Source organism: Coenobita brevimanus, chromosome 50 (assembly GCF_032717465.1).
Source record: "Coenobita brevimanus isolate Jiangsu-jjx chromosome 50, ASM3271746v2, whole genome shotgun sequence".
NCBI lineage: Eukaryota > Metazoa > Arthropoda > Malacostraca > Decapoda > Coenobitidae > Coenobita > Coenobita brevimanus.
In genome coordinates this window covers 14,498,619-14,642,797 of record NC_137003.1, presented here as the reverse complement: position 1 = coordinate 14,642,797, position 144,179 = coordinate 14,498,619, and positions in this window count along the sequence as shown.

Sequence of the window (144,179 nt, the reverse complement as noted above, 5' to 3'; positions counted from 1 at the left end):
CATTTCAAATGAATTCAAAATAAAGAGATCGCACTCACTCACTCAAGAGCTAAATTCTTAAACCTAGGAAAAGCACCTTAACTAAACTCTTAAGTCTAGGAAAACGAAAAGAAAATACTGGTCAATGTAGCGTATCACCAAAGAAGGGTGGGAGCCTGGAGAACTGTAGTCTAGTGGAGTCTGGGTGCTAGCTGACCTCTCTCACTCTCACTGCTGGAGCACAGAACCTCACTCCGTCGCAACAGACAAAAGACCCAATTCAAATATAGGCCAGCCGAGAGAAGGCATGGCCAACGGTTGAGGCAAGCAAGGGCGAACAATAAAGAAACAATAATATCGCTCAGTAGAGCACTTAATGACGTGCATTAGATCGGTCACTTTTGAAACAGTGACGAATGTTTTGAAAAGTATACCACCGAAATAGAGAGAGAAACGGTTAACTGAACATACACAGTGAGTTTTCCACTAATAGTTCGTGGTTTCTCACAAAAGGAAAATGTCGCGAATTTGATTCGTGACAGTCCCAACTCTTCAAATTTTATCGTAACAAACTCACGTCTCCCTTTTCTTCTCCATTATAGCACAGATATTCCATCTTTCTCCTACTAATTTTTAATCTTCTGTCTTCCATTTTTTCTCCACTCCTCCAACTTCCGTTTCTCTCCCTCGCTGGTGATATCTATCAGCGCAATATCATCTACAAATAATATAACCACGGAGCCTCTTCAGTGATGCCTATCCCCAAAACATCCAGTAACAAACAGAAGACACAGGGACTCAATGAGGGTCCCTAATGTAGACTAACTTTTACTGGAAACTTCCCTGTCACACCAACACTACTTCTGACCTGAGTTCTCATCCGGTCATACATCTCTTTAACCAGTCATACATACCTTTCTGAAACGTCCTTCTCCATCATCATCATTATCATCGTCATCCATCCTCATTATGACTTAAGCTGATGGAAGAAAACTCACATAGCGAGAGTCTTGCCTAATGCGCACCATTTAGAATCCATGAGGTGATGGGATTCTATATTAACCATTTCGGTACCAAAGATTCTCTCGGATACTTCACACAAGCTAGATTCAGCTTATTTTATTCATGTGATGGGAGACACAAGTATTTCAAGAATTAGTCCAGTAGTTTTCAATCCTGTGAAATAAATGACTAGTGACAGCTTGAAAAATATGCCTCTAGATACGGTAGTATTTAGTCTAATGTTGCCAGGGAGGTGGGTCGGTCTCCTAGGTCTCAGGGGTGGGATTTTGGAATATATTTACGATAGATTCCCTGTTTTAATTTAAGATATGTATAAGGAAGAACTAGACTAGGGAAGTTTTTTACATTCCTTTTCGTATCGTCCTGCAGAAAACAATTATAACCTGCATTAATTTTCGTTTCGCAGCTAAGATTTATTAAGTTTGAACAGGAGACAGAGGAAGATTCTGCAACCTCTCTGTCCGTCCTGCAATTCAAAACATGAGTTACTCCAGTGCACTGGTCGAAAGTGCCTTTGTGTATCCCGATCCAGGTGTTATGGACTGATGTTGCCTAGCCCCAGACCTTTTATATTAGACTGGCTAATTTTTTTTCGTTTTCCTAATCCTTTCAACAAGCGAGGTCTGGCTTGAGATTTTAATGTAAAAAAAAAAAAAAAAAAAAAAAGCAAATGTCACTGTATGGAATAACCAAATGGAATTTGTTTCCAACCTTTTCAACTGACAGTTTCTCCCACAAAAATCGTTTGACAGTAATGAGAATACGATGAACAGGGCGGTATTATAGACAGAGTTGATGAATTTTTGACATTACAAATCGATTATACTGGTAGACTATGGCGTGCTTGAAACATTACAGTAAGTACTTTAAAACATCTTGCTAAAGTCTAGTCTTTAGGATTTCAAATCCAGATGAAGATCAAGTGTCACCTATAAGTTCTAATCCTACTCCATGTGGCAGCCAAGGGTCCTTCGATCATGCAGTTCCGTCAACTCAAGACTTGGCTCCAGTACCATATTTCATTGTGAAGGGTTACTGTAGGCTTTATGTAACCCACAAAGAACAGTATGAAAATTGTCCAAGCCAAATTAACTCGAATAAAATAGCAAGAATGGACATTCTGAGGTCGTCATGGTACTGTAAAATAATAGCCGGGTAGCCTATGTCTTGACTGCATTACATGACCCACAACCCTCAAGCCGGGCACAAAACACATGACCGCCACCCCAAGTGGCATCGCACACCACTATGTGAACACAGTAAAGGTCCAGAGAATACCAGGTCAGTCCGCGCGCATGTGGGCAGGACCGTGATGACGTCAGTAGGCCTGATGACAGCTGGCCTACTCCTCCTCCCTCCCTCTCTTTTTTTTTCTTCAAATCTTTCTCTTTTATTATTTTTCTTAGTCTTTCCTCTCCACCTTCTTTAATTTCTTTCCCTATCCCATTGTTCCCTTCCATACCTCATTTTCCAATAATTCCCCCCTTCCTGTCCTTATCCACTCCTCCTTCATTCTTTTCTTTCCTCCCTTCATGCATTTCCTTCCCTTACACTGTTCTTTCCTTCCTTCCCTTCCTTTCCTCTCTCCAGTTTCATTCTCATCAATACATACAATATACTGTACTGCACATTTACCTATATCTGTACTTATTTTTTTAAATGTTGGTTTACATTACTGTGGCAAATGTGTGTGTGTGTGTGTGTGTGTGTGTGTGTGTGTGTGTGTGTGTGTGTGTGTGTGTGTGTGTGTGTGTGTGTGTGTGTGTGTGTGTGTGTGTGTGTTCTTACCTAATTGTATCTTTACAGGAATGAGTCAAGTTCGTACTGTCCCGTGTCTTAAACCATATTTATCGTACATATCCTTAAATTTGTGAATTGTTTTGGCAAACACTATTTCATTCGGCTGTGCATTCCACTGATCAATTGCTCTGTTTGGGAAACTGAATTTCCTCACGTCTTTATCATCTCTCTTCTTATGCAGTTTTTTGCAGTGTCCTCTTGCTGATGCTTCCCCATATGTTAAATAATCATTTATGTCTATTTCCTCCTTCCCTGATATACATTTATATAGCATTATCATGTCACCTCTTTTCCTTCTCTCCTGTAGTGTTGGTAGAATCAGTTTATTTAGTCTTTCTTCGTAGCTTAGATCCCTTAAGCTTGGTATCCATCTTATAGCGGCCCTTTGAACTTTTTCAATCTTGTCTATGTGTTTTTTGAGATGAGGACTCCAGATTACTGATGCATACTCCAGGGTTGGTCTGATAAATGATGTTATTATCCTTCTTAGCATGTCTTCATTTATGTATGTGAATGCTATTCTCATATTTGCAAGCAGTGTATACATGTTCCGTACCTTCTCACTGATGTGGTCAGCCGGAGATAGTCTGTTATTGATAATCACACCTAGGTCCTTCTCTCTTTCTGATGTGTGTAGGGTTTTATTTCCTAACGTATAATCCCAATCAGGTCTTTTTCCACTTTTACTAAACTTGATTACATGACGTTTGTCCACACTGAATTCCATTTGCCATGTATTACTCCATTCATGAAGTTTATTTAATTCTTCTTGTAGCTCTTTACAAGAGTCTGTGTTAGTAATTCCCCTTTGTATTTCTGCATCATCTGCAAACATATTTAGATAGCTTTCATTTCCAGTGTTACTGTCTATATCATTTATATACACTAAAAACATGATTGGTGCTAGCACTGAGACCTGTGGTACTCCAGTAGTCACTTCTTTCCATGATGAGTAGTTTCCCCTTAGTACTGTTCTCATTTCTCTTTTTATGAGAAAATCTAGCATCCAACAAAACAGTTTGCCTCGAATTCCTCCTTGATGGTACAGTTTCCATAAAAGTCTTTGGTGTGGTACTGTGTCAAATGCTTTTTTGAAATCTAAATAGATACTGTCCACCCATCATTCTCTTTCCTGTAATGTGTCTGTTACTCTGTCATAGTAGCTCAACAGATTAGTAACACATGATTTTCCTTTTCTGAAACCAAATTGTCTTCCTGTTATCATATTGTGTTCTTCTAGATAATTTACCCAAGCTTTTTTTATAAGCTTTCTAAATACCTTGCTTACAACACTGGTCAGTGCTACTAGTAGGTAGTTGAGTGGATTTTGTCTATTTCCTTTCTTGAATAAGGGGACAATATTTGCTTTCTTCCAAATATCAGGTAGTTTACCTTGACTCAAGTATTTCTTGAAAATTAAAAATAATGGTTTACTTAACTCCTTTGCACATTCTCGCAGCACCCAACATGAAATTTCATCAGGACCATTTGTTTTTCCTATCTAATTTACTTAACTCCTCCTGTATTACTTTTTCTGATATTTGTATATCTGGTAGTATATGTGGGCATGCATGTTCCACATGGTCCCTCTCAAAAATTTTTTCTTCTGTAAAAACTGATTGGAAATTCTTATTTAGTGCTTCACAAATATCTTTCTCTTGTGTATAGGTGATTCCCTCGTCCGTAATGGATTGTATTATATCTTTTTTGCTTCTGATGTAGCTGTAAAATAGCTTCGGTTGATCACTACTTTTATTTATTATATCCTCCTCAAACTGTTTTTGGGCTTCCCTCCTTATTCTTGTATAATCGTTTCTTGCCTGTTTGTAATTATTATATGCCCTTTCACTATTATGTCTTATGTATCTATTCCACAACAAATCTCTTCTTTCTTTTGAGTTTTTACATTCTGTAATGAACCATTTCTGTATTTTCTTATCTGCTTCTTTGTGCTGTGGGATGAGCTTCTGGACTACTATTCATAAAATTCACAGAATTTTTTATATACAGCATTTAAATCTTGTCCTCTAAGCTCATTTTCCCAATCAACTTTTAAGAAATACTTCTTTAGGTCATGATAATTTCCATTTTTATAGTTTAGGCTCTTTTTGTAACTTTCATTGCTGTTAACTATGTCATATGATATCCTGAAGTTGCAATTTAGTACTGCATGGTCGCTCTTGCCGAGTGGAGGATGATATATTAAACTGTCAATATCATTTTCTTGCCTAGTAAATATGAGATCTAGCATTGAAGGTACATCGAGTCCTCTTTTTCTGGTGGTTTCCCTCACATGTTGCATTAGGAAAAACTCTTGCACGAGATCCAGGAGCTTTTGGTCCCAACAGCTTTCTTGGCTTATTATATCTAGAGTATTCCAATTTATATTTGTATTAAAATCTCCAGTTGGTATAATTCTTTCCGATTTCTCTTCCATTTTATGTAGTAATGATCTTAAACTCTGAATTGTACTCTCTGCCAGGTCCTAATATTCGTCTCTTTCCCATGTGTTTGATCTGGGTGGCATGTACAAATTGGCTACAATTACTTTCCCTTCAGATGTGTTGATCTCTTCTGCAATCAATTCTACTTGTGAGGGTATATCTAGTTTTATTTCATTGACTTTTAGATTTTTCTTAGTTAATATTATAATTCCTCCTCCTTTTTTTAAGTTTCTATCTCTTCTCCATATATTATATTCCTCTAAGTTTAGTATGTCATTTGATATCCTTGGTGTTAATTTTGTTTCAGTTAGGCATATTATATGTGGTTCATTTTCTCTGACATAATCTTTCATCTCTAATAATTTAGATACCATTCCATCCACATTTGAGTACATCAACTTAATCATCTTGTTTATATACTTGTCATGACATGGTTCTACTACCTTCCTCCTTTTTACTCCCTCCTGTTTATGTACCACTTTCGTACCTGCAATCCTATTACTTTGTAAAACAATGTGTTCTTTTCTTCTGATCTTCCCTCATATTTTGTTTTTGCTTCCTCCCTCTCCTCTTTCAGTAATTCCAGTTCCTCTTGTGTTAGGCATCTTTTTATCCATACATTTTTGAACTCCTCTTTTTCCATAAGATTCTTCGCATTTTTTAGTATCTCCTCCACGGTGTTTACACTCTGGAAAGTTACCTTTAGAGGTCTTGACTTGATTTTCTCGTATTTCCCTAACCTTTTGTGTTCCTCTATGTCTTTACTACAGATTTCCTCTGATACTTCTTTCAATAGACTCATTACATTTGCCATCTCCTTTTTGTCTCTTGAGATCTTGTTTTTTACTTCTTGCTCTTCTACACCAGTGATTACTATAGATTTGTTGATATCTACTGAATCTCTGACTAACTTTGGATTGTTTTGGATTATTCTTTTCACTTCCTTTTTAATGCTTTTTTCTTCCACCCTTGTTTCTAAGTCTTTCTTTACTTTCACCATTTCAGCATACGTGGTTTCCACATCATTTTTGTAGCTTTGTACAGCTTCATTCACCTGTGTTATCTTCTCCTCAATATCACTGCTCTGGTCTATCAGACTGCTTACTTGCCTAATTGTATCATTTTTGAACTCTTCCATAATACTCTCATGGTTGACTACTGTACTTGCCATTTCACTTATTTTCCTCCTAAGTGTACTCAATTCCACTGATAGTTCACATATGGTTGTGTCTTTCTTGTTGACCTCCCTTCCTAGTTTTAATATTTCTTCCTTTTGCAAGTGCATCTGCTTCTTTATTTCATCAAACTCATTCTGGAAGGCCATCTCAAGTCTGTGTACACGCTCTACCAGTTTATTGTGAGTCTCCATTTCAACCAGTTCTTGGTAGAAATCATCATCCTGCTTTCTACCTTTATCCCTTTTCTTTTCCAAATTTGCTTTACTAAAGTATGTGGTCATTTTGCAATACTAAAAGCACAGAGTACTTACATTCCCTGGGGCAGTTGTAGTCTAAACAAACAATCAGCTGATTGAGCGCATTCTTTCGCTACTCAGTTCTCTTTTCTGTTTGAACAAGTCTTGTTTAAACTTCTTCTTATATTTTTTTTTAATAATAAAAAACCATTTAGTCTAACCTGGTACAGAGCTTGACTCATATAAAGATACTACTTTAGGTAATGCCACTGGCCGTGCTGCCCCGGTATGGAGCGCTGTCGGCCTGCGTCTGCACTCCTTGGTGTGTGTGTGTGTGTGTGTCCATTTCTTTATCCATCATTCCTCCCTTTCTTTCCCCATCTCCTTTTCCATTTCCTCTCTCCTTTCCCTCTTCCTCTATCCTCCATCCCATTCCTTTCTTCTTACCACCACTCCATCTTACTTTTCACCTACATGTGGTAATTCCTTTACAAACGCCGCACACCCTTCCTTCCTTACTAATGCGTTAGCCTCACCTCCCTTCTTAAATCCCTCTCTTCCCCTCACGGGATCAGCTCACACTCACCCAGTATTCAAAAGTAAACCACAACCTTCTTCTTTACTACATTCAGGACTCATAAGGATAATGTAATGGCAAAAAACAGGTTAAATATATGGTTAACTGCAATAGCCTCTATTAACACGAAATTAGCAAGAGTAAATTTACCTAAGTCAGCCCTGATAAAATGAAAATACACTGGGTAATGCTCAGTTAATGCAAGATAAATTATTACAGATACAAAATAATATTAAAACTGGCTGACAAAATGAATCCTACATAAATTACAAAACCCCCACTAGGCCTAAGAATTAACCTTACGCTACACAGTACAAGAAAAAATGCAACAACATTTATACTCAAATTACACACAGCTACTAGATGGTTGGAGACTTCTTGAGCACTCACAATAATAATAACTGTACAGGGGAGGACAGAGATGTGAACAAAATGAGGAGCAGATCTAAGTGGCAATAATGCAGAGACTGAGCTCATTATATAGGGGCCGGCAGAGCTTGATACAACTTGTAAGAAGGACGCGCAAATGAAGCCATGGGGACAAAGAGTTGACAATCCCGCTCTGAACAACAGAAAGGACGACTTACTCTACTATAACGGTAGAAGGGGGGACTGAGGCAGAACACGCTCGTGATCAAACATGCAGCATAGTGTGCGTTAGAATTACACAAAGGATGATGAAATCATAGGCTATGTAACACCTCCCCACAAAGAAAAAGAAATTTACAAAGGAAATTTCTTATTACTCTAAAACAATCTGTCTAAAGTCTAGATAAGCAATCTGCAATGACATTTTCTTTCCCCTTGACATGTTGTATGTCTAATGAATACTCATGAAGAAGTAGACTCCATCTTGTCAATCTCTGATTTTTATCTTTAAACTTACTAAGGAATTTCAGTGGGTTATGATCGGTATAAATGACTATGGGGTCAAAACCAGTACACAAATAAAATTAAAAATGCTGTAAACCCAAAATCAAGGCCAAAAGCTCTTTCTCAATAGTGGAGTAGTTCTTTTGAGGTGGAGTGAACTTCTTACTGTAGTAAAATACAGGGTGTTCAATACCCTGATCATCCTCTTGCAGCAAAACAGCCCCAGCTCCTGTATCACTTGCATCAACAGCCATCTTAAAAGGCTTAGCAAAATTTGGAGTAGCGAGCACTGGCTGACTTAATAGGATGGCTTTAAGTTTGTTGAAAGAGGATTCACAATTATCGGTCCAGACAAATTTAACTCCCTTCTTCAGTAGGTCTGTAAGAGGTGATACAAGAATAGAAAAGTTAAGAACAAATCTCCTGTAATAACCTACCATTCCCAAAAATCTTTGTAGCTCTTTCCTACTTTTAGGTCTGGGAAGATCACTTATAACCTGAACCTTAGCTGCTGGTGGTGCAACATGTCCATCACCAATTGCGTACCCAAGGTACTGAACTTTAGCTTGACCAAACTCACACTTTGACAAATTAGCTACAAGATTAGCCTGAACCAAACGCTCAAGAAATTTACTGACATGGTACAGGTGATCTTTCCAGTTGTCACTGAAGATTAATACATCATCAATATAAACAACACACCCTGCCAAACCCTCTGTTACAACATTCATGAGCTTCTGAAATGTGGCTGGTGCATTCTTCATACCATATGGCATTACCGAACATGCAAAAGTCTTTCCTAGTGTTACAAAACATGTGATTTCCCTAGCACGTTCAGTCATAGGTACTTGCCAGTATCCCTTTAACAAATCAAACTTACTTATGTACCTAGCCTATCCGATCTTGTCTATGCAATCTTCCACACGAGGGAGAGGGTAAGTGTCTGTTTTGGTTATCTGATTAACACGTCTGTACTCGATGCAAAGCCGCTGTGACCCACCCGGCTTAGGGACCAGAGTGACAGGAGAACTCCACTCGCTCTGACAGGGCTCAATCATCTTGTGGTCCAACAGGTAGCCAAGCTCCTTCTGGATGAGAGAAACTTTCACTGGGTTCACACGGTAAGGAGGCAATTTAATTGGCTTTGCGTCTCCAACATCGACATCATGCATCAACACAGTAGTTCTTCCTGGAGTGGCACGGAACACTTGCGGGTACTCCTGCAGTAATGCCGAAAACTCCTGCCTTTCCTCGGGAGGTAGATGAGAAAGCTTAGTCTGGAGATCATTCATGATATCAGGATTCTTCCCCAAACTATCACTCAGGCTCATGCTGCATGGGAGAGCTTCACTTGCAGACTCGGGTGGAACAGCTACAGTGCAGACTGGATTATTTTCGTCCTGCCTGTGATATAACTTTAGCATGTTGATGTGACAAAGTTGCTTGTTCTTTCTACGATCTGGTGTGGCGATGACATAGTTGACATCACTGAGTTTCTTCTCCACGAAATAAGGACCACTAAACTTGGCTTGAAGAGGTTGCCCATGCACTGGTAGCAGAATCAAAACCTGATCTCCTGGCTGAAAGTGGCGTAACCTGGACTTCTTATCATACCAAGTTTTCATCTTCTCCTGAGCAGCTCCTAAATTCTCTCTCGCCAGCTGTAAAGCAGTGGACAGCCGTTCTTTGAACTTCATCACATACTCCAGCAGGTTGACGTCATCTTCCTCCGACGGCCAGCATTCCTTGAGTGGCTTAAGGGATCCTCTTACTTCATGGCCAAACAGTAGTTCAAAGGGTGAGAAGCCCAGTGATTCATTTGGAGATTCTCTTGCGGCAAACACAACGAATGGAAGACCTTTGTCCCAGTCTTTCTGATGTTCCAAACAGTATTTCTTGAGCATCAATTTGAGTGTTTGATGATATCTCTCCAACGCTCCTTGAGTCTGGGGATGGTAAGCTGAAGACGTGATCTGGGTGATGCCCAACTCTTTCAGAGACTGCTTGAAAACATTTGACATGAAATTACTTCCCCGGTCTGACTGTACCTCCTTGGGCAGACCAAACTTTGTGAAGAACCCCAGCATTTCCTTAACCACGTTCTTTGCTGAGATATTTCTAAGTGGAATGGCTTCAGGATAACGAGTAGCCATATCAATCAGGGTCAACACATAAGCAAATCCTGAAGAAGTCTTAGGAAGAGGGCCCACAATATCCACCAACACACGGGTGAAAGGCGCCTCAAAAGGAGGAATGGGAACTAGAGGTGCAACCTTTTCGGTCTGATTACACTTCTCCACAACTTGACAGGTGTGACAAGACTTACAATACCAGGAAACATCCCTGAAGATACCTGGCCAGTAGAAGTGTTTCAAAATGCGTGCCACAGTCTTCCTCACTCCAAGGTGTCCTGCCAAACTGGAATAATGAGCCACTCTAATGATATCCTGCCTACAAACACGAGGGATGACAACTTGATGTACAACCTCCCATTCACAGTCGGCTGATGCTGTTGGGGGTCTCCACTTCCTCATAAGTACTCCTGACTTTACATAATAACAAGTAGAAGCACCGGCTGACTCTTCCTCACTGCAAGCAGAGTTAGCTAGACCTTTCAACTCAGGGTCAGCAACCTGCAACTCAACCAACTCTTGACGAGACAAATTATCAACACTACGGGGTACTGCCTCATCTGGTGAGTGGTCCAAATTAGCAAGAAAAGTGTCAGCTAGAATAACATCATCATCATCATCATCATCCTCTAAATCACCAGTAACTTTAGACTTAGCCCTAGTGACAGCACATGCAGGGAACACATCAGGGACATCACAATCATGGGTCGCAGCCACTGGCTCACCAGACAACTGAGGAGCTGGACACACTTGACTTCCACCAATATCATTTCCAAGTAAGAAAGTTACACCTGACATTGGGAGTGTCTCAACCAACCCAACCATAACGGAACCATTAACAAAACCAGACTCTAAATTCACTCTGCACAGAGGGACAGAGAAGTAATTATTCCCTACACCTTGTAAGATTACAGTTTCATCAGAGGAATTAACATTAGAGCCTAGAACACTGGTCAGCATAAGGGATTGGCAAGCACCTGTATCACGATATATTTGAACTGATTTCCTGTCATTACTGTACAGAGGACTGACAAAACCATCAGACAGGAAATTAGCACATGAACTCTTGAGAGTGTCACCCACGTCACTGCTCAAAAGAGGAGCTCCATCATGAGAATTTAAGTTACCCCTCAAAGCAGGTTCAGTTAACTCAGTTAAAGAATTCTGGGAACTCTCAAGGGTGGACACTAGACCAATTGACTGAATATTTAAAGACTCCTTTTTGTTCACATCACGCTGTCTCCTGAAACATTTCTCCGTAGTATGACCAAGCTTACTACAATAAGTACATTTTTCTTTTCTGAAATCTAGAGGTGGAGCTGGTATTTACTTCCTGAGAAACATCATCTTTATTCTCTTTCCTGTTACCTGTATTCTGAGTAGAGGCAACGTACTTACTCTCAGCTTTCCCTTTTTCTCTAGAATATCTCTTGTGAGTGAGAACATATTCATCAGCTAAAACTGCAGCATCAGACAAATTATCTATTCTTTTCTCATCAAGATATAGGCTTACATCTTTATAAATACACCTCTTGAAGTCCTCCAGCAAAATCATCTGCTTAAATTTACCAAAATCAGAATCCACATTCTTAGAATTTAACCACTGCTCTAACAGATCTTCTTTGATTTTTGCATACTCAACATGGGATTGCTTATCTTGCTTGTAAGTTGTCCTAAATTTTACTCTATAGGCTTCAGGAACAAGCTCATAGGCCTTAAGAATCAAGCTCTTAAGTACATCATAATTATCAGATTGATCCTGAGGCAAAGATGCATAAGTTACTTGAGCTTTACCGGTGAGAACAGTTTGAAGGAGTACTGGCCAATACTTTTTGGGCCAATTAAAACCTGTAGCTACCCTCTCAAACAACTGAAAATACTTTGTTAAATCAGATTCATTAAAAGGAGGGACAAGTTTAACGTTTTTAGCCACATCAAAATCATCAGAGCTAGATGATCCAGTTCCACCTTGTTTCATGCGATACTCATGGTCTACCTGAATCCTAGCAATTTCAACTTGTGCCTCAGCCTCCTCAGAACGGGCCTGAAATTCAGCCTCCTTAGCACTTGCTTGAAATTCAGCCTCCTTAGCACGAGACTCCGCCTCCTTAGCCTGAGCCTCCTGCAGGGCTAGCTGTAACTTAGCTAATTCAATCTGCGTTCGCTCATTTGGAGGAATTACATTAAACAAGCTTTCATTAATCATGTCAACAATTTGATCTTTAGAATGATGAGAGCGAACAGCAATTCCCAATTGTTGAGCAACAAGTTTAAGTTCATTTTTTGTTCTGTTTTCTACATCACACACTGTTTGCACATTTGACAAAAAATCTTTGGCTTCATCAAGTGTAGTAATAGTAGACATCATGAATAAATCACAGTCACAAAATATCAAGCAATATCCTTATGATAATATCCTGAATATCCTGATGAGAGGTCGTCAAATTTATGTTACGGAACGGAGAAAGATAATGTACACTTTAAGTGAGAATACTAAAAATCACTACTGTCCCGTAAAGTTCCAGGTTCAAAACAAAAGAGTTAGGTAAAATTACAAGTTAAAGTTTAATGCTCAAACTAACAACAAAACATTCAGGACTCATAGGATAATGTAATGGCAAAAAACAGGTTAAATATATGGTTAACTGCAATAGCCTCTATTAACACGAAATTAGCAAGAGTAAATTTACCTAAGTCAGCCCTGATAAAATGAAAATACACTGGGTAATGCTCAGTTAATGCAAGATAAATTATTACAGATACAAAATAATATTAAAACTGGCTGACAAAATGAATCCTACATAAATTACAAAAACCCCACTAGGCCTAAGAATTAACCTTACGCTACACAGTACAAGAAAAAATGCAACAACATTTATACTCAAATTACACACAGCTACTAGATGGTTGGAGACTTCTTGAGCACTCACAATAATAATAACTGTACAGGGGAGGACAGAGATGTGAACAAAATGAGGAGCAGATCTAAGTGGCAATAATGCAGAGACTGAGCTCATTATATAGGGGCCGGCAGAGCTTGATACAACTTGTAAGAAGGACGCGCAAATGAAGCCATGGGGACAAAGAGTTGACAATCCCGCTCTGAACAACAGAAAGGACGACTTACTCTACTATAACGGTAGAAGGGGGGACTGAGGCAGAACACGCTCGTGATCAAACATGCAGCATAGTGTGCGTTAGAATTACACAAAGGATGATGAAATCATAGGCTATGTAACACCTCCCCACAAAGAAAAAGAAATTTACAAAGGAAATTTCTTATTACTCTAAAACAATCTGTCTAAAGTCTAGATAAGCAATCTGCAATGACATTTTCTTTCCCCTTGACATGTTGTATGTCTAATGAATACTCATGAAGAAGTAGACTCCATCTTGTCAATCTCTGATTTTTATCTTTAAACTTACTAAGGAATTTCAGTGGGTTATGATCGGTATAAATGACTATGGGGTCAAAACCAGTACACAAATAAAATGAAAAATGCTGTAAACCCAAAATCAAGGCCAAAAAGCTCTTTCTCAATAGTGGAGTAGTTCTTTTGAGGTGGAGTGAACTTCTTACTGTAGTAAGATACAGGGTGTTCAATACCCTGATCATCCTCTTGCAGCAAAACAGCCCCAGCTCCTGTATCACTTGCATCAACAGCCATCTTAAAAGGCTTAGCAAAATTTGGAGTAGCGAGCACTGGCTGACTTAATAGGATGGCTTTAAGTTTGTTGAAAGAGGATTCACAATTATCGGTCCAGACAAATTTAACTCCCTTTTTCAGTAGGTCTGTATGAGGTGATACAAGAATAGAAAAGTTAAGAACAAATCTCCTGTAATAACCTACCATTCCCAAAAATCTTTGTAGCTCTTTCCTACTTTTAGGTCTGGGAAGATCACTTATAACCTGAACCTTAGCTGCTGGTGGTGCAACATGTCCATCACCAATTGCGTACCCAAGGTACTGAACTTTAGCTTGACCAAACTCACACTTTGATAAATTAGCTACAAGATTAGCCTGAACCAAACGCTCAAGAAATTTACTGACATGGTACAGGTGATCTTTCCAGTTGTCACTGAAGATTAATACATCATCAATATAAACAACACACCCTGCCAAACCCTCTGTTACAACATTCATGAGCTTCTGAAATGTGGCTGGTGCATTCTTCATACCATATGGCATTACCGAACATGCAAAAGTCTTTCCTAGTGTTACAAAACATGTGATTTCCCTAGCACGTTCAGTCATAGGTACTTGCCAGTATCCCTTTAACAAATCAAACTTACTTATGTACCTAGCCTATCCGATCTTGTCTATGCAATCTTCCACACGAGGGAGAGGGTAAGTGTCTGTTTTGGTTATCTGATTAACACGTCTGTAGTCGATGCAAAGCCGCTGTGACCCACCCGGCTTAGGGACCAGAGTGACAGGAGAACTCCACTCGCTCTGACAGGGCTCAATCATCTTGTGGTCCAACAGGTAGCCAAGCTCCTTCTGGATGAGAGAAACTTTCACTGGGTTCACACGGTAAGGAGGCAATTTAATTGGCTTTGCGTCTCCAACATCGACATCATGCATCAACACAGTAGTTCTTCCTGGAGTGGCACGGAACACTTGCGGGTACTCCTGCAGTAATGCCGAAAACTCCTGCCTTTCCTCGGGAGGTAGATGAGAAAGCTTAGTCTGGAGATCATTCATGATATCAGGATTCTTCCCCAAACTATCACTCAGGCTCATGCTGCATGGGAGAGCTTCACTTGCAGACTCGGGTGGAACAGCTACAGTGCAGACTGGATTATTTTCGTCCTGCCTGTGATATAACTTTAGCATGTTGATGTGACAAAGTTGCTTGTTCTTTCTACGATCTGGTGTGGCGATGACATAGTTGACATCACTGAGTTTCTTCTCCACGAAATAAGGACCACTAAACTTGGCTTGAAGAGGTTGCCCATGCACTGGTAGCAGAATCAAAACCTGATCTCCTGGCTGAAAGTGGCGTAACCTGGACTTCTTATCATACCAAGTTTTCATCTTCTCCTGAGCAGCTCCTAAATTCTCTCTCGCCAGCTGTAAAGCAGTGGACAGCCGTTCTTTGAACTTCATCACATACTCCAGCAGGTTGACGTCATCTTCCTCCGACGGCCAGCATTCCTTGAGTGGCTTAAGGGATCCTCTTACTTCATGGCCAAACAGTAGTTCAAAGGGTGAGAAGCCCAGTGATTCATTTGGAGATTCTCTTGCGGCAAACACAACGAATGGAAGACCTTTGTCCCAGTCTTTCTGATGTTCCAAACAGTATTTCTTGAGCATCAATTTGAGTGTTTGATGATATCTCTCCAACGCTCCTTGAGTCTGGGGATGGTAAGCTGAAGACGTGATCTGGGTGATGCCCAACTCTTTCAGAGACTGCTTGAAAACATTTGACATGAAATTACTTCCCCGGTCTGACTGTACCTCCTTGGGCAGACCAAACTTTGTGAAGAACCCCAGCATTTCCTTAACCACGTTCTTTGCTGAGATATTTCTAAGTGGAATGGCTTCAGGATAACGAGTAGCCATATCAATCAGGGTCAACACATAAGAAAATCCTGAAGAAGTCTTAGGAAGAGGGCCCACAATATCCACCAACACACGGGTGAAAGGCGCCTCAAAAGGAGGAATGGGAACTAGAGGTGCAACCTTTTCGGTCTGATTACACTTCTCCACAACTTGACAGGTGTGACAAGACTTACAATACCAGGAAACATCCCTGAAGATACCTGGCCAGTAGAAGTGTTTCAAAATGCGTGCCACAGTCTTCCTCACTCCAAGGTGTCCTGCCAAACTGGAATAATGAGCCACTCTAATGATATCCTGCCTACAAACACGAGGGATGACAACTTGATGTACAACCTCCCATTCACAGTCGGCTGATGCTGTTGGGGGTCTCCACTTCCTCATAAGTACTCCTGACTTTACATAATAACAAGTAGAAGCACCGGCTGACTCTTCCTCACTGCAAGCAGAGTTAGCTAGACCTTTCAACTCAGGGTCAGCAACCTGCAACTCAACCAACTCTTGACGAGACAAATTATCAACACTACGGGGTACTGCCTCATCTGGTGAGTGGTCCAAATTAGCAAGAAAAGTGTCAGCTAGAATAACATCATCATCATCATCATCATCCTCTAAATCACCAGTAACTTTAGACTTAGCCCTAGTGACAGCACATGCAGGGAACACATCAGGGACATCACAATCATGGGTCGCAGCCACTGGCTCACCAGACAACTGAGGAGCTGGACACACTTGACTTCCACCAATATCATTTCCAAGTAAGAAAGTTACACCTGACATTGGGAGTGTCTCAACCAACCCAACCATAACGGAACCATTAACAAAACCAGACTCTAAATTCACTCTGCACAGAGGGACAGAGAAGTAATTATTCCCTACACCTTGTAAGATTACAGTTTCATCAGAGGAATTAACATTAGAGCCTAGAACACTGGTCAGCATAAGGGATTGGCAAGCACCTGTATCACGATATATTTGAACTGATTTCCTGTCATTACTGTACAGAGGACTGACAAAACCATCAGACAGGAAATTAGCACATGAACTCTTGAGAGTGTCACCCACGTCACTGCTCAAAAGAGGAGCTCCATCATGAGAATTTAAGTTACCCCTCAAAGCAGGTTCAGTTAACTCAGTTAAAGAATTCTGGGAACTCTCAAGGGTGGACACTAGACCAATTGACTGAATATTTAAAGACTCCTTTTTGTTCACATCACGCTGTCTCCTGAAACATTTCTCCGTAGTATGACCAAGCTTACTACAATAAGTACATTTTCTTTTCTGAAATCTAGAGGTGGAGCTGGTATTTACTTCCTGAGAAACATCATCTTTATTCTCTTTCCTGTTACCTGTATTCTGAGTAGAGGCAACGTACTTACTCTCAGCTTTCCCTTTTTCTCTAGAATATCTCTTGTGAGTGAGAACATATTCATCAGCTAAAACTGCAGCATCAGACAAATTATCTATTCTTTTCTCATCAAGATATAGGCTTACATCTTTATAAATACACCTCTTGAAGTCCTCCAGCAAAATCATCTGCTTAAATTTACCAAAATCAGAATCCACATTCTTAGAATTTAACCACTGCTCTAACAGATCTTCTTTGATTTTTGCATACTCAACATGGGATTGCTTATCTTGCTTGTAAGTTGTCCTAAATTTTACTCTATAGGCTTCAGGAACAAGCTCATAGGCCTTAAGAATCAAGCTCTTAAGTACATCATAATTATCAGATTGATCCTGAGGCAAAGATGCATAAGTTACTTGAGCTTTACCGGTGAGAACAGTTTGAAGGAGTACTGGCCAATACTTTTTGGGCCAATTAAAACCTGTAGCTACCCTCTCAAACAACTGAAAATACTTTGTTAAATCAGATTCATTAAAAGGAGGGACAAGTTTAACGTTTTTAGCCACATCAAAATCATCATAGCTAGATGATCCAGTTCCACCTTGTTTCATGCGATACTCATGGTCTACCTGAATCCTAGCAATTTCAACTTGTGCCTCAGCCTCCTTAGAACAGGCCTGAAATTCAGCCTCCTTAGCACTTGCTTGAAATTCAGCCTCCTTAGCACGAGACTCCGCCTCCTTAGCCTGAGCCTCCTGCAGGGCTAGCTGTAACTTAGCTAATTCAATCTGCGTTCGCTCATTTGGAGGAATTACATTAAACAAGCTTTCATTAAACATGTCAACAATTTGATCTTTAGAATGATGAGAGCGAACAGCAATTCCCAATTGTTGAGCAACAAGCTTAAGTTCATTTTTTGTTCTGTTTTCTACATCACACACTGTTTGCACATTTGACAAAAAATCTTTGGCTTCATCAAGTGTAGTAATAGTAGACATCATGAATAAATCACAGTCACAAAATATCAAGCAATATCCTTATGATAATATCCTGAATATCCTGATGAGAGGTCGTCAAATTTATGTTACGGAACGGAGAAAGATAATGTACACTTTAAGTGAGAATACTAAAAATCACTACTGTCCCGTAAAGTTCCAGGTTCAAAACAAAAGAGTTAGGTAAAATTACAAGTTAAAGTTTAATGCTCAAACTAACAACAAAACATTCAGGACTCATAGGATAATGTAATGGCAAAAAACAGGTTAAATATATGGTTAACTGCAATAGCCTCTATTAACACGAAATTAGCAAGAGTAAATTTACCTAAGTCAGCCCTGATAAAATGAAAATACACTGGGTAATGCTCAGTTAATGCAAGATAAATTATTACAGATACAAAATAATATTAAAACTGGCTGACAAAATGAATCCTACATAAATTACAAAAACCCCACTAGGCCTAAGAATTAACCTTACGCTACACAGTACAAGAAAAAATGCAACAACATTTATACTCAAATTACACACAGCTACTAGATGGTTGGAGACTTCTTGAGCACTCACAATAATAATAACTGTACAGGGGAGGACAGAGATGTGAACAAAATGAGGAGCAGATCTAAGTGGCAATAATGCAGAGACTGAGCTCATTATACAGGGGCCGGCAGAGCTTGATACAACTTGTAAGAAGGACGCGCAAATGAAGCCATGGGGACAAAGAGTTGACAATCCCGCTCTGAACAACAGAAAGGACGACTTACTCTACTATAACGGTAGAAGGGGGGACTGAGGCAGAACACGCTCGTGATCAAACATGCAGCATAGTGTGCGTTAGAATTACACAAAGGATGATGAAATCATAGGCTATGTAACACCTCCCCACAAAGAAAAAGAAATTTACAAAGGAAATTTCTTATTACTCTAAAACAATCTGTCTAAAGTCTAGATAAGCAATCTGCAATGACATTTTCTTTCCCCTTGACATGTTGTATGTCTAATGAATACTCATGAAGAAGTAGACTCCATCTTGTCAATCTCTGATTTTTATCTTTAAACTTACTAAGGAATTTCAGTGGGTTATGATCGGTATAAATGACTATGGGGTCAAAACCAGTACACAAATAAAATGAAAAATGCTGTAAACCCAAAATCAAGGCCAAAAGCTCTTTCTCAATAGTGGAGTAGTTCTTTTGAGGTGGAGTGAACTTCTTACTGTAGTAAGATACAGGGTGTTCAATACCCTGATCATCCTCTTGCAGCAAAACAGCCCCAGCTCCTGTATCACTTGCATCAACAGCCATCTTAAAAGGCTTAGCAAAATTTGGAGTAGCGAGCACTGGCTGACTTAATAGGATGGCTTTAAGTTTGTTGAAAGAGGATTCACAATTATCGGTCCAGACAAATTTAACTCCCTTCTTCAGTAGGTCTGTAAGAGGTGATACAAGAATAGAAAAGTTAAGAACAAATCTCCTGTAATAACCTACCATTCCCAAAAATCTTTGTAGCTCTTTCCTACTTTTAGGTCTGGGAAGATCACTTATAACCTGAACCTTAGCTGCTGGTGGTGCAACATGTCCATCACCAATTGCGTACCCAAGGTACTGAACTTTAGCTTGACCAAACTCACACTTTGATAAATTAGCTACAAGATTAGCCTGAACCAAACGCTCAAGAAATTTACTGACATGGTACAGGTGATCTTTCCAGTTGTCACTGAAGATTAATACATCATCAATATAAACAACACACCCTGCCAAACCCTCTGTTACAACATTCATGAGCTTCTGAAATGTGGCTGGTGCATTCTTCATACCATATGGCATTACCGAACATGCAAAAGTCTTTCCTAGTGTTACAAAACATGTGATTTCCCTAGCACGTTCAGTCATAGGTACTTGCCAGTATCCCTTTAACAAATCAAACTTACTTATGTACCTAGCCTTTCCGATCTTGTCTATGCAATCTTCCACACGAGGGAGAGGGTAAGTGTCTGTTTTGGTTATCTGATTAACACGTCTGTAGTCGATGCAAAGCCGCTGTGACCCACCCGGCTTAGGGACCAGAGTGACAGGAGAACTCCACTCGCTCTGACAGGGCTCAATCATCTTGTGGTCCAACAGGTAGCCAAGCTCCTTCTGGATGAGAGAAACTTTCACTGGGTTCACACGGTAAGGAGGCAATTTAATTGGCTTTGCGTCTCCAACATCGACATCATGCATCAACACAGTAGTTCTTCCTGGAGTGGCACGGAACACTTGCGGGTACTCCTGCAGTAATGCCGAAAACTCCTGCCTTTCCTCGGGAGGTAGATGAGAAAGCTTAGTCTGGAGATCATTCATGATATCAGGATTCTTCCCCAAACTATCACTCAGGCTCATGCTGCATGGGAGAGCTTCACTTGCAGACTCGGGTGGAACAGCTACAGTGCAGACTGGATTATTTTCGTCCTGCCTGTGATATAACTTTAGCATGTTGATGTGACAAAGTTGCTTGTTCTTTCTACGATCTGGTGTGGCGATGACATAGTTGACATCACTGAGTTTCTTCTCCACGAAATAAGGACCACTAAACTTGGCTTGAAGAGGTTGCCCATGCACTGGTAGCAGAATCAAAACCTGATCTCCTGGCTGAAAGTGGCGTAACCTGGACTTCTTATCATACCAAGTTTTCATCTTCTCCTGAGCAGCTCCTAAATTCTCTCTCGCCAGCTGTAAAGCAGTGGACAGCCGTTCTTTGAACTTCATCACATACTCCAGCAGGTTGACGTCATCTTCCTCCGACGGCCAGCATTCCTTGAGTGGCTTAAGGGATCCTCTTACTTCATGGCCAAACAGTAGTTCAAAGGGTGAGAAGCCCAGTGATTCATTTGGAGATTCTCTTGCGGCAAACACAACGAATGGAAGACCTTTGTCCCAGTCTTTCTGATGTTCCAAACAGTATTTCTTGAGCATCGATTTGAGTGTTTGATGATATCTCTCCAACGCTCCTTGAGTCTGGGGATGGTAAGCTGAAGACGTGATCTGGGTGATGCCCAACTCTTTCAGAGACTGCTTGAAAACATTTGACATGAAATTACTTCCCCGGTCTGACTGTACCTCCTTGGGCAGACCAAACTTTGTGAAGAACCCCAGCATTTCCTTAACCACGTTCTTTGCTGAGATATTTCTAAGTGGAATGGCTTCAGGATAACGAGTAGCCATATCAATCAGGGTCAACACATAAGAAAATCCTGAAGAAGTCTTAGGAAGAGGGCCCACAATATCCACCAACACACGGGTGAAAGGCGCCTCAAAAGGAGGAATGGGAACTAGAGGTGCAACCTTTTCGGTCTGATTACACTTCTCCACAACTTGACAGGTGTGACAAGACTTACAATACCAGGAAACATCCCTGAAGATACCTGGCCAGTAGAAGTGTTTCAAAATGCGTGCCACAGTCTTCCTCACTCCAAGGTGTCCTGCCAAACTGGAATAATGAGCCACTCTAATGATATCCTGCCTACAAACACGAGGGATGACAACTTGATGTACAACCTCCCATTCACAGTCGGCTGATGCTGTTGGGGGTCTCCACTTCCTCATAAGTACTCCTGACTTTACATAATAACAAGTAGAAGCACCGGCTGACTCTTCCTCACTGCAAGCAGAGTTAGCTAGACCTTTCAACTCAGGGTCAGCAACCTGCAACTCAACCAACTCTTGACGAGACAAATTATCAACACTACGGGGTACTGCCTCATCTGGTGAGTGGTCCAAATTAGCAAGAAAAGTGTCAGCTAGAATAACATCATCATCATCATCATCATCCTCTAAATCACCAGTAACTTTAGACTTAGCCCTAGTGACAGCACATGCAGGGAACACATCAGGGACATCACAATCATGGGTCGCAGCCACTGGCTCACCAGACAACTGAGGAGCTGGACACACTTGACTTCCACCAATATCATTTCCAAGTAAGAAAGTTACACCTGACATTGGGAGTGTCTCAACCAACCCAACCATAACGGAACCATTAACAAAACCAGACTCTAAATTCACTCTGCACAGAGGGACAGAGAAGTAATTATTCCCTACACCTTGTAAGATTACAGTTTCATCAGAGGAATTAACATTAGAGCCTAGAACACTGGTCAGCATAAGGGATTGGCAAGCACCTGTATCACGATATATTTGAACTGATTTCCTGTCATTACTGTACAGAGGACTGACAAAACCATCAGACAGGAAATTAGCACATGAACTCTTGAGAGTGTCACCCACGTCACTGCTCAAAAGAGGAGCTCCATCATGAGAATTTAAGTTACCCCTCAAAGCAGGTTCAGTTAACTCAGTTAAAGAATTCTGGGAACTCTCAAGGGTGGACACTAGACCAATTGACTGAATATTTAAAGACTCCTTTTTGTTCACATCACGCTGTCTCCTGAAACATTTCTCCGTAGTATGACCAAGCTTACTACAATAAGTACATTTACTTTTCTGAAATCTAGAGGTGGAGCTGGTATTTACTTCCTGAGAAACATCATCTTTATTCTCTTTCCTGTTACCTGTATTCTGAGTAGAGGCAACGTACTTACTCTCAGCTTTCCCTTTTTCTCTAGAATATCTCTTGTGAGTGAGAACATATTCATCAGCTAAAACTGCAGCATCAGACAAATTATCTATTCTTTTCTCATCAAGATATAGGCTTACATCTTTATAAATACACCTCTTGAAGTCCTCCAGCAAAATCATCTGCTTAAATTTACCAAAATCAGAATCCACATTCTTAGAATTTAACCACTGCTCTAACAGATCTTCTTTGATTTTTGCATACTCAACATGGGATTGCTTATCTTGCTTGTAAGTTGTCCTAAATTTTACTCTATAGGCTTCAGGAACAAGCTCATAGGCCTTAAGAATCAAGCTCTTAAGTACATCATAATTATCAGATTGATCCTGAGGCAAAGATGCATAAGTTACTTGAGCTTTACCGGTGAGAACAGTTTGAAGGAGTACTGGCCAATACTTTTTGGGCCAATTAAAACCTGTAGCTACCCTCTCAAACAACTGAAAATACTTTGTTAAATCAGATTCATTAAAAGGAGGGACAAGTTTAACGTTTTTAGCCACATCAAAATCATCAGAGCTAGATGATCCAGTTCCACCTTGTTTCATGCGATACTCATGGTCTACCTGAATCCTAGCAATTTCAACTTGTGCCTCAGCCTCCTTAGAACAGGCCTGAAATTCAGCCTCCTTAGCACTTGCTTGAAATTCAGCCTCCTTAGCACGAGACTCCGCCTCCTTAGCCTGAGCCTCCTGCAGGGCTAGCTGTAACTTAGCTAATTCAATCTGCGTTCGCTCATTTGGAGGAATTACATTAAACAAGCTTTCATTAATCATGTCAACAATTTGATCTTTAGAATGATGAGAGCGAACAGCAATTCCCAATTGTTGAGCAACAAGCTTAAGTTCATTTTTTGTTCTGTTTTCTACATCACACACTGTTTGCACATTTGACAAAAAATCTTTGGCTTCATCAAGTGTAGTAATAGTAGACATCATGAATAAATCACAGTCACAAAATATCAAGCAATATCCTTATGATAATATCCTGAATATCCTGATGAGAGGTCGTCAAATTTATGTTACGGAACGGAGAAAGATAATGTACACTTTAAGTGAGAATACTAAAAATCACTACTGTCCCGTAAAGTTCCAGGTTCAAAACAAAAGAGTTAGGTAAAATTACAAGTTAAAGTTTAATGCTCAAACTAACAACAAAACATTCAGGACTCATAGGATAATGTAATGGCAAAAAACAGGTTAAATATATGGTTAACTGCAATAGCCTCTATTAACACGAAATTAGCAAGAGTAAATTTACCTAAGTCAGCCCTGATAAAATGAAAATACACTGGGTAATGCTCAGTTAATGCAAGATAAATTATTACAGATACAAAATAATATTAAAACTGGCTGACAAAATGAATCCTACATAAATTACAAAAACCCCACTAGGCCTAAGAATTAACCTTACGCTACACAGTACAAGAAAAAATGCAACAACATTTATACTCAAATTACACACAGCTACTAGATGGTTGGAGACTTCTTGAGCACTCACAATAATAATAACTGTACAGGGGAGGACAGAGATGTGAACAAAATGAGGAGCAGATCTAAGTGGCAATAATGCAGAGACTGAGCTCATTATATAGGGGCCGGCAGAGCTTGATACAACTTGTAAGAAGGACGCGCAAATGAAGCCATGGGGACAAAGAGTTGACAATCCCGCTCTGAACAACAGAAAGGACGACTTACTCTACTATAACGGTAGAAGGGGGGGACTGAGGCAGAACACGCTCGTGATCAAACATGCAGCATAGTGTGCGTTAGAATTACACAAAGGATGATGAAATCATAGGCTATGTAACACCTCCCCACAAAGAAAAAGAAATTTACAAAGGAAATTTCTTATTACTCTAAAACAATCTGTCTAAAGTCTAGATAAGCAATCTGCAATGACATTTTCTTTCCCCTTGACATGTTGTATGTCTAATGAATACTCATGAAGAAGTAGACTCCATCTTGTCAATCTCTGATTTTTATCTTTAAACTTACTAAGGAATTTCAGTGGGTTATGATCGGTATAAATGACTATGGGGTCAAAACCAGTACACAAATAAAATGAAAAATGCTGTAAACCCAAAATCAAGGCCAAAAGCTCTTTCTCAATAGTGGAGTAGTTCTTTTGAGGTGGAGTGAACTTCTTACTGTAGTAAGATACAGGGTGTTCAATACCCTGATCATCCTCTTGCAGCAAAACAGCCCCAGCTCCTGTATCACTTGCATCAACAGCCATCTTAAAAGGCTTAGCAAAATTTGGAGTAGCGAGCACTGGCTGACTTAATAGGATGGCTTTAAGTTTGTTGAAAGAGGATTCACAATTATCGGTCCAGACAAATTTAACTCCCTTCTTCAGTAGGTCTGTAAGAGGTGATACAAGAATAGAAAAGTTAAGAACAAATCTCCTGTAATAACCTACCATTCCCAAAAATCTTTGTAGCTCTTTCCTACTTTTAGGTCTGGGAAGATCACTTATAACCTGAACCTTAGCTGCTGGTGGTGCAACATGTCCATCACCAATTGCGTACCCAAGGTACTGAACTTTAGCTTGACCAAACTCACACTTTGATAAATTAGCTACAAGATTAGCCTGAACCAAACGCTCAAGAAATTTACTGACATGGTACAGGTGATCTTTCCAGTTGTCACTGAAGATTAATACATCATCAATATAAACAACACACCCTGCCAAACCCTCTGTTACAACATTCATGAGCTTCTGAAATGTGGCTGGTGCATTCTTCATACCATATGGCATTACCGAACATGCAAAAGTCTTTCCTAGTGTTACAAAACATGTGATTTCCCTAGCACGTTCAGTCATAGGTACTTGCCAGTATCCCTTTAACAAATCAAACTTACTTATGTACCTAGCCTTTCCGATCTTGTCTATGCAATCTTCCACACGAGGGAGAGGGTAAGTGTCTGTTTTGGTTATCTGATTAACACGTCTGTAGTCGATGCAAAGCCGCTGTGACCCACCCGGCTTAGGGACCAGAGTGACAGGAGAACTCCACTCGCTCTGACAGGGCTCAATCATCTTGTGGTCCAACAGGTAGCCAAGCTCCTTCTGGATGAGAGAAACTTTCACTGGGTTCACACGGTAAGGAGGCAATTTAATTGGCTTTGCGTCTCCAACATCGACATCATGCATCAACACAGTAGTTCTTCCTGGAGTGGCACGGAACACTTGCGGGTACTCCTGCAGTAATGCCGAAAACTCCTGCCTTTCCTCGGGAGGTAGATGAGAAAGCTTAGTCTGGAGATCATTCATGATATCAGGATTCTTCCCCAAACTATCACTCAGGCTCATGCTGCATGGGAGAGCTTCACTTGCAGACTCGGGTGGAACAGCTACAGTGCAGACTGGATTATTTTCGTCCTGCCTGTGATATAACTTTAGCATGTTGATGTGACAAAGTTGCTTGTTCTTTCTACGATCTGGTGTGGCGATGACATAGTTGACATCACTGAGTTTCTTCTCCACGAAATAAGGACCACTAAACTTGGCTTGAAGAGGTTGCCCATGCACTGGTAGCAGAATCAAAACCTGATCTCCTGGCTGAAAGTGGCGTAACCTGGACTTCTTATCATACCAAGTTTTCATCTTCTCCTGAGCAGCTCCTAAATTCTCTCTCGCCAGCTGTAAAGCAGTGGACAGCCGTTCTTTGAACTTCATCACATACTCCAGCAGGTTGACGTCATCTTCCTCCGACGGCCAGCATTCCTTGAGTGGCTTAAGGGATCCTCTTACTTCATGGCCAAACAGTAGTTCAAAGGGTGAGAAGCCCAGTGATTCATTTGGAGATTCTCTTGCGGCAAACACAACGAATGGAAGACCTTTGTCCCAGTCTTTCTGATGTTCCAAACAGTATTTCTTGAGCATCGATTTGAGTGTTTGATGATATCTCTCCAACGCTCCTTGAGTCTGGGGATGGTAAGCTGAAGACGTGATCTGGGTGATGCCCAACTCTTTCAGAGACTGCTTGAAAACATTTGACATGAAATTACTTCCCCGGTCTGACTGTACCTCCTTGGGCAGACCAAACTTTGTGAAGAACCCCAGCATTTCCTTAACCACGTTCTTTGCTGAGATATTTCTAAGTGGAATGGCTTCAGGATAACGAGTAGCCATATCAATCAGGGTCAACACATAAGAAAATCCTGAAGAAGTCTTAGGAAGAGGGCCCACAATATCCACCAACACACGGGTGAAAGGCGCCTCAAAAGGAGGAATGGGAACTAGAGGTGCAACCTTTTCGGTCTGATTACACTTCTCCACAACTTGACAGGTGTGACAAGACTTACAATACCAGGAAACATCCCTGAAGATACCTGGCCAGTAGAAGTGTTTCAAAATGCGTGCCACAGTCTTCCTCACTCCAAGGTGTCCTGCCAAACTGGAATAATGAGCCACTCTAATGATATCCTGCCTACAAACACGAGGGATGACAACTTGATGTACAACCTCCCATTCACAGTCGGCTGATGCTGTTGGGGGTCTCCACTTCCTCATAAGTACTCCTGACTTTACATAATAACAAGTAGAAGCACCGGCTGACTCTTCCTCACTGCAAGCAGAGTTAGCTAGACCTTTCAACTCAGGGTCAGCAACCTGCAACTCAACCAACTCTTGACGAGACAAATTATCAACACTACGGGGTACTGCCTCATCTGGTGAGTGGTCCAAATTAGCAAGAAAAGTGTCAGCTAGAATAACATCATCATCATCATCATCCTCTAAATCACCAGTAACTTTAGACTTAGCCCTAGTGACAGCACATGCAGGGAACACATCAGGGACATCACAATCATGGGTCGCAGCCACTGGCTCACCAGACAACTGAGGAGCTGGACACACTTGACTTCCACCAATATCATTTCCAAGTAAGAAAGTTACACCTGACATTGGGAGTGTCTCAACCAACCCAACCATAACGGAACCATTAACAAAACCAGACTCTAAATTCACTCTGCACAGAGGGACAGAGAAGTAATTATTCCCTACACCTTGTAAGATTACAGTTTCATCAGAGGAATTAACATTAGAGCCTAGAACACTGGTCAGCATAAGGGATTGGCAAGCACCTGTATCACGATATATTTGAACTGATTTCCTGTCATTACTGTACAGAGGACTGACAAAACCATCAGACAGGAAATTAGCACATGAACTCTTGAGAGTGTCACCCACGTCACTGCTCAAAAGAGGAGCTCCATCATGAGAATTTAAGTTACCCCTCAAAGCAGGTTCAGTTAACTCAGTTAAAGAATTCTGGGAACTCTCAAGGGTGGACACTAGACCAATTGACTGAATATTTAAAGACTCCTTTTTGTTCACATCACGCTGTCTCCTGAAACATTTCTCCGTAGTATGACCAAGCTTACTACAATAAGTACATTTACTTTTCTGAAATCTAGAGGTGGAGCTGGTATTTACTTCCTGAGAAACATCATCTTTATTCTCTTTCCTGTTACCTGTATTCTGAGTAGAGGCAACGTACTTACTCTCAGCTTTCCCTTTTTCTCTAGAATATCTCTTGTGAGTGAGAACATATTCATCAGCTAAAACTGCAGCATCAGACAAATTATCTATTCTTTTCTCATCAAGATATAGGCTTACATCTTTATAAATACACCTCTTGAAGTCCTCCAGCAAAATCATCTGCTTAAATTTACCAAAATCAGAATCCACATTCTTAGAATTTAACCACTGCTCTAACAGATCTTCTTTGATTTTTGCATACTCAACATGGGATTGCTTATCTTGCTTGTAAGTTGTCCTAAATTTTACTCTATAGGCTTCAGGAACAAGCTCATAGGCCTTAAGAATCAAGCTCTTAAGTACATCATAATTATCAGATTGATCCTGAGGCAAAGATGCATAAGTTACTTGAGCTTTACCGGTGAGAACAGTTTGAAGGAGTACTGGCCAATACTGTTTGGGCCAATTAAAACCTGTAGCTACCCTCTCAAACAACTGAAAATACTTTGTTAAATCAGATTCATTAAAAAGGAGGGACAAGTTTAACATTTTTAGCCACATCAAAATCATCAGAGCTAGATGATCCAGTTCCACCTTGTTTCATGCGATACTCATGGTCTACCTGAATCCTAGCAATTTCAACTTGTGCCTCAGCCTCCTTAGAACGGGCCTGAAATTCAGCCTCCTTAGCACTTGCTTGAAATTCAGCCTCCTTAGCACGAGACTCCGCCTCCTTAGCCTGAGCCTCCTGCAGGGCTAGCTGTAACTTAGCTAATTCAATCTGCGTTCGCTCATTTGGAGGAATTACATTAAACAAGCTTTCATTAATCATGTCAACAATTTGATCTTTAGAATGATGAGAGCGAACAGCAATTCCCAATTGTTGAGCAACAAGCTTAAGTTCATTTTTTGTTCTGTTTTCTACATCACACACTGTTTGCACATTTGACAAAAATCTTTGGCTTCATCAAGTGTAGTAATAGTAGACATCATGAATAAATCACAGTCACAAAATATCAAGCAATATCCTTATGATAATATCCTGAATATCCTGATGAGAGGTCGTCAAATTTATGTTACGGAACGGAGAAAGATAATGTACACTTTAAGTGAGAATACTAAAAATCACTACTGTCCCGTAAAGTTCCAGGTTCAAAACAAAAGAGTTAGGTAAAATTACAAGTTAAAGTTTAATGCTCAAACTAACAACAAAACATTCAGGACTCATAGGATAATGTAATGGCAAAAAACAGGTTAAATATATGGTTAACTGCAATAGCCTCTATTAACACGAAATTAGCAAGAGTAAATTTACCTAAGTCAGCCCTGATAAAATGAAAATACACTGGGTAATGCTCAGTTAATGCAAGATAAATTATTACAGATACAAAATAATATTAAAACTGGCTGACAAAATGAATCCTACATAAATTACAAAAACCCCACTAGGCCTAAGAATTAACCTTACGCTACACAGTACAAGAAAAAATGCAACAACATTTATACTCAAATTACACACAGCTACTAGATGGTTGGAGACTTCTTGAGCACTCACAATAATAATAACTGTACAGGGGAGGACAGAGATGTGAACAAAATGAGGAGCAGATCTAAGTGGCAATAATGCAGAGACTGAGCTCATTATATAGGGGCCAGCAGAGCTTGATACAACTTGTAAGAAGGACGCGCAAATGAAGCCATGGGGACAAAGAGTTGACAATCCCGCTCTGAACAACAGAAAGGACGACTTACTCTACTATAACGGTAGAAGGTGGGACTGAGGCAGAACACGCTCGTGATCAAACATGCAGCATAGTGTGCGTTAGAATTACACAAAGGATGATGAAATCATAGGCTATGTAACACCTCCCCACAAAGAAAAAGAAATTTACAAAGGAAATTTCTTATTACTCTAAAACAATCTGTCTAAAGTCTAGATAAGCAATCTGCAATGACATTTTCTTTCCCCTTGACATGTTGTATGTCTAATGAATACTCATGAAGAAGTAGACTCCATCTTGTCAATCTCTGATTTTTATCTTTAAACTTACTAAGGAATTTCAGTGGGTTATGATCGGTATAAATGACTATGGGGTCAAAACCAGTACACAAATAAAATGAAAAATGCTGTAAACCCAAAATCAAGGCCAAAAGCTCTTTCTCAATAGTGGAGTAGTTCTTTTGAGGTGGAGTGAACTTCTTACTGTAGTAAGATACAGGGTGTTCAATACCCTGATCATCCTCTTGCAGCAAAACAGCCCCAGCTCCTGTATCACTTGCATCAACAGCCATCTTAAAAGGCTTAGCAAAATTTGGAGTAGCGAGCACTGGCTGACTTAATAGGATGGCTTTAAGTTTGTTGAAAGAGGATTCACAATTATCGGTCCAGACAAATTTAACTCCCTTTTTCAGTAGGTCTGTATGAGGTGATACAAGAATAGAAAAGTTAAGAACAAATCTCCTGTAATAACCTACCATTCCCAAAAATCTTTGTAGCTCTTTCCTACTTTTAGGTCTGGGAAGATCACTTATAACCTGAACCTTAGCTGCTGGTGGTGCAACATGTCCATCACCAATTGCGTACCCAAGGTACTGAACTTTAGCTTGACCAAACTCACACTTTGACAAATTAGCTACAAGATTAGCCTGAACCAAACGCTCAAGAAATTTACTGACATGGTACAGGTGATCTTTCCAGTTGTCACTGAAGATTAATACATCATCAATATAAACAACACACCCTGCCAAACCCTCTGTTACAACATTCATGAGCTTCTGAAATGTGGCTGGTGCATTCTTCATACCATATGGCATTACCGAACATGCAAAAGTCTTTCCTAGTGTTACAAAACATGTGATTTCCCTAGCACGTTCAGTCATAGGTACTTGCCAGTATCCCTTTAACAAATCAAACTTACTTATGTACCTAGCCTTTCCGATCTTGTCTATGCAATCTTCCACACGAGGGAGAGGGTAAGTGTCTGTTTTGGTTATCTGATTAACACGTCTGTAGTCGATGCAAAGCCGCTGTGACCCACCCGGCTTAGGGACCAGAGTGACAGGAGAACTCCACTCGCTCTGACAGGGCTCAATCATCTTGTGGTCCAACAGGTAGCCAAGCTCCTTCTGGATGAGAGAAACTTTCACTGGGTTCACACGGTAAGGAGGCAATTTAATTGGCTTTGCGTCTCCAACATCGACATCATGCATCAACACAGTAGTTCTTCCTGGAGTGGCACGGAACACTTGCGGGTACTCCTGCAGTAATGCCGAAAACTCCTGCCTTTCCTCGGGAGGTAGATGAGAAAGCTTAGTCTGGAGATCATTCATGATATCAGGATTCTTCCCCAAACTATCACTCAGGCTCATGCTGCATGGGAGAGCTTCACTTGCAGACTCGGGTGGAACAGCTACAGTGCAGACTGGATTATTTTCGTCCTGCCTGTGATATAACTTTAGCATGTTGATGTGACAAAGTTGCTTGTTCTTTCTACGATCTGGTGTGGCGATGACATAGTTGACATCACTGAGTTTCTTCTCCACGAAATAAGGACCACTAAACTTGGCTTGAAGAGGTTGCCCATGCACTGGTAGCAGAATCAAAACCTGATCTCCTGGCTGAAAGTGGCGTAACCTGGACTTCTTATCATACCAAGTTTTCATCTTCTCCTGAGCAGCTCCTAAATTCTCTCTCGCCAGCTGTAAAGCAGTGGACAGCCGTTCTTTGAACTTCATCACATACTCCAGCAGGTTGACGTCATCTTCCTCCGACGGCCAGCATTCCTTGAGTGGCTTAAGGGATCCTCTTACTTCATGGCCAAACAGTAGTTCAAAGGGTGAGAAGCCCAGTGATTCATTTGGAGATTCTCTTGCGGCAAACACAACGAATGGAAGACCTTTGTCCCAGTCTTTCTGATGTTCCAAACAGTATTTCTTGAGCATCGATTTGAGTGTTTGATGATATCTCTCCAACGCTCCTTGAGTCTGGGGATGGTAAGCTGAAGACGTGATCTGGGTGATGCCCAACTCTTTCAGAGACTGCTTGAAAACATTTGACATGAAATTACTTCCCCGGTCTGACTGTACCTCCTTGGGCAGACCAAACTTTGTGAAGAACCCCAGCATTTCCTTAACCACGTTCTTTGCTGAGATATTTCTAAGTGGAATGGCTTCAGGATAACGAGTAGCCATATCAATCAGGGTCAACACATAAGAAAATCCTGAAGAAGTCTTAGGAAGAGGGCCCACAATATCCACCAACACACGGGTGAAAGGCGCCTCAAAAGGAGGAATGGGAACTAGAGGTGCAACCTTTTCGGTCTGATTACACTTCTCCACAACTTGACAGGTGTGACAAGACTTACAATACCAGGAAACATCCCTGAAGATACCTGGCCAGTAGAAGTGTTTCAAAATGCGTGCCACAGTCTTCCTCACTCCAAGGTGTCCTGCCAAACTGGAATAATGAGCCACTCTAATGATATCCTGCCTACAAACACGAGGGATGACAACTTGATGTACAACCTCCCATTCACAGTCGGCTGATGCTGTTGGGGGTCTCCACTTCCTCATAAGTACTCCTGACTTTACATAATAACAAGTAGAAGCACCGGCTGACTCTTCCTCACTGCAAGCAGAGTTAGCTAGACCTTTCAACTCAGGGTCAGCAACCTGCAACTCAACCAACTCTTGACGAGACAAATTATCAACACTACGGGGTACTGCCTCATCTGGTGAGTGGTCCAAATTAGCAAGAAAAGTGTCAGCTAGAATAACATCATCATCATCATCATCCTCTAAATCACCAGTAACTTTAGACTTAGCCCTAGTGACAGCACATGCAGGGAACACATCAGGGACATCACAATCATGGGTCGCAGCCACTGGCTCACCAGACAACTGAGGAGCTGGACACACTTGACTTCCACCAATATCATTTCCAAGTAAGAAAGTTACACCTGACATTGGGAGTGTCTCAACCAACCCAACCATAACGGAACCATTAACAAAACCAGACTCTAAATTCACTCTGCACAGAGGGACAGAGAAGTAATTATTCCCTACACCTTGTAAGATTACAGTTTCATCAGAGGAATTAACATTAGAGCCTAGAACACTGGTCAGCATAAGGGATTGGCAAGCACCTGTATCACGATATATTTGAACTGATTTCCTGTCATTACTGTACAGAGGACTGACAAAACCATCAGACAGGAAATTAGCACATGAACTCTTGAGAGTGTCACCCACGTCACTGCTCAAAAGAGGAGCTCCATCATGAGAATTTAAGTTACCCCTCAAAGCAGGTTCAGTTAACTCAGTTAAAGAATTCTGGGAACTCTCAAGGGTGGACACTAGACCAATTGACTGAATATTTAAAGACTCCTTTTGTTCACATCACGCTGTCTCCTGAAACATTTCTCCGTAGTATGACCAAGCTTACTACAATAAGTACATTTACTTTTCTGAAATCTAGAGGTGGAGCTGGTATTTACTTCCTGAGAAACATCATCTTTATTCTCTTTCCTGTTACCTGTATTCTGAGTAGAGGCAACGTACTTACTCTCAGCTTTCCCTTTTTCTCTAGAATATCTCTTGTGAGTGAGAACATATTCATCAGCTAAAACTGCAGCATCAGACAAATTATCTATTCTTTTCTCATCAAGATATAGGCTTACATCTTTATAAATACACCTCTTGAAGTCCTCCAGCAAAATCATCTGCTTAAATTTACCAAAATCAGAATCCACATTCTCAGAATTTAACCACTGCTCTAACAGATCTTCTTTGATTTTTGCATACTCAACATGGGATTGCTTATCTTGCTTGTAAGTTGTCCTAAATTTTACTCTATAGGCTTCAGGAACAAGCTCATAGGCCTTAAGAATCAAGCTCTTAAGTACATCATAATTATCAGATTGATCCTGAGGCAAAGATGCATAAGTTACTTGAGCTTTACCGGTGAGAACAGTTTGAAGGAGTACTGGCCAATACTTTTTGGGCCAATTAAAACCTGTAGCTACCCTCTCAAACAACTGAAAATACTTTGTTAAATCAGATTCATTAAAAGGAGGGACAAGTTTAACATTTTTAGCCACATCAAAATCATCAGAGCTAGATGATCCAGTTCCACCTTGTTTCATGCGATACTCATGGTCTACCTGAATCCTAGCAATTTCAACTTGTGCCTCAGCCTCCTTAGAACAGGCCTGAAATTCAGCCTCCTTAGCACTTGCTTGAAATTCAGCCTCCTTAGCACGAGACTCCGCCTCCTTAGCCTGAGCCTCCTGCAGGGCTAGCTGTAACTTAGCTAATTCAATCTGCGTTCGCTCATTTGGAGGAATTACATTAAACAAGCTTTCATTAATCATGTCAACAATTTGATCTTTAGAATGATGAGAGCGAACAGCAATTCCCAATTGTTGAGCAACAAGCTTAAGTTCATTTTTTGTTCTGTTTTCTACATCACACACTGTTTGCACATTTGACAAAAAATCTTTGGCTTCATCAAGTGTAGTAATAGTAGACATCATGAATAAATCACAGTCACAAAATATCAAGCAATATCCTTATGATAATATCCTGAATATCCTGATGAGAGGTCGTCAAATTTATGTTACGGAACGGAGAAAGATAATGTACACTTTAAGTGAGAATACTAAAAATCACTACTGTCCCATAAAGTTCCAGGTTCAAAACAAAAGAGTTAGGTAAAATTACAAGTTAAAGTTTAATGCTCAAACTAACAACAAAACATTCAGGACTCATAGGATAATGTAATGGCAAAAAACAGGTTAAATATATGGTTAACTGCAATAGCCTCTATTAACACGAAATTAGCAAGAGTAAATTTACCTAAGTCAGCCCTGATAAAATGAAAATACACTGGGTAATGCTCAGTTAATGCAAGATAAATTATTACAGATACAAAATAATATTAAAACTGGCTGACAAAATGAATCCTACATAAATTACAAAAACCCCACTAGGCCTAAGAATTAACCTTACGCTACACAGTACAAGAAAAAATGCAACAACATTTATACTCAAATTACACACAGCTACTAGATGGTTGGAGACTTCTTGAGCACTCACAATAATAATAACTGTACAGGGGAGGACAGAGATGTGAACAAAATGAGGAGCAGATCTAAGTGGCAATAATGCAGAGACTGAGCTCATTATATAGGGGCCAGCAGAGCTTGATACAACTTGTAAGAAGGACGCGCAAATGAAGCCATGGGGACAAAGAGTTGACAATCCCGCTCTGAACAACAGAAAGGACGACTTACTCTACTATAACGGTAGTAGGGGGGAACTGAGGCAGAACACGCTCGTGATCAAACATGCAGCATAGTGTGCGTTAGAATTACACAAAGGATGATGAAATCATAGGCTATGTAACACCTCCCCACAAAGAAAAAGAAATTTATAAAGGAAATTTCTTATTACTCTAAAACAATCTGTCTAAAGTCTAGATAAGCAATCTGCAATGACATTTTCTTTCCCCTTGACATGTTGTATGTCTAATGAATACTCATGAAGAAGTAGACTCCATCTTGTCAATCTCTGATTTTTATCTTTAAACTTACTAAGGAATTTCAGTGGGTTATGATCGGTATAAATGACTATGGGGTCAAAACCAGTACACAAATAAAATGAAAAATGCTGTAAACCCAAAATCAAGGCCAAAAGCTCTTTCTCAATAGTGGAGTAGTTCTTTTGAGGTGGAGTGAACTTCTTACTGTAGTAAGATACAGGGTGTTCAATACCCTGATCATCCTCTTGCAGCAAAACAGCCCCAGCTCCTGTATCACTTGCATCAACAGCCATCTTAAAAGGCTTAGCAAAATTTGGAGTAGCGAGCACTGGCTGACTTAATAGGATGGCTTTAAGTTTGTTGAAAGAGGATTCACAATTATCGGTCCAGACAAATTTAACTCCCTTTTCAGTAGGTCTGTAAGAGGTGATACAAGAATAGAAAAGTTAAGAACAAATCTCCTGTAATAACCTACCATTCCCAAAAATCTTTGTAGCTCTTTCCTACTTTTAGGTCTGGGAAGATCACTTATAACCTGAACCTTAGCTGCTGGTGGTGCAACATGTCCATCACCAATTGCGTACCCAAGGTACTGAACTTTAGCTTGACCAAACTCACACTTTGACAAATTAGCTACAAGATTAGCCTGAACCAAACGCTCAAGAAATTTACTGACATGGTACAGGTGATCTTTCCAGTTGTCACTGAAGATTAATACATCATCAATATAAACAACACACCCTGCCAAACCCTCTGTTACAACATTCATGAGCTTCTGAAATGTGGCTGGTGCATTCTTCATACCATATGGCTTTACCGAACATGCAAAAGTCTTTCCTAGTGTTACAAAACATGTGATTTCCCTAGCACGTTCAGTCATAGGTACTTGCCAGTATCCCTTTAACAAATCAAACTTACTTATGTACCTAGCCTTTCCGATCTTGTCTATGCAATCTTCCACACGAGGGAGAGGGTAAGTGTCTGTTTTGGTTATCTGATTAACACGTCTGTAGTCGATGCAAAGCCGCTGTGACCCACCCGGCTTAGGGACCAGAGTGACAGGAGAACTCCACTCGCTCTGACAGGGCTCAATCATCTTGTGGTCCAACAGGTAGCCAAGCTCCTTCTGGATGAGAGAAACTTTCCCTGGGTTCACACGGTAAGGAGGCAATTTAATTGGCTTTGCGTCTCCAACATCGACATCATGCATCAACACAGTAGTTCTTCCTGGAGTGGCACGGAACACTTGCGGGTACTCCTGCAGTAATGCCGAAAACTCCTGCCTTTCCTCGGGAGGTAGATGAGAAAGCTTAGTCTGGAGATCATTCATGATATCAGGATTCTTCCCCAAACTATCACTCAGGCTCATGCTGCATGGGAGAGCTTCACTTGCAGACTCGGGTGGAACAGCTACAGTGCAGACTGGATTATTTTCGTCCTGCCTGTGATATAACTTTAGCATGTTGATGTGACAAAGTTGCTTGTTCTTTCTACGATCTGGTGTGGCGATGACATAGATGACATCACTGAGTTTCTTCTCCACGAAATAAGGACCACTAAACTTGGCTTGAAGAGGTTGCCCATGCACTGGTAGCAGAATCAAAACCTGATCTCCTGGCTGAAAGTGGCGTAACCTGGACTTCTTATCATACCAAGTTTTCATCTTCTCCTGAGCAGCTCCTAAATTCTCTCTCGCCAGCTGTAAAGCAGTGGACAGCCGTTCTTTGAACTTCATCACATACTCCAGCAGGTTGAAGTCATCTTCCTCCGACGGCCAGCATTCCTTGAGTGGCTTAAGGGATCCTCTTACTTCATGGCCAAACAGTAGTTCAAAGGGTGAGAAGCCCAGTGATTCATTTGGAGATTCTCTTGCGGCAAACACAACGAATGGAAGACCTTTGTCCCAGTCTTTCTGATGTTCCAAACAGTATTTCTTGAGCATCGATTTGAGTGTTTGATGATATCTCTCCAACGCTCCTTGAGTCTGGGGATGGTAAGCTGAAGACGTGATCTGGGTGATGCCCAACTCTTTCAGAGACTGCTTGAAAACATTTGACATGAAATTACTTCCCGGTCTGACTGTACCTCCTTGGGCAGACCAAACTTTGTGAAGAACCCCAGCATTTCCTTAACCACGTTCTTTGCTGAGATATTTCTAAGTGGAATGGCTTCAGGATAACGAGTAGCCATATCAATCAGGGTCAACACATAAGAAAATCCTGAAGAAGTCTTAGGAAGAGGGCCCACAATATCCACCAACACACGGGTGAAAGGCGCCTCAAAAGGAGGAATGGGAACTAGAGGTGCAACCTTTTCGGTCTGATTACACTTCTCCACAACTTGACAGGTGTGACAAGACTTACAATACCAGGAAACATCCCTGAAGATACCTGGCCAGTAGAAGTGTTTCAAAATGCGTGCCACAGTCTTCCTCACTCCAAGGTGTCCTGCCAAACTGGAATAATGAGCCACTCTAATGATATCCTGCCTACAAACACGAGGGATGACAACTTGATGTACAACCTCCCATTCACAGTCGGCTGATGCTGTTGGGGGTCTCCACTTCCTCATAAGTACTCCTGACTTTACATAATAACAAGTAGAAGCACCGGCTGACTCTTCCTCACTGCAAGCAGAGTTAGCTAGACCTTTCAACTCAGGGTCAGCAACCTGCAACTCAACCAACTCTTGACGAGACAAATTATCAACACTACGGGGTACTGCCTCATCTGGTGAGTGGTCCAAATTAGCAAGAAAAGTGTCAGCTAGAATAACATCATCATCATCATCATCATCCTCTAAATCACCAGTAACTTTAGACTTAGCCCTAGTGACAGCACATGCAGGGAACACATCAGGGACATCACAATCATGGGTCGCAGCCACTGGCTCACCAGACAACTGAGGAGCTGGACACACTTGACTTCCACCAATATCATTTCCAAGTAAGAAAGTTACACCTGACATTGGGAGTGTCTCAACCAACCCAACCATAACGGAACCATTAACAAAACCAGACTCTAAATTCACTCTGCACAGAGGGACAGAGAAGTAATTATTCCCTACACCTTGTAAGATTACAGTTTCATCAGAGGAATTAACATTAGAGCCTAGAACACTGGTCAGCATAAGGGATTGGCAAGCACCTGTATCACGATATATTTGAACTGATTTCCTGTCATTACTGTACAGAGGACTGACAAAACCATCAGACAGGAAATTAGCACATGAACTCTTGAGAGTGTCACCCACGTCACTGCTCAAAAGAGGAGCTCCATCATGAGAATTTAAGTTACCCCTCAAAGCAGGTTCAGTTAACTCAGTTAAAGAATTCTGGGAACTCTCAAGGGTGGACACTAGACCAATTGACTGAATATTTAAAGACTCCTTTTTGTTCACATCACGCTGTCTCCTGAAACATTTCTCCGTAGTATGACCAAGCTTACTACAATAAGTACATTTACTTTTCTGAAATCTAGAGGTGGAGCTGGTATTTACTTCCTGAGAAACATCATCTTTATTCTCTTTCCTGTTACCTGTATTCTGAGTAGAGGCAACGTACTTACTCTCAGCTTTCCCTTTTTCTCTAGAATATCTCTTGTGAGTGAGAACATATTCATCAGCTAAAACTGCAGCATCAGACAAATTATCTATTCTTTTCTCATCAAGATATAGGCTTACATCTTTATAAATACACCTCTTGAAGTCCTCCAGCAAAATCATCTGCTTAAATTTACCAAAATCAGAATCCACATTCTTAGAATTTAACCACTGCTCTAACAGATCTTCTTTGATTTTTCCATACTCAACATGGGATTGCTTATCTTGCTTGTAAGTTGTCCTAAATTTTACTCTATAGGCTTCAGGAACAAGCTCATAGGCCTTAAGAATCAAGCTCTTAAGTACATCATAATTATCAGATTGATCCTGAGGCAAAGATGCATAAGTTACTTGAGCTTTACCGGTGAGAACAGTTTGAAGGAGTACTGGCCAATACTGTTTGGGCCAATTAAAACCTGTAGCTACCCTCTCAAACAACTGAAAATACTTTGTTAAATCAGATTCATTAAAAGGAGGGACAAGTTTAACATTTTTAGCCACATCAAAATCATCAGAGCTAGATGATCCAGTTCCACATTGTTTCATGCGATACTCATGGTCTACCTGAATCCTAGCAATTTCAACTTGTGCCTCAGCCTCCTTAGAACGGGCCTGAAATTCAGCCTCCTTAGCACTTGCTTGAAATTCAGCCTCCTTAGCACGAGACTCCGCCTCCTTAGCCTGAGCCTCCTGCAGGGCTAGCTGTAACTTAGCTAATTCAATCTGTGTTTGCTCATTTGGAGGAATTACATTAAACAAGCTTTCATTAATCATGTCAACAATTTGATCTTTAGAATGATGAGAGCGAACAGCAATTCCCAATTGTTGAGCAACAAGCTTAAGTTCATTTTTTGTTCTGTTTTCTACATCACACACTGTTTGCACATTTGACAAAAAATCTTTGGCTTCATCAAGTGTAGTAATAGTAGACATCATGAATAAATCACAGTCACAAAATATCAAGCAATATCCTTATGATAATATCCTGAATATCCTGATGAGAGGTCGTCAAATTTATGTTACGGAACGGAGAAAGATAATGTACACTTTAAGTGAGAATACTAAAAATCACTACTGTCCCGTAAAGTTCCAGGTTCAAAACAAAAGAGTTAGGTAAAATTACAAGTTAAAGTTTAATGCTCAAACTAACAACAAAACATTCAGGACTCATAGGATAATGTAATGGCAAAAAATAGGTTAAATATATGGTTAACTGCAATAGCCTCTATTAACACGAAATTAGCAAGAGTAAATTTACCTAAGTCAGCCCTGATAAAATGAAAATACACTGGGTAATGCTCAGTTAATGCAAGATAAATTATTACAGATACAAAATAATATTAAAACTGGCTGACAAAATGAATCCTACATAAATTACAAAAACCTTACTAGGCCTAAGAATTAACCTTATGCTACACAGTACAAGAAAAAATGCAACAACATTTATACTCAAATTACACACAGCTGCTAGATGGTTGGAGACTTCTTGAGCACTCACAATAATAATAACTGTACAGGGGAGGACAGTGATGTGAACAAAATGAGGAGCAGATCTAAGTGGCAATAATGCAGAGACTAAGCTCATTATATAGGGGCCAGCAGAGCTTGATACAACTTGTAAGAAGGACGCGCAAATGAAGCCATGGGGACAAAGAGTTGACGATCCCGCTCTGAACAACAGAAAGGACGACTTACTCTACTATAACGGTAGAAGGGGGGGACTGAGGGAGAACTCGCTCGTGATCAAACATGCAGCATAGTGTGCGTTAGAATTACACAAAGGATGATGAAATCATAGGCTATGTAACAATATATATATATATATATATATATATATATATATATATATATATATATATATATATATATATATATATATACATATATATATATATATACAGTGTGTGTGTATATATATATATATATATATATATATATATATATATACACAGTATATAAGTAGATATACAGTATATAAGTAGATATATTAATAAAAATATTTTCCTGCATTCATCCCTATACATATGCTTTCCTGCATTTATCCCCATACATATGCTTTCCTGTATTTATCCCCACAGCTTAGACATATTATATTTTAAAATCAACTTTCTTAAGCTATAGAAGGCTTATTAATATATATGCTTTCCTGCATTTATCCCCAATCCCCATAGCTTAGGCATACTATTTTTTAAACTAACATTCTTAAGCTATAGTAGGTTTATTAATATATATATATATATATATATATATATATATATATATATATATATATATATATATATATATATATATATATATATATATATATATATATATATATATATATATATATATATATATATAAATATATATATATATATTTATATATATATATATATGCTTTCCTATATTTATCCCCATAGCTTAGGCATACTTTCTTTTTAATCAACATTCTTAAGCTGTAATATATATATATATGTTTTCCTGTATTTATCCCCATAGCTTTAGCATACTATTTTTTTTTTAATCAACATTCTTAAGCTATTGTCAACATCATATTTAAAAAAAAAATCTTATTTTTAAATGCTACTAAAACAAATATCATATAAGGCTGTACTGTACACATGTATCCACCTATACGTCTTGATGTGGGGAGGCACAACGTTGGAACTGCATCCTTCGCTAATTTTCGGATCTTTACTGGAACTGGAATGCCCAGGAGTTCATATTTTAGATTTCTTTTAATGGAATCAGCTTTTAAAATGTAAAATACATAGCCTTGCATTTTGGGGATTGAAAATGTCTTCTCCGACACAGATTAATCCACGTCTTTCTGAGTTCTTCATCTTGAGGAAATCTGCATAGAGAATAGTCTCTCTTGTGCGAATAGGAAGAATTGCAGCCATAAACTGCACAATAATCTGGCATTTTTTCGACCTTGAGCACGACCCAATCAATGTGGTGGCCTGGGTCAAACTGAGACAGGAGGCCTTGTGACGTCATGTGCAGCTAGGGACCCGTTTTCATCCCGTCATGGACTGACCTGGTATTCTCTGGATCTTGAGCACAATGTTATTCCTAGTGCGTCACCCCCAAGATGCTGTTTGCCTGTTCACCATATCCCTGACAGTCGCGAATCACATTAAAACCTACGTTGCCAAAAAAAAAATTACTTTTGTTCCAAAACTTTCTAAAAGGTGACGAAATTTGACTACAGACAAAAACCTGTGGATAAAATCCCTCAAACTATCCTATAATTGTTAACACTGAAACATAATGAGAATCTCAAAACAAAAAATGAATAAAAGTAATGAAAAAGAGAACATTATCTTGGCTGCCAAACCAGAGTCGTAAATGTAAATTAGCATCCTCTACATTGAAGTGAGCTGTGCACAAAGGCCATTAGATAAACGATAAAAACTGTACTAAAATTGTTATGCTGTTGCTTTAATTTGGTAAAGATCTCCAAAATTTGCCTGAACTAGACAAGAATATCAAAAACTGAACAAAGTATCGATATACTGGAATTTCTGCTAAACCCCCGCCCCTCCCCATTTCTCTTTGCGCTAGTTGGTGGAGCAGAGCGCAGGTGCAGTCAGAACAAAGGATCTCTCTTTCAGCACAGTGCCGGTGTAGTGAAAAATCCTGCACCCCTGGATAGTCTGAATCCTTGCGTCCGTTGCGCATGTGCCGTTGGCTGCCAGATACATGCTAGGCATACGAATCATTCACTTTCTAACTCTGGAGAGAGAACTCTAGCTGATTATTTCGTCTTTCGGTGAATTCAGACTAGGGAATTTCACCCACGATAATCTCGATTGACTTTTATTGCTAAGCTCCATTCTTATCACTTTAGAATCTTGATCTCACTTTTACTTTCTTTATTTTATCTGTCGTAAGGTATGTTGGGACTAATTCGTTGAGCCAAACAAAATATGGGACGAATCCACTGTAACCAAAGAAGCTGCAAACACGGGCGGAGGGAGACCGATTATCACGCTAATCATATAGCCTACAATTTTATTGTAGTTATTTTAAGCGGACTATTATCTTACGAGCAGTTACTCTATGATTCAGTTATAATCTGTTATAATTCGGTGTGAATATAAGTGGTTAAACTATGGTACATGGATAAATAAGCAGCTAACTTAATAATTGGCGATCAGCGATGGCTGGACTGCATGGGTCTCTCATCATGTTCTATCATAGCAGATTATAACAACTTACTGAAAACAATAGGCAGAGTAGACCATATACATCTGAATAAATGAATTTTTAGCAGGAAACTTCTACAATCGATTCAGAGAATGGTCACGGTAGGGAAGCGAGGAACCAGAATTCTTATTAATGCTTAATAAAACTATTTCCAGTGGTTTTTCTGTGAAAGTGACTTACATATATTTATGTTTGGAAAATACACATCCAAATTAGGTGCTATCTTAACATATGTCCAGCTTAGGTAAAGAACAAAATGAAAAGGTTAGGTTTTCACAAATGTCATATTGAGTTGTTTGTATCTTTGGTGGTAGTAATAGAAATAAGAATGATTTTTTTTTTCTTAATGCAGGTTATAAGGTAATTAAAATAAGGGCTTTACTGAATTATTTGTGTAATTATGATACCAGGCCCAGTACGTTATTTTTGTGAGGAACCCAGTAAGTAAATTATTTTTTCAAACTTTGGACTTTTTATTTTCCTTCTCCCTCGTCTTCACTAGTATTCACCTATCACAATGTTGCCGTACATGTATGACCAACAGTACTGAATAAAACTTTAGTTCATTACAAACATCTTGTCTTCTGAGAATCTAGGTCTCTTGATGATACAGTGACCAACTTCTGGAATGAGAATAACAAATTATACAGATCATGTTTCAGAACTGAAAAGTAATGGACAATGGCTTCAAATATCCATTATGTTGGAAGAAAGTTATTGCCTTATGCAAAAGAAACGTCGAAGGTAGTGAATGTTCCAAGAGAGTAGTATTTAAGCAGATTTCTACTTCATAAATTTACATTGATTTTAAATAACTACAAGATCTCTGGGGTTGCCAAAAAAAAAAAAAAAAAAAAAAAGCATGCTGGTTCGGCCCAAATTATGATGCAAACTCAAGGGTAAAATATAATATCCTTATCTAGTAACCTCACTTAAGGTGATATCTATCTATTTACCTATCTATAGCCTGATGCCTCATTCCTATGAGGTGTGACCATAAACAAATTGCCTCCATGTCATCCTGCCACCTGCCATCTGGCTGCCCTACCTCCAACCCCCTCTCTCATATACTTTTCCACTCCATCACTCCACCTCATCCTTGGTCTCCCTCCTCTCTCTTGCCCCCTCTACCACACTCACACACATCCTCCTGGTCAGTCTTTCATTCTTCATTCCCTCCATATGACCAAACCACCTCGTCTTAACTTTCTCAATCACATCCACATCGATACCACAGTGCTCCTTCCTCATTTGTCAGTCTGTTTCTCCATGTATCTCCAAAGGCTTAAGGTTATAATATGACAGTAATATTCTGTTTGTGTTCAGTAAAACTTAATATCATAAATATTTTTTATATTGATGCATAAAGATGCGGTATTGGCTAACCTTCCATTATACCTCCAGTAACTTGCCACTGCAGGTGATTAACCCTGTGATTTGTTTCTTGACGAGTATTTATAACCAAACACTGAGAGCTGTAATGACAGTACCTACAGCTCCCTAAGTCCAGTATTTACAATATAATTAATTAGTCATATCAGCATCATCCACATTCCATACCATTGTTGTTTTTGAACAACCCACTCTGACTGGTCAAGCTGGCCCATCTACAGCAGGTAATCACTTGGTCCTGCAGGGTCCATCTCATGCAGGTAATTGAAGTTTCCAGACATCAGACAGTGCCTTGCCACTGTTATGCATGGAAAAGATTGGGGAGGTTTTCATCCTGGGTGGATACTGCATTTGCGACTCTCCACTCAGTGGGCACACCTTTCCAGACTCCACATCACCCCACTGATTGGTTACAGGTATATGGTTACCACCCAACATTGTAAATAATTTCCTGGATTACAGGACACCATTAGGACCGTAATGTATTGTACAGTCACCTCAAGTAGAAAGAACAGTAGTTAAAACTGACAGGAAGGATGAGTGTAAACATAATGAGAGGAGGGCAGACACAGAAAAGAAAGATAGGTGAAGAAGGAAGCAGGTAGCTCTACATTAACTGAATGGATGGTAGGTACCGCAACAGTACACAAGCTTTGACTAGAAAAACTTGATCTCCCTGGGATTTGTTTAATTTTGTTTTAAAGGTTACATGCATGCTTGCAAGTGTCAGCCTTGTATACCTATTGGAAGCTCTCCGTGCTGCTCAGTCTATAGCAGCCTCACTATTCAGGCCAACAACCCTGAGATCACTCTATATGACCTCATCCTTTTTTATTGTTTGGTATGCCTCTGGCACCTCTATCCTCGACCTGCACAGCCTTCACACCTTCACCCAGTTACCATCCTCCATCCACTCCACACAGCCAAACCACCTCAATCTGCATCTTCTGATCACATTACTAATGCATTCAAGACCCATTCTGCCTCTCAAATTCTCATTCTCAACCCTGACATCCCCAAGTCTGTCATTCAAAAATGCACCACACATCCATCTCAGCCATCTTCATCTCAGTACACTAGAGCCTATGGACATCTCCCTCCTTTGTCCCCCAAGTTTTGTTTCTATAGGGATCCACACACATGCTGCATATGAGTGACCCTTAAACCCGAGATGTCCCGATAATGTATGGATACATTGCAACGTTTTGTCACGGTGAATCCCGATAACGTATCCATACGTTTTGCATTTGCAAGGTCCATCATTTTCACAATTTTCAAATTTCGTGCGTGATTTTTGGTACATAGACAAGGGACACCTTCCTCTACCTGCCACCAGGTGGGGACACTGCCTTACCCCACATGACCCCCCCCCTGCATGCCATTGTCTCAGCAACTCACCTGTTAGCAGTGACCTAGCCAGTAAAGACACGTCACGCCACGGTACGAAATTCAAGGTGAGAGTGATTCCCCAATCGATGATGATGTGGAGGACAAAGCTTACGTGGTGCCAGAGGAAGAAACGAGCAGTTGTGATGAGGAGGTAACATCACCAAGGAAGGTGCAGTATGTTGATGTGTTCAGTGTATGAAACAATGCTTATATCGCCTATATTATTGTGTGAAAACCAATATGTTCTTGTCCTACATATAAATTCATATCAAATGAAAAAATATCTTCCTATTCTGAGTGGTTTACAATAGTTACCATTACATAGAAAACGTGACACCGGCAGCATGGCTCCAGAGAACACGGTACCAGGTGTTTAAAGGGTCACCTGCTTAGACCACTTCTAAGCTCAGGTGAGCACTTTGGGGGGCATTTTCTGATGTTTCTCATAAAAAGCCGAGGTTTTAGCAAAAAAAAAAAAAAAAAAAAAAATCGAAAATCTGTCGAGATTGGGGGGTGTCAGTGGTGAAAAATTGGATGAGATGCGACGGGTTAACTTTAAGGGACAGCATCCCCTGTTCCCCAAGTGGTAACAACTCTCTAAACTTCTTCCAACCTTCCTAAGCTTTCTGAGCTGGCCCCAATTCTACCACCCGCACATATCATATTGCCCATGTAGCAAAACTCCTCTGTACACTCAAGCAATTCACCAATTTTGATCAATCCACTCCCAAGTCTCTCTCTTCACATGCTCTCCTCTGCACACAGCACACTCAAACTCAACATAGTCTGTAACCTACCTCTTAGACCAATACACCTCTTACGCACCCACATGAAACCATGGTACCTGCACAATACTACTACCAGATACTCTCACCCTTCATGCACTGGTGTATAACCAAACTGAAACTTAACAAATGTATCACTAGTCCGGGCGAGATTTGATCGCAGACCTTTGCACATCAAATGCGCACACGTTACCACTGAGCCAAACAGTTGATCCCCGCTTTGCCTCTAGGCAATGTGGGTGTTTTTAGACCCCATTACACTGGGTTGGAATAAATCGTCTCAGTGTCATCCTCTTCCAGTCTACGAAAGTCACTCTATTTCTGGTTATTTTCACATACCCCTTCACTTTATCCCACTACCTTATCCTCAGTCTTCCCATTATCATGATTCTCTTCAGCTTTATTCATATACTTCTCTAGTCATACACTCACCCTCTGTTCATCGCACATGGCAGAACTACCCCAAAGCATTACTCCTGGTACTTTCCAAAACATCCACAAGAACACAACTCTGTCTATAAGTTTCATCTGTCTGCTAATATCCAGGCTACTCCAATAGCTCCATTCAGATAACTCATTTCAGTGGCTCTCACATGAGACGTGACTGTCCAGCAGTGCCCATGCTCTGCTTCCATACATCAGTTTTGGAACCACAATATTGTACTGACATGCAATGGTTTCTGTGCTGTACTTCCATACTTAATTCTATTCCTTACTAATACCTTCAGTATTACTACAACTCTCTTTCCCTGTTGCATTTTCTCTTGTGCTTCATCACCCACGTTCACATCTTAAATCATCTCAACTACCTAAGAAGAACTTTGAAGGAATCACTATTCCCATTAAATGGCCAGTTAGATTCACTGCACACAGGGGCATCTGCAGGATTTTTTGTAAGGGGAGGCAAAATAAAAGAAATTTTACATACAGTATATGTGCGGTTATATCAAAATACACACACACCAAATAGGCATACGCATTTACTAACATGAGTTACAAGACTTACACCAAATGCATAAAGTGACAATGCATGAATCGACTCAGATCACTCAATCATCCTTGAACAAGAACTGAAGCACTTTGGAATTCCAAAGGGGGGGGGGTCAATTGCCACCCTTCCCCCCCCCCTTCGGACCCCAATGCTGTACATTGTGTGACTTCATTCCCCTAAAACAGGGGTTCTAGAACTTTTTCTTCTTGTATAAAGGACCCCTACAACCTAGCACACAGCACGGGACACACTAAAATGCAGACACAACATGAACAACACAGAGAACCTGTGGGAAAATCCCATAGGAGCATCTGCTTGCCTGTGGCCGATAGGTATGCTGTCCAGATATGGCTGGGGTTGAGCAAGCAACAGCAACAACAACAACAACATACCCCCTGAATTTTCAGATCACTGTCCTGGCACAGAATATTGCATTTTTTTTTTTTTTTTTATGTGTCCAACTCTGGGCATAGGCTTCACAGCCTGCTATCAAGGCCCAGCAGTCCTCCTACATACCATACACCTCTACATGTCACCACTTCGGCACTAACACCCACCGTCAATATTGAATACATGCTAGGGCTGTCTCATACAGAACTGGCGTATTGGTATTAGCGGGGGTATTTTTACGACATGTCGGCGGGTCTTCTGGTATATCAGTAAAGCCTGATTTAATGAAATTCAAATCCTTAAACTGTTCCCTGCCCCAGCCGGGATTCGAACCTGGGTCCGCTAGGACTGCAGGCCACCTCTCTACCGATTGAGCATGGTACTCTTTATCTTGAATCATAGCTGAGAAATGCCAAAACACAGATAACAATACAAATAGTAGACCACATACATCTAATCAATGTGATTATAGTAACAATGTGATATATTCAACAATCGATTCAGTGAGTAGTCTTAGTGGAAAACTATCAAGCACAGTTCTTCATATCTGTCATTCTTAATAATAGATTATATGCAATGAGTGTTTTCCTTGGATGTGAATTGCATGTTCTGTATTTCACAATTGCTTACCCTTGTTAGAGGCTAACTAAACATTACCCAGGTTAGGTAGAACTCAAGAAATTTACGGTTTAGGTATCACAAATGTCTTTTGTAGCTGTCCTTTCTGACTTCATAATGTATCTTTGGTGGTGGTAATACAAATAATTATAAAAAAAAAAAAAAGAAACATTAAATTTGTGGTTTTATGCTAATCAGCGAAACTGAGGGTCTTACTGAATTAGTTGTGTAACTACTGTATAGTTGTCTACCAAGTACAGTACATTATTTTCTCCAGCAGCCTAACAACCTAAAGTAATAATGCCAACAAGCATGCCTACCCTACCCACATCTCATGCAATATAAGCTAGGCTAAGTTTGTGTACAGTTGTGTTTAGTAGTGTTTACCCATTTCATTAAGGCCTGGGTGGGTTAGGATTTTGAATATTATTCAACATTTTAATTATTCATTAAAATAGTATTACCATATATACAAGTCTTTTGCAGCATTTCAACACGTCTTCATGAAATTCCTTACTAGGAGTGTAATTTAACATGAGAATAAGCAGAAAAATTCCATTGCACCAATATTAGTAAAACATTATTTTTTCCTTTACCAAAATGATTTTCAGGAGTGGCTATGGTCACTGACTTGAACCGTAGTACTGTACCGAAAAAAAAAAAAAATAGTATATGTACTTCTTCAGTCTCAAGGAAGCAAATGTGTATGAGTACAAAGGTTCAGGAGGTGGCATGTCAGACCACATACATTTAGTTTAACTTATGCCAGGGGTCAAAAGAATGGATTACAGGCGAGAGACAAAAGACGCTGTGAACAGAGAACGAGGCAGCACGAGGAAAGTCGAGATCCGATATTTTAGTTAAGTATAATGAGGTGAAGTTAGTGGATCCTGTAAGTCATGTATTACACGAAATATCAATTGCTGTATGATGAATGCCTTTTGGCATCTGAAGATTTTTCTGGGGACAAGTTATTTCACTACACTGCAACTTCATTGTTTACAGTGGATTCGTCTCTTACTTTGTTTGGCTCAACGAAATAGACCCATCAAACATTAAGACAGACAAAGAGAAAGAAAGTAAACGTGAAAATAAGATTCTAAAATGATAAAAATGACGGCGCTTAGCAATATAAATCACTCGAGATTATCGTGGGTGAAATTCCCTAGACCGAATTCACCGAGAGGCGAAATAGCCAGCTACGAATTCTTCTCTCTCCAAAGTTAGAGGGTGAATGATTCGTACGTCTGGCAAGTACCTGGCAGTCGACGGCAGTGTTGCCAGATCTACCGAAATTTCATGAGATCTACTGAAATTCTGACGAGTCTCCAGAAATCCCGAATTTCTGCCCTAATCTACTGAATTTTGATGGGTTCTCCTGAAAATCTACAGAAATTATGCTTCTTGACAGTTGAAAATCCTTAAAAGCTAAATAAGAGAGAGAGAGAGAGAGAGAGAGAGAGAGAGAGAGAGGGGGGGGAGGGGGGAGGGAAGTGTTTCAATGGCTTTAAATTCGTCTTCTCTCCGTACAGAACACGTTCAGTTATGCCGTCAGCCAATAAACACTTCCATATTTCGTCATCTATTCGTACAGGACACGTTCAATTGTATGTTTAACCAATACCAGCTTTGGATTACTCTGGCGTCATTACAAACTATGACGTTTTCAATTCTCTAAGCCAATAAGATCCACCGGTTCTGTGGACTGCTTAAAACAACTGTTGGCACTTGGCAAGTGTATGGGTAGGGGAGCGCAGTGATAGTTCGGCCAGGAGGATGGTTCGGCCACTGGCCTTCCTGAATAATGTAGGGGACCTAGATCATTGAGATTTCGCATGAAGTTGCGTGATCTTGCCGACAAATGGCACATGTGTTTTTGTTTTGGTTGGCCGGGAAACAGCAACATCAGGTTAGATTTTATGATTTTTCATGACCCCTATGTACTTTTTCGGTGATCCAACGTAAGCAGTAGCTCCATTAATACTTCAGGGTTGTTATCCATATATAGTGCAAATATCATTTATTGTCTATAGGCGACGTGAGAGTAGATAGCACTCGAACAGCTTATGAACTCTGGGTTTCGGGGCGCCATGTGTACATCTTTATACATGGGGGATGATTCGGCCACTTGAAGTGAGGGATGGTTCGGCAGGGTTGCCAGGTGGCCGAACCATCCCTCATAATTATCTAATGATTTATTTTCTTTATTTAACAATTTTTTTCTATCTATCTATCTATATACCTAGGCTGCTTCCCCCAAGGAGAAAATGGGAGAAATGGAGTTCCCCCGAGCTAAGCCCTGTATTGGACTATATAGCCCCGCTAGGGTTACAGGAGCGAGCTACCACTCCCGGCACGGCAGCCCGGGCGAGGCTCGAACTCGCAATCCCCCGATAAGGGAGGTAGCCGAGACAGGACGACACACTCCCCATTTACTCATCCATTCAAACACATTCATTCGCATCTTAGCCCCAAAGGGGAGAATGGACTGATCATCACCGCACCACACCGCACAAGGGTCAACTGCGCAATGCAATCAGTGACATCTGCAGCAGGACCCGACAGCAGAGCTGGTTTACCCCTGCCACATCATAACAGACTCATCCCCTTACTTTTTTTCTATAAAATTACATATTCTCTCTCTCTCTCTCTCTTTCTCTCTACTTTCCCTCAGAAATTGATGAGGCTTCTGTTTCAAGAAACGCTATAATTGGAGTATTACCTGAACCAGTTTCACAACGCATAAAGCGAAAGCAAAGGTATTACAACTTTGGATTTTTGTTTCACTAGATTTAAAATGCGTTAAGAGTAAACAGCATGTAAGAGAAGTAGCTTTCATTTGACTCGGATATTTTCTTCCACAAAATTATAGTTTTATTTTATCTGAGATAGGCAAGAGTAGAGTCATTTAATTTCATTATAAGGAGATTGTTTGTTCCTTGTTTCATTAAAAGGAGATTGTTTAGGTAAAAATAAATCCAATAAATCATATCAGCATAGATGAAAATTTGATTCTTAATTTTCACACTGTATTTAATTCTTTCATTGAGCCCCAGAGGCAAGTGGCCAAATCATCCCACATGGTGGCCGAACCATCCAACGCCAGTGGCCGAATCATCCACACCAAGAGGGATGGTTCGGCCATTTTGGAGACCTTAAGAGTTTGTATTACTGCCAAGAAATGACGTAAGTTTAAGAACTGACAATAGCACACAAAAGAGCCAAAAGATGTGGCTTCCTCTTGGAATAAGCAGATTTTAAGAATTTCTTAAACTTTATTTATTATGATTTTTTTTCGAAAAAGTGGCCGAATCATCACCGCCCTCCCCTACTCCATTCCATAATTCCATTAAGCCTGAGGTGCACTGCCAACTACAGGGGCCAGGATTGCAACTCACAACTACCCAGTTGTGTCTCCCATAATTGGAAGGTGAGAAATTTTCGTAAATCATATGATATGAGGATTACCCCTTTCAGTATCCTGGTGCCTTTTGACAGTTTCTTCTGGCTATCATTAAAATTTTTTGTACAGGTTAGACAGAATTTGAGGGACTTAAGTGGGTAAAGAGCAGCATCATTTACCCTTTGATTTCATATACCCTTCCTAATCTGAATAAAATAATCTAATAATAGCCAAAAAAGAGAAGAGCATGGCATCCGTGGATTGTGAAAAGGTTAAAAAATAATAAATGGTGGCCTATAATGACTAACTTTATCGGTACATTTTGCCTGAAAAAATATGACAAAGTCAAACTTATTGTTGTTTAATGGTTAAGGTGACCAGATTCCAAATTGTGGGCTGGACAGTCCTTCATTTTATAATGTCTTACCCGACTTTTTAAGTGTCTCGCCAATGTCCTGCTTTTTTGTAGTGTTTGTATAGACTTCCCGACTTTAGTATGATAACTGAAGGGATACTTAGCTACTCAGTCGAGTTAAAGTACTAATGACTATACCTCTCTATCTCTTGCACATAGTGGTGTGGTTGGTAGGGGGGAAGGGGGAGTTCAGACCGGCAGAGAACTGTGCCCCGCTTTTAAAGTGCTAATATCTGGTCACCTTACGTATCATGGTCGTTAAAAAGTTACTTGATTAAGTTACTTTCATTAATTTTTGTAGGGAACACGGGGTCCTGACGGTAGTCGTGGTGACCAGCCTGACCAGGTGACATGGCGTCCCAGGAAGGAGAGGGGTCAACGGGGAGGAGTGGTGGCACCAGAAAAAAGGCAAAATATGCCCAAAAATACAATAGAGCTTGGGAATCTGAACCAGACTTTAAGGGATGGCTTATGTCAAGTTCAAAGGGACAGTTGCTTGGATTCTGTAGTGCTTGCAATGTTCATATATCTGTTAGTTCTGGTAAAATGGAAGTTAAAAAACATTCAGCTGGAAAGAAACACAGGGAAAATTGCACTGCAGTAGCCAAACAACCTTCTGTTTTAGACATGCCTGGTGTGAGTGGTAAAAAGAAATTAAAAGAATCTGTGCAGGAAAGTGAAATCAGACTGGCAGCATTGATATGTGAGCGTGATTTACCAATTAATACAGTGGAACACATCCCCAAGCTCATCCAAGCAATATGTCCAGATTCAATAATTGCAAAAGAGTTGAAATGTGGTCGGACAAAATTGACATCCATTGTAAACCATGTGACTGGTGAGGAGAGTTCTGATATGTTAGTAAAAAAGCTGCAGGAGTCAAAGTTTTCATTAATCGTAGATGAAAGCACAGATTTGTCTTGTACCAAGCATTTGTGTATGGTTGTTAGAACTTTAATAGGTGACAAAGTAACAGATTGCTTTTTAGGACTGATTCCCTTGCAAGATGCAACTGCAAGGGCACTGTATGATGCAGTTACAAAATTCTTTGCAGATAATCACATTCCTTACAAGGACAATATGATTGGCTTTGGTGCGGATGGAGCAAATTCTATGCTGGGAGCTCGCAATTCACTTTCCACATTGCTTAAAAAGGACATACCTACACTTTTTGTTATGAAGTGCATTTGTCACTCCTTCGCGCTTTGTGCTTCATATGCATGTGCAACTTTGTCTAAAGATGTGGAAGATCTAGCACGTGATGTTTTTTCATACTTCCATTGTAGTCCAAAACGCATGGGTGTACTGAAAGAATTTCAATCTTTTGTCAAAGTTAAGCCACATCAGTTGCTCCATCCAAGTCAAACCCGGTGGTTGTCACTACACATGGTTGTGTCTAGGCTGCTTGAGCAATACGAAGCACTCAAGCTATACTTTACAGGCGCTGTCCTCAATGATAGACTGTTGGCATGTGAGAACATACTGCAAAAGCTAAATAACCCTTTCACAAAGTTGTATCTCCAATTTCTTGACTTTGTTCTCCCTATTTTTAATTCCCTCAATTTACAAATGCAGTCAGAAAGTCCACAGGTTCACACACTCTACAAATCAGTTTTGCAATCCTTCAGAACTTTGCTAGATTGTTATCTTAAGGATGATTACCTGCAAAGGACACCCATGAGTGATGTAGAATACAAGGATCCCCGAAACTTTAAGGAACTGTCTTCCATCTATCTTGGAGCTAAGGTAGGTATGTCTCTCTGTCAAGAGCAAGCACTCCCAGCACAGGCTGTTCAAGTGTTCCGACAACGTTGTCAGATTTTTCTGATAGAAGCAGTAACTCAGATAAGCAAAAGATTCCCCTTTGATGATTCTGTTTTCCAAAACTTAAAGGTACTGGATCCCAGTATTGTAAAGAGTAAATCAGTACCATCTCTTGCTCCACTGTTAAGCTCCTTTCCTTCTCTAGTAAATGATCAAACTGTTCAAGATATAGATTCAGAATGGAGGCTGCTCAGAAACAGTGATATACCGAGTTGTGATCTCACAGCAACTCAGTTTTGGGTAAAAGTGCGTGAAACAAAAACAGGAGATAATGAACAGATGTACCCACACCTCTCTGCTTTCATGCTTAGTTTGTTGTGTTTGCCCCACTCAAGTGCAACAGTGGAGAGAGTATTTTCCAGCATAAACCGCATGAAAACAAAGCTGAGAAACAGGCTTTCAACAAAAACTATCAGTGGGATGCTTCATACTAAAAGGCTGCTCTCTAATGACATATGTAGTAATTTTGAAATAACAAAAGAAATGCGTATGCGGATGAATAGTGACATGCACATGAAAAGCTCTCAGGAAACCCCAGCTGATAATTCTGATGATAGTGAGCCTGAAGATTAATGTTGTGTTATAGGTATAGGTTTTGTGATCAAAATAATCATAATTCAGCAAGTTTACTGCCAAATGATATAGAAAGTTTTATTTTCTTTAAGTTATTTTATTTTTTTCTCTAATTTTCACCAACTATTGTAAATAAATATTAAATGTATATAAAGCTTCTCAATTTAATCATATATATTTCAGAAATATCCTAAGTACCAATATATAGTATATATAAACACACACAGTATATATATATATATATATATATATATATATATATATATATATATATATATATATATATATATATATATATGGTGCGTCTACTGAATTTTTAGCAAGATCTACTGAAATTTTTAGCAAATTTCTACTGAAATTTCTGCTGCACCATCTGGCAACACTGACGGTACATGCACAACGAACCGTTACGAACGCAAGAGGTCAAAATTTCCAGGGGGTCAGGATTTCTCACTACACCGGCAAACATAAAGGAAATCCTCTCTCTCTCTCTCTCTCAGTGGCTAGTAGAAAACAAGGCAAGGGCAGACATCCCCATAAACAAAACCACCAGCTCCACCACGCTACCCTTGTAGGCTAGATTCCAAAGCTTCACTTCTCCAGTCCATCACTAATACCACGAGAGAGAGAGAGAGAGAGAGAGAGAGAGAGAGAGAGAGAGAGAGAGAGAGGATAAGAAGAAAAGAAAGGAAAAAAAGGAAAAGATCGGAAAGCAAGGGGAAGAAGGAGAAGGAGAAGAAAAAGAAAGAGAAGAAAATTTGCATCGAACTCTAGGTAGCAAATTAGGCTTCGTAGAACATCTTCCCTTGCAACTTATTTTGCATTTCACACCTTAATTTTCCATTCTATGCAAGTTATTTTCACTTTCATGTCGATATAGTTAACATCAGTACTACAATATACAAGGGGATTCAGAGGCGAAATGTGCACACTAAATTACTAAGAAGTTGTTGCAGAATCCTGCAACAAAAGTGACTATTGTCTTTGTTATGCTAGGTGTTTTTAGGCCGGCTTCCCGTCCTAGCAACACCTAGAGAATAGCTGGGTTCCCTTTCTAGACCAGTCAAGACACAGTGTGAGAGGAACAGGGCATAAAAACAGGGCAACAACCTTATATGTTTATTACCAAATTATTCCAGACAGCTAGATGTTCCACAAGACTCTACAAAGGCAAAGCTCAGACTGGCAGAGATGTTGTAGGTATCACGCAGGATGCCGGCCATCTCGAGAATAAGCAAACAGACACAGCACTTAAATGAAGTTGCGAGTATACTTAATTATTGGGCTGCACATACTTTGTAATGATTATACACATGTCCCGTGTTCACTGAGTGGAGCAGGACAGCAGCATATTATTAATGTCTCGGCTTACACTTGGTGGAGTTGGAATAGTAACCTCTGTCACTGTGCTTCAATTGTCACTTTCACTTTCACCTCACGGGCATGGAAGTCACAGTCACAGCAGAGGTGTGGGACAAGGAAGCTGCCGCTCGGCAGCTCGCAGGTGTAAGCCCAGCATCGGCTGAGTCCCCTCAGATGCCTTCTTATCTAGAGGACACAGGACTACTCGTAGGGGCATAATCCTCTGGAGTGGGCTTCGATTGGATGTGGTGAAGGGCCCCACACTAGAGGGGCTGTGTATAGGGGTTCGGCCCTCAGGACTGAGGCCGAAAAGCTCTTGTAGGTGCTCCTGCAGGTGCCCAGTGTGGAGAGAGTGTCACTCCTCATCAGGACTGGAGAGGTCACGCCCTGGGGTACTAGGGGCGGCGTGGAGAGCTCATCTGCTGCAGTCTCGCTTCGCTGTCAGGGTAGGGCTGCGGCGTTGCTGGCGACAGAAGTCTGATAGTTGCTGGTTGCCCACTGGTGCCGGGTGGTTGGAGTGCAGCCCCGGGGTCAGTACAGGTCCTCTCCAGCAGTCCATGAATGGGAGGTCCTCCTCCTGAAGGCTGCCTGGGGCTGCTCAGGTAGGGCGGCTTGAGCATGGTTCTCCCTCTGGTCGTGGAGTCACAGGGGGCAAGGGACTTTGGGGGCGTCCCTCCCTGGCACGGCTACCTGTCGTCACTGAGGTTCCTTGGGCAATGGGAGGAGGGCAGCTGCCGGCCATCCCTTTCCCGTCGGTACGGCAACCGGCCATTACTGAGGCCCAACTCCCTGACAGGAACGCAGCCAAAGGGTGACTGCGGGCATGGCTACAGGCCATCGCTGATGTCCTGTATAAGGGCGACATGTAGGCGAGAGATGGCTACAGGCTGTCCCCTGTCTACTGGCGTGGCTACGGGCCGTCGTCGGTGTCGTGCTCCTCAAGGCAACTGCAGAAGGAGAGAGGGCATGCCTTTCTCTCCCCACATGCGGCAATCGGTTGTCACGGGTTCTGCAGGGGGGATGGACAGCACTGTGGGCAGCTATAGGCCGACTCTTAGGTGCGTGGCTACTCCCTGTCTCAATTGCATGGCTACCGGCCGTTGCTAAGGCACGGCTACAGGCCGCTGCTTGCACACGGCTACAGGCCATTGCTTGTGCACAGCTATGGGCTGCTGCTTGTGCATGGCTACAGGCATTGCTTGTGTGCGGCTATAGGCCACTGCTTGTGTATGGCTACAGGCCATTGCTTGTGCACGGCTATGGGCCGCTGCTTGTGCATGGTCACAGGCCATTGCTGGGGTGCTGTCTGGAGCTGGTTTATTAGTTCCACCCCGGTCCTGGCGAGGGTTGGATTGGTTGGAAGGTAATGCACCCAGACTGAGGTGTTTGTGCAGGGTGCACTCCATGGAATAGGGGCGCATGGGCTTATAGGACATATGCCCATAACGCACGGACATCGCAGGCGCCCTACCTATCCCTCTGTTGTCATCTCCTGGGAGTGTCGTGATGTCCTCTGTTGTCATGGCTGCTATCTCACCACCATCGTGATGGGAAAAGTCATGTTCCCGTGACTGGAGGTAGTAGGTCTTGGTGGTGCCAGTGTTTAGGGTTGGGGTCAGATGTTGGAGAAAGGTGATCCACTGTGTGGTTGCTTGGTTTTCAGCGTGGTGAGGATCACAGGTTAGATAGAGGATGGAGGCTTGGGAAGAGGTGCAGAGGGTCTGGAGGAGGTCATGAGGCCTGTGGATTCAGCGTTTCCTGCCGCAGGTTGGTGCCCAGGTGGAGCGCCTGATTCTTATTGCTTTCGGTGGTTGCTCCTCCAGTGATGTCAGCTAAATGCTGGTGATGGAGGCGAGTGTGGTGGTTTTATGCTGGGGAGAAGCACAGGTGTTTTCCCCGGGGATAGGGGCGGATGGAGATTTCAGCCGGGCTTGGTGTATTCGGAGGGTGCTGGGGCAGTGTTGGGGGTGTGGGGGCTGGGGGCAATTGAGTCTGGTGGGGGACGTGAGGCAGGGGGAGTGGGTGAGGGGGTGGTGGTGTATCTGGTAGGAGGGTGTGAGAGGCAGCCAGATCGGGTGATGGTGGTTTTTAGGGTGGGTTTGGGTGGTGAGGTAGGAGTGCTGCCGCATGGTGCTCTGGCTCTGCGTGGTGTGGTGCTGTGATGGGTGGAGTTTGGGGTGGAGGTTTGGAGGCAGCAGAGGGAGAGTAGGTGATGCCGGGTGGAGGTGACGGGGCAGTAGAAAGGGTGTGCGGATGTGTGGGTGTGTCAGTTGGGGGTTGTCTTGGCGTGATCGGGCAGCGTGGTGTCGGTGAGGTGGTAGGTGAGGTGGTGTGAGGTGCAGGTGTTGGGAAAGGCGGTGGTGAAGGGGCGGGGGGTTGGCTGGGAGAAGGAATTTGCGGCGGCTGTGAGGTGGGGGGTGAGGTGGCGTGGGGGGTAGGAGGTGAGGGGGCCGGTGGTGAGGGAGTAGGTAATGAGCGGAGGGAGGTGGAGGGAGTGATGTAGCAATTGTAGGAGTCGGAAGGGGAGTTTGGGGTGGTGAGTGGAGGTGAGAAGGTCCAGGAGGTGGACGTGGTGGGTCGGTGAGAGGTGGTGGTGCAGAATGGGTGCACGTGGCGATTCCTGTACCTGCATGGAGTGTTATGATAGTCTATTGTGACTCGGTAGGGGTTAGGGACACGGGTGATGGCATAGGGTCCCATAAATTGGGGGGAGAGTTATGAGGAAGCGGCAGTTTTGCAACCATCACACCTGGTTTGTAAGGGTCTAAGAGGACAGCGTCAGGTTGGAGGTCCCGGCCGTTTTGTAGGTGGTGAAGGCGCCTCTTGAGGTGGTTGGGAGGATTGGATGTGAGGGGTGTGGTGGGAGGTTGTAGGTGTCGGCGGAGTGGCAGGAGTAGAGGGGCTTCCCCAAAAATGCGCTCATGAGGGGATATGCCATCCTCCCGGGGGGCAGGCGTTGATTCCCCACTGGACAATTTTTATGTGGGCTGGCCAATCTTCATTTTTCGTTTCCTCGATTCTAGTGCACACCTGGTTCATGAGAGTGCAGTGGCTCCTCTCGCAAAGTCCGTTCCCCTGTGGCCAGTATGCAGAGGAGTGGGAGATGTGGTAGCCGAGTATGTTGGCTAGTTCCGCCAGATGTTGCTGGTGAACTCAGGGGTGTTGTCTAAGTGTAGGGCCTGGGGTATTTCAAAATAGGGGAAGATGTGGCGGACTAGGGCATCGGCTATGGAAACGATGTGATATTCTTTGGCTGGGCACGGGATGAAGAACTTGGAATACGTATCCACGAAGGTGATGATGTAACGGTATCTGGACTTAGGTGGTAGGGGCCCCACTACATCTACTGATTGCAACCGCCAAGGCTCATTAGCGGTTATGCTGCCTGACGGGCCGGCATTGCAGGTGACATCCTTGCTTAAGGCACAGGCTCGGCAGGACTGGGTGACTTGCTTGGCCAGGTTGCTGGGGTTGGGGTCCAATAGGTGTCATTGAACACCTGGAGGAGCTTCTTAACCCTTTAACCGCGGGCATTGTTTTGGCCTGACTGTCCTCTCCCGCGGGGGTTTCAGCCAAATGTAAACAAACCTTTAAACCTTAATAACTCTGCACAGAATAAAGCTAGAGAAAAAAATAAGGTACCATTAGAAAGTACTAACCTTCAGCTTTCCATTGATGTAGGTTTCATGACTTTGTTGACTTTCACAGCACGGGCAGTGCCGTTAGAAGTGAGGGGTGTAAAATCACTATTTTACGCCCCACACACCAGTACCAAATGCCAACCACTCTCTGATAATAGTAATATAAACATATATGAACACTGCACATACGATAAACACCCACTCTGTGTTCACTGAGGTAGGTAAAAGGCACTGTAATTGCCCGCACTTCACTGCGGCTTCACCCGCTCACTGACGTTTGGTTAGCGGCGATGTTTTCATTATTTCTAACTTCTAATATTATTTTACATATAATCTGGGCAATATACATTATATTTACACTGCACTTATTACTATATTGCGTCACTGTCGCATCACATAAGTGCTGCAGAATTACACAAGTGCCACAGATTCTCTTATTACAATATCACTTATTAAACTGGCCAATATTTACATTTTTTTCTAGGCAAAATATCCCTTATTACTACATTATCCATTATACAATTATTGGTAAAGCACGTCACTGTCGCATCACTGTATATCACTGTCACTTTCAGTGTTTACTCAGAGAGTGGTACTCGGCAAAGCACGGAGTCACAAAGAGAGCGACTTGGCATTCCTGGCACTGGTGTGTGCTCATTTTTCTTGTCCGAGGCCTCCGTGTGGTGTTATGACATACCCTGCAGCGGCCCTGTGACAACCTGCCGCCTGCGGTAAGAGGCAATTTCACAAGCTGGTGCCGGCTCATATAATTGCGGCACTCAAGACGGTCAGGTTGTGTGTCAGAGTGTCCCCTCGGGATCAATGCCGTCACCTGACCAAATCGTGCAAGCAGCTGCTGCACGACAGTCTTGGAGAACTGTCTCAGGGATGGTTGCCTTATGCCCCCGACTTGTGTCTTGTAGAGGATGAAGGTGTTGAGCATGCACATATCGAGCATGTGCAGGCAAGCCTTCCTGTACCATCAGGTGTTTCTCTCGAGACAGTCTATTTCGCCAATCATCATATCAGACTTATCAACCAGTCTCATGTTCACATTGTAATCAATGACGGCATCAGGCTTCATGATTGGCTGACCTTCCCAGTTCTCTGCAATTCCCCCTTGTGGATGGTGCTGATCATATTCACGACCTTCTTGTCGTGCCACCTGATCGCCAGAAGCTTGTCTGACTTCTTCAGGTGCACATCTCCCTTCGATGAGGATGATGCTTCTGGGAAACGTGGCCACTCTTTCCTATAGCTCCGTACAGTGCCAACAGTGCCAATGCCGTATTCAGCCAGGTATTTGGAGAGTTTCGGTGCTGTGTAATAATTGTCTGTGTACAGCACATGATTCCCACCAAAATACCTCTCCATCAGCACTTTTACAATGGAGCCAGAGAAGCCAAGGGGGTCTTTCCTGTTCACGTCCATTGTGCTTGCAGAGTAGATGACGAAATCAAGGATATACCCCGTCTCACAGTCACACAGCACAAAGAACTTTATCCCAAAGCGGTGGCGTTTGCTGGGGATCTACTGCATGAATTTGAGACGTCCTCTGAACAATACCAGGGATTCGTCTATGACGACTTTCTGCATAGGACGGAAAAATCGCATAAATCGATCCCTAATCCTGTTGAGAAAATCCCTCACTTTCCACAAAGGGTCAGTTTGGGACGGGTTTCCATTGTCAGCGAAGTGCAGGTATCCTAGCAGCTGTTGGAACCGATCCCATGACATATACTTCCCGAATGTTGGGATAGAAGTAATGTCATCCACGAACCAGTACTCCTCCAACTCATGTCTCTTGATATGGGGCATCAAGAACATCAGTGTAAAGAACACATACAGCTCTCTGATCCCGACAGGCATCCACGACACTTCCTTTGTGAGCCAATAGGTCCCAGCCCTTCTGCTGCACACTGAGCTGCATACCTATTGGTCTCATCGCTGACATGCTACACGATTTCATCATCCATGAAGGCCAGGAAGTAGTCTACAAAATCATCTCCTGCATTGCATGGAAAGGCAGGCTGTATTCCAGCATTTGTCATATCAAACGGCGGATTGTGTGGCTGAAAATCTGCACTGTCAGACCAAACAAATGCATCAACTTTCCCTGTGCGTGGTTCAGTGGAAGTGGCAGGTCGCATTGCACTCGTTTCCCCGTGAGAAGGAGCTGAGGTGGAGGCAATGGGTGAGGCAGGAGGTGAGGCAGGAGGCGAGTGGGAGGGGGGTGAGGCAGGAGGCGAGCGGGAGGGGGGTGAGTGCGGGGGTGGTGAGTGGGGGGGTGGAGAGGGTGAGGGAGCTGAGCGGGGGGCAGGCGGGGGGGTTACTGACCTGGTGCGTGGTGAAATTTGACCCTTTCTTCCCCGCTTATCACCTCGCTTATCACCTCGCTTATCGCCCAGCTTTGCCCTCCAACTGCCACGCATCCCCTTTGTTCTAGGCCGGCCTGCCCTGCTTACCCTGCCTGCACGGCCTGCACGGCCTGCCTTCCCTCGCTGTGCAGGCTCTGGGAATTCATATTCCTCAGATGATGTAGACTGAGGAGATGGCACGGCAGAAGATGAAGATGATGTGAGGGCAATAGGGCTAGGGGAACGGGAAAGTGGTGGGAAATGCTTGCTAGGGCCTGGTGTAGGAGACGTAAGTCTGCGCTTCACTCCCTTCCCACGTGCAACACCAATTTTCCCCATAGGCGCCTTCCCTTTCCCAGAGTAAGTTGGGGGTGGTGGGGGGGAAACTACACGCTCACTTTCATCACTGTCACTGTCAGTGCTAAAGGGTTCACCACCAATCACTGCAAAATCGTCACTACTTACTGTAAGTGTATCACTCTCACTGCCACAATCCAGAGTTGTACTTACAGTTTTGTCCAGCTCTGTTCTAATTTCTGGAGTGCTCAACCCCTTCTGCCTTGCCGTCGGCAGTTCCTTCACCGGTGTAGAGGTCGAAGGCACACTAGCACTAATCATTTGTGAGGAGGAAGTGAGCGACGATGAGTCGGGACGGAGTGCCATTATCACGCACAGAGCTGGACAGATACTGACTAATGCGTGTCAGGGCAGGGGTGGGGGGGGGCCCCCTCGGGGTGGGAGGAGGGAGATGTGGGATGGCTGGCATGAAAGAACTCGACAGCTACTCTTGCGTGAGACAATTTGCGCACAGGAAAAACGCACGGTGTTCAAAATATTCACGAACATTCTAGAATGACACCCGCGGTTTGGTCCAGTTTTGTCGATGTCATTCTGGAATGACACCCGCGGTTAAAGGGTTAATACCTAAGTGGATTCCGTTATTGGCGTGAAGATGCCTCATGGTGTCTAAGGCGGTATCCAGGTCGGGGAGAATGTGGCCCGATGGGGTGAATAAATTGACACCCTGCTGGTGGAGTTTGGTGAATAAGTGGCGTGGAATCCAGGGGGGGACGGTCCTTGCCACATCACTGTTGGAGGAGCTCTGGCTCGCATCGGATCAAGTGGAGGGGCAGGTGCAAGAGTGCATTGGCATTAGTATGGAGCTTGCCAGGGCAGTATGAGATATCGAAATTAAATTCCTCCGTTTCCCTCAATCTGATAAGTTGGGCATTGTGGGTGCCGGACTGTCATAGCTATTGGAGCGACTGGTGGTCTGTGATGATGGTGACATTTGTTCCAGAAAAGTAGGGCCAGAAATGCTCCAAGGCCCATACGATGCCCAGGCACTCTCGCTTGATGGTGACGTAATTCTTTTTGGACTGGTTAAGGGTGCGACTGACGCAGGCGATGATATGTTCCTGTCCCTCCTGGACTTGGGCGAGGACAGCGCCGATCGCGATCAGGGAGACGTCTTTGTATAATCAGAAGGGTAGGGTGTAATCGGGGAAAGCGACAATGGGGGAAGTTATGAGTTTGTCTTTCAGTTCCTGAAAGGCAGCCAAACCTCTCCACGACCTGACCCTTCTGGATCAGGTCATGGAGAGGTTTGGCAATATTGGCGAATCCCTTCACGAACCAATGATGGTATGAGGTGAGGCCCGGGAAGGCTCGGACCTCATGGACATCTTGCAGAAGGGGGAAGTCTGCGATGGCACGCAGCTTGTCGGGGTCGGGTGAAAATCCAACTTTCGAGACTATATGCCCCAGGAAAGCAACAGTTCTCACGGCCAGGACGCACTTGGAGGGCCGGAACTTGAGGCCTGCCTGTCAGATACATTGAAAAACTTTCCTGAGACATTGAAGGTGATCGGCCAATGTCTTGCTAAAAATGATAACGTCGTCCTTGTATGCCAGACATATTTCCCAGGTGAGGACACAGGATGGACTCCATTAATCGGGAGAAGGTGGTGAGTGAGTTACAGAGTCCGAATGGCAAGACGTTAAATTCGTGATGCTTCCCATTACTAATGGAAAACGTGGTCTTCCCTCTATCCTCAGGGTGTACGGGGACCTGCCAATACCCAGATTGAAGGTCTAGGGAAGAGAACCAGGAGGTGCTGTGCAGCGAATCAAGGGAATCGTCAATTCTGGGCGGTGGGGTGACATCCTTGATGGTAACGTCGTTGAGGCAGCAGTAATCCACGCAGAATCGCAGGGTGCCATCTTTCTTCTTGACGAGGATGACAGGAGAGGACCAGGGGCTGGTGAAAGGTGAAACAACGCTGGCATCGAGCATTTCCTGGACCTGCCGGTCTTCCTCTGCTCGTTGTTTCGGATTTTTCCATCAGGATGGTTGGTGGATAGGTGGTCCTGTGGTGTGTATCTCGTGCACCAGGTAGGTAGTGTGGCCGATATCGGTAGGGCCTGATGCGAAGAGGTCCTGAAAGTCCAGAAGTAGATGGTGGAGAGTGTCAGCTTGGTGGGGTGAGAGATGCTCGGGTATGGGGGATAGTGGGGCAGGGGAGGAGGAGGGGGTGGGGGTGCATGGTTCTGCCTCTTCCATTTCTCCCACCACAAGCCCCTTGGGTAGGGTGAGGGGGGTGGTGGTGATCTTGGCAATTCAGACCACCGCGATGTGGGGGGGGAGGAAGGTGGGGGATAAGAGACAGGACAAGAAGGCTCTGGTCGGCAGGTCCGGGGAGAATAAGATGGATGTTCCAGTGGGCCTGTCTAATGGCAGCCATGCTTCGTGATGAGGGGGAATGATGATGGTGGAGGTGGTGGTAGCGAGAAAGTTGGTGTGGGTGGGAAGGCTGGAGAGGGGGCCTGGGGAAGTGGGGCAGGTGGGTGGGGTGTGGTTTGAGGGGGGGTGGGGGAAGGTTTACAGGTGCACAGGGGTTGTGAGGGATTGGGGAAGGAGACTGGTGGCTCCTGAAACTGGAGTTGCCGCTTGTGGCAATTGATGGTCGTTCGCAGTTTCTGAAGGAGGTCCAGTCCCAAATATCCATCATAGGTGCAACAGGCTGAGTCGAAAACGATGAATTTGTGTTGGGTTGAGATGTTCTGGTTAGTATCGGTGTGTAAAGCCCGGGTTTCCCCACGGATGGGTAGGAGGCCATCCCCTGCGACCACGAGATGAGTCGACGTAGGGAAAAGTGGGCCAAAAGCTGAATTATGACGGGAGTAAAAGTGACTATAAAGGCACGATTTGTCCGCTCCCATATTGACCAGAAGCCTCGCTTTAACCCTGTTCAGCCTCATCTTATTGCAGACTGGGGGGCGATATTTCTGAGAAGTGGCCCCCGCCACCATGGGGAGGTGCAGGGGCGGGCTTAAAAATCCAGCTGTTGGGGGCTTTCGTCCTCCTCTGGCTCTGTTTCCCTGGGATCAGTATCTCTGGTTGATGCAGTGTCGTCCTCAGGGCTTTCATTCTCTAAGAATGATACCTTACATCGGCCTGGAGTGTTTGATTTGCACCAGGCTGCTTGAAGCTGCTCCCGGATGTTGTGGAGTGGACACCCATGGCTACAAGTGGAAAGCTCCCAGGGATTGATCATAATTAGGTTATGGTTCTCCTTGTATACAGGGCGCTTGTTGGTGAGGTATGCCCTAGGTGGGGTTGGCGTAGGGTTGGTAGTGGCCGAGGCTTGCTTGGTGGGGCTGGTTTGTTTGTAGGAAATTTGCTCACTACGTTAATTTGTTGAGGGGTGAAGCGGGAGATCAGGAGTCACCATATCAGCTGGACGTCCCTGTCCAGGTCTCCCATAGGGTCATGTATGGTAAAGTGTTCTTTGACCATACTGCGGAGAACTCTGAGGAGGGTATTAAAAGCATGTTGCTCCTGGGTTTCTGCGTCAGCTTCCAGGTACGCAGCAGTGACAAGCCGCCTGGCCTGGATGAAAGCGTCATCCAGGATTCCATCATACGTTAGGCTGTCCAGTTGGGACAGCACCACCACTCTTCCTAGAGAGGGTGTGATTGCTTCCACCACTGTTTTGGTGAAATTCGCCCATGTTAGTCTGGGGACGACTTTGGGCAAGATACTGGCTGCTGCATTGCCCAGAAGTGGTAGGGTGACTGCGATCTTCTGTCTTCGCCTTCAAAGCCAATATCTAACAGCAGCTTGACTATGGATAGGTATGTGTGGATATCATACTGCTCCTGATCAAATTTGGGCAATTGTACATGTGGTCTGTTTGCCATTTTGATGATTTCCCTGTTTGCTCCTCTCTGTATCTGCCCAGGTCAAGAACCAACGCTATCCACCAGTGTTATGCTAGGTGTCTTTAGGCCGGCTTCCCGTCCTAGCAACACCTACAGGATAGCTGGGTTCCCTTTCCAGACTGGAGTCAAGACATAGTGTAAGAGGAACAGGGCATAAAAACATAGGGCAACTACCTTACATGTATATTGATAAATTATTAATACCAGACAGCTAGATGTTCCACAAGACTCTATACAAAGGCAAAGCTCAGACTGGCAGAGATATTGTAGGTATCATGCAGGATACCGGTCATCTCGAGAATACGCAGACAGACACTACAGTAAAGTGACGTTGGGAGTACACTTAATTATTGGGCTGCATATACTTTGTGATGATTATACACATGTCCCATGTTCACTGAGTGGAGCAGGATAGCAGTGTATTATTATTGTCTCGGCTTACACTTGGTGGTGATGGAAGAGTTAACCTTTGTCACTATGCTCCAATTGTCACTTTCACTTTCACTTCACAGGCATGGAAGTCACAGTCACGGCTGGGGTGTGGGGCAAGGGAGGAGCCACTCGCAGGTGTCAGCCCAGGGTCGGTTGAGTCCCCTCAGATGCCTTCTTGTCTAGGGGACACTGGACTACTTGTAGGGGCGTCGTCCTCATGAGTGGGCTTCGATCGGGTGTAATGAAGGGCCCCACACTAGAGGGGGTGGGTATAGGGGTTTGGCCCTAAGGACTAAGGCCGAAAAGCTCCTGCAGGCGCCCCGTGCGGCGAGGGCATCGCTCCTCATCAGGACTGGAGAGGTCGCACCCCAGGGTACTACGGGTGGCGTGGAGACCCCATCTGCTGCAGTCTCACTCATGCTGCTTTGCTGTCAGGGTAGGGCTGCGGCATTGCTTGTGACAGGAGTCCAACAATTGCTGGTTGCCCACTGGTGCCAGCTGGATGGAGTGCAGCCCCGGGGTCAATACAGGCCCCAGCAGTCCATGAATGGGAGGTCCTCCTCCTGGAGGCTGTCTCAGGATGGGGAGGTAGGGGTGGGGGCTGCCTTACCACCAATAGGGCAGCTCGAGCAGGGTTCTTCCTCTGGTTGTGGAGTCACAGGAGGCAAGGGACTTATGGGGTATCCCTCCATGGCACAGCTACCAGCCATCGCTAAGGTCCTTTGAGTAATGGGAGGAGGGCGGCTGCCGGCCATCCCTTTCCCATCGGTGCGGCAGCCAGCCGTTACAAGGGCCTGACTCCCTGACGGGACCGCAGCCAAAGGGTGACTGTGGGCACAGATACAGGCCATCGCCGATGTCCCGTATGAAGGGCGATGTGTAGGCGAGAGGCAGCTATGGGCCGTCCCTTGTCAAATGGCACGGCTACAGGCCATCGCCGGTGCTGTGACCCTTGAGGCAACTGCAGAAGGAGAAAGGGCGTGCCTTTCTCTCCCCATGTGTGGCAATCGGCTGCCACGGGTTCTGCAGGGGGAGTGGACAGCACTGTGAGTGGCTATAGGCCAACTCATAAATGTGGAGCTACTGGCTGTAACAATTGTATGGCTACAAGCCATTGCTAAGGCTCGGCTACAGGCCACTGCTTGTGCATGGCTACAGCCCGTTCCTTGAGCACGGCTACAGGCCACTGCTTTTGCATGGCTATAGGCCGTTGCTTGTGCATGGCAATAGGCCGCTGCTTGTGCACGGCACTAGGCCGCTGCTTGTGCACGGCTACAAGCAGGCCATTGCTTGTGCACAGGCAATTGCTGGGGTGCTGTCTGGACCTGGTTTATTAGCTCCATCCTAATGCTGGCGAGGGTTGGATTGGTTGGAGGGTAATGCACCCGGACTGGGGTATTTGTGCTGGGTGCACTCCATGGAATAGGGGCGCACGGGCGTATGGGACATATGCCCATATTGCACGGACGTCGCGCGTGCCCTACTTATCTCTCCGTTCTCGCCTCCTGGGGGTGTCGTGATGACCTTTGTTTTCACGGCTGCTATTTCAGTCCCAAGCGTTTTTTTTTTCCTCCTTTTATATTTCATGCCAATCTATGGTTAATTTTGAGTAAACAATACTACAGTATATCAACCTTGGACCAAAAGTTCAGTGGTAGAAAAAGACAATGCTGCAGCTCTTTATTCTTTCCATGGCGCTTCTTCGTGACCAGCATTATATTCTTGTATTAATCTATTGCTGCTGCTGCTAAGCATTCATGATGAAGAGGTGGCAATTTTAGACCAAGTTAGAGTAAAAGCAGTATATTGACGAAATGTGCGAAAATTATCTGCATTATGATTCACACATAAGGTCATCAGTAACTGTATCTATGTAGCGGCTGATAATTGGACTCACGGTGGTAAAACATTTTATACTGAAGATTTGCCTTAGAATAACTCATGAAGTCTGTCAAAAATCACACGGGGCCCCCAAGATAAGGTTTGTCTATTTACCTCTGTCTATCGCTCTCTCTATCTATTTCCAGATGCCTTAAGCTCATAAGGGGTGGCCACAAACAAATCCCTCCACATCACCCTACCCTGTCATTTGGTTGGCCTCCCTGCAATTCACACGCACCCTCTCTCTCTCTCTCTCTCTCTCTCTCTCTCTCTCTCTCTCTCTCTCTCCACCCCATCCCTTTATCTCATCCTTGGTCTCCGCCTCCTCCTATCCCCCTCCACATTATTCACATCCACTCTTTTAGTTAGACTCTCATTCTCCATCTTCTACATTCCATCCCTCCATATCATACTTGTCTCCCCCTCCCCATATCCCCCTCAACTTCACTCACACACTTCAGGTCAGACTCTCATTCTCCATCGTCTTCACAGGTATAGGTTATGGCAGGGAAACGACCGTACAATGGAGAACTTCACCCATTTTAGTTAGACGTAAGTTGCATGTCGTACTGTAGGGCAGGATTGGACCTTTGAAGAAATTACGTATCTGCTTAAATGACGCTTTGTTGTGGAACTGATATAACTGGGCGAATCCTCTGCCTGGTTGTACAAACGTCCCTAATCTTCCTCCCTATATCGAAAGGAGGATAGATGACTGCGGGATGAGGGCAGCTTCAGCCTGCAGTCCACTGGATTCACATCCACATGAGCCTGGTGCTTCACCTATTACTACTACTACTACTACAACTAATAGTAATAATAATAATAATAATAATAATAATAATAATAATAATAAAAATAATAACAATAATAATAATAATAGTATTATTATTAATAAAAATAATATTAATAATAGGGAGGTACTGCATTTTGTTGTAGCTTGTCAAAGATCCCTTACCCTTATCAGTTCAGTTGATGACCATGTATAGTTAGAGTGAAGGGTTGATTTCACTAGTAACTAAGGAGACTCATTTATACCTCATAACTTATCCTCAACATCATCAGTAGCCTAAATCAGTCCACTGCAGCACCAAGGTCTTTCCCATTTTCTTGCACTCTGTGCTATTGGATTTTCGCCTGATCCATCCAATCCCAACGAATAAACTCATATCGCCATCTCATGCTCTTTCTACTTCTTCCTCTCACCCCATCTCTGGGATGCCCCTCATTTACCCTGGTTGTTTATCTGTTACCTGTTCTACGAAGGACGTGACCTGCCCACATCCATTTGTGTTTTGTTATTGTAGTGATTATACCTTCTACTTTGGTCTGTTTCCTTATCCAGAAAGCTCTCTCTTTATCTCTCCATGTGACCCCTAACAGAATCCTTTTCATTCCTCTCTGAGCACTCCTAAGTTTATATTCCAAGGACTTTGTAAGTTCCCATGTTTCTGATCCATAAGTTCCAACAGGAAGGACACATTGATTATATAACCATACCTTATGGCATAATGCTGTTTTTCCTTAATGTAGTTAGTTTGCTAAAAGCCTTCCATCCCGTTCCTATTCTTTACTTTGTTTCATTGTCATGGACTGGGTCTGCTTACGTGCCTTCTTGACACATATATAATTATTCTTGAACACATTCTGGTTTTTCATCTATTTTTAATGGACAGGAACAAATCAGTACTTTCATCTCTTCATATTCATTTTCAAATCTATCTTCAGCTGACTCTCCCTGTTCAGTGCAATTATCATTTCTTGTAGCTCCTCGCCTGATTCACTGAAAAGACTACTATGGAAATCTGAGGCATACAATCGCTCACCACTCTTTTGTCACCTCTATCAAACTTTCTGAAAGTGTCCTTCTGAGTCAATAAATTGGATGAGATGGTGCCTACTATCAAACACCTCTTCTAAATGTACTGGACGACTGTAGCCAAGCCTCAGGTCCCTGCACATTCTTCAAGTTGGCAAATTTGGATTAACTCTATCTATCTATCTATTGCCAGATGCCTCAATCCCGTTTGGGGTGGCCACAAACAAATCGCCTCCACGTCATCCTGTCCCCCACCATTTCACTACCCTGCTCCCAACTCACACCCCCCTCTCTCATATACCTCTCCACCCCATCCCTCCATCTCATCCTCGGCCTCCCCCTCCCGATTAACTCATTACTAGCAAATCAAGAGATGGAACAGTAACCATTTTTCTTTAACCCCTTCTTGCGCGATGACGTATTTGTTGTCATTTGGGGCATGCAACTATAATTGATGACGCATTTGTCATCTTAAAAACATAAAAACCTTCGTCAGAGAAAAAGTTTTTGGCTGATCAGCATCATTTTTGGACACGTCATAGTTCCCGCACCTCTCGTCAAACGTAATGACTTGGCAACCTCGGGGCCCTAGACGTGCAGTAGCCCGGCCAGGTTGATTCGTTCCGCATCAGCTGTCGAGGGAGAAGGTAATGTGTGGCTGGGCATTTAAATTGTACTCTATTTACCCTGCCCAGGGATGCACATCATATTCCACTATACCAATAGTGCTTGTGTTTACTTTTTGGGCACTATTGTGATTAGATTTGGTGTTTGCAATAGGGAATTAGGTTTTGGTGAATCATTCCTGGCCATTATCAGCCGTTGGCCCAATGAAGATTGTGCTACGCCTGCCCTGTTTTTCGGCGTGTCCCAACAACTACACTCCCTCTACCCTGCACCCAATGTGAGTATTCAACCACTGAATAAAAATGACAGTGAATCAGGTGAATATAGTGTGCAATAGCCAGTGAGGAAGGACATGGTGAAATGTTTAGCAGAGGAAAGCAGGAAACTACCTGATGACACGGTGTTGTCTTGAATGGAATATTTGCCAAGGTGTTGATGAGGGCCTTGTTTTATGCTGATATATGGTGGATAGTGTTATTGTGCAACAGACAGGAGTATAGTGCAACGAGTGTACGTGATGAAATATTGGTTAGGGCAGGAGTCATTTACATCTTACATCCACGGCACGCTGTTGTCAAGAGGGGATAAAATAGAGGAGGTTTATAGGGGTATTTGATTTTATCATATTGTTATATTTATTCCATATCCTTTCTGTGTGAAATAAAGCATGAGTGTTACTGACATGTTTATTGTATGCTTGTGTGGATGAACGTAAACAATGCATCAGGTGCTCATCAGAAAATATCGTCTGCAATACCTTGGGTATCGCAGAGGTGACATACAGAGCACGTTCAGGTACTGTCGTGGTGAAATATACTGTATGTCTCATAAAATGATGGATTTGATTATGTGTATTGTGAAATTAAATCGTAAACACTGCAGCATCTTTAGGTAAGGGAAACATCATCTGCTACACCTTAGTGGCCAGGTAAGGGCCACATACTTGTACTTGTTGTGGTGTAATATACTGTTTATCTCATATATTGATAGATTTGGTTAGGTTTTATGTGAAAGACAGTAAATGACTGACCCAATTGCTCGTAGGGAAGAGTGCGTCTTGTACATCTGAGTTAGCACAGGTAGCGACATGCAACGTGAGGTTAGGAACAAGTGCATTTACATGTTATTGGTGAAATATACTATGTATCTCATACACTGATATATTTTGTTATTTATGTGAAAAGAAAGTGAAAGTGAACCACGTGCTCCTCAAGAAATCATCGTCTGCTACACCTTGCCAGCCAGGTATGGGCCACGTAATTGACCTCTGTGGAACGTACATTTACATTTTATTAGTGAAATATACTGCGTATCTCATATATTGATAGATTAGGCTACGTATTATGTGGAAATAACGTGAAAGACTGAGCCACGTGCTCGTAATGAAGTGTGGGTGTTATACACCTGAACTAGCACAAAGGCAGCGAAATGCAACGCGAGATACGTAATTGTAGATGGTGTGATATACTGTGTATCTTATAGTAATATATTTTATTATTTTTTTATGTGAAAAGAAAGTGAAATTGAACCACGTGCTCCTCCAGAAATCATTGTCTTCTACACCTTACCAGCCAGGTATGGGCCACGTAATTGACCTATGTAGGATGTGCATTTACATTTTATTGGTGAAATATACTGTGTATCCCATATATTGATATATTTGGCTATATTTTATGTGAAAAGACAGTGAAAAAGAGACCCACGTGCTCGTAATGAAAAGTGTGTGTTGTACACCAGAGCTAGTACAAAGGTAGCAAAATGCAATGTGAAGTTAGGAACACGTGCATTTACATTTTTTTTTCTTTTTGTGAAATATGCTGTGTATCCCATGTACTGATATATTTGGCTATGTTTTATGTGAAAAGATAGTGAAAAATGGACCCATATGCTAGTAATGAAGAGTGTGAATCATACACCTGAGCTAGCACAAAAGTAGTGAAATGCAATGCGAGGTTAGGAACATGTGCATTACATACATATATATATATATATATATATATATATATATATATATATATATATATATATATATTGTTACATAGCCTATGATTTCATCATCCTTTGTGTAATTTTAATGCACAGTATGCTGCATGTTTGATCACGAGCGTGTTCTGCCTCACTCCCCCCTTCTACCGTTATAGTAGAGTAAGTCGTTCTTTCTGTTGTTCAGAGCAGGATTGTCAACTCTTTGTCCCCATGGCTTCATTTGCGCGTCCTTCTTACAAGTTGTATCAAGCTCTGCTGGCCCCTATATAATGAGCTCAGTCTCAGCATCATTGCCACTTAGATCTACTCCTCATTTTGCTCACATCTCTGTCCTCCCCTGTACAGTTGTTATTATTGTGAGTGCTCAGGAAGTCTCCAACCATCTAGCAGCTGTGTAATTTGAGTATGAGTGTTATTACATTTATTCTTGCACTGTGTAGCATAAGGTTAATTCTTAGGCCTATTAAGGTTTTTATAATTTATGTAAGGTTCTTGTTGTCAGCCATCATTAATAATATTTTGTATCTGTAATAATATATCTGGCATTCACTGAGTATTATCCAGTACTATCATTTTATCAGGGCTGACTTAGATAAATTTACTCATGCTAATTTCGTGTTAATAGAGGCTATTGCAGTTAACCCTATATTTAACCTGTTTTTTGCCATTACATTATCCTTATGAGTCCTGAATATTTTGTTGTTAGTTTGAGCATTAAACTTTAACTTGTAATTTTACCTAACTCTTTTGTTTTGAACCTGGAACTTTACGGGACAGTAGTGATTTTTAGTATTCTCACTTAAAGTGTACATTATCTTTCTCCGTTCCGTAACATAAATTTGGCGACCTCGCCAGGATATTCAGGATAATATCATAAGGATATTGCTTGATATTTTGTGACTGTGATTTATTCATGATGTCTACTATTACTACACTTGATGAAGCCAAAGATTTTTTGTCAAATGTGCAAACAGTGTGTGATGTAGAAAACTGAACAAAGAATAAACTTAAGCTTGTTGCTCAACAATTGGGAATTGCAGTTCACTCTCATCATTCTAAAGATCAAATTATTGGCATGATTAATAAAAGCTTGTTTAATGTAAATCCTCCAAATGAGCAAACGCAGATTGAATTAGCTAAGTTACAGCTAGCTCTGCAGGAGGCTCATGCTAAAGAAGCTGAATTTCAGGCAAATGCTAAGCAGGCGGAGTCTCAGGCTCGTATTCAGGAGGCTGAATTTCAGGCAAATGCTAAGGAGGCAGAGTCTCAGGCTCGTATTCAGGAGGCCCAGATACAGGCATAAATTGAACTTGCCAGGATTCAGGCAGACCACGAGTATCGCATGAAACAAGGTGGAACTGGATCATCTAGCTCTGATGATTTTGATGTGGCTAAAAATGTCAAACTTGTCCCTCCTTTTAATGAATCTGATTTAACAAAGTATTTTCAGTTGTTTGAGAGGGTAGCTACAGGTTTTAATTGGCCAAAAAAGTACTGGCCATTACTCCTTCAAACTGTTCTCACCGGTAAAGCTCAAGTAACTTATGCATCTTTGCCTCAGGATCAGTCTGATAATTATGATGTAGTTAAGAGTTTGATTCTTAAGGACTATGAGCTTGTTCCTGAAGCCTACAGAGTAAAATTTAGGACAACTTACAAGCAAGATAAGCAATCCCATGTTGAGTATGCAAAAATCAAAGAAGATCTGTTAGAGCAGTGGTTAAATTCTAAGAATGTGGATTCTGATTTTGGTAAAGTTAAGCAGATGATTTTGCTGGAGGACTTCAAAAGGTGTATTAGTAAAGATGTAAGCCTATATCTTGATGAGAGAAGAATAGATAATTTGTCTCATGCTGCAGTTTTAGCTGATGAATATGTTCTCACTCACAAGAGATATTCTAAAGAAAAAGGGAAAGCTGAGAGTAAGTACGTTGCCTCTACTCAGAGTACAGGTAACAGGAAAGAGAATAAAGATGATGTTTCTCAGGAAGTAAATACCAGCTTCACCTCAAGATTTCGGAAAAGTAAATGTACTTATTGTAGTAAGCTTGGTCATACTACGGAGAAATGTTTCAGGAGACAGCGTGATGTGAACAAAAAGGAGTCTTTAAATATTCAGTCAATTGGTCTACTGTCCACTCTTGAGAGTTCCCAGAATTCTTTAACTGAGTTAACTGAACCTGCTTTGAGGGGTAACTTAAATTCTCATGATGGAGCTCCTCTTTTGAGCAGTAACGTGGGTGACACTCTCAAGAGTTCATGTGCTAATTTCCTGTCTGATGGTTTTGTCAGTCCTCTGGACAGTAATGACTGGAAATCAGATAAAATATATCGTGATACAGGTGCTTGCCAATCCCTTATGCTGACCAGTGTTCTAGGCTCTAATGTTAATTCCTCTGATGAAACTGTAATCTTACAAGGTGTAGGGAATAATTATTTCTCTGTCCCCTTGTGCAGAGTGAATTAAGGGTCTGGTTTTGTTAATGGTTCCGTTATGGTTGGGTTGGTTGAGACACTCCCAATGTCAGGTGTAACTTTCTTACTTGGAAATGATATTGGTGGAAGTCAAGTGTGTCCAACTCCTCAGTTGTCTAGTGAGCCAGTGGCTGCGACCCAGGATTGTCATGTCCCTGATGTGTTCCCTGCATGTGCTGTCACTAGGGCTAAGTCTAAAGTTACTGGTGACTTAGAGGATAATGATGATGATGATGTTATCCTAGCTGACACTTTTCTTGCTAATTTGGACCACTCACCAGATGAGGCAGTACCCCGTAGTGTTGATAATTTGTCTCGTCAAGAGTTGGTTGAGTTGCAGGTTGCTGACCCTGAGTTGAAAGGTCTAGCTAACTCTGCTTGCAGTGAAGAAGAGTCAGCTGGTGCTTCTACTTGTTATTATATAAAGTCAGGAGTACTTATGAGGAAGTGGAGACCCCCAAAAGCATCAGCCAACTGTGAATGGGAGGTTGTATATCAAGTTGTCATCCGTCGTGTTTGTAGGCAGGATATCATTAGAGTGGCCAAAGGTGGCTGTTGTGTATATATACGCAACGACTTATCTTGCTCTCGTGTTCCTGAACTTGATTCTTCTGAATTCTCCACACTCTGGCTTCGGCTTTCCTGTCATTCTCTGACTAAATATATCTGTGCTGTTTACTTATCCCCTAATTCTACTATCAAAAATTCTTCGACTATCTTACTTCTACGATGGAACACATTCTATCCATTTCTCCTTTCTCTGAAATCTCCATTCTTGGAGATTTCAATGTTCACCACCACCTTTGGCTCTCCTCTCCTTTCACGGATCCACCTGGTGAACAAGCCTACATCTTTTCTATCCTTAATGACCTGGAGCAGCTTGTACAGCACCCTACCCGTATCCCTGACCGCCTTGGAGAGAGCTCCAACATACTTGACCTCTTCCTCACAACTAATCCTTCTGCTTATTCTGTTAATCTTTTCTCTCCATTGGGCTCCTCCGATCACAACTTTATTACCTTAACCTGTCCTATTACTCCAGTACGGCCTGTGGACCCTCCAGGGAAACGTCGTCTGTGGCATTTTGGAGCCGCAGACTGGGAGGCCCTCAGGCAGTACTTCTTTGATTTTCCCTGGAATGATTATTGCTTCCATGGCCGTGAGCCATCTGAGTGTGCCTTGCGCATTACGGAGGTTATTCTCTCGGGCATGGAAGCATACATTCCTTTCTCATATCCTTTGACTAACGCAAGAAAGCCTTGGTTTAATCACGCTTGTTCTAGTGCTGTCCGCAACAAGGAGAGGGCCTACAAAAGGTACCGGAGCCAACCCACCCCTGAATCACATCATCTTTACGTTTCTGCCCGGAATCGTGCTAAGTCTGTTCTTCGCTCTACTAAAAATAATTTCATCCATACTAAATGCTCTCAACTCTCCAACTCGAATTCTTCCCGCTCTTTCTGGCATCTTGCCAAAAATCTTTCTAACAACTTTACCTCATCATCCTTCCCTCCTCTTTTCTACTCTGTAGCTATTTCTTCTACTGATAAAGCAGATCTCTTCGCACAGACTTTCTCCTCCAATTCTACCTTAGACGATTCCGGTGCTGTTCCTCCATCACTTCCCCCCTCTGACTTCCTCATGGCTGACATTAAAATTTCTTCAGTTGATGTATTTTCTGCCATCACTGGCCTCAGTACTAACAAGGCATATGGGCCTGATGGGGTCCCTCCTGTTGTTCTCAAGAACTGTGCTTCTGTGCTTACACCCTGCCTAGGCAAACTCTTTCGTCTTTGTCTGTCAACTTGTACCTTTCCTTCTTGCTGGAAGTTTGCTCTCATTCAGCCAGTCCCAAAGAAGGGTGACCACTCCCAACCCTCCAACTATCGTCCAATTGCTTTAACGTCCTGTATTTGAAAAGTTTTCGAGTCAATTCTTAATAGAAAAATTTTAAGGCATCTTTCCTATCACAACCTTTCCGATCGTCAGTATGGGTTCCGTCAGGGATGCTCCACTGGCGATCTTCTCACCTACCTTTCAGACTCCTGGTCATCCTCCTTTCGGGACTTTGGCGAAAGCTTTGCCATTGCACTTGACATCTCAAAGGCTTTCGATCGAGTCTGGCATAAATCTTTAATTTCCAAACTGCCCTCCTACGGTTTCTATCCTTCTATCTGTGCCTTCATCGCTAGCTTCCTTTCTGGTCGTTCTATAGCCGCTGTTGTAGACGGCCATCGTTCTTCTCCTAGATCTATCAACAGTGGTGTTCCTCAGGGCTCTGTCCTATCACCAATTCTCTTCCTTTTATTCATCAATGATCTTCTAAGCTGTACATCTAACCATATCCACTCATACGCTGATGACTCCACCCTTCACCTTTCCATTCGGTTCCAGCAACGCCCATCTCAACAGTTACTTCAAGAAACAAGGGATGAGGCTATGGCACACCTAATGTCTGACTTGGCTCGTATCTCTGACTGGGGTAAAAATAATATGGTTGTCTTTAATGCATTTAAGACTCAGTTCTTACACCTATCAACCCGACAATATCTTCCACAGGTATACCCACTAATGTTTGATAATATTCAGCTTAATCCTGCATCATCCTTGAACATGCTTGGGGTTTCATTTACTCGGGACTTATCTTGGAAAGATCATATTACATCTCTTGTAAAATCTGCTTCCAAGAGATTGGGTGTGCTAAGCCGACTCCGCTCTTTCTTTACCCCTGCGCAATTGTTGACTCTATACAGGGGTTTTATCCGCCCCTGTGTGGAGTACAACTCTCATGTGTGGGATGGCTCCCCACAAACAGCTCTTCTCAATAGGGTGGAGTCAAAGGCTTTTCGTCTCATTAATTCTCCTCCTCTTACTGACTCCCTTCAACCTCTGTCTCTTTGCCGCACTGTTGTATCTTTATCTCTTTTCTATCGCTACTTTAATGGTCACTGCTCCTCTGAACTGTCTGCTTGCATTTCTCCACCTCTACGACGGGCGCGTAGCACCCGTCTGGCAGCAAACTCTCATCCTTTTTCTGTCCAACTCTCTAATGCAAGAGTTAACCATTACGCCCAGTCTTTCATTTGTGCAACAGGTCAGCTCTGGAACTGTCTCCCTCTGTCTGTATTTCCTGCTGCCTATGATCTCCAGTCTTTCAAACGCAGTGTGTCTACGCATCTCAAAATGATCGGATCTTGAATTTGGCTCTATATTGTATTTTGTTTTTCTCTTGGAGGGAACTGTTACTGCAGGCTCATGGCCTTTGGTTCCTTCTTCCTCGCATAAAAAAAAAAAAATTCCAGTTTGGCAGGACACCTTGGAGTGAGGAAGACTGTGGCACGCATTTTGAAACACTTCTTCTGGCCAGGTATCTTCAGGGATGTTTCCTGGTATTGTAAGTCTTGTCACACCTGTCAAGTTGTGGGGAAGTGTAATCAGACCGAAAAGGTTGATCCTCTAGTTCCCATTCCTCCTTTTGAGGCGCCTTTCACCCGTGTGTTGGTGGATATTGTGGGCCCTCTTCCTAAGACTTCTTCAGGATTTTCTTATGTGTTGACCCTGATTGATATGGCTACTCGTTATCCTGAAGCCATTCCACTTAGAAATATCTCAGCAAAGAACGTGGTTCAGGAAATGCTAGGGTTCTTCACAAAGTTTGGTCTGCCCAAGGAGGTACAGTCAGACCGGGGAAGTAATTTCATGTCAAATGTTTTCAAGCAGTCTCTGAAAGAGTTGGGCATCACCCAGATCACGTCTTCAGCTTACCATCCCCCGACCCAAGGAGCGTTGGAGAGATATCATCAAACACTCAAATCGATGCTCAAGAAATACTGTTTGGAACATCAGAAAGACTGGGATAAAGGTCTTCCATTTATTGTATTTGCCGCAAGAGAATCTCCAAATGAATCACTGGGCTTCTCACCTTTTGAACTACTGTTTGGCCATGAAGTAAGAGGACCCCTTAAGTTACTCAAGGAATGCTGGCTGTCGGAGGAAGATGACGTCAACCTGCTGAGGTATGTGATGAAGTTCAAAGAACGGCTGTCCACTGCTTTACAGCTGGCGAGAGAGAATTTAGGAGCTGCTCAGGAGAAGATGAAGACTTGGTATGATAAGAAGTCCAGGTTACGCCACTTTCAGCCAGGAGATCAGGTTTGGTTCTGCTACCAGTTCATGGGCAACCTCTTCAAGCCAAGTTTAGTGGTCCTTATTTCGTGGAGAAGAAACTCAGGGATGTCAACTATGTCATCGCCACACTAGATCGTAGAAAGAACAAGCAACTATGTCACATCAACATGCTAAAGTTATATCACAGGCGGGACGAAAATAATCCAGTCAGCACTGTAGCTGTTCCACCCGAGTCTGCAAGTAAAGTTCTCCCATGCAGTATGAGCCTGAGTGATAGTTTAGGGAAGAATACTGATATCATGAATGATCTCCAGACTAAGCTTTCTCATCTACCTCCTGAGAAAAGGCAGGAGTTTTCGGCATTACTGCAGGAGTACCCGCAAGTGTTCCGTGCCACTCCAGGAAGAACCACTGTGTTGATGCATGATGTCGATGTTGGAGACGCAAAGCCAATTAAACTGCCTCCTTACCGTGTGAACCCAGTGAAAGTTCCTCTCATCCAGAAGGAGCTTGGCTACCTCTTGGACCACAAGATGATTGAGCCCTGTCAGAGCGAGTGGAGTTCTCCTGTCACTCTAGTCCCTAAGACAGGTGGGTCACAGCGGCTTTGCATCGATTACAGACGTGTTAATCAGATAACCAAAACAGACACTTACCCTCTCCCTCGTGTGGAAGATTGCATAGACAAGATCGGAAAGGCTAGGTACATAAGTAAGTCTGATTTGTTAAAGGGATACTGGCAAGTACCTATGACTGAACGTGCTAGGGAGATCTCATGTTTTGTAACACTAGGAAAGACTTTTGCATGTTCTGTGATGCCATATGGTATGAAGAATACACCAGCCACATTTCAGAAGCTCATGAATGTTGTAACAGAGGGTTTGGCAGGGTGTGTTGTTTATATTGATGATGTATTAATCTTCAGTGACAACTGGAAAGATCACCTATGCCATGTCAGTAAATTTCTTGAGCGTTTGGTTCAGGCTAATCTTGTAGCTAATTTATCAAAGTGTGAGTTTGGTCAAGCTAAAGTTCAGTACCTTGGGTATGTAATTGGTGATGGACATGTTGCACCACCAGGAGCTAAGGTTCAGGTTATAAGTGATCTTCCCAGACCTAAAAGTAAGAAAGAGCTACAAAGACTTTTGGGAATGGTAGGTTATTATAGGAAATTTGTTCTTAACTTTTCTATTCTTGTATCACCACTTACAGACCAACTGAAAAAGGGAGTTAAACTTGTCTGGACCGATAACTGTGAATCCTCTTTCAGCAAACTTAAAGCTATCCTATTAAGTCAGCCAGTGCTCGCTACTCCAAATTTTGCTAAGCCTTTTAAGATGGCTGTTCATTCAAGTGATACAGGAGCTGGGGCTGTTTTGCTGCAAGAGGATGATCAGGGTATTGAACATCCTGCATCTTATTACAGTAAGAAGTTCACTCCACCTCAAAAGAACTACTCAACTATTGAGAAAGAGCTTTTGGCCTTGATTTTGGGTTTACAGAATTTTTCATTTTATTTGTGTTCTGGTTTTGACCCCATAGTCATTCATACCGATCATAACCCACTGAAATTCCTAAGTAAGTTTAAAGATAAAAATCAGAGATTGAGAAGATGGAGTCTACTTCTTCAGGAGAATTCATTAGACATACAACATGTCAAGGGGAAAGAAAATGTTATTGCAGATTGCTTATCTAGACTTTAGACAGATTGTTTTAGAGTAATAAGAAATTTCCTTTGTGAATTTCTTTTTTTTTGTGGGGAGGTGTTACAGAGCCTATGATTTCATCATCCTTTGTGTAATTTTAACGCACAGTATGCTGCATGTTTGATCACGAGCGTGTTCTGCCTCAGTCCCCCCTTCTACCGTTATAGTAGAGTAAGTCGTTCTTTCTGTTGTTCAGAGCAGGATTGTCAACTCTTTGTCCCCATGGCTTCATTTGCGCGTCCTTCTTACAAGTTGTATCAAGCTCTGCTGGCCCCTATATAATGAGCTCAGTCTCAGCATCATTGCCACTTAGATCTACTCCTCATTTTGCTCACATCTCTGTCCTTCCCTGTACAGTTGTTATTATTGTGAGTGCTCAGCAAGTCTTCAATCATCTAGCAGCTGTGTAATTTGAGTATGAGTGTTATTACATTTTTTCTTGTACTGTGTAGCATAAGGTTAATTCTTAGGCCTAGTAAGGTTTTTGTAATTTATGTAAGGTTCTTGTTGTCAGCCATCATTAATAATATTTTGTATCTGTAATAATATATCTGGCATTCACTGACTATTATCCAGTACTATCATTTTATCAGGGCTGACTTAGATAAATTTACTCATGCTAATTTCGTGTTAATAGAGGCTATTGCAGTTAACCCTATATTTAACCTGTTTTTTGCCATTACATTATCCTTATGAGTCCTGAATGTTTTGTTGTTAGTTTGAGCATTAAACTTTAACTTGTAATTTTACCTAACTCTTTTGTTTTGAACCTGGAACTTTACAGGACAGTAGTGATTTTTAGTATTCTCACTTAAAGTGTACATTATCTTTCTCTGTTCCGGAACATAAATTAGGCGACCTCGCCAGGATATTCAGGATATTATCATAAGGATATTGCTTGATATTTTGTGACTGTGATTTATTCATGATGTCTACTATTACTACACTTGATGAAGCCAAAGATTTTTTGTCAAATGTGCAAACAGTGTGTGATGTAGAAAACAGAACAAAGAATGAACTTAAGCTTGTAGCTCAACAATTGGGAATTGCAGTTCACTCTCATCATTCTAAAGATCAAATTGTTGGCATGATTAATATAAGCTTGTTTAATGTAACTCCTCCAAATGAGCAAACGCAGATTGAATTAGCTAAGTTACAGCTAGATCTGCAGGAGGCTCGTGCTAAAGAAGCTGAATTTCAGGCATATGCTAAGCAGGCGGAGTCTCAAGCTCGTATTCAGAAGGCTGAATTTAAGGCAAATGCTAAGGAGGCAGAGTCTCAGGCTCGTATTCAGGAGGCACAGATACAGGCACAAATTGAACTTGCCAGGATTCAGGCAGACCATGAGTATCCGATGAAACAAGGTGGAACTGGATCATCTAGCTCTGATGATTTTGATGTGGCTACAAATGTTAAACTTGTCCCTCCTTTTAATGAATCTGATTTAACGAAGTATTTTCAGTTGTTTGAGAGGGTGGCTACAGGTTTTAATTGGCCAAAAAAGTATTGGCCAGTACTCCTTCAAACTGTTTTCACCGGTAAAGCTCAAGTAACTTATGCATCTTTGCCTCAGGATCAATCTGATAATTATGATGTAGTTAAGAGCTTGATTCTTAAGGCCTATGAGCTTGTTCCTGAAGCTTAAAGAGTAAAATTTAGGACAACTTACAAGCAAGATAAGCAATCCCATGTTGAGTATGCAAAAATCAAAGAAGATCTGTTAGAGCAGTGGTTAAATTCTAAGAATGTGGATTCTGATTTTGGTAAATTTAAGCAGATGATTTTGCTGGAGGACTTCAAGAGGTGTATTTATAAAGATGTAAGCCTATATCTTGATGAGAAAAGAATAGATAATTTGTCTGATGCTGCAGTTTTAGCTGATGAATATGTTCTCACTCACAAGAGATATTCTAGAGAAAGAAGGAAAGCTGAGAGTAAGTACGTTGCCTCTACTCAGAGTACAGGTAACAGGAAAGAGAATAAAAATGATGTTTCTCAGGAAGTAAATACCAGCTTCACCTCTAGATTTCAGAAAAGTAAATGTACTTATTGTAGTAAGCTTGGTCATACTACAGAGAAATGTTTCAGGAGACATCATGATGTGAACAAAAAGGAGTCTTTAAATATTCAGTCAATTGGTCTAGTGTCCACCCTTGAGAGTTCCCATAATTCTTTAACCGAGTTAACTGAACCTGCTTTGAGGGGTAACTTAAATTCTCATGATGGAGCTCCTCTTTTGAGCAGTAACGTGGGTGACACTCTCAAGAGTTCATGTGCTAATTTCCTGTCTGACGGTCTTGTCAGTCCTCTGGACAGTAATGACAGGAAATCAGGTAAAATATATCGTGATACAGGTGCTTGCCAATCCCTTATGCTGACCAGTGTTCTAGGCTCGAATGTTAATTCCTCTGATGAAACTGTAATCTTACAAGGTGTAGGGAATAATTACTTCTCCGTCCCTATGTGCAGAGTGAATTTAGAGTCTGGTTTTGCTAATGGTTCCGTTATGGTTGGGTTGGTTGAGACACTCCCAATGTCAGGTGTAACTTTCTTACTTGGAAATGATATTGGTGGAAGTCAAGTGTGTCCAACTCCTCAGTTGTCTAATGAGCCAGTGGCTCCGACCCGGGATTGTGATGTCCCTGATGTGTTCCCTGCATGTGCTGTCACTAGGGCTAAGTCTAAAGTTACTGGTGATTTAGAGGATAATGATGATGATGATGTTATCCTAGCTGACACTTTTCTTGCTAATTTGGACCACTCACCAGATGAGGCAGTACCGCGTAGTGTTGATAATTTGTCTTGTCAAGAGTTGATTGAGTTGCAGGTTGCTGACCCTAAGTTGAATGGTCTAGCTAACTCTGCTTGCAGTGAGGAAGAGTCAGCCGGTGCTTCTACTTGTTATTATGTGAAGTCAGGAGTACTTATGAGGAAGTGGAGACCCCCAACAGCATCAGCGACTGTGAATGGGAGGTTGTACATCAAGTTGTCATCCCTCGTGTTTGTAGGCAGGATATCATAAGAGTGGCTCATGATTCTAGTTTGGCAGGACACCTTGGAGTGAGGAAGACTGTGGCACGCATTTTGAAACACTTCTTCTGGCCAGGTATCTTCAGGGATGTTTCCTGGTATTGTAAGTCTTGTCACACCTGTCAAGTTGTGGGGAAGTGTAATCAGACCGAAAAAGTTGCACCTCTAGTTCCCATTCCTCCTATTGAGGCGCCATTCACCCGTGTGTTGGTGGATATTGTGGGCCCTCTTCCTAAGACTTCTTCAGGATTTTCTTATGTGTTGACCCTGATTGATATGGCTACTCGTTATCCTGAAGCCATTCCACTTAGAAATATCTTAGCAAAGAACGTGGTTAAGGAAATGCTAGGGTTCTTCAGAAAGTTTGGTCTGCCCAAGGAGGTACAGTCAGACTGGGGAAGTAATTTCAATTCAAATGTTTTCAAGCAGTCTCTGAAAGAGTTGGGCATCACCCAGATCACGTCTTCAGCTTACCATCCCCAGACCCAAGGAGCGTTGGAGAGATATCATCAAACACTCAAATCGATGCTCAAGAAATACTATTTGGAACATAAGAAAGACTGGGATAAAGGTCTTCCATTTGTTGTGTTTACCGCAAGAGAATCTCCAAATGAATCACTGGGCTTCTCACCTTTTGAACTACTGTTTGGCCATGAAGTAAGAGGGCCCCTTAAGCTACTCAAGGAATGCTGGCTGTCGGAGGAAGATGACGTCAACCTGCTGGAGTATGTGATGAAGTTCAAAGAACGGCTGTCCACTGCTTTACAGCTGGCGAGAGAGAATTTAGGAGCTGCTCAGGAGAAGATGAAGACTTGGTATGATAAGAAGTCCAGGTTACGCCACTTTCAGCCAGGAGATCAGGTTTTGATTCTGCTACCGGTTCATGGGCAACTTCTAATAGCCAAGTTTAGTGGTCCTTATTTCGTGGAGAAGAAACTCAGTGATGTCAACTATGTCATCGCCACACCAGATCGTAGAAAGAATAAGCAACTATGTCACATCAACATGCTAAAGTTGTATCACAGGCGGGACGAAAATAATCCAGTCAGCACTGTAGCTGTTCCACCCGAGTCTGCAAGTGAAGCTCTCCCATGCAGTATGAGCCTGAGTGATAGTTTGTTGAAGAATACTGATATCATGAATGATCTCCAGACTAAGCTTTCTCATCTACCTCCTGAGGAAAGGCAGGAGTTTTCGGCATTACTGCAGGAGTACCCACAAGTGTTCCGTGCCACTCCAGGAAGAACCACTGTGTTGATGCATGATGTCGATGTTGGAGACGCAAAGCCAATTAAACTGCCTCCTTACCGTGTGAACCCAGTGAAAGTTCCTCTCATCCAGAAGGAGCTTGGCTACCTCTTGGACCACAAGATGATTGAGCCCTGTCAGAGCGAGTGGAGTTCTCCTGTCACTCTAGTCCCTAAGCCAGGTGGGTCACAGCGGCTTTGCATCGACTACAGACGTGTTAATCAGATAACCAAAACAGACACTTACCCTCTCCCTCGTGTGGAAGATTGCATAGACAAGATCGGAAAGGCTAGGTACATAAGTAAGTTTGATTTGTTAAAGGGATACTGGCAAGTACCTATGACTGAACGTGCTATGGAGATCTCATGTTTTGTAACACTAGGAAAGACTTTTGCATGTTCTGTGATGCCAAATGGTATGAAGAATGCACCAGCCACATTTTAGAAGCTCATGAATGTTGTAACAGAGGGTTTGGCAGGGTGTGTTGTTTATATTGATGATGTATTAATCTTCAGTGACAACTGGAAAGATCACCTATGCCATGTCAGTAAATTTCTTGAGCGTTTGGTTCAGGCTAATCTTGTAGCTAATTTATCAAAGTGTGAGTTTGGTCAAGCTAAAGTTCAGTACCTTGGGTATGTAATTGGTGATGGACATGTTGCACCACCAGGAGCTAAGGTTCAGGTTGTAAGTGATCTTCCCAGACCTAAAAGTAAGAAAGAGCTACAAAGATTTTTGGGAATGGTAGGTTATTACAGGAAATTTGTTCTTAACTTTTCTATTCTTGTATCACCACTTACAGACCTACTGAAAAAGGGAGTTGAATTTGTCTGAACCGATAACTGTGAATCCTCTTTCAGCAAACTTAAAGCTATCCTATTAAGTCAGCCAGTGCTCGCCACTCCAAATTTTGCTAAGCCTTTTAAGATGGCTGTTGATGTAAGTGATACAGGAGCTGGGGCTGTTTTGCTGCAAGAGGATGATCAGGGTATTGAACATCCTGCATCTTATTACAGTAAGAAGTTCACTCCACCTCAAAAGAACTACTCAACTATTGAGAAAGAGCTTTTGGCCTTGATTTTGGGTTACAGAATTTTTCATTTTATTTGTGTTCTGGTTTTGACCCCATAGTCATTCATACCGATCATAACCCACTGAAATTCCTTAGTAATTTTAAAGATAAAAATTAGAGATTGACAAGATGGAGTCTACTTCTTCAGGAGAATTCATTAGACATACAACATGTGAAGGGGAAAGAAAATGTTATTGCAGATTGCTTATCTAGACTTTAGACAGATTGTTTTAGAGTAATAAGAAATTTCCTTTGTGAATTTCTTTTTCTTCGTGGGGAGGTGTTACAGAGCCTATGATTTCATCATCCTTTGTGTAATTTTAACGCACAGTATGCTGCATGTTTGATCACGAGCGTGTTCTGCCTCAGTCCCCCCTTCTACCGTTATAGTAGAGTAAGTCGTTCTTTCTGTTGTTCAGAGCAGGATTGTCAACTCTTTGTCCCCATGGCTTCATTTGCGCGTCCTTCTTACAAGTTGTATCAAGCTCTGCTGGCCCCTATATAATGAGCTCAGTCTCAGCATCATTGCCACTTAGATCTACTCCTCATTTTGCTCACATCTCTGTCCTCCCCTGTACAGTTGTTATTATTGTGAGTGCTCAGGAAGTCTCCAACCATCTAGCAGCTGTGTAATTTGAGTATGAGTGTTATTACATTTTTTCTTGTACTGTGTAGCATAAGGTTAATTCTTAGGCCTAGTAAGGTTTTTGTAATTTATGTAAGGTTCTTGGTGTCAGCCATCATTAATAATATTTTGTATCTGTAATAATATATCTGGCATTCACTGAGTATTATCCAGTACTATCATTTTATCAGGACTGACTTAGATAAATTTACTCATGCTAATTTCGTGTTAATAGAGGCTATTGTAGTTAACCTTATATTTAACCTGTTTTTTGCCATTACATTATCGTTATGAGTCCTGAATGTTTTGTTGTTAGTTTGAGCATTAAACTTTAACTTGTAATTTTACCTAACTCTTTTGTTTTGAACCTGGAACTTTATGGGACAGTAGTGATTTTTAGTATTCTCACTTAAAGTGTACATTATCTTTGTTCCGTAACATAAATTTGGCGACCTCGCCAGGATATTCAGGATATTATCATAAGGATATTGCTTGATATTTTGTGACTGTGATTTATTCATGATGTCTACTATTACTACAATTGATGAAGCCAAAGATTTTTTGTCAAATGTGCAAACAGTGTGTGATGTAGAAAACAGAACAAAGATTGAACTTAAGCTTGTTGCTCAACAATTGGGAATTGCAGTTCACTCTGATCATTCTAAAGAATTGTTGGCATGATTAATAAAAGCTTGTTTAATGTAACTCCTCCAAATGAGCAAACTCAGATTGAATTAGCTAAGTTACAGCTAGCTCTGCAGGAGGCTCGTGTTAAAGAAGCTGAATTTCAGGCAAATGCTAAGCAGGCGGAGTCTCAGGCTCGTATTCAGAAGGCTGAATTTCAGGCAAATGCTAAGGAGGCGGAGTCTCAGGCTCGTATTCAGGAGGCACAGATACAAGAACAAATTGAACTTGCCAGGATTCAGGCAGACCATGAGAACCGCATGAAACAAGGTGGAACTGGATCATCTAGCTCTGATGATTTTGATGTGGCTAAAAATGTCAAACTTGTCCCTCCTTTTAATGAATCTGATTTAACAAAGTATTTTCAGCTGTTTGAGAGGGTAGCTACAGGTTTTAATTGGCCAAAAAAGTATTGGCCAGTACTCCTTCAAACTGTTCTCACCGGTAAAGCTCAAGTAACTTATGCATCTTTGCCTCAGGATCAGTCTGATAATTATGATGTAGTTAAGAGCTTGATTCTTAAGGCCTCTGAGCTTGTTCCTGAAGCCTACAGAGTAAAATTTAGGACAACTTACTAGCAAGATAAGCAATCCCATGTTGAGTATGCAAAAATCAAAGAAGATCTGTTAGAGCAGTGGTTAAATTCTAAGAATGTGGATTCTGATTTTGGTAAATTTAAGCAGATGATTTTGCTGGAGGACTTCAAGAGGTGTATTTATAAAGATGTAAGCCTATATCTTGATGAGAAAAGAATAGATAATTTGTCTGATGCTGCAGTTTTAGCTGATGAATATGTTCTCACTCACAAGAAATATTCTAAAGAAAAAGGGAAAGCTGAGAGTAAGTACGTTGCCTCTACTCAGAGTACAGGTAACAGGAAAGAGAATAAAGATGATGTTTCTCAGAAAGTAAATACCAGCTTCACCTCAAGATTTCGGAAAAGTAAATGTACTTATTGTAGTAAGCTTGGTCATACTACGGAGAAATGTTTCAGGAGACAGCGTGATGTGAACAAAAAGGAGTCTTTAAATATTCAGTCAATTGGTCTAGTGTCCAGTCTTCAGAGTTCCCAGAATTCTTTAACTGAGTTAACTGAACCTGCTTTGAGGGGTAACTTAAATTCTCATGATGGAGCTCCTCTTTTGAGCAGTAACGTGGGTGACACTCTCAAGAGTTCATGTGCTAATTTCCTGTCTGATGGTTTTGTCAGTCCTCTGGACAGTAATGACAGGAAATCAGTTAAAATATATCGTGATACAGGTGCTTGTCAATCCCTTATGCTGACCAGTGTTCTAGGCTCTAATGTTAATTCCTCTGATGAAACTGTAATCTTACAAGGTGTAGGGAATAATTACTTCTCTGTCCCTCTGTGCAGAGTGAATTTAGAGTCTGGTTTTGTTAATGGTTCCGTTATGGTTTGGTTGGTGCAGAAATTCCCAATGTCAGGTGTAACTTTCTTACTTAGAAATGATATTGGTGGAAGTCAAGTGTGTCCAACTCCTCAGCTGTCTAGTGAGCCAGTGGCTGCGACCCGGGATTGTCATGTCCCTGATGTGTTCCCTGCATGTGCTGTCACTAGGGCTAAGTCTAAAGTTACTGGTGATTTAGAGGATAATGATGATGATGATGTTATCCTAGCTGACACTTTTCTTGCTAATTTGGACCACTCACCAGATGAGGCAGTACCCCGTAGTGTTGATAATTTGTGTCGTCAAGAGTTGATTGAGTTGCAGGTTGCTGACCCTGAGTTGAAAGGTTTAGCTAACTCTGCTTGCAGTGAGGAAGAGTCAGCTGGTGCTTCTACTTGTTATTATATAAAGTCAGGAGTACTTATGAGGAAGTGGAGACCCCCAACAACATCAGCCGACTGTGAATGGGAGGTTGTACATCAAGTTGTCATCCCTCGTGTTTGTAGGCAGGATATCATTAGAGTGGCTCATTATTCCAGTTTGGCAGGACACCTTGGAGTGAGGAAGACTGTGGCACGCATTTTGAAACACTTCTACTGGCCAGGTAACTTCAGGGATGTTTCCTGGTATTGTAAGTCTTGTCACACCTGTCAAGTTGTGGGGAAGTGTAATCAGACCGAAATGGATGCACCTCTAGTTCCCATTCCTCCTTTTGAGGCGCCTTTCACCTGTTTGTTGGTGGATATTGTGGGCCCTCTTCCTAAGACTTCTTCAGGATTTTCTTATGTGTTTACCCTGATTGATATGGCTACTCGTTATCCAGAAGCCATTCCACTTAGAAATATCTCAGCAAAGAACGTGGTTAAGGAAATGCTAGGGTTCTTCACAAAGTTTGGTCTGCCCAAGGAGGTACAGTCAGACCGGGGAAGTAATTTCATGTCAAATGTTTTCAAGCAGTCTCTGAAAGAGTTGGGCATCACCCAGATCACGTCTTCAGCTTACCATCCCCAGACCCAAGGAGCGTTGGAGAGATATCATCAAACACTCAAATCGATGCTCAAGAAATACTGTTTGGAACATCAGAAAGACTGGGATAAAGGTCTTCCATTTGTTGTATTTGCCGCAAGAGAATCTCCAAATGAATCACTGGGCTTCTCACCTTTTGAACTACTGTTTGGCCATGAAGTAAGAGGACCCCTTAAGTTACTCAAGGAATGCTGGCTGTCGGAGGAAGATGACGTCAACCTGCTGGAGTATGTGATGAAGTTCAAAGAACGGCTGTCCACTGCTTTACAGCTGGTGAGAGACAATTTAGGAGCTGCTCAGGAGAAGATGAAGACTTGGTATGATAAGAAGTCCAGGTTACGCCACTTTCAGCCAGGAGATCAGGTTTTGATTCTGCTACCAGTTCATGGGCAACCTCTTCAAGCCAAGTTTAGTGGTCCTTATTTCGTGGAGAAGAAACTCAGTGATGTCAACTATGTCATCGCCACACCAGATCGTAGAAAGGACAAGTATCTATGTCACATCAACATGCTAACTTTATATCACAGGCGGGACGAAAATAATCCAGTCAGCACTGTAGCTGTTCCACCCGAGTCTGCAAGTGAAGCTCTCCCATGCAGTATGAGCCTGAGTGATAGTTTGGGGAAGAATACTGATATCATGAATGATCTCCAGACTAAGCTTTCTCATCTACCTCCCGAGGAAAGGCAGGAGTTTTCGGCATTACTGCAGGAGTACCCGCAAGTGTTCCGTGCCACTCCAGGAAGAACCACTGTGTTGATGCATGATGTCGATGTTGGAGACGCAAAGCCAATTAAACTGCCTCCTTACCGTGTGAACCCAGTGAAAGTTCCTCTCATCCAGAAGGAGCTTGGCTACCTCTTGGACCACAAGATGATTGAGCCCTGTCAGAGCGAGTGGAGTTCTCCTGTCACTCTAGTCCCTAAGCCAGGTGGGTCACAGCGGCTTTGCATCGACTACAGACGTGTTAATCAGATAACCAAAACAGACACTTACCCTCTCCCTCGTGTGGAAGATTGCATAGACAAGATCGGAAAGGCTAGGTACATAAGTAAGTTTGATTTGTTAAAGGGATACTGGCAAGTACCTATGACTGAACATGCTAGGGAGATCTCATGTTTTGTAACACTAGGAAAGACTTTTGCATGTTCTGTGATGCCAAATGGTATGAAGAATGCACCAGCCACATTTCAGAAGCTCATGAATGTTGTAACAGAGGGTTTGGCAGGGTGTGTTGTTTATATTGATGATGTATTAATCTTCAGTGACAAATGGAAAGATCACCTATGCCATGTCAGTAAATTTCTTGAGCGTTTGGTTCAGGCTAATCTTGTAGGTAATTTATCAAAGTGTGAGTTTGGTCAAGCTAAAGTTCAGTACCTTGGGTATGTAATTGGTGATGGACATGTTGCACCACCAGGAGCTAAGGTTCAGGTTATAAGTGATCTTCCCAGACCTAAAAGTAGGAAAGAGCTACAAAGATTTTTGGGAATGGTAGGTTATTACAGGAGATTTGTTCTTAACTTTTCTATTCTTGTATCACCACTTACAGACCTACTGAAAAAGGGAGTTGAATTTGTCTGAACCGATAACTGTGAATCCTCTTTCAGCAAACTTAAAGCTATCCTATTAAGTCAGCCAGTGCTCGCCACTCCAAATTTTGCTAAGCCTTTTAAGATGGCTGTTGATGCAAGTGATACAGGAGCTGGGGCTGTTTTGCTGCAAGAGGATGATCAGGGTATTGAACATCCTGCATCTTATTACAGTAAGAAGTTCACTCCACCTCAAAAGAACTACTCAACTATTGAGAAAGAGCTTTTGGCCTTGATTTTGGGTTACAGAATTTTTCATTTTATTTGTGTTCTGGTTTTGACCCCATAGTCATTCATACCGATCATAACCCACTGAAATTCCTTAGTAAGTTTAAAGATAAAAATTAGAGACTGACAAGATGGAGTCTACGTCTTGAGGAGAATTCATTAGACATACAACATGTCAAGGGGAAAGAAAATGTTACTGCAGATTGCTTATCTAGACTTTAGACAGATTGTTTTAGAGTAATAAGAAATTTCCTTTGTGAATTTCTTTTTCTTTGTGGGGAGGTGTTACAGAGCCTATGATTTCATCATCCTTTGTGTAATTTTAACGCACAGTATGCTGCATGTTTGATCACGAGCGTGTTCTGCCTCAGTCCCCCCCTTCTACCGTTATAGTAGAGTAAGTCGTTCTTTCTGTTGTTCAGAGCAGGATTGTCAACTCTTTGTCCCCATGGCTTCATTTGCGCGTCCTTCTTACAAGTTGTATCAAGCTCTGCTGGCCTCTATATAATGAGCTCAGTCTCAGCATCATTGCCACTTAGATCTACTCCTCATTTTGCTCACATCTCTGTCCTCCCCTGTACAGTTGTTATTATTGTGAGTGCTCAGGAAGTCTCCAATCATCTAGCAGCTGTGTAATTTGAGTATGAGTGTTATTACATTTTTTCTTGTACTGTGTAGCATAAGGTTAATTCTTAGGCCTAGTAAGGTTTTTGTAATTTATGTAAGGTTCTTGTTGTCAGCCATCATTAATAATATTTTGTATCTGTAATAATATATCTGGCATTCACTGAGTATTATCCAGTACTATCATTTTATCAGGGCTGACTTAGATAAATTTACTCATGCTAATTTCGTGTTAATACAGGCTATTGCAGTTAACCCTATATTTAACCTGTTTTTTGCCATTACATTATCCTTATGAGTCCTGAATGTTTTGTTGTTAGTTTGAGCATTAAACTTTAACTTGTAATTTTACCTAACTCTTTTGTTTTGAACCTGGAACTTTACGGGAGAGTAGTGATTTTTAGTATTCTCACTTAACCCCTACACCGCAGGCTTGTTTAGCAATGACTTGCGTGTGCCGCGGGATTATTTGGGCTCCGACAGACTCTTAAAAAATATTTGCCAAAAATCAGTTATTAGTCCTAGAATAAGAAAATTACATATGCTTATGGCACATACCTTCAGCTTTCTCCTGGAATGATTGTTGAGCCTTCGTCAGTTACCGTAGAACTTGTGGAGACCTCTGAAGTAGGGTAACGAAGTCTCCACTTTACACTTCCCGACAACCTGTAATATGATTACCACAGCCAGATACAACCACTATAAACACTATTCTACAATTTGCAAGTAGTTTGGGATCCATACTAGAAAAATAAAACACTGTGAAAGCAATGAAAATTACGAGCGCGTCTGATCGTCGCACTGGCACTAGTTCGCTCTTAGTAGTCTGTCATTTATTATTCATAAAACCCCTGACACTTTATATTTCTATTACTATATAACACTTATATATATCTACAGTCTTTATTCATAAGTTTCCTTCAGTAGTATTAGTTTATTGTCACTGTAGGGATTCAATTTCTTTCAGTAAAATACGTAGCATTCACTTTCTCGTCCTGTATACTGGCATTGAGAGTGAATGTCACTTTCATCTTCACTCTCATAACTCATAGCATTCAGACATGCTAGAGTGAAACTTTCACTTTCATTACTCCTAGGGTATATACTCGTATTCTTATAATACTACTCATTTACATTTCTATTTACGTTCTCTATTTTATTTACGTTATTTACATTTCTATTTTATTTACACTGTGTTGTGCACTGTCGCTTGAAATAACTTATAAAACTGTTTTCCATTGTTCACGTATATTTACATTCATTACTTTCACTTGCTGTTTACACATTATTTACACATTATTTACAATTCCACTTGCACTGTTTTACTCAATAGAAAGATCGTAGTCACTCTTTTATCAATTGTCAGCCCTTTACCTCTTTCCACACGAGGTTTAGTAGGGGGTAAAGGTCACAGGGCCATTTGCATGGGGGTGAAAAAAGGCCTTGAAGTCAGCAAGAAGAAACATACGTACTCTCACTTCGGAAGTTGAGAGTAACCTGATAACGGAGGGCTAGCGTGGAGGCCTGCTAAGGGGTTATTCAGGGTTACCAATATTACTTCTTGAAACAGCTAAGTCTAGCACTGATATGATTGGCAGGAAATATAGAAAATACATTATAAATTTGGTAGTTCCAGGTGAATGTAAATATCACTTAGGCTTCTCCCTTCCCTCCTTACATGTATATTTATTTCGAAAATAGATTAGAGGCCTACTTAGGAGATATATTTTCAGAGCTACCAATGTTAGATCTTGAAACATCTTTGTTTAGCACTGATATGATTGGCAGGAAATCTAGACAATACATTATAAATTAGGTAGTTCCAGGTGAATGTAAATATCACTTAGGCTTCTCCCTTCCCTCCTTACATGTATATTTAGTACGAAAATAGATTATAGGGCATATTTCAAGGGGAAAAAACAGCGAAAATTAGCAAACAAGTGCACGTGAGGTGTTGTCAGGTAATAATTAGCCAATTCCAGGTGTTTGGCACTCTCACTTACCTTATTTCTTTCTTGTATATATTATTTGGTATAAGAATAGGACATAGGCCTTATTTCAATGGATGAAATCAGTGAAAAATTCCAGGGAAGATTTACTTAGCGTAGCACGGCCGGGCAGGCGAGAGGATAGGGTAATGGAGGGGGGGTAGGGAGGGGAGTCAAGAACGGGGAGAAATGGCTAAATTGTCAACAATGGATGGGAGTGCAGATGAGATTAGGAGTGCTGACTAGTGTTGGACATTGGCAGTACTGATAGATGATACAAGCCCCCACTTGGAAGCCCGGGTGAATTCAAAATAACACAGAATCACAAAAGCGATGCCCCGCGGTATGATCCCTTGCTCCCAAGCGTCATGAAAGTGACGCCCCGCGGTTAAGGGGTTAAAGTGTACATTATCTTTCTCTGTTCCGTAACATAAATTTGGCGACCTCACCAGGATATTCAGGATATTATCATAAGGATATTGCTTGATATTTTGTGACTGTGATTTATTCATGATGTCTACTATTACTACACTTGATGAAGCCAAAGATTTTTTGTCAAATGTGCAAACAGTGTGTGATGTAGAAAACAGAACAAAGAATGAACTTAAGCTTGTTGCTCAACAATTGGGAATTGCAGTTCACTCTCATCATTCTAAAGATCAAATTGTTGGCATGATTAATAAAAGCTTGTTTAATGTAACTCCTCCAAATGAGCAAACGCAGATTGAATTAGCTAAGTTACAGCTAGCTCTGCAGGAGGCTCGTGCTAAAGAAGCTGAATTTCAGGCAAATGCTAAGCAGGCAGAGTCTCAAGCTCGTATTCAGAAGGCTGAATTTCAGGCAAATGCTAAGGAGGCGGAGTCTCAGGCTCGTATTCAGGAGGCACAGATACAGGCACAAATTGAACTTGCCAGGATTCAGGCAGACCATGAGTATCGCATGAAACAAGGTGGAACTGGATCATCTAGCTCTGATGATTTTGATGTGGCTAAAAATGTTAAACTTGTCCCTCCTTTTAATGAATCTGATTTAACGAAGTATTTTCAGTTGTTTGAGAGGGTAGCAACAGGTTTTAATTGGCCAAAAAAGTATTGGCCAGTACTCCTTGAAACTGTTCTCACCAGTAAAGCTCAAGTAAGTTATGCATCTTTGCCTCAGGATCAATCTGATAATTATGATGTAGTTAAGAGCTTGATTCTTAAGGCCTATGAGCTTGTTCCTGAAGCTTATAGAATAAAATTTAGGACAACTTACAAGCGAGATAAGCAATCCCATGTTGAGTATGCAAAAATCAAAGAAGATCTGTTAGAGCAGTGGTTAAATTCTAAGAATGTGGATTCTGATTTTGGTAAATTTAAGCAGATGATTTTGCTGGAGGACTTCAAGAGGTGTATTTATAAAGATGTAAGCCTATATCTTGATGAGAAAAGAATAGATAATTTGTCTGATGCTGCAGTTTTAGCTGATGAATATGTTCTCACTCACAAGAGAAATTCTAGAGAAAGAAGGAAAGCTGAGAGTAAGTACGTTGCCTCTACTCAGAGTACAGGTAACAGGAAAGAGAATAAAAATGATGTTTCTCAGGAAGTGAATACCAGCTTCACCTCTAGATTTCAGAAAAGTAAATGTACTTATTGTAGTAAGCTTGGTCATACTACAGAGAAATGTTTCAGGAGACAGCGTGATGTGAACAAAAAGGAGTCTTTAAATATTCAGTCAATTGGTCTACTGTCCATCCTTGAGAGTTCCCATAATTCTTTAACCGAGTTAACTGAACCTGCTTTGAGGGGTAACTTAAATTCTCATGATGGAGCTCCTCTTTTGAGCAGTAACGTGGGTGACACTCTCAAGAGTTCATGTGCTAATTTCCTGTCTGATGGTTTTGTTAGTCCTCTGGACAGTAATGACAGGAAATCAGTTAAAATATATCGTGATACAGGTGCTTGCCAATCCCTTATGCTGACCAGTGTTCTAGGCTCGAATGTTAATTCCTCTGATGAAACTGTAATCTTACAAGGTGTGGGGAATAATTACTTCTCCGTCCCTCTGTGCAGAGTGAATTTAGAGTCTGGTTTTGCTAATGGTTCCGTTATGGTTGGGTTGGCTGAGACACTCCCAATGTCAGGTGTAACTTTCTTACTTGGAAATGATATTGGTGGAAGTCAAGTGTGTCCAACTCCTCAGTTGTCTAGTGAGCCAGTGGCTGCGACCCTGGATTGTGATGTCCCTGATATGTTCCCTGCATGTGCTGTCACTAGGGCTAAGTCTAAAGTTACTGGTGATTTAGAGGATAATGATGATGATGATGTTATCCTAGCTGACACTTTTCTTGCTAATTTGGACCACTCACCAGATGAGGCAGTACCGCGTAGTGTTGATAATTTGTCTCGTCAAGAGTTGGTTGAGTTGCAGGTTGCTGACCCTGAGTTGAAAGGTCTAGCTAACTCTGCTTGCAGTGAGGAAGAGTCAGCCGGTGCTTCTACTTGTTATTATGTAAAGTCAGGAGTACTTATGAGGAAGTGGAGACCTCCAACAGCATCAGCCGACTGTGAATGGGAGGTTGTACATCAAGTTGTCATCCCTCGTGTTTGTAGACAGGATATCATTAGAGTGGCTCATGATTCTAGTTTGGCAGGACACCTTGGAGTGAGGAAGACTGTGGCACGCATTTTGAAACACTTCTACTGGCCAGGTATCTTCAGGGATGTTTCCTGGTATTGTAAGTCTTGTCACACCTGTTAAGTTGTGGGGAAGTGTAATCAGACCGAAAAAGTTGCATCTCTAGTTCCCATTCCTCCTTTTGAGGCGCCATTCACCCATGTGTTGGTGGATATTGTGGGCCCTCTTCCTAAGACTTCTTCAGGATTTTCTTATGTGTTGACCCTGATTGATATGGCTACTCGTTATCCTGAAACCATTCCACTTAGAAATATCTCAGCAAAGAACGTGGTTAAGGAAATGCTAGGGTTCTTCACAAAGTTTGGTCTGCCCAAGGAGGTACAGTCAGACCGGGGAAGTAATTTCATGTCAAATGTTTTCAAGCAGTCTCTGAAAGAGTTGGGCATCACCCAGATCACGTCTTCAGCTTACCATCCCCAGACCCAAGGAGCGTTGGAGAGATATCATCAAACACTCAAATCGATGCTCAAGAAATACTGTTTGGAACATCAGAAAGACTGGGATAAAGGTCTTCCATTTGTTGTGTTTGCCGCAAGAGAATCTCCAAATGAATCACTGGGCTTCTCACCCTTTGAACTACTGTTTGGCCATGAAGTAAGAGGATCCCTTAAGCCACTCAAGGAATGCTGGCCGTCGGAGGAAGATGACGTCAACCTGCTGGAGTATGTGATAAAGTTCAAAGAACGGCTGTCCACTGCTTTACAGCTGGCGAGAGAGAATTTAGGAGCTGCTCAGGAGAAGATGAAAACTTCGTATGATAAGAAGTCCAGGTTACGCCACTTTCAGCCAGGAGATCAGGTTTTGATTCTGCTACCGGTTCATGGGCAACCTCTTATAGCCAAGTTTAGTGGTCCTTATTTCGTGGAGAAGAAACTCAGTGATATCAACTATGTCATCGCCACACCAGATCGTAGAAAGAACAAGCAACTATGTCACATCAACATGCTAAAGTTGTATCACAGGCGGGACGAAAATAATCCAGTCTGTACTGTAGCTGTTCCACCCTGGTCTGCAAGTGAAGCTCTCCCATGCAGTATGAGCCTGAGTGATAGTTTGGGGAAGATTCCTGATATCATGAATGATCTCCAGACTAAGCTTTCTCATCTACCTCCCGAGGAAAGGCAGGAGTTTTCGGCATTACTGCAGGAGTACCCGCAAGTGTTCCGTGCCACTCCAGGAAGAACCACTGTGTTGATGCATGATGTCGATGTTGGAGACGCAAAGCCAATTAAACTGCCTCCTTACCGTGTGAACCCAGTGAAAGTTCCTCTCATCCAGAAGGAGCTTGGCTACCTGTCGGACCACAAGATGATTGAGCCCTGTCAGAGCGAGTGGAGTTCTCCTGTCACTCTAGTCCCTAAGCCAGGTGGGTCACAGCGGCTTTGCATTGACTACAGACATGTTAATCAGATAACCAAAACAGACACTTACCCTCTCCCTCGTGTGGAAGATTGCATAGACAAGATCGGAAAGGCTAGGTACATAAGTAAGTTTGATTTGTTAAAGGGATACTGGCAAGTACCTATGACTGAACGTGCTAGGGAGATCTCATGTTTTGTGACACTAGGAAAGACTTTTGCATGTTCCGTAATGCCATATGGTATGAAGAATGCACCAGCCACATTTCAGAAGCTCATGAATGTTGTAACAGAGGGTTTGGCAGGGTGTGTTGTTTATATTGATGATGTATTAATCTTCAGTGACAACTGGAAAGATCATCTATGCCATGTCAGTAAATTTCTTGAGCGTTTGGTTCAGGCTAATCTTGTAGCTAATTTATCAAAGTGTGAGTTTGGTCAAGCTAAAGTTCAGTACCTTGGGTATGTAATTGGTGATGGACATGTTGCACCACCAGGAGCTAAGGTTCAGGTTATAAGTGATCTTCCCAGACCTAAAAGTAGGAAAGAGCTACAAAGATTTTTGGGAATGGTAGGTTATTACAGGAGATTTGTTCTTAACTTTTCTATTCTTGTATCACCACTTACAGACCTACTGAAAAAGGGAGTTAAATTTGTTTGGACCGATAACTGTGAATCCTCTTTCAACAAACTTAAAGCTATCCTATTAAGTCAGCCAGTGCTCGCTACTCCAAATTTTGCTAAGCCTTTTAAGATGGCTGTTGATGCAAGTGATACAGGAGCTGGGGCTGTTTTGCTGCAAGAGGATGATCAGGGTATTGAACACCCTGTATCTTATTACAGTAAGAAGTTCACTCCACCTCAAAAGAACTACTCAACTATTGAGAAAGAGCTTTTGGCCGTGATTTTGGGTTTACAGCATTTTTCATTTTATTTGTGTTCTGGTTTTGACCCCATAGTCATTTATACCGATCATAACCCACTGAAATTCCTTAGTAAGTTTAAAGATAAAAATCAGAGATTGACAAGATGGAGTCTACTTTTTCAAGAGTATTCATTAGACATACAACATGTCAAGGGGAAAGAAAATGTTATTGCAGATTGCTTATCTAGACTTTAGACAGATTGTTTTAGAGTAATAAGAAGTTTCCTTTGTAAATTTCTTTTTGTTTGTGGGGAGGTGTTACATGGCCTATGATTTCATCATCCTTTGTGTAATTTTAATGTACAGTGTGCTGCCTGTTTGATCACGAGCGTGTTCTACCTCACTCCCCCCTTCTACCGTTATAGTAGAGTAAGTCGTTCTTTCTGTTGTTCAGAGCGGGATTGTCAACTCTTTGTCCCCATGGCTTCATTTGCGCGTCCTTCTTACAAGTTGTATCAAGCTCTGCCGGCCCCTATATAATGAGCTCAGTCTCTGCATTATTGCCACTTAGATCTACTCCTCATTTTGTTCACATCTCTGTCCTCCCCTGTACAGTTATTATTGTGAGTGCTCAGGAAGTCTCCAACCATCTAGCAGCTGTGTGTAATTTGAGTATAACTGTTATTACATTTTGTTCTTGTACTGTATAACATAAGGTGTTAATTTGTAGGCCTAGTGAGGTTTTTGTGCTTGGTGTAGAGTTTTACTATCAGCCATCATTAATAATATTTTGTATCTGTAATAATATATCTGGCATTCACTGAGTATTATCTGGTATCTCATCTTAACAGGGCTAACTTAGATAAATTTACTCTTGCTAATTTCGTGTTAATAGAGGCTATTGCAGTTAACCCTATATTTAACCTGTTTTTTTTTTGCCATTACATTATCCTTATGAGTCCTGAATGTTTTGTTGTTAGTTTGAGCATTAAACTTTAACTTGTAATTTTACCTAATTCTTTTGTTTTGAACCTGGAAATTTACGGGACAGTAGTGATTTTTTAGTATTCTCACTTGGAGTGTACATTATCTTTCTCTGTTCCGTAACAATATATATATATATATATATATATATATATATATATATATATATATATATATATATATTGGTGAAATATACTCTGTACCCCATGTATTGATATATTTGGCTATGTTTTATGTGAAAAGACAGTGAAAAACGGACCCACGTGCTCGTTATCTCGTAAGGGAAACAGTCTGCTACATCTTAGTGCACAGGTAACGGCCTACGGAACACGTCCATTTACGTGTTACTGGTGAAATGTACTGTGTATCTCATAAAAATTATAGATTTTATGAGTAATGTCTAAAGAAAATAAAAGAGGTAACCACGTGCTAGTGGCCCCTACCGGTGTGCTAAGTCTGATGTAGGAGGCGTTTTTCAAGGACATACACGCATATCATGAACCCTTGCATTGTGCCAGTGTTGAGCCAAGTACTTGGCTGGTTGTGAATAAAAATATCTTGACTCATACAAAATGATAGATTGGGTTATGTTTTATGTGTAAAGACAACGAAAGACTGACTACCCGCAGTGTGTTCTCATAAGGGAAGCACCGTCTGCTACACCTTAGTGCACAGGTAACGACCTACGGGACTCATCCAATTACATGTTACTGGTGAAATGTCCTCTGTATCTCATAAAAATGATAGATTTGGTTATGTGTAATGTGCATAGAAAATGAAAGAGGTAAGCACGTGCTAGTGGCCCCTACCTGTGCACTAAGTCAGGTGTAGGAGATGATGTTTTTCAAGGACATACATGTATATCATGAACCTTTGCGTTGTTGGCTGGCTGTGGATAAAATATCTTGACTCCTTTATTTCAGCTCACACTCCTACCACAGCATTGGACAGCCACAGGGTCCACAATCCCTCTGACAGCAATTTATTCTCCAGTTGGCTTGCAACGACAGCAGTCTTGCAAAGATGAAACACGTTTTGGAACCACACAAGTGGCATAAGATCTTCAATGAGGTTGAGTCGGAGAGTGACACTGAGAGCGTTCTGGGGTGGAGGAGGTTGAGCTGCAACCATCCTGTCAGCAAGTGGAGCTGCCCTACCGCCTTCCATTGCGGGAAACAACACCACCATCATTGGTCGGCTTCACTGGGGAATCCTCCTCACCTCTATTACTGCCGGTCCCACCGATCTCTTCGTCAGCCCCCAGTCTCCAGGCCCCTCTGCCCCCCTTGGTGAGCCAGTGTCACCAGAAGCTGTGCCATCATTCCTTGTGATGGCCCCTCCACCAGCTTCTGCCCTGCAGGATGCTGCGGTGACATCCTCGCCAGCCAGGCTGGGGAGACTGGTGTCCCCAGAGCCTTGTGTCTCGTCCTCGTCCGCGGCGTCACCTCCCAGATGAGGGCGCCGTGGTCTGCTGGCTGGACACGGGGGATGTCCAAGTGGTCGGAGGGCAGGCCGAAGGGTGTCGACAGGCTGACCTCATGCCACTGCCGCTGAAGAGGATCCTGGGTGGAGCAGTGGCCCATTCACACCGAACCACGGGCCGTTCACTGGCTCCCCAGGGATCCAGGTGGATATTCCAACAACTCCCCTGCAGTTCTTTCAGCTCTTTTTCACGCAGGAGTTGTTGTCATACCTCACCGTGGAAACCAACTGGTACGCCACATTTCTGGGGATTCAGCTGGATGCCTGGTTCTCCTGCAATGAAGAGGAGATGGCCAAGTACCTGGGGTTATACCTTTACATGGGGGTTGTGCACATGCCCACTATCAGGCACTACTGGCGGAGCTCTGAGCTGCATGACTACCCTAGGGTCCGGCTGGTGATGAGTGGAAGGCACTTCAACGCCATCATGAAGCACTTCCACACCTTCAACTCGTTCGCCATTCCCCAGGACAACCATGTCACGAGTCAGCTAGTGACATTGGCTTTTGTGGGAAACCGCAACCTTAAGTGGAATCCCAGTTTATCGTTCAGTTAACCGCTCATTCGGACGGAAGCTTTGTCAAATCAATTTATCATTGTCATACGTGATCGTCTTTGTGTGAGACATTGCGCTTCCGCTGAGCGATTTGTTTTGGCCGCATTTCGCTCACTCGACCATTAAGAAAATGCGGCCTATAGCTTCCCTTTCTTTCCCACGAGAGACTCAGTCCAGTGTTTGCTTTGACGGAGGAAGGATCTGTGCTCCAACAAGTGAGAAGTCAGCCCAGGTTCTACTAGACTACAGTTTCCCCACCCTTGATTTGGGTGATACACAGCATTCATCGACCAGTATTTCTTTTCGTTTTCCTAGTCTTAAGAGTTCAGTTAAGGTGTTTTTCCTAGGCGTAAGGATTTAGCTCTTGTGTGAGTGAGTGAGTGCGATCTCTTTATTTGATTTTGAAATGTAACGTCAAATTTATTTTGTAATCAATAAATTTAACAGTTCTTTTTCTTGAGCTTAATATAATGTAAACTCTTGTTTCATTTCTCCGCAATTAAGCTTATTTCTCTTATAGTTCCTAGCTTGCATAAACGTTTGCCATTCATAACTGGTACTTAGGCCAGTCTTGTGTATTAAGCTTAAAATCCGTTGTGCCACCTAGGAGTTAAGCATCAGCAAGAACCTGATACTGTTATTAGTATTAGTTATTTATTGTCAGGGGTGAAGTAACTTTCTCCAGAGGCTACAGTACAAATAAACAGCAATTGAGAGATTAGTCTCTGCTGTGTACTGTCGAGAAAGTTTATAAATTCTCGTTCTTAGAGAATCGTGCGAAGCAAGCTAGCGTAAAGTAATCGTTGCTTGATTTAGTAAGACAATCATTGTCCCTGCTCTGCAATATTATTTAACATTTATCATCATTTAAATAATATTAGCATTTTATTTTAAAAACCCCGTGACAATTGGCGACCTCATTCCAGGATATTAACTCCTAGCTATAAAGCTATTCACGAGATAGTACTCACTCGTTCATATTTAGGAATTTATCATTAAAGTTTATAGGCACAAGTTTATTGATGTTTACCATTATTTTAGCAAGTGAATTTTTGCCTTATTAATCCATAGAGTACTTAACTCTATTTAGTACTTTATTTTTGGTAACGCCAGACGATTTTATTCGCTCCTAGGTAGCCGCCGTACCCATTGTGTTAATTATTGAGTCTTCTCAGTTATTTGCATTTTTGCTTTATTCCTTTCCAGTTAACTAGATAAGACTGGTCACCACTAGCTTGTGTCTGTATTCTTTATTTGTGTTATTAGCATTCGTTTGCAAAGCAGTCAGTACTCAGTTTCGGTTTGCTTAGTAAATTAGCGTCATGGCTACCACTTTATTTTTACATGAAGCCAAAGAAATGGGTCTTTCGGACCCAACCGATATTAAAGAGTATATAGTCTCACGGCATAATCAGGAGCAGCAGCGCGAGAACAATGCCCGTGAAGAGTGTAAGATTCAGCGCGAATACGAGCGAGAACAGCGTGAGGAACGCAAAAAGGAGCGCGAATACGAGCGAGAACAAAGGGAATACGAGCGGGAACAACAAGAATATGAACGTGCCGAACGTGAGGCACGAGAAAAACATGAGCTTGAGGTTTTGAAGCTCAAACGAGATTCCTTGGCTTCAGGCACATCTGCTGCAGCCAACCCAAGCTCCACTAGCGCTCTTCCTACACATGTCCTGGCGACCCCACGCATAAAGCTTCCTTCATACGAGGAAGGCGAGCGAATCGAGCCGTACATAGCTCGTTTTGAGGACATGGCAGACATGTATCAACTGGATGAGGCAGCTAAGTGGCTCCAATTTCTTAGTTTATTTGAGGGCCCTGCCCTCGATATTCTCCACAGAATTCGTGGAGACAATCTCACATATGAGATGATGAAAGCTGCACTCATTAAGGCATATGGTCTCACAGTAGACGACGCCAAAGTCCAGTTCATGCGAGCTCGTCTCCAAGACAAGGAGACAGCTGTTCAGTTCCTTGATCGTCCCACTGCTTACTTAAATGAGTGGATGGAGAAAGATGAAACTCCTTCCACGCGTGAGGGGATAATTGACCTTATGTTGCGTACACAGCTAGAGAGGTCGTGGCCTGCTGAGCTCATAGCACAGCTTAAGATCTGCCAGGTGAAAGATGCCAGCCAAATGGCAGAAAAGGCTGACGCGTATTTCACTGCATACGGGTATCAAACTCATAAGCAAAACACCTGGAGCAGAAAAGATACTGCCAAGTCTGGGAAGCCGTCTCAGACTGAATCCCAGCACCAAGGCCATTCTCAGAGTAATGGCCAAGGTCCAAAACCGCAGTGGAAGGACCAGGGGCAAAACACTCAGAAACCTGAGTGGAAGAGGTACAACAAGCACCCTAACCAGCAGCAGTATCAGCCATGCAACCGACCGTCGGGACAAACATTTTCACCACCAGCTCAAAAGAGGCAGGAAGCGAATGCAGCCTTCATTCCTCAGCAGCAGCACGGTGGTCACGTCCCTACCAGTACGGGTACTTCCCCACAGTTCACTAGTCCCCCAGTGACAGTGAACCCCCCTCCACAGATGGCCAATGTTCCATCTTCCCAATATAATTCACAAGGCACAATGTTTGCCGCATCAGTTCAGCAGCCTCATGAGTGGCTAGCTGCTTCCTCCACAGGCCCTCCCACAGGTGACAGTACCTTCCTTGTTCAGCAAGGGTTTGTGGGAGACATTCCTGTGAAGGTCCTGAGAGATAATGGTTCCTCAGGTTGCTCTGTCAAGCAGAGTTTAGTTCGGCCTGAGCAGTATACAGGTCGACAGATCCATGCAAACCTTATTGATGGATCAGTGAGATTGTTCCCTGAGGCATGTATCCAGGTGGCATCTCCATTTTATACTGGTAAGACACTTGCAGTTGTCATGCCAGAACCTCTACTTGACCTTATAGTAGGTAACATTCGTGGTGTCAAGGATAGTTGCACCAAACATGATGCTACTCAGACTTCGGCTGCTGCGGTAACACGAGCCATGGCTGAGGCTCCAGACTGTGTCACCCCATTGATCATTGAATCGCTGCAAGATCTGATGTGTAGTCAACTTGTTGTACAAGAACATCATTCCGACCCGACACTTGCTGCCGTGCGGAACAAACAAAAGGGTCGAGTGATTAAGCATTCACGGGGAGGTCGAGCCAAGTTCCTTCGTAAACAAGGATGGCTCTACCATGAGTCACGAACACCCGAGGGTGAGGTTCGATTGCAGTTTGTCGTTCCCATCAAGTACCGCCTAGCAGTGTTACAATGGGGTCATTGTTCAGCCTCAGGAGGTCACATGGGCAAAAGGAAGACCCAGGGCCGTATCCGAGCTGACTTTTTCTGGCCAGGGATGGGACGAGACATAGATAGTTTTGTCCGTTCCTGCTAATCAGGGACATGTCCTTCTTGTGCCGTTTGTAACCACATCTGTAATATCTGAGTCAGTTGAGAGAGAGGGTATTGGTGAAGTGGGTGCAGACCTGACGTCTCGCCCATTGGCCCCACAGGACACATTATGTCCAGGGCCTGTACATACATATTATGTACCATAAGTAAAGGGGGAAGTTTGAGAGAAAACTCCGCAGAGGCGACTCGAAGCTATGGAAGACCCGAGTTTGCACAAGGATTCTCAGCTCCCCGATACTAATATAAGCACTGTAGGTTAAGGAGAGAGAGAAGTATGTGGTAACCATAGGGGTATTTGCCTTCTTAGTGTGACTGGTAAAATATATGGTAGAATACTCATTGATAGGGTTAGGCATATGACAGAGGAGCTAGTTGGAGAAGAACAAGGGGGATTTAGGAAGGGAAAAGGGTGTGTAGATCAGATATTTGTTCTAAGATGTTTAGTAGAGAAGTATCTAGAGAAGGGAAGGAAAGTGTATGCTGCCTTCATGGACTTGGAGAAAGCTTATGACAGAATAGATAGGCAAGGTATGTGGAAGGTATTAAGAATATATGGAGTGGAGGGGAAATTGTTGAGTGCTGTGAAGAGTATGTACGAGGGAGCTAGGGCTACGGTGCGAGTGGATGGTGAGCTGAGTGAGTTCTTTGATCTCAATGTGGGACTGAAACAGGGGTGTGTGATGTCTCCATGGCTGTTTAATATATATATGGATGGGGTTGTAAAGAAGGTGCAAAGTAGGGCAGTGGATGTGGGGGTGGCCCTAATGAATGAGGGTGAGATTTGGAAGCTTCCGGTGTTGCTGTTTGCTGATGATACAGTATTGTTGAGTGAAGATGAATGGGAGTTGCAAGCTTTGGTGAATGAATTTGGGACAGTGTGTAGGAGGAGGAAGCTGAAAGTTAATGTAAACAAAAGTAAAGTTATGGTGTTTGAGAGGAATGAAGTCACAGAGTGTGCAGTGAGATTGGATGGTGAGGATATGGAGACTGTGAGTGCATTCAAGTACTTGGGTAGTGTGATGAGTAAGGATGGAACTTTAGGGGATGAAGTACGTGAAAGGGTACAGCAGGGAAGGAAGGTTGTTGGTACACTGAAAGCAGTGATGAGAAATAGGGAGGTGAGTATGGAAGTTAAGAAGTCACTGCATGATGGCATTGTGATCCCTACCCTGACGTATGGAAGCGAGGCGTGGACCTTGCAAGAGGGGAACAAGTCAAGAGTGAGAGCAGTGGAAATGAGTTACTTGAGAGGAGCATGTGGAGTGACGTGGAGGGACAGGTTGACGAATGAAGAAGTGAAGGAACGTTGTGGGGTAGATGTGGATGTGGTTGAGAAGATTAGGAGAAATACACTGAGATGGTTTGGACATGTGGAGAGAATGGAGAATGAAAGACTGACTAAGAGCGTGTATGCAGGTGAGGTGGAGGGAGGGAGAGGGAGGGGTAGACCGAGGATGAGATGGAGGGATGGAGTTGAGAGATATATGAGGGAGGGGGGGTGAGCTGGGGGGAGGGTAGTCAAATGGTGGGTGACAGAGTGACTTGGAGGCGTTTTGTCTGCGGCCACCGTTTGCAGGATTAGGGCGTCGGGCTATAGATAGATAGATAGATAAGTTAAGGGGGAAGTTCGAGAGAGAACTCCGCAGAGGCGACTCGAGGCTATGGAAGACCCGAGTTTGCACAAGGATTCTTAGCTCCCCAATATTAATATAAGTACTGTAGGTTAAGGGGGAAGTGAGAACTCTGCAGAGGCGACTCGAGGCTATGGAAGACCCGAGTTTGCACAAGGATTCTCAGCTCCCCGATATTAATATAAGTACTGTAGGTTAAGGGGGAGGCGACTCGAGGCTATGGAAGACCCGAGTGCTCCCCGATATTAATATAAGTACTGTAGGTTAAGGGGGAAGTGAGAACTCCGCAGAGGCGACTCAAGGCTATGGAAGACCTGAGTTTGCACAAGGATTCTCAGCTCCCCGATATTAATATAAGTACTGTAGGTTAAGGCACAGGTTGAGGACCCGTGTGCAGTTCGAGGCTATGGAAGACCCGAGTTTGCACAAGGATTCTCAACTTGCCGACACTAATCGTGTGCAATAATTAATGGCGACCTCGAATGTACGTCGTAGCACTGACTGCTAGGCAAAGTAATTGTAACGTAATAAGAATTTTGTCTCATTGACACTTTTGATCCTCCACCTTAATTGGTTTTGCAGGTACAGCAATGGGTGTTGCAGTTTGGCTGTGCGGGCCAGCTGCGTCTGCCGCACGCTGCCGCCTCTTCTCCTCTGCCTTCGTCATCGCCATATTATTATTTACTGTGTCATTTTTCACGTAGGTACAGTTACATTACAACTGTCACACCTACACTGTGTATTACATACACCACGCTACACAACAATTAGTTGTCTGTAAATGTAGCAAACTTTCGCTCAGTTTGACCTGAGTACAGGATTTTCACCGTCGTCACGGAGTTTTTCCCTCAAGCTTGCTTCTATTAACGTAAATACGAGTTTTTTTTTCGCTCACTGGCGACTGCGACTTTCTCCTGTAGCAGGATAGCACACACACCACAGTGTGAATCTTATATGACTGAGCTAGGATTTATATGTATGCATATTGAAATCTTTTTTCTGAAGGAAAAAAGATTTGATTTTCATGGGGCGCAATGTCACGAGTCGGCTAGTGACATTGGCTTTTGTAGGAAACCGCGAACTTAAGTGGAATCCCAGTTTATCGTTCAGTTAACCGCTCATTTGGACGGAAGCTTTGTCAAATCAATTTTTCAATGTCATACGTGATCGTCTTTGTGTGAGACATTGCGCTTCCGCTGAGCGATTTGTTTTGGCCGCGTTTCGCTCACTCGACCATTAAGAAAATGCGGCCTATAGCTTCCCTTTCTTTCCCATGAGAGACTCAGTCTAGTGTTTGCTTTGACGGAGGAAGGATCTGTGCTCCAACAAGTGAGAAGTCAGCCCAGGCTCTACTAGACTACAGTTTCCCCAGGCTCCCACCCTTGATTTGGGTGATACACAGCATTCATCGACCAGTATTTCTTTTCGTTTTCCTAGTCTTAAGAGTTCAGTTAAGGTGTTTTTCCTAGGCGTAAGGATTTAGCTCTTGTGTGAGTGAGTGAGTGCAATCTCTTTATTTGATTTTGAAATGTAACATCAAATTTATTTTGTAATAAATAAATTTAACAGTTCTTTTTCCTGAGCTTAATATAATGTAAACTCTTGTTTCATTTCTCCGCTATTAAGCTTATTTCTCTTATAGCTCCTAGCTTGCATAAACGTTTGCCATTCATAACTGGTACTTAGGCCAGTCTTGTGTATTAAGCTTAAAATCCGTTGTGCCATCTAGGAGTTAAGCATCAGCAAGAACCTGATACTGTTATTAGTATTAGTTATTTATTGTCAGGGGTGAAGTAACTTTCTCCAGAGGCTACAGTACAAATAAACAGCAATTGAGTGATTAGTCTCTGCTGTGTACTGTCGAGAAAGTTTATAAATTCTCGTTCTTAGAGAATCGTGCGAAGCAAGCTAGCATAAAGTAATCGTTGGTTGATTTAGTAAGACAATCATTGTCCCTGCTCTGCAATATTATTTAACATTTATCATTTAAATAATATTAGCATTTTATTTTAAAAACCCTGTGACAAACCAAGATTGGCTTATCTGCGTTTGCACGATCATGAAGTACCTCCTTCAGCAGTTCCAGTCAGCGTACCTATCCGAGGAGCAGCTCAGCCTGGATGAGGGCTCTTTGGGGTGGAAGGGCGGGCTGTCCTTCTGCATTTACAACCCCCAGAAGCCCAACACGTATTTCATCAAGATGTACATGCTGGCTGAGTCGTCCTCGGGCTATATTTGGAACCTCAAGGTCTACACAGGAGTGCAGCGTACCCTCCAGAACACCGTGCCAGGCCTCATGGAACCGTTGAAGGACCAGGGCTATAAGTTGTTCATGGACAACTATTACAATTCTGTAGCCCTGTGCGAACGACTCTTCACTGCAGGATTTTACGTGTGTGGGACCTTATGGCTACCTAGTGGAGCGCCATGCCAGCTGCAGGCCATTGCCAGGGCTAAGAGCCTGCCTGAGGGGGGCATGGCATACAGGTACAAGGACGATGTGCTAGTCCTACTGTGGAGGGACAAGCGCATTGTGAACATGGTGTCCACCTTCCACACTGTGGACACCATTCCAAAGAGGGTGTGAGGAAAGGTGTGGGGTAATGACAGGCAGACAACCTACGTGGAGAAGGTCGTTCACAAGCCCGTCGTTGTGGAGGAGTACAACAGGTATATGGATGGGGTGGATCATTTCGATCAGATGGTCCAGTACTACCCCATCCAATGTCGAACTGTCAAGTGGACGAAGAAGATCACATTCTGCTTCATCCAAATGGCACTGTTCAACGCATTTGCCTTGTATAGGAAGTACAGATGCGCACAAGTAACTCTCCTGGAATTTGTGGAGCACATCATCTACGATCTTCTGCATTTCCACAAAGAGGGCTGGCTCGCATCTGGATACAGACTCCACCACGCCCCAGACCTACCTACCCGGCGGCCAGCACCACCAGAAGCAGGGCCATCACAGATGCCACCATCACCACCAGCACCACCTGCAGGAGGCCCATCAGGGGTGCCAGAACCACCACCACCTCCAGTTGCTGGTACATCGGGAGAACCCGTGCCTGGGCCTGCAGCTCCCGCATGACAGGACCATAGAGCACGAGGGTATCCAAGCAAGCGTCGCCGGGTGAATGATGATGACGTGAGGTAGGATTGCACTCTGGGCCACCACCGGGCAAGGATCCCTGACAAGAAGAGGCTCAGGTGTACCTTGTGCTTCAAGTTGGGGGTGAGCAAGGACAAAGGAACATGTGTCCTGTATGTGATGTGCAACTTGCATGGGTGATTGTTTCGACCAGTACCATACCGAGCGATACCTTCACTAGTGGAGCACACACACACACACACCGCTCGCTGGTGCAATGGTAACGTTCTCGCTTGCCATCTGGTAGACGGGAGTTCGCGCCTCGCTCAGGTTGCGAAAAGTTTTACTGACGAAGTGGGTGGTTACTGTCCCCCTTGAGCAAGGGGACGGGTGTGTGCGTGTGTGAAGGTCACAGCCTTGCCCTTAGATCGGACTATATGAGCTCTCAGCTCCCTTCCGGGAGGGTAAAAGCTGACGATCACGACCATCAAGTGATCCTGACAGACCCGGTGAATTACACACACACACACACACACACACACACACACACAGTACAAAACTCACCTCCCAACCGATCTGGTCGTGCAAGATCATCGTCACTGAAGAGTACGTGATATTCTTTTTTTATTTATCTATTTACTTCTATTTAAGTCAGTATATTTACATATGCATATATATTGTTACTTTCCTCACACAAATGACAAGGAAATAGGTACAGCTTCAGTTTCAGTTGCTAGCAACAGGTTTAGTGTTCATGTGTGGTTTCTGAGGGGACTAAAAACAAAAAAGAAGTAATTATAAAAAATAGTTGTTGGTATAAAACCGAAGAAAGCATAGCTAGCAAGCATAAAAGTGTTAGTGCGCTACGGGTAAATAACGTAAGTGAGCGCGGCTGATGGCAGGTCAGCGTGCGGCAAAATACGCCGTAGTTTTTTGCATTTTTCTCGAAAACTATGAGGCCTAGGATCACCAATGCTGGGAACGCTACTAATAAAAAGTAGCGGCGCTCCCATTCCCGTTACTAGTCGAAAAAGTAGTGGCGTTACTGGTTTCGCTACTTGATACGGAATGTGGCGGTGCTCCCGCTCCCTCTACTCTGGATAAGAAAAAGGTAGACGAAGGAAAAGTTAACAAAAATCTGTGATATAGCAATACACTATATACTGCTTTCGATAATATTAGTCAGTCTGAGTGGTTATGTTGTGTACCAGTAATGTCAGTATATACTTATACTGAAAAAAAAAAAAAAAAAAAATCATATACATGTCGGTGTCACTTTTATGAAGCTTAGAGCCGAAGGTACAGGAAAAAGCTATTTACTGTATAATGTAACAAATGTTCTTTTACATTGTTACCTGGTATACCTACTGAAAGTAACATACGTAAATAAAAGGCAAAAAAAAAATGTGGCCTACCATTGATACATATTATATAGATTTACTATAATTTCAGTGATACCTATTTAAGATATGTACGAAAACGAAAGTAAAAATGAACTGGGGCTTTCTTTTAAAGGCTGTTTATACAGTAGCAATGTTTTTTCCCCATTAATTTAAACTGAAAGTAACATACTGTTACAAAATAATAACGTAGTGAGTAAGAATTAGTCTGAAAGAGAGAGGGGGGGAGAGAGCGGGAGTTAGAGACGGGGATAGTTAGAGGTGTGCGTGTGTGTGTGTGTGTGTGTTGCCTACATCTAGCTGACATCCTGATTTATCTTTACTTAATTTAAATGATTGATAATTAACAGCAAATTCCTGTCTAATTATTACACATTACTAATAAATAATAATTAATAAACTACTGATGTAATGCACAACAAACATCATTAACTGACAAAATTGACGAAAGTATTATTTTTCGTCATTAATAAACAAAACCAAACCGTCGGCATATCTGAATGTACTCACCGATTCCGGACCTGTATTCGTCGCGTGAGTAGCGTGGAGCGCGGTAACGCTTGAGTACAGCCAAAAAGTAGCAGGGCTTTCAGTTCCGCTACTGGCTAAAAAAAAAAAAAAGTAATGGCGTTACCACCATCGCTGCTAACAGCGACGCTATTCCCAGCTTTGAGGATCACCGTTCTTTACTGAGATGAAAGAGAATGAAATTGTGCATAGGATGATGAAATAAAAATATAACGGTGCCAGGAAATGTCTTTGCAAACCCTCCCCGAATAAAAAAGTTGTTTTCTGTCAAAAATGGGTTTTACTTTTTCGCTTATTACTCGAAAACCATACCTCGTATCAAACAGGGACCCACCCCCATTCGAAAGCTAATAAAATTCTCTTTCGATTGATTGTATAACATGTAGAGATTGATTAGTAAATATTCGACTTATGACGTTGGGATGTGAAATCTATGATCCCGAATGTTTATTCCAAAGGCTCTAACGTACGTATAGTGTGTTTTTTGATGTTTTTTTTTTTTTTAAATCGTGTAGAATAAACATCGACAAATAGGAATATGTGGCTATTGTGGCAACATAAATATGTTTAGGTGGTGAAAATAAGCCGAACATACACATTTTTGGAGCACGCGGTGGCCAGGGAGGGAGGGGAGAAAAGTCTGTGCGTCATAGCCCAGATAACTTATGAAACTTATCTGCATGCGAAGGGTTTAAATTATACATATGGTCTTTTTTTTTTTTTTTCATTATTGCACATTTACTTTACCTAACAAGAGAGGCGTAGATCAGTCTCCCATCCTTAAATATTCTGGGTTACGGTAGCCTAACCTTGGGCCCTAATGCTTGGAATAGGGCAAGATAGCTCTGGCAGATACTCAAATAAGTCAGTGCGACGAAATACCGAATCGGCGGTCATTTACTGAACCAGCACTTTTAATAGGAATCAGTGTTGTAGGTCTTGAGACCGGTCTTGGTCTTGAGACCAGTCTCAGTCTTGAGACCAGTCTTGAGACCAGTTTGATGTGGTCTTGGTCTTGATCTTGTTCTCACTTGACATGGTCTTAGTCTTGATCTTGGTCTCGAAGCTTCTGGTCTTGGAGTTTTGGCTCGAGACCAGGTCGAGTCCAGCATTATGAAGTGCATCACGGCATGGGGAGGTCGGAATTTATGATCATACATGGAGAAAAATCATGGCTGATTCCATTCACGGTGTGCCATACAGCATAGTCCTGCTTATAGATACCTCCTGGCTAGCGCTATGGTGATGATGCATGAGCTGAGGCCTGTGAGCGCCGATAGAGTGTGTGGGAGTTGGGAGAGCATGCATGACATGGCCATTCTCGCAGTGACAATCTCTGCACTTACACATGTTTGCAGCTCTGTTCACCTCCGTGTATTTCATATAATTATGCGTATGGTGTATGCAATCCCCATACCCTTCATGCATGTACACCACAGGTTTAGCTAGTTCGCTCAGAAAACGTAACCACAAAAATGTCTATTTTCCTATGTTTGTTTCTTCGTGCCAATGAAGCAATGAAAGAAGAAATATTTTACCTAGATGTTCTGTTGTTCACATATACATTAAATTTTGTAAATATATTTCCTCCCTTACAGGGGCATAGCCAGGATTTTGGAGCGATGGGGGCCAAGTCAGACATCAGTGGCTTCCAACCTTTTGAGTTATGATCCTTCAGAGCTTCCAAATGGCTATCACGGAGGCCTGCAGCGACTTCTGTGACCTTTTTAAAAGAAATCAGAATATTTTCTAGTGTTTCACAGCCACCCTCATATTTCATACAACTTATTCACCTATGAGCAGGGGGCCATGGTCATGTGGCCCAGTGGTGTTTCTAGCCCCACTAAAGTGGGGGGGGCCACCTGGGGACCGATAAAACATCTTTAGTAGCAAGAAGGGCAGTAACCAGACTCGAATGAGGGACCCCTTTCAAGAGGGAAAGTTAGTGAAAACTGTTCTCTTAACCCGCCCCGTCCCAACCGATTTTTCACCACTGACTCCCCCCAGTCCCGAACAATTTTGGAAAAAGAAAATTTTGGCTCAAACCTCCACTTTTGGTGAGAAACATCGAAAATTCATAGAGAAATCACTCACCTGAGGTTTAAAATACTGGATATAGGTAGCAGTACCCCTTATCTTACTGGGTGTTCTATCAGGCTGGCTCCAAAGAAAACGAGTTCTATGCGAGGGTGACTATTCCACACCACTCATAACCGGTATTCATTTATTTATTTGTTACGAATTTATATGTGGTAAAGAGTATATTGGTTTTCACACAGTAATATCGGCAATATAAGCATTGTTTCACTCACCAAACACATCTATATACCTGACCCTTTTTGGTGACATTACCTGATCATGATTTCTGACTGTTTCTTCCTCTAACACTACATAAACTTTGTCCTCCACATTGTCATCGATTGGGGAATCACTCAGGCCTTGAATTTCGTACTGTGGCACGACATGTCTTTACTGGCCAGGTCACTGGTAACAAATGAATTGCCGAGACAATGACATGCAGGGGGGGGGAGGTCATGTGGGGTAAGACATTGTCCTTGCCTGGCATCTTGTCGAGGAAGGTGTCCCATGTATACGTACCAAAAATCAGGCGCAAAATTTGAAAAATTTGCAAAATAACAGACCTTGCAATTGCGGCGCATTTATATACATCAACGGGAGTCACAGTGACAAAATGTTTGGACGTATATATATGCCAATGGGATGCAACGGGTTAAACAAATAGTGGGTATGACCGTAAGAAGTATTTGGAGCATTATGGAAATAAAATATATATTGTACTGTATATTTATGAAAAAATTTTTCTTCCCACCTCTCTATCCTGAAACCCTTTCGGTCTCTTGTTTAATTATCCTGAAAAATAGGTAGTCCCCCTCGACTGTTCACAAGAAACGAAAGATGAAAATGTGTATGGAACGATTGGGCATGGGTAAAGCTCGGAGAGAAGTGCAAAAATTAGTCTTCCGACAACCAGCTTTCACATGAGGAAGATACAGCTATCCATGAGTACAATGGCACTGACAAAGTATGCAACACCATATATTATAACTTCAAAACCGTACTTTCAAAAGTTTTAAAACTTAAAAAAAACGCTATCAAAAGCCGTAACATAAGTGTGCAGGGCTGTAGCATGCCCTGGAGTGCCTGGAAAACGTTTGACATGGGCCAGAAAAGAAGCAAAATTGTCACAATCCTGGTGTGGGCCCTGGTCCCTCCATACTCGAGTTTTGGTCCCAGCAGTTATCCCCACTGCCCTCTTCTCTCATTCTTCTTAGTAATTGTCTTCCCAGAAACTCCTCAACCTCATTGAACTCATGTGTGATAATCAACTAAAATTCATTTCAAAGGTGTTGAGTATCACATCGATACATAATCTGCAAATGGGTGTTTGGGGCAGTATAGTCGCGGCATGCAACTCTGAGGTTGTTATTATCGTGCTCTGAAGATCTACCATTCAAAAGGGCATCTGATTTCGTGTATAATATGAGACGCATGTGATTCGTGTATAATATGTTCGTGTATAATATGTTTGTGTATAATAATATTCGTGTATGATATATTCCTGCATAATAATATGATTTGTGTATAATATGATACGAAATCAGAAGCACTTTTGAATGGTAGGTTCCCAGGATATTAATGACAACCTGAGTTATGCGCCTCGACTACAGTGCACTCACTCGAGGGGCTGAGATGCCCATGAAAACTGACAAGTAGTGCAGCACCTCCAGGCTGCAGCTACTTGTCATTCATTCTGCAGAAACATAAATTCTTGGTCTCGGTCTTGGTCTTGGTCTCGGAGGGTCTGGTCTTGGTCTTGGTATTGGTCTCGAGGTGCCTGGTCTTGTCTTGACTACAACACTGATCTATCTATATATATATATATATATATATATATATATATATATAGATAGATATATATATATATATATATATATATATATATATAGATAGATAGATATATATATATGTATACTGTATATATATATATATATATATATATATATATATATATATATATATATATATATATATATATATATATTACCATATCTTGAATTCTGTAAAAAAAAAAAAAAAAAGTTCTTCATTTAACTGTTGATAAAAAAAAAAAAAAATGGATTCAGAGCAAAAACAAGCAGAGGTATGCGGGTATATCCCCTTGGATCGCCAACCACTGAGCTCTATCATATGGAGGGGCATTCTCATGGATAGCGCCGTGTAGTTTGTGTGCCCGCCGCTGGGAGCCAAGGGCGGCACTAATGATGTTTTTGCACCACACCTGATGCCCGAGCCTTTTGAAATCAGCTGATGAATCCGGAAAATAAAGTGTCATAGCAAACTGCGCAGCTTATGAAACAAAGACATCGAGCTAAGAACAGTGTTCCAATTTCATTACCATGAGGGAGACGACGAGTGCAGTGTTTCATTATGGTGGCCAAAGTCGCACGCTCGCTGTGGAGATAGCTCTTTCATAATATAGAGCTCAATGTCGCCAACACACCTTGACAGACTCCTGTTTTACATAAATATTGATTTACAGTGAAAATAAATGTTTTTGCATGTTAAATCGGTAGTTATACAAACCAGAAGGAGAGTTGTTGAGCTAAAGGCAAAATATTTATGCTAACTTTAGAGTATTTTGTTCTGATCCTTATTTCGTATCAGTAGTGAAATTAAACGCAAAATTTTTACTGGAGTTCAGGAAATTACTGTCAGTGCGTATGAACCTATATGGTGACACAAATTATAATATTTCCCAATTAAATGTGTCGATTCGGAGCCGATTCGATACATGACCGCTGATTTGGTGTTTCGTCGCACCCAGAATAAGTTACTCTTTTCACTTTAACTAGGAATAAATCTGCCATCTCTACATCCTGAATAGCCTACTGAGCTGTAATGAGAGATCATCACTAGAACATAGTGCTAGTGACAAAAAAAAACATTATGAAAAGCACTTACAGCAAGATCATCTTTTTATTCTGCAATGCAGCAAATGGAAAAAATGTTGAGCCATTAAACTGAATAAATTAAAAAAGAGCTTACCCATCAAAGTTTTCTTTGAATGAAGATTCACAGAAAAAAAAAAAAAATAGGGTAACTAATCTTATTTTACTCATGTTTCATATTTTTGTTAACATTGTTCCTACTCTTATCTCCGACCACAATGCCATCCTTGCCACATATTCCATTCCCATACTACATTCCCAGAACCGCCATGTCAGAAAGAAGATTAATATCCCTATTCCACTATAACCCGCTTTCAAGGAAATGCTACCCACCTGGTTTGCCTGTCATTCGTTCACCACATCAACTGAACTTTACACCTCAATAATTACCGTAGTACAGACCACAGTCAAAGTAATAGTCACTCATCCCCACATGCAGGAGTAAAATGTCACAAGGTCTCCCATAATAGAAAACGAGAAGTAAAGGGATAACTCAAGTGTGACAAGTATACCCTGTTCACTCAACTCTAATGGCTGGAGCCAAGAAACGTTTGAATTAAGGCTGCTAATTGGTTAATGTAACACTGAGCAGCGTGGTGAATCTAAAACTCGTCTTATTTTAACACATATATACCGGTAGTTATATTTGTAAATTGCTTGCAATATAAGCAGCCAATTTAGATGTGGAATAATTTCGGAATTTAAAGAGGTCAAAGTTAGCTATAAAATTTTACCGTTATCAGTGAAAATCGATAATAAAGTTTCTTAAAACAATGAGTGACGTTTGAAGTAAATGCAGGCATGTATTATAGGGCAACAAGTGGATGTAGGTGTACATTGCAGTTGGATAATTTACTTCAAACGTCACTCATTGTTTTATAAAACTTTATAATTTTTAATTTTCTTTGAGTAAGGTAAACTTTTAAAGGTAATTTTGACCTCCTTAGCTTACGAAATTATTCCATATTTAAACTGGCATGTTTTGAAATGCCACATATCTCAGCTTCCCACACGAGTGAGAAGAGAATGAGGGGAGACACATCTGTGATGCCCTGCCACTGCCCTGAGCCAACTGACAGTTGCGGGACCACGCGACTTCATGCGCAAGCTTCTCCAAAACTGAAGCAAGAGTGGAACGACTGTGTATACTTAGACTGTGGTACAGACCTTCTGTGATCATTATGTGCTGCTGTAACGGGGTTTTTGTATGGTGATGATGACAGGTCGTTTTCCCTTTCATACCGACTACGAACAGAATACCAAGTAAAGGCATAACCCGTCCCCTTCACTCCCGTTATTGCATGCATAAAAACAAAGGGTAATATAACAGCTAATTAACACGAAATTTTAGCATTTCACTGTTCGCGCTATAATGATCATGCGGTACAAGAAGACTTTTTACAGTAGCTTGGTTACGTATCACTGCTCAAGTTGCATTGTAATGCAAATACTCCCTCTATCGTCACAACCCCCGAATTTCATCGCTTATGATTGTCTTTCACGATAAACTAATTTTAATATCCGATAACTGTGCAGATACTGCTGAATTCGGAGGCTGCAATCTCCGTCGTGGACTGTGATACCAAAGTTTGAAATGCAGTTGTTTGTCTGCCCAGATTAGTATTCATATCAAATATTTCTCCTCTGTAACCTATCACATATCTGTGAGTGAGGGGATGTGTCAGTGCCAGAGTAAACGCTACCTTGTCCACATCTCAACAACATATGTGTGGGTGAATGAAATGTATCTGCTAGTGCGAACGTTAGCCTGACCACGTCTCTACCACATATGCGTGGGTGAAGGGATGTGTCGGTTCTAAATCACATGCTAATGTGGCCATATCTGCCACATATGCATAGATAAGGAAAAGTGATAGTGCCTGAGTTTTCCTTTCCCTGGTCACATCTTTGTCATATACAAGTTCATAGGTTACCACTGTAGCGCACATACGAATTTCGGAAGGCTTAAGCTCAAAAGGACGGAGGACATTCATGTGCTGCTTCAGTTTGTCCTGTGTTCTACTTTTGGTGGTAATAGGCCCACTAGGTTGCTTTGGGTGCGCGTTTACGCACACACCCACGCATGGACAGTTGGACACATACATGCACACATTATTGTACACACATGCACTCACGCACGCGCACACACACACACACACACACACACACACACACACACACACACACACACACACACACACATCAGGCACGGATTATGGGCAGGAAGGGGCGTGAGGGCGTATGCCCCTTATTTTCGGCAGACCAGTGAATATTTATAATAAATGAACTATGATGGCAACATACGGTATAAGTATTATGTATCTGACATACATACTTTCATGGAATCATTTCGGTAATATGGATTTGGTGATAAATTTTGAGAGTTTGGCAATGAGTTATCAAGAGTTCATACCTATGAATGCACAAAAAATCATGCTACCGTTTTGCAGAGTTCTGCATCAAGCTTTGCCCAACCCCCATCCATATCTACTAACCGCCCCCCCTCCGACACTCCAACATAGCCCCCCCCCCCTACACACACACATTCGCAACGTAGGATATTATCTTCCCTCAAGCGATCTGTATTATTGACAATATACTCATAATGATAATATTGATGATCGTGTGAGAATGAATATTGAAGCTCTAGCCATCTGTTAATGAAAGATATTATACCGATTACGTGCAGGTAGGAACCATGTAATGGAATACAAACTTCCTTAAAGCACACGAGGTATGAGGTAATAGAGAGAGAGAGAGAGAGAGAAAGAGAGAGAGAGAGAGAGAGAGAGAGTATAGAGATAGACTGCTAGGTAGACAGATAGATAGATATACCCTAATACGCATAAATCATCTCCCAATACAGCCTTCTTATTCGAGGTGTACTGAATAACTTCGGTCCCTCAACATCGCATACCTGAAGACAAAATTCTAGCAGCAACTCAAGAGCCACACGTTGTCTGCAGGAATAATCTCCATGAAGAATATTACTCGGTCGGCGGCAGACTCGTTCCTGCAGCTGTCCCCCTACCTCCAATAATAGGCATGTGTTGCAAACCCAGACAGAATATTTACTTGTTTAAATGATATTTGTAGCATTTTATGTGTGCATTTATACAGAGCATGAATATCAATAACGTATATATAACTTACCTACAGTACAGTAAATTGACCCCTTCCATAAATCATAATTTCATGTCGTAGAATATCATTAATATTCCAAGTATATCAGTAGCATTGCCCACCTATTTACTGATCTGAGAAGTAATATATCGGCATATCACTGTACCCTACCAATGGGTTTCACTATCCCATTCTAGAATAATGTGGATAACAGTGATATTGATCCACATAAAGACCCTTGAATTCAGCTTACTCAGACGCAGCCAATTAATAAATAACATTACTTCATCTACGTGATACTGATGGCCATGACTGCATGACATGCACTCTAATAAATCATACAGACGAACGTGGTGAGGTGAAAAGTATAGCTGATATGTTTCTAACGTATAACCTATGATGTAAGGATGCTTTTTTTTCACAAATGACCTACATAACTGTGTGACAGGAAGTGTAAAGCTACACCCCAAACATCTGTGGAATTTTTATATGGATAAATGTTTTGAGCGGCCCTAATGAGAGAGGGCATTGTCTGGAAACTCCCCATATTGTTGTTTGCAGATACTGTGTTGTTAAATGGAGACGAAAGGGAGCTGCAAGGCTCGGTGAATGAGTGTGGAAGTGTGTGTAAGAAACAGAATCTAAAGGTGAATGTAGGGAAGAGTGAAGCTATGGTCTTCGAGAGAAATGAAGTCACTGAATGTACAGTGAGGTAGGATGATGAGGAAATGGAAAATGTGAGTGCGTTTAAGTACTTGCGTAGTGAGATGAGTAAGGATGGAAGTTTAGAGGGTGAAGTAGGCTACTTGAAAGGGTACAACAAGGAAGAAATGTTGCTGGTTATTTGAAGTCAGTGATAAGAAAAAGAGAAATGATCATGGAAATATAAAAGTCGCAGCATGACAGTATTGCGATGCCAACTCTACCGTATGGAAGTGAAGCTTGGACCTTGATAGAGGGACACAAGTGAAGAGTGAGAGCAGTGGAAATGATTTATTTAAGACGTCCATGTGGAGTCACCTGGAGAGACAGACTGACAAATGAGAAAGTGATATAGCGTTGTGATGTGGATGTGGGTGTGATAGAAAACGTTAAGAGAAATATATTTAGGCGGTTTGGCCATGTGGAGAGCATGGAGAGCGAGAGACTGGCGAGGACAGTGTATGTGAGTGAGGTGGAGGGGGGGAGAGTGATGGGGACGCCAAGGATGAGATGGAGGGATAGAGTGGGGAGGTATATGAGAGAGGGGTGTGTGAGCTGGGGCAGGGCAGTGAACTGGCGGGGGACAGGGCGACGTGGAGGCGATTTGTTTGTGGCTATCCCTTACGGGATTAAGGCGTCTAGCAATAGATAAAGAGATAAATGTTTCACATATTACCTGCTGTTACCCTTACGTATTAGGGGTAACGGTATTGTTTGTATTAATTGGCCCCTCCTCCGCAGGGGATACGGCTATCAATGATCCACCAGTACATTCTGCTACAACTGCTGAAGATTGCCCCACCATCAACGTCCATACAGTTCAGAATGAAGAGAGAACCTGTATTTTTACACAGGAAAAACCATCAGAGAAATTACCAATATGCCGGGAATCGAACCCGGGACTCTCAGGTGAGAGACAGGTAGCATACCACTACACCACGACCAGGTAAAAGTTAACTCACGTTGTCACAATCTTGTAACCAACGCCCCTCCGCCCCCCACTGTGGGCCTGAAGAGGGTGAGTTAACCCCCTCTTCGTCCATACAGGTACTGTTGTACATCATCATTTGACTCTAGCAGTGTATGGTAGATTTTCATCTATTTCTCGTACCTTTTAGCGTTTGATATGTAATGCATGCAGTTTAATGGCAACGACTATTTCTGTGAAATGGGCACAAGTGTTTGACGAATGTTTCCTTTGGTAGGACGAGCAGATGTTTATAGCGTGATATAATACATAATACGTTATGGCATGTAGTCATATGTACGAATGGCAGCGAAAATGTGATGTCATTATACTACAGAGCAGCCCCTCTATGAACCTGGATGTCTCCCTTGTCGTAGTGATAATGGCGAGGATAATGTTTGTGCACTGTCTTTTATAAATTCACTCTCCTCACCCTGACGCTGTCCATACTGCACACATACAGCAATACTATTGGTTGGGTATGTCATAATGATCCCAAAGTAATAAAAACACATAGTTGCATCCATTCCTTCCACCCTGATGGTCATACTCCCAGGGAAGAGGACAGAAGTAGGGTAACCAGGTGGAGCCAACAATGCATGGTCTAACTCTCCTGGAAATGAACATAGGAGGACTACCACATTTCCAGATAGCACTGCATGGTTTGTTGAAGGGCTAGTTGTAATGAATATTATAGAGATTAGTCCCATAAAAATTGTGTATGCCGATATATCTGTACAGACACAATAAAAGATATATAGGCACTACAACCCAACCACGATGTTACGTTGTATAACTGTCAAATTTATTTATAATAAGCTCATATTATACACGTAATTCCAGTAAATATGAATATGTTGGCGAAGAATATGTATAGGCTAACTTAATCGTGCATTATCTGAAGTGGAAAGGTATTTATATGTGTATACACAGGTAGGCAATTACTTTGATGTATTTTAACATGCTGTTGGGATTATTAGTATGAACTGTATTTGATGCCACCAGGTTCTAACCAAAACATTCCTTACACATCGCATCAGTCACATAGTCCAAGTACGTCTGAATTCGTTGACACTGGAACTGCAATCATCATCATATACTTTTCTTTTTTTTTTTTTTCGTAGATGAAGACGGTAATCCATCCTGTGATCTCATATATCCTAAGGAACCCTTACGTACTGTACATGTCTAGGTGCAGTAAAGTAGTACATCCCCAGGTACTACAGTACATGGGTCTGCACATTTGAGCAATGTGTAGACTTTCTCATTGATGAGAGTTTTACACATCATGCAGACGCTTGTGCACTTTAAAGCACAAAATGAAAGAAACGAGTATTTCTCTGGCGGACTAACTTTGCCAACAGAATGTTTACATTATAGTTTGAAGGAGTTCGAGGTCGCCTTCAGAGAACATACGTGTAAAATTAAAGTGGCAGAAGGACGAAGGATCCGTAGTCATCTAGTGAGATTATTACCACCTTTAGCTTACATATTATTACGTAGCCTACTTCAGAACATACGGTAAAGTGTATTGAAACATATGTAAAAATGTGGATATGTTTCATTTAAAATTTAAGAATAGAGGCATCCATGATGAAATCGGCAGAGGAACAGAAAGACGGTAAAAACTGTATGTTGACATGTATATACGTCTGTGTGTATCGCTGAACCAGCAACGCACCTCCTCCTCACACAGGTAATAGTATGAGAGTTATATGTGTTAGGAAGCAATGCGTTGGAAGTTCAGCTTTACACACAAAAGTATAAAGATGCACACACACACACACACACACACACACACACACACACACACACACACATAGATAGATAGATAGATAGATAGATAGACAGATAGATAGATAGATAGATAGATAGATAGATAGATAGATATAAATATAAATAGATAGATAGTAGGAGCGGTGATCATCAAACAGAAACAGTATTACAGCAGTTATATTAATCTAGAGATCAACCATGTGGTGTAAATCCTTCTTTCTGCTCCTACTCGTATCTCTTGGGACCCATATGACGACTCGATGGGTAGCGATCATTTTCCAATCTTTCTTTCTTATACACGCGACGATTCTCGGCCTCCTCCACCATCTAAATTTAACTTTAAGAAAGCAGATTGGGGGTACTACTCACGGGTCGCCAATCTAGATATATCGGGAGATAACATTGATGAGAAAGTTGCACACCTACACACTTCCATTATTCACGCAGCTGAGGCTGCTATTCCCAAGACATCTACAATTCCAAACAAGCGTTGAGTTTCGTGGTGGACACCAGATTGCCGACAAGCACTCACAAAGCGCAATAGGAGATACAGGATTTTTGAGAAACAGCCAACAGAATCAAACTTTATTGCCTACAAAGAAGCTAAGGCTGAGGCAAGGAGGACAATTAAAGCGGCAAAACGGAATAACTGGCGTAGTTTTGTGTCCATGGTGAATCGCTCCACCCTACTAAGTCAGGACTGGTCCACCATAAATGTACTAAACAACAAGTACACCCGGTCACCGATTACCACACTTGAGGTGGCCGGGAATGTCATTGACGATCCCGTGGACATTGCCAATACTATTGCCGACCATTTTGCCCAGGTAAGCAGCTCAGCCAACTACGATCCTCGCTTTCTCCACCATAAGCGTATGGCTGAGCTGCAAAATTTTGACTTTGCCACTGAAGACGGAGATACCAGCTACAACTCCGAATTTAAATTAGATGAACTTCTCCTTGCCTTTAAATCCTGTAAAGGCTCCAGTCCCGGTCCATCCACCATTACGTACGGTATGATTCAACATCTTACTCAGGCCAACCTGAGTAAGCTGTCAGAGGTGTACAATGAGATTTGGGAGTCTCGCACGTTCCCAAGCTCATGGCACTACGCGCACGTCATACCGATACCTCGCCGGGATGGTCGCCTTACGAGTCCCAGTTCGTTTCGACCTATTGCGCTGACTGACTGCCTATGTAAGGTCTTTGAATATATGGTTAATAAAAGGTTACTTTTTGTTTTAGAGTCGAAGGGTGTGTTAAATGATCAACAAAGTGGATCCCGTAAGTACAGGTCCACTTTGGATCATTTAGTGCACCTGGAGCATTGCATAGCTGAGGCGTTTGCCAATCGCGAATTCATGATAGGAATTTTTCTGGATATTCATAAGGCTTATGATATGACCTGGCGAAACGGAATACAACGTAAACTCTACGCTTATGGTTTAAGAGGTAATTTGCCCATTTTCCTTCAGAACTTCCTCACTGACAGAACGTTTTCTGTCAGGTTACCCTGTAATGTAACTTCGGACATATTTGTCCAAGAGAACGGGGTACCACAAGGAAGTGTGCTTAGCCCTACTTTGTTCAGCGTTGCCATTAATGACATTCTGTCGTCTGCTTCCGTCCCCAGGACGATTAGATACTCACTCTATGCTGATGACTGTGCAGTGTGGCACTCTTCCCGCAATGCACAGTCCTCGGCAGAGCAGATTCAACTGGCACTTGCATCTGTTCAGCGTTGGGCCCTGGAGTGGGGATTTAAATTTTCCATCCCTAAGTGTGTCGGTGTTGTTTTTACTCGTAAAATTAACGTACCTCCTTTGCATTTGACTTTAGATAATCAGCCGATACCTTTTCAGAATTCAGTAAGATTCCTGGGTCTACATTTTGACAGTAGGCTCAGTTGGAGAACACATATTAATCATTTGCTTGTTTCTTGTAGCAAAAAAGTAAACGTCCTTAAGTTTCTTTCCGGTAAATCGTGGGGAGCAGACAGAACGTCTTTATTGATGGTGTATAAGTCCCTTATCCGTTCTAAGCTTGACTATGGCTTACAAGTGTATGGGTCGGCATCGGATGCTGTACTCCGTAGACTTGATGTGCTTCAGAACGTGTGCTTGCGTATATGTCTTGGAGCCCTTCGATGTACTCGTGTGGAGCGGTTGGAAGTGGAGGCTAATGTGCCTCCCCTCCGTTTACGACGTGACCACTGCTATTTTCTTACGATATCACTACCGACCGTAAATGCTCACTTGGCCTTCCAACTTGTCGGATCCTCCTACAGTAGGAATACCTGCTGTATGCGGCCCTCAAGCCGGTGGCTGTGAGGCTTCGCTTCCTCTGTGAGGTGTTAGGGTACGACCTTTCTAATGGGGATCAGGTTTTAACATCAAAAATAGCACCCTGGGAGTCTCTTGCTACCACATTTAATACTGACTGGCTCCCCGTCGCAAAGTACAGGGCGCTGGAGGTGGAGGTACGACAGTTGTTCCGGATGATCCTCATTAGACACCTAGCATCATTCCACTTGTGCACCGATGGCTCTAAGATGGATGAATGTGTGGGTGCGAGTGTGTGGTCTACGGAGTGCCGCATCCGTTTTCACTTGCCCCCCCATACGTCTGTATTCACTGCCGAATTATTTGCCATAGATCAAGCTATAGACTTTGCTTTGCGTTCAGATCACAACAGTTTTGTCATTTTTTCGGACTCTAAGTCAGCCCTTCAGGCAATTCATTCATGTAGGACTGATTCGCATGAGGTCCTGAGCCGCATTATCAATAAGCTGCACACATGTGCTAAATCCTTCTCTCTGATCTGGGTGCCTGGTCATTGCGGTATTTACGGCAATTGGCAGGCTGACGTACTAGCTAAATCGGCTGTAGAACTCGAGGAGACTTGGGACGTTCCTCGTGAGCTACAGTCTAGTCTCTCTTTCGGAAAGAAATCAATTAATCTTCTGTGGCAAAGTCAGTGGACCGACCTGGCAATTCCATCTGTCAAAAGGACCATATGTGACTGGTCCAGTTCCTCCCGAGGAAACAGACGGGAGGAGGTCGCTTAAGCCCGCCTCCGCATGAATTCCACCCTAGTAACACATATGTTACCATATATTAACAGACAATTTCCACCGCGTTGTACCACCTGTGACGCGGTGTTATCTATCAGTCACATCCTTTTGTACTGCAGTAGGTATGCTAGGGAACGTACCTCTCTGGCTGCCTACTGTAGGGCAAATACGCTCCCTTTCACACTTGATTCTGTCTTGGGTGATGGGGACGTTGGTGTGACTAATAAATAGATGACTTTCCTGAAAGAGACCAGACTACTCAGAGAGTTGTGATTAATTTTATGAACTTGGTTGTGGTTTCCTTATTTATTATATATGTATATATATATATATATATATATATATATATATATATATATATATATATATATATATATATATATATATATATGTATATTTTTTTCTTTTTATATATAGGGATATGGTTTTTGTACATATGTAAATACGTCAATACACTTTTATATATTTGTGAACCTCAAGAGGAGGTTACATTTATATAAACGTGTATTTTTTTTTTCTTTTGTTCAGGACCAGTAAATTTGTAATTATTCCTTTTATTTATTTATTTATTTTTTATATATATAAATTTGATAAGTATTTGATTATTTTGTAGTAGCATAGTAATGAGTCTACATGTGATGTATAGATGGAAGTATTTGTCCTGGTACTATCCATGTATACTGATGTATTCTTTATTACTTGTTATGTTTCATAATCATGAATAATAACTTAATATTCGTATGAAATAGATGTAAATATTTCATATCATTATTTTGGCTTTCATGATTATCGATTCTTGCTGGCCTAATGCCCCTTCAGGGTGATGGCCATTATAAAAAAAAAAAAAAAAAAAAAAAATAGATAGATAGACAGATGTAAGTATGGAGAGAGAGAGAGAGAGAGAGAGAGAGAGAAGGGGGAGGGGTAGGCACATAGGTTGGTAAGTAACACTGTGGATGTATGTAAGTATTGATTAATAGACATTTGTGTACCATCACATGCAGTTGTGTGCCAATTGAGCCTCCCAAAGCTCTTTGGTTTCCTGTAAGGTAGCCTACATTGATGTTGGCAGGCCTACACATTAGTTATGTGTTTTATAAGATAATTAGTTTGCACAGTATGCATGTGTACGCCTTGCAATGTAAATTTCATCATTATTATTATTATTATTATTATTTTTTTTTTTGCAGCACGAAATATGGTATGATGAAAAGTACTCATTTATGTCACATGAAATTTGCCCAGCATATTGGTATCATTACACAAAGGCATATGAAAACTGAATTATCGTTTATAGGCTATGTATTGGTTACGAACCACATAAAACCTTTGCCATATGTTTCCTTTTTAATGGCATATGCTCGAAAATATTGTGTAATATGACCTCATACATTTATCTCCAGCTTTGGAAATACGTCAGCTACATTTAATTTTGTTTTTCGTTCATTCATTCATTGCCAGACGCCATGTATCCCAAACGGGGTGGAAAAGGGCTTAGAGTTAATTGTTTTACAGGGAGGGACACTAATCCTCCACCAACCCCACTTGACACGTAGGGAGAACGTTATGCCAACAGCATCTGGTGTTCCCAGGCGGTCACCCATCCAAGTACTAACCAGACCCAGCGTTGTTTTCATATTGTATATTTGTCGGAGGAAGTGGTATTTATTATTTTGTTGTATATCTGAAATTATGTGGTGGACATCCATCTGAAAACAAGGTAAGGGCTTTATTGAAGATTAGTTTTTATATTTTTCTGTTAAATTAGCATGACACTTGGGATAATGAAGCTAAAGCAACATACGGCTATGGATTTTCTATTCCCATCTGGATGTTTTCGGCATAATAATGCAGCCTAACTTGCATGTGGCACACGGTCATACCCATTAACTAATAATCACACTATAATATTCTTGTTTGCATTTTTAATACATCCATTAAGTTCCACGTCGCGAACTTATGTTATTGGTATGAATCTTTGAGATCATAATATAATATTTGGCATATTATTCACCACCCACATGGCATTAAAGGTGAGCGATGCTCATGCATCATGTAGTTATTGTTGGTAAAATACCTTCCTTAGTCTCACGTGGTAGACATATTCCCGAATCAAAAATTTACCATAGTATCCCAGATAAACATTTTGTTTGATTCCCATTCTCTATCATGTAGCTTGTGTACTTGATGGCGTGAAGTTGGGGGTCTCGCAATTTTAACGTTGGGTCGTTGCTCCGTATCTATTCTCCTCCGTGATCGCGATCCAAAGAATGTATCGAGGCCTTGTCGATGCTGCGGCCAGGAAACAAAGAATGATCTTGTGTTCGGACACAGCTCGAAATCCCCTCCCTTTCTCCTCCCTACGTCCATTCCCAACTATAACCACCTTCCTTGATCTCTTGATCGAGAGGTAGCTCACTCCTTTTCTTCGCGGTATGAAGCACACACACACACACACACACACACACACACAGATGTGTTTTAAAAAATAAGGAATGAAGAGAGGTCATTACTCAGTCCTGTTGAAAATTAACGCCGGCTCTGTCTTCGAGAGCGAGGGTGTAATTAATGTAATTCAGTAAGTAAAAATATCTGTGTAACACCTAGCTAGTAGCAGGAATAAAACAGCAGTTTATTCATTTCGAGGGCGTTTGTTAGTCAGTGAGTCTTCATATGCTTTACGTCATCCTGTCCAGGAGAGTCGTATTATCACTTCAACTGAATAAAATCATCTGGCAGTAACAACATCGCAATACCATTTAATGTGAACTGATAACTGCTGTTAATGTGAACTAATAATTCAGATACTGCTTCATTTTCGTTCTGTTTTGTTTTTACCTGTTTCTCTTTCTTTCACGTCTTCATCTATAGAAAGGGTTTATTCTTACTTTTGCTGAATATAATCGGCTGTTTTCAGGAGGAGTGAAATAACAATGTGAAATAATAACTGAGACACTATCTGTTGGTCTTTCACCTTGTCCGTCTACCTAATTGCCTATCGCGTTTTCTTTTACAAGAAGAGTCTTTTATCACTAAATCTGAATAATGTCTGGTTAAATCAAGAATATAATTCAACGTGAATCGACACTCCAGAATCTGTGTCTGTCTGTGTGTTTGACTGTCTGTCTGTCTTATTTACGAGGCGATTTCTTTCCCACGATGGATGTAAACGTTTGTCTTTAGAAAGAATAAAATAACAAATATTCGTAATCTTAAATTGCGTGTGTCCGTGTCTTTCCTGTTCCTTGCAGGAATAGTTTATATTCAACCTGGCTTACTAAATGAATTGCTATAAAGTATATAATAACAACAATGACCAATCTCTCCAAGGCATATGCCTGTCTTTCCGTTTGTTTTTCTGCATGTGTCTCTGAGGATGACTTCTGTTCAAGAGCATGATTCTCTATCAGACACAAATCCAAGCAAACCTGAATGTTAATTTAAATATTACAATATTTTACATTTGAAGCCAATACAAGTTTAACGCTCATTCTCTTTTGCATCACTCTCTTTTATTATGTAACTGTGCAGTCAGAATTTTGTCATAAGTATTTACATTATATAGATGCTGCCTCCCTCCCTCGATCCCACCACCCGGCTTGATCGAACGGTAGCTGACTCCTTTACCTGGTGGTTTGAAGCAGATTACGATTCTCAGAATGTGTTGTAGCAGCTATATAATGTAACTACGTATGAAAAAATTCTGAATTATCAGTCAGGGTGAAGAGATTAAGACGTAGTTTCACACCTGGGGGGGGAACGTCTCTCTGTCTGCTCATGACGTCACAGATTATCCAGATGTCTGAGGGTCTCAGCCTGATAGTCAGGACTCAGTCACTCCGGCCAGTCACTCACCTTCCTGTCGTGTGCTATGAGTTCCCAGGCCTGGGCTGTCTGTTGTACTGCCGGGCGAGTTCAGTGACGATCGCAAATTGGTATGTTCTGTGCACATGCCAACAGTTTGTATTGTCAGTGGGTGCAAATCGATTCATGTGAAAGGTAATAATAGGATACAGTTCCATACACTGCCAAAAGATGAAGAACTTGGGAAAAAAAAAATGGATTGAAATCTGTGACACTAATAAAAATCGTTCACCTGGTTTTGTTTGCAGTCGTCGTTTTGAGACTACTGCCTTTGAACGCAATGTAAGTATAAATTGCTTGGCTTACCAGTGCCTCCAAGACAAAAGAAATTCAAGGAAGGAGCACTGCCCACTCTTTATCTCCCGATCTTAGAAGGTAAGTGCTTTTACTGTGGCTCAATGTAACAGTAATCCTTGCGGGTCGAGTGTTGCCATTTCACGGGTGAATTTGTAGTAACAACTGGTACGCTAACAAGAGACCTTATAGAAAATAAATGATGTAATAAAAGAAATGTATAATTAGTTGTTACTGTTGTATACAGTCTGTATTCAGATGTTGTATCTCGCATAAATGTGGAAATATACCTTGCTAATGAATTGTGCTATGCCAGATCCTATCACTCTCTTGCTTCTCTCTGACCTGCCCCATTCTCGCTTCCTCTTCTGCTTCTCTCTTTCAGTTAGTTATATATATTAAAATGGAACTGTGCATTTCAGGAAAAGAGTATAAGTTATCAGTAAATCCTTAGTGTTTATTAAGCTAAATATAGGAGTGATATTACCTGTGGTTTGTCTACCCACATAGGTAGAACTAATGTCTCATGAATTTTGCAGCTTGCACGCAGCTAGCACGCCACGCGGGGACAGCGGCGGCACAGACACATCTGAAGGACCAGTAGGTGCGTGAACATGCAGGGACTCCCATCACTAGTCCTTTCAGGTGTCAAAGGTAATTAATATGATGTAACACTAACTGCAGCACAAATGAAATTGAGATTGCAACTATAACCCGTCTGTTTATTTTGTTTTTTTTGTAGAAGGAATCTTTCTTTTATTTTTTATTCTATAACGTCGATTATTGTACATATAATTATCTACGGTATGTGATGTTTTGTCTACCCACATAGGTGAAAAACTAATGTCTCATTAATTTTGCAGCTTGCACTCCACGCGCGGACAGCGGCGGCACAGACATCTGGAGGACCAGCAGGTTCATGAACATGCAGGGACTCCCATCACTAGTCCTACACTTGGTGTAGTGATACCCTGTTTTGGGGGTTAGCTCTACAATGAGTGGCAAGCCAAATGATTTCCTGTAAACTAGAAGAGCATTTACAACGCTGGGTGGTAACCTTATATCCAACCAACACGTGTTCCCTACGTGAAAACAAGTGGTTTGGCGAAGGGTTAGTCCTCTTCTCCGGAAAGCAACTAACTAAAAGTACGAACAAGAAGCCTTGGACTAGGACTGACCAATAGGTGACGACTAAGGACCGAACAAAGGACTTGGTACGGATAGTTACGTGGAATGTAAGGGGTGCAAATTATGAGGTGAAAGAGAGATTGTACAGGTGCTTGAGGGTGCGAAAGTGGATGTTTGGGGATTAACGGAAACTAAATGGCGAGGTGAGAGTGTGAAAGAATGGGAGTGTGGATGGGGTATATGCGCGGGAGTTGGTAAGAATGAGAGGGCAAAAGAGGGGGTGCGTATTGTTGTCAGTAACAGATGGAAGGAGAATATAAGAGAGTATGGATCAGTTTGCTCAAGGATTGTGTGGGTACCAGTGAAAGTTGGACTACAAATGTGGGCAATTGTAAGCATGTATGCGCCAACACAAGATCATGGAGGCAGAGTGAGAGAACACTTCTGGACAATATCGATCTAAAAAATGAACTTACAGTTATCACGAAAGAAAGAGAATATTTACATGCCTTAAACATCAAATATCAGGAAAAAATAGAATCAAGGAAAGATGTAGAAAGTGTTAAAAGCAAATGTCACCAAGATGCTTCCAAAGCTTTGAGTGATCACTTCTCAAAAAACTAAATTGACCATTTTTTAACGTCGAAGCTTGTTAAATTTTGGCAGGAAGAGAACATTAGTAAAGCTCAGACTCTAAGGACCTTAAGTCCTAAAGCCTACCGGTTCATAAGGGAAAAATGGAACCTCTCTCTACCTTCGTCTGCCACCACCAGCCGGTGGGTATCCAAATTTGATGTGCAGCCAGGAATTTTGCATCCGGTAGTTAACTTTATGCATCAACAAGCTTCTACTACGTCTGAGTATGGCCGGCTGTTTGTTCGATCTATTGATGAGACTTCAGTTGCTCAGGATTGGTCATATGACATTGGAAAGGACACTCTGTTTGATCCAAAACGTAGAGTACAATGTGCCATGATTAGAGGACTGACAAAGGCATGGAAACAGCTTGTGTAGTATGAATTTGTGAAATGACCAGAGACATTTTGTTTAGCATAATTCTAAAAGTAGAGGCAGCTGGATTTGTTAGTGTTAGTGTGGCTATGGTTAGTGATCTTGGCTCTACAAATTTGATGTTATGGAAATGTTTGGATATAAATGTGGATAACACATATTTCCCAAACGCAGCTGCCTCTTCTCGGCCAATATTTATGTTCGCTGGTGCTCCCCACCTATCAAAGCTGGTTAGGAATAATCCTTTAGATCATGGATTCATTCTGCATGGTAATTCCAAGGCAACTGTAACAAACGGTAGCATTACAAGAATTATCATCAGAAGTGAAAATGATTTAATAACAGCTCACCACTTGTCACACAAGCACGTAGATGTTGAAGGAGTAAAAAAGATGAACTTTAGACTAGCTGCGCAACTGCTATCAGAAACAACTGCTAGATCAATAAAATACTTTGCAGAGCAAGGACTTCTCAAGAGCAAAGACTAGGATGATAAGTAAGTTCATATCATTAGTAGATTCATGGTTTGATGTTTTCAGTTCTAAAACACCCAATGGATACAATCAAGAGCAGCTTTGGGGATTCAGTTAAGAGACCAAGCTGATGTCACAAACACCATGTTGCAAACTATCAAGAACATGAAAGTTGGCGGTACAGACAGGTTATATCCATTTCAAAGAGGAATAATTGTATCCTCCCAGTCGTTGCTCAAGTTGTATGAATTCCTACATAACAGCTTTGGACTTGCTTATATCTTAACTTAGAGATTAAATCAAGACTGCTTAGAACACATGTTTGGTTATCTGAGGCAAATGGGAGCCTTTTATCAGCACCCGTCCGCAATTCAAGTAAAGTATAGGATAAGATCATACCTTCTTGGTAAAAACTGTGAATTGGTGGGGAGCAGTTAAAATACAACAAAGGAAAAACATGATGTTTCTTTATCAGAGAAGGATGGTGGTGGATCAGAAAATGACGTCTCGGACACAGAAACAATCGAGTCAGAATTGCTGCTTTCAGCGATGCTCTTCTCTTCTGACCGAAGATATGATATTGGAGGCAAGTATCCTTCAATGCCAACGAGAGGAAATTAGAAGACTGCTTTGCAAACAGAGGGGTTAAGGTATGTTGGTGGGTTTATTGCCCACAAATTCCCAAGATATGCATACCTTGGGAATAATGTGCAACCAGATGATAATACCTGGATAGATGTATGAAGGAAAACTGGAAAGCTGATGACACAATATAATGAATTTTTTGAACAGCTTCAGGTGATGGAAAATTTATTTCATTGTTACCACGGGAATAAAACAATAAAATCAGGAAAGAAATGCATGAAAACTTTAACTAGCTTAATATGTAAACATGTAAATGTGCCTGAAGAGGCTCTATGCTATTTTGTTAAATGTAGAGTTTATTTTAGGATGAAGAATTTTAACAGAGAGGCTCAAAACTCCAAGAAATTAACACACAAATCAAACGGCTCAAAATATTGGAGAGATTTAAAATAAATAACGATTTCCTATATATAAGGTTCCCATTTCTGGACAGTCAAAATACCGGACGCCTCCGCTGAAAGCCATGCTCTCTTCCCCCCAACACAAATTTTGGGCTTTCGGCTTTATGAAACCCCATATATATATATATATATATATATATATATATATATATATATATATATATATATATATATAGATAGATACATAGATAGTGTTACGGAACAGAGAGAGATAATGAATACTTTTAGTGAGAATACTAAAAATCACTACTGTCCCGTAAAGTTCCAGGTTCAAAACAAAAGAGTTAGGTAAAATTACAAGTTAAAGTTTAATGCTCAAACTAACAACTAAACATTCAGGACTCATAAGGATAATGTAATGGCAAAAAACAGGTTAAATATATGGTTAACTGCAATAGCCTCTATTAACACGAAATTAGCAAGAGTAAATTTATCTAAGTCAGCCCTGATAAAATGAGAAAACCGAATAATGCTCAGTTAATGCAAGATATATTATTACAGATACAAACTATTATTAATAATGGCTGACGCCCAAAACACATGAATCACAAAAACATCACTAGGCCCACGAATCAACACCCCATGCTACACAGTACAAGAAAAAATGCAATAACACTTATACTCAAATTACACAGCAGCTAGATGGTTGGAGACTTCCTGAGCACTCACAAAATACCAACTGTACAGAGGAGGACAGAGATGTGAACAAAATGAGTAGATCTAAGTGGCAATTAATGCAGAGACTGAGCTCATTATATAGGGGCCGGCAGAGCTTGATACAACTTGTAAGAAGGACGCGCAAATGAAGAATTAGGGGACAAAGAGTTGACACTCGTGCTCTGAACAACAGAAAGAACGACTTACTCTACTATAAGGGAGGAGGGGGGGAGTGAGGTAGAACACGCACTATGGAAGCCACGAGGCGAATCGTGATCAAACATGCAGCATACTGTACGTTAGAATTATACAAAGGATGATGATGAAATCATAGGCTATGTAACAACTCCCCACAAAGAAAAAGAAATTTACAAAGGAAATTTCTTATTACTCTAAAACAATCTGTCTAAAGTCTACATAAGCAATCTGCAATAACATTTTCTTTCCCCTTGACATGATGTATGTCTAATGAATACTCATGAAGAAGTAGACTCCATCTTGTCAATCTCTGATTGTTATCTTTAAACTTACTAAGGAATTTCAGTGGGTTATGATCGGTATAAATGACTATTGGGTCAAAACCAGAACAAAAATAAAATGAAAAATGCTGTAAACCCAAAATCAAGGCCAAAAGCTCTTTCTCAATAGTTGAGTAGTTCTTTTGAGGTGGAGTGAACTTCTTACTGTAATAAGATACAGGGTGTTCAATACCCTGATCATCCTCTTGCAGCAAAACACCCCCAGCTCCTGTATCACTTGCATCAACAGCCATCTTAAAAGGCTTAGCAAAATTTGGAGTAGCGAGCACTGGCTGACTTAATAGGATAGCTTTAAGTTTGGTGAAAGAGGATTCACAGTTATCGGTCCAGACAAATTTAACTTCCTTTTTCAGTAGGTCTGTAAGTGGTGATACAAGAATTGAAAAATTAAGAACAAATCTCCTGTAATAACCTACCATTCCCAAAAATCTTTGTAGCTCTTTCCTACTTTTAGGTCTGGGAAGATCACTTATAAACTGAACCTTAGCTCCTGGTGGTGCAACATGTCCATCACCAATTACGTACCCAAGGTACTGAACTTTAGCTTGACCAAACTCACACTTTGATAAATTACCTACAAGATTAGCCTGAACCAAACGCTCAAGAAATTTACTGACATGGCATAGGTGATCTTTCCAGTTGTCACTGAAGATTAATACATCATCAATATAAACAACACACCCTGCCAAACCCTCTGTTACAACATTCATGAGCTTCTGAAATGTGGCTGGTGCATTCTTCATACCATATGGCATTACAGAACATGCAAAAGTCTTTCCTAGTGTTACAAAACATGAGATCTCTCTAGCATGTTCGGTCATAGGTACTTGCCAGTATCCCTTTAACAAATCAAACTTACTTATGTACCTAGCCTTTCCGATCTTGTCTATGCAATCTTCCACGCGAGGGAGAGGGTAAGTGTCTGTTTTGGTTATCTGATTAACACGTCTGTAGTCAATGCAAAGCTGCTGTGACCCACCTGGCTTAGGGACTAGAGTGACAGGAGAACTCCACTCGCTCTGACAGGGCTCAATCATCTTGTGGTCCAACAGGTAGCCAAGCTCCTTCTGGATGAGAGGAACTTTCACTGGGTTCACACGGTAAGGAGGCAGTTTAATTGGCTTTGCGTCTCCAACATCGACATCATGCATCAACACAGTGGTTCTTCCTGGAGTGGCACGGAACACTTGCGGGTACTCCTGCAGTAATGCCGAAAACTCCTGCCTTTCCTCGGGAGCTAGATGAGAAAGCTTAGTCTGGAGATCATTTATGATATCAGGATTCTTCCCCAAACTATCACTCAGGCTCATGCTGTATGGGAGAACTTCACTTGCAGACTCAGGTGGAACAGCTACAGTGCAGACTGGGTTATTTTCGTCCCGCCTGTGATATAAATTTAGCATGTTGATGTGACAAAGTTGCTTGTCCTTTCTACGATCTGGTGTGGCGATGACATAGTTGACATCACTGAGTTTCTTCTCCACGAAATAAGGACCACTAAACTTGGCTTCAAGAGGTTGCCCATGCACCGGTAGCAGAGTCAAAACCTGATCTCCTGGCTGAAAGTGGCGTAACCTGGACTTCTTATCATACCAAGTCTTCATCTTCTCCTGAGCAGCTCCTAAATTCTCTCTCGCCAGCTGTAAAGCAGTGGACAGCCGTTCTTTGAACTTTATCACATACTCCAGCAAGTTGACGTCATCTTCCTCCGACAGCCAGCATTCCTTGAGTAGCTTAAGGGGTCCTCTTACTTCATGGCCAAACAGTAGTTCAAAGGGTGAGAAGCCCAGTGATTCATTTGGAGATTCTCTTGCGGCAAATACAACGAATGGAAGACCTTTATCCCAGTCTTTCTGATGTTCCAAACAGTATTTCTTGAGCATCGATTTGAGTGTTTGATGATATCTCTCCAACGCTCCTTGGGTCTGGGGATGGTAAGCTGAAGACATGATCTGGGTGATGCCCAACTCTTTCAGAGACTGCTTGAAAACATTTGAATTGAAATTACTTCCCCGGTCTGACTGTACCTCCTTGGGCAGACCAAACTTTGTGAAGAACCCTAGCATTTCCTTAACCACGTTCTTTGCTAAGATATTTCTAAGTGGAATGGCTTCAGGATAACGAGTAGCCATATCAATCAGGGTCAACACATAAGAAAATCCTGAAGAAGTCTTAGGAAGAGGGCCCACAATATCCACCAACACACGGGTGAATGGCGCCTCAAAAGGAGGAATGGGAACTAGAGGTGCAACCTTTTCGGTCTGATTACACTTCCCCACAACTTGACAGGTGTGACAAGACTTACAATACCAGGAAACATCCCTGAAGATACCTGGCCAGTAGAAGTGTTTCAAAATGCGTACCACAGTCTTCCTCACTCCAAGGTGTCCTGCCAAACTGGAATAATGAGCCACTCTAATGATATCCTGCCTACAAACACTCGGGATGACACCTTGATGTACAACCTCCCATTCACAGTCGGCTGATGCTGTTGGGGGTCTCCACTTTCTTATAAGTACTCCTGACTTTATATAATAACAAGTAGAAGCACCGGCTGACTCTTCTTCACTGTAAGCAGAGTTAGCTAGACCTTTCAACTCAGGGTCAGCAACCTGCAACTCAACCAACTCTTGACGAGACAAATTATCAACACTACGGGGTACTGCCTCATCTGGTGAGTGGTCCAAATTAGCAAGAAAAGTGTCAGCTAGGATAACATCATCATCATCATTATCATCAAAGTCACCAATAACTTTAGACTTAGCCCTCGCGACAGCACATGCAGGGAACACATCAGGGACATCACAATCCTGGGACGCAGCCACCGGCTCACTAGACAACTGAGGAGCTGGACACACTTGACTTCCACCAATATCATTTCCAAGTAAGAAAGTTACACCTGACATTGGGAGTGTCTCAACCAACCCAACCATAACGGAACCATTAACAAAACCAGACTCTAAATTCACTCTGCACAGAGGGACAGAGAAGTAATTATTCCCTACACCTTGTAAGATTACAGTTTCATCAGAGGAATTAACATTAGAGCCTAGAACACTGGTCAGCATAAGGGATTGGCAAGCACCTGTATCACGATATATTTTACCTGATTTCCTGTCATTACTGTCCAGAGGACTGACAAAACCATCAGACAAGAAATTAGCACATGAACTCTTGAGAGTGTCACCCATGTTACTGCTCAAAAGAGGAGCTTCATCATGAGAATTTAATTTACCCCTCAAAGCAGGTTCAGTTAACTCAGTTAAAGAATTCTGGGAACTCTGAAGGGTGGACACTAGACCAATTGACTGAATATTTAAAGACTCCTTTTTGTTCACATCACGCTGTCTCCTGAAACATTTCTCCGTAGTATGACCAAGCTTACTACAATAAGTACATTTACTTTTCTGAAATCTTGAGGTGGAGCTGGTATTTACTTCCTGAGAAACATCATCTTTATTCTCTTTCCTGTTACTTGTACTCTGAGTAGAGGCAACGTACTTACTCTCAGCTTTCCTTTTTTCTTTAGAATATCTCTTGTGAGTGAGAACATATTCATCAGCTAAAACTGCAGCATCAGACAAATTATCTATTCTTCTCTCATCAAGATATAGGCTTACATCATTATTAATATACCTTTTGAAGTCCTCCAGCAAAATCATCTGCTTAAATTTATCAAAATCAGAATCCACATTCTTAGAATTTAACCACTGCTCTAACAGATCTTCTTTGATTTTTGCCTACTCAACATGGGATTGCTTATCTTGCTTATAAGTTGTCCTAAATTTTACTCTATAGACTTCAGGAACAAGTTCATAGGCCTTAAGAATCAAGCTCTTAACTACATCATAATTATCAGATTGATCCTGAGGCAAAGATGCATAAGTTACTTGAGCTTTACCGGTGAGAACAGTTTGAAGGAGTACTGGCCAATACTCTTTGGGCCAATTAAAACCTGTAGCTACCCTCTCAAACAACTGAAAATACTTTCTTAAATCAGATTCATTAAAAGGAGGGACAAGTTTAACATTTTTAGCCACATCAAAATCATCAGAGCTAGATGATCCAGTTCCACCTTGTTTCCTGCGATACTCATGGTCTGCCTGAATCCTAGCTAGTTCAATTTGTACCTGAGCCTGTGCCTGTGCCTACTGAATACGAGCCTAACACTCAGCCTCCTTAGCCTCAGCCTCCTTAGCACAAGCCTCCTGCAGGACTAGCTGTAACTTAGCTATTTCAATCTGTGTTTGCGCATCTGGAGGAGTTACATTAAACAAGCTTTCATTAATTAAGCCAACAATTTGATCTTTAGAATGATGAGAGTGAACAGCAATTCCCAATTATTGAGGAACAAGCTTAAGTTCATTGTTTGTTCTGTTTTATACATCACACACTGTTTGCACATTTGACAAAAAAATTTTGGCTTCATCAAGCGTAGTAATAGTAGACATCATGAATAAATCACAGTCACAAAATATCAAGCAATATCCTTATGATAATATCCTGAATATCCTGATAAGAGGTCGCCAAATTTATGTTACGGAACAGAGAGAGATAATGAATACTTTTAGTGAGAATACTAAAAATCACTGCTGTCCCGTAAAGTTCCAGGTTCAAAACAAAAGAGTTAGGTAAAATTACAAGTTAAAGTTTAATGCTCAAACTAACAACTAAACATTCAGGACTCATAAAGATAATGTAATGGCAATAAAACAGGTTAAATATATGGTTAACTGCAATAGCCTCTATTAACACGAAATTAGCAAGAGTAAATTTATCTAAGTCAGCCCTGATAAAATGAGAAAACCGGATAATGCTTAGTTAATGCAAGATATATTATTACAGATACAAAATATTATTAATAATGGCTGACGCCCAAAACACATAAATCACAAAAACCTCACTAGGCCCACGAATCAACACCCTATGCTACACAGTACAAGAAAAAATGCAATAACACTTATACTCAAATTACACAGCAGCTAGATGGTTGGAGACTTCCTGAGCACTCACAAAAATAACAACTGTACAGGGGAGGAGAGAGATGTGAACAAAATGAGGAGTAGATCTAAGTGGCAATTAATGCAGAGACTGAGCTCATTATGTAGGGGCCGGCAGAGCTTGATACAACTTGTAAGAAGGACGCGCAAATGAAGCCTTAGGGGACAAAGAGTTGACAATCCTGCTCTGAACAACAGAAAGAACGACTTACTCTACTATAAGGGAGGAGGGGGGGAGTGAGGTAGAACACGCACTATGGAAGCCACGAGGCGAATCGTGATCAAACATGCAGCATAGTGTACGTTAGAATTATACAAAGGATGATGAAATCATAGGTTAAGCAACGTTGGGTCTGGTTAGTACTTGGATGGGGGACCGCCTGGGAACACCAGATGCTGTTGGCATCCCTACGTGTCAAGTGGGGTTGGTGGAGGATTAGTGCCCCTCCCTGTAAAACAATTAACTCTAAGCCCTTGACCACCTCGTTTGGGATACATGGCGTCTGGCAATGAATGAATGAAAAATATATATATATATATATATATATATATATATATATATATATATATATATATATATATATATATATATATATATATATATATATAGATAGATAGATAGATAGATAGATGTACATATGTATTACAAGACGCCTTAATCCCGTATGGGGTGGCCACAAACAAATCGCCTCCACGTCACCCCGTCCCCCGACATTTCACTGCCCTGCTCCCAACTCACACCTCCACTCTCATATACCTCTCCACTCCATCCCTCCATCTCATCGTCGGCCTCCTCCTCCCTCTCCCTCCCTCCTCCTCACTCACATACACTCTCCTCGTCAGTCTCTCACCCTCCATCCCCTCCACATGGCCAAACCACCTCAGTGTGTTCTTCCTAACGCTTCCTATCACATCCACATCCACACCACTATGCTTCTTTATAATCTCATTTGTCAGCCTGTATCTCCATGTGACTCCACAGGCTTCTCGTAAATAACTCATTTCCACTGCTCTCACTCTTGACTTGTGTCCTTCCAACAACGTCCAAGCTTCACATCCGTACGTTAGAGTTGGTATCACAATACTGTCATGTAGTAACTTTTTCACTTCCATGCTCACTTCCCTGTTTGTTATCACTGCTTTCAAGGAACCAGCAACCTTTCTTACTTGTTGTACCCTTTCAAGCTCTTCACCCTCCAAACTTCCATCCTCACTTATCACACTCCTCAAGTACTTCAACGTACTCACATATTCCATTTCCTCACCATCCAACCTCACTGTACATTCACTGACCTCACCTCTCTCAAAGACCATCACTTTACTCTTCCCTACATTCACCTTCAGATTCCGTTTCTTATACACACTCCCAAACTCATCCACCAAATCTTGCAGCTCCCGTTCGTCTTCACTTAACAATACAGTATCATCTGTAAACAGCAGTACAGGGAGTTTCAAAACACTTCCCTCTCACTAGAGCCACACCAATATCCACTGCCCTACCTTGTATATATCTCTTTTATTACCCCATCCATGTACAGATTGAACAACCATGGAGACATGACACATCCCTGTTTCAACCCAACCTTCAAAGAGAAAAATTCACTCAGTTCACCACCCACACGCACTGCAGCCTTAGCACCACCATACATTCTCTTCTCAGCATTCAACAGCTTCCCATCTACTCCATATATTCATAATACTTTCCACAATCCTTGTCTATCCACCCTGTCATATGCTTTCTCCAAATCCATGAAAGCCGCATACAACTTCTTTCCCTTCTCTAGAAACTTTTCTACTAAAGATCTAAGAATAAATATCTGATCTACAAAACCTCTTCCCCTTCGAAAGCCTCCCTGTTCCTCTCCAACTAATTCCTCTGGTATTTCCCAACTCTGTCAGTAAGTATCCTACCATACACTTTTCCTATTACACTAAAAAGGCAAATGCCCCTATGATAACCACACACTTCTTTTTCCCGGTTTCCTTTCTACAAGGAAATAATTAGACCTGACTTCCAATCCTCAGGGACTCTACGTTCCTC